This window comes from Myotis daubentonii, chromosome 1 (assembly GCF_963259705.1).
Source record: "Myotis daubentonii chromosome 1, mMyoDau2.1, whole genome shotgun sequence".
Lineage (NCBI taxonomy): Eukaryota > Metazoa > Chordata > Mammalia > Chiroptera > Vespertilionidae > Myotis > Myotis daubentonii.
The window spans coordinates 128,434,259-128,578,437 of NC_081840.1; the positions used below are offsets into that span (position 1 = coordinate 128,434,259).

At 43.2% G+C, this 144,179-nt stretch overlaps 2 protein-coding genes, 1 long non-coding RNA gene and 1 pseudogene across 3 annotated transcripts; all 4 read right to left on the minus strand.

Moving 5' to 3' along the window:
• Window positions 1–9,743: 9,743 nt before the first annotated feature.
• On the minus strand, window positions 9,744–11,319 carry LOC132234549 (UDP-GalNAc:beta-1,3-N-acetylgalactosaminyltransferase 2-like; annotated as a pseudogene).
• An 18,196-nt stretch (window positions 11,320–29,515) lies between these two features.
• LOC132213367 (ankyrin repeat domain-containing protein 26-like) lies at window positions 29,516–99,836 on the minus strand. Its single transcript, XM_059659827.1, has 17 exons — window positions 99,780–99,836; window positions 97,858–97,914; window positions 93,929–93,985; window positions 91,585–91,719; window positions 90,362–90,395; window positions 85,072–85,159; window positions 72,070–72,230; window positions 60,440–60,614; window positions 57,891–58,331; window positions 53,841–53,947; window positions 52,138–52,267; window positions 49,911–50,192; window positions 49,152–49,360; window positions 46,788–46,925; window positions 32,449–32,612; window positions 31,684–31,729; window positions 29,516–30,361 (listed from the first exon to the last, which is right to left on the minus strand). Exons 2-16 carry the CDS (start codon window positions 97,910–97,912, stop codon window positions 31,698–31,700), a joined length of 2,208 nt encoding a protein of 735 aa, XP_059515810.1. The 5' UTR covers window positions 97,913–97,914; window positions 99,780–99,836; the 3' UTR covers window positions 29,516–30,361; window positions 31,684–31,697.
• A 2,283-nt stretch (window positions 99,837–102,119) lies between these two features.
• On the minus strand, window positions 102,120–104,093 carry LOC132226679 (uncharacterized). The gene is made up of 3 exons (XR_009451071.1): window positions 103,904–104,093; window positions 103,568–103,741; window positions 102,120–102,240 (listed from the first exon to the last, which is right to left on the minus strand). It is a non-coding gene; the product is annotated as an uncharacterized LOC132226679 (long non-coding RNA).
• A 23,796-nt stretch (window positions 104,094–127,889) lies between these two features.
• On the minus strand, window positions 127,890–128,261 carry LOC132226688 (enhancer of rudimentary homolog). The gene has a single exon (XM_059681203.1). The coding sequence runs from the start codon at window positions 128,231–128,233 to the stop codon at window positions 127,919–127,921; it is 315 nt and encodes a 104-aa protein (XP_059537186.1). The 5' UTR covers window positions 128,234–128,261; the 3' UTR covers window positions 127,890–127,918.
• Between the last annotated feature and the right edge of the window lie 15,918 nt (window positions 128,262–144,179).

Consider the following 144,179-nt stretch of genomic DNA (forward strand, 5'->3'; position numbering starts at 1 on the left):
TGAACCAAATCAGCATTTTTTTTTCTTTTTAAGTCCTCCTCTAAGAATATGTTTTTTTCATTGATTCTAGAGAGAGAGAGGAAGGGAGAGGGAGAGAGAAAGAGAAACATCGCTCATTGGCCCAAGCAATCCAACAGGGATGGAACTCACAACCTGTGTATGTGCCCTCACCTGGAATCGAACCCATGACCCTTTGGTGCGTGGGAGGACACTCTAACTACTGATCCACACTGACCAGGGCCTGGAGGTACATTAAAAATTTTTTTTTTTTAAATATATTTTATTGATTTTTTACAGAGAGGAAGGGAGAGGGATAGAGAGTTAGAAACATCGATGAGAGAGAAACATCGATCAGTTGCCTCCTGCACACTCCCCACTGGGGATGTGCCACAACCAAGGTACATGCCCTTGACCGGAATTGAACCTGGGACCCCTGAGTCCACAGGCCGATGCTCTATCCACTGAGCCAAACCTGTTAGGGCCATTTAAAAAATTAAAAGATTAAAACAACATTTAATTGATGGAGAAGACTGCAGATTTAGATGGAACTCCTCTCTATTTAAAGCAAAGCCCTCAAGATTCTCCATCTTGAAACAGGAAGTGTGGCTCCAGGGCTTAAGTCTGCAGAGGAGAGCCTGAAGGCGGGAGAGACAAATGCCAGTGGAGATCTGACTGGGCTGGCACTTTTATGTCAGGGTGGTTCCTATTTTTGTTAGTGCTTTGCTCACAAGTCTTGAGTTGAGCGTGGTCTGGCCAGCCCTGTTTTCCCATGAGCCTTTCTATTTTCAGTGCATAGTTTTATAGAACACAAAGTTTCAAACAGGGAAAAGTATTTCACATTCTAAGATATGCCTCTACTAAAAACACTTCAGGCAACTATTGTCTCTAGTGAAAGATGTGAGATGCCATAATGAATGATGATTAAAAAAAAAAAAATAGGTAAGGCCTGCCCGGTGTGGGTCAGTGGTTGAGCATTGACCTATGAACCAGAAGATCATGGTTCGATTTCTCAGTCAGGACACGTGCCTGGGTTGCGGGCTCGATCTCCAGTGGGGGCCATGCAGGTAGCAGCCAATCAATGATTCTCTCTCATCTTTTTTTTTTTTTAATTATATATATATATTTTTTAATCTTTATTGTTCAGATTATTACATTTGTTCCTCTTTCCCCCCCCCCCATAACTCCCCTCCTCTCAGTTCCCGCCCCACACTCCCGCCCTCACTCCCCACCCACTGTCCTCATCCATAGGTGCACGATTTTTGTCCAGTCTCTTCCCGAATCTACCACACCCCTTTCCCCCCCAAGAATAGTCAGTCCATTCCCTTTCTATGTTCCTGATTCTATTATAATCACTAGTTCATTCTGTTCATCAGATTATTTATTCACTTGATTCTTAGATTCACTTGTTGATAGATGCATATTTGTTGTTCATAATTTGTATCTTTACCTTTTTCTTCCTCTTCCTCTTCTTAAAGTGAAAGAATAAAAGAATGTTACAAACTGCTCAGGCCCAGCTGCCAGGCCTAGCTGCCTGTTTTATCTCAACTCCCTAGGCTTCCCCCACTAGAGATAGGAACAGAGGGAATGACGCCCTCCCCAAGGCTATTACAGGAGATAGCCCCAACAAAGGATGGGTTGAGTAAACCCAGCTTCAATCAACCTTGAGAGGAACAGACTGTAAGGAGTGCCTTATCCCTATCAAGACACAAACAATTTCTTTCTCCTCTTACCCTCCTGCATGCAACCCCTCCCTGATGTGTGATTTTAGCATATAATTAGCTGAAAAACTCCTTGCTGGGCGCACAACTCCTCTGCTCTTGTGTGAGTACGGGTTGGGCCCCAGCGCGCTGGAATAAAGAATAAAGCCTCTTGCGTTTTGCATCAAGTGACGTCTCCTGCGGTTGATTGGGGTCGCCGTCGATCTGTGGGACAGAGTGAGGGTCCCTCTTGGGGGGCCTCACAAAAGGATACCTTTCAGCATTTCATATAATACTGGTTTGGTGGTGATGAACTCCTTTAGCTTTTCCTTTTCTGTGAAGCTCTTTATCTGACCTTCAATTCTGAATGATAGCTTTGCTGGATAAAGTAATCTTGGTTGTAGGTTCTTGGTATTCATCACTTTGAATATTTCTTGCCATTCCCTTCTGGCCTGCAAAGTTTCTGTTGAGAAATCAGCTGACAGTCATATGGGTATTCCCTTGTAGGTAACTGGGTTTCTTTCTCTTGCTGCTTTTAAGATTCTCTCTTTGTCTTTTGCTCTTGGCATTTTAATTATGATGTGTCTTGGTGTGGTCCTCTTTGGATTCCTTTTGTTTGGGGTTCTCCGCGCTTCTTGGACCTGTAAGTCCATTTCTTTCACCAGGTGGGGGAAGTTTTCTGTCATTATTTCTTCAAATAGGTTTTCAATATCTTGGTCTCTCTCATCTTCTGGCACCCCTATAATTCTGATGTTGGTACGCTTGAAGCTGTCCCAGAGGCTCCTTACACTATCTTCACATTTTTGGATTCTTTTTTCATTTTGCTTTTCCGGTTGGATGTTTTTTGCTTCCTCGCATTTCAAATCATTGACTTGATTCTTGCGCTCCTCTGGTCTGCTGTCGGGAGTCTGTATAATATTCGTTATTTCAGTCCGTGTATGCTTAATTTCTAGTTGGTTCCCCAATATAACATCGAGGGTCTCATTAGATTTCTTGAGGATCTCACTACATTTATCGGCGGTCTCACCAGTCTTTTCGAGAGCCTTACTAAGTTTATCGGCAGCTTCTAGATAGTTCTTAAGAGACCTTAAAAGTGTGGTTCTGAACTCAATATCCTCCATTGACAGTTTTGTCCTGTTTCTTTGTCTCCGCATTTTTTATGCTTTCTTGGCACACCCCCTAGTGGTCTTTGTGTGCAGTCTTGTTGCCTTTAAGCCTTGATTGATGTCGGCAATACCAGGGGTGATTTGACCTCCAGGCTAACTGGCTATGAGAGTCCGCTGGGTCTGCAGTGGGAGGGCTTCTGTGCTGGATCTCTAGGGCGGTGCTAATCTAGCGTTTGCCTGAGGCTATCCTGCAAATGGTTCTGCGCAGGGCTTGGGCGGGGCGGGTCCCAGGGCATCTACAGGGCAGGCCGGAGCGAGCAGTTATGGCTGCTCTCAGTTCCTTCCCCAGGGGCTCTGCCTCTCAGAGTCCCGGCAATGGCTGCAAACCTCTGAGAGAAAGCTGCCTTTGAGTTCCGACCGAAGCCAGACAGTCCCGCTTCTCCCGTTTGAGTCTTGGTCCCCAGAGACTCGCCCGGATCTGGAGCTCAGAGTCTGAAACTCCCTCCCGATTGAAAACAACAACTGCGCCCTCCGCCACCAGCCCGCTCCGCGTGCGCACTCCGCACCTGAGTATTTCACTTCAGCACTGCGCCTCCTCTGAGTCTGGGTATGATATTCTCTTTCCTCCTAGTTGTAGAATTTCCACTCAGCCAGCCTTCCTGTGGTTTTGGATGATGTCCGTTCTGTCCTTTAGTTATATCTCTGAAGTGGTTGTTCGAGGCAGCGATCTCCGGCGTTAACCTATGCCGCCATCTTCTTCTCTCTCATCTTTGATGTTTCCATCTCTATCTCCCTCTCCCTCCCTCTCTGATATCAATAAAAATATATTTTTTAAAATAGGTAAGTATGTGGGTAATTCTAAACAAACATTGCAGAAAAGAAACAATAATAATGTCTACTTCTAGGCAAAACTAAAATACTGGCGCGTGATTGATTGTCCCAGTATTCTCATGTTCCTGTGAAGAAGGTAAAGATAGTGATTCTCTTTTTAATATTAACTCCTGAGATATTTATGGTAAAATTATAAAGAAAAATAAGAAAATGGCAAAAAAAATTTAAGACAGTAGTTCCTTCTGGCAGTGTGAGAGGAACTGGGGATGGCACTCGGAGGGGGGCACTTAGGTGGATTCAAAGCTGGGGTAACAGTCGGTTTCCTCAGATGCTGGTAATTCCCTGATTGCTCATAGTAATTATGTCCTTAAACTTACACATGGTTAAAAGTACTTGTGTACATATTCAATATTTTTTTTTAATTTAGGTTATATTTAAACCTGCATATAACAACTTATTGATAAAAACTCGTTTTCCTAGTTTATTTCAGTTTCCATGGTGGTTCTCCTGTGGCTGTAGTTTGGTCAATCACTGGCAGAAAATGTCTTCCTGGAGGAAACCTGTTTGGGATGATAATCCTTTTCTACTGTGCCGTCATCTGAGGCAAACTTTTGGGGCTCATCAAGTTACCTACCTTACCTCCACTGTGTCCTCTTCTTAGTAAGTGCTAAACACTTCCTGTCTTCTTCAGTGTAAATCCTGTTTTAAGAGTAGTAGATTGGCAATAAAGGAATAAACTATTTCTGTATTTTGTGTGCTGGAGCTAAACACTGAAAATTAAATTTTGAGGAATTTTGTGAGCCCGTTTTGAAAAATGGTGATTTCAAAAAATTAAATTATAAATACTTAGAGTTAACTAACCTGCATTGTAAACAAGAGCAATAAATACTTAAAACTGACCATAAATCTTACCCTAAGTCTTTTACTACATTTCTCCTTATCACTGCTCTTGAGATTATAGAAATATTATGCAATGGTGTGACACCGCCCATTTCTTTCAACTCCACATTCAGTGACATCATGCTCATAGCTTAACATGGCCCAGGATGGAATTATTTATAAGACAGAAATCAGCATATGCTACAAACCAAGACTTGATGTCTTGTAAGTCACTCACATCTTTGACAAACAAGTGAGATTCCAACACATATTTTGTTCTTACTCATTTATATAAACAAATGAAAATATCAACTGATATTTCTGGTGATGCTAGTACTCACTCATCAGTAGTGTGAGCAACTTCTTTGCTAATTTATTTCAATAAGGATTTGCTTCTAAATAACTTGGGAGTATTTGAAATAAAATTGGCCTCTTGTTGATAATTCTTGTATATTTACAAAACTTTCTATAATACAAATTAAGGGGAAAAAAGAACACACCTTATGAAAGAAGGCATTCTTTCCTCTACAACCAAGGCAGAGTTTCCTGTGTGCTTAGAAGCAAGGGGACACCTGCCATATCACAAGCAGGTGGCCACATCCCCCAGACCTCTGACAAAGAAAATGTGGTCCCAGGGAAATTGTTTTCACACTCATTTGGAGAATAAAAAGTCCTCCTTCCATAAGATATTTTTGAGATTTTATAAGATTACTAGAGGCCCAGTGCATGAAATTCATGCATGGGGGTGGCAGGGTCCCTCAGCTTGACCTGCACCCTCTCCCATCTGGGAGCCCTCAGGAGATATCCAACTGCCAGTTGGATATCCCTCTCACAATCCGGGACCTCTGGCTCCTAACTGCTCACCTGCCTGTCTGCTCTAACCACTCTGCTGCCTGCCTGATCCACCTAACTGCCCTCCTCTGCCAGCCTGGTCATCCCTATTAACTTTTTTTTTTTTTTAAATCTTATCCCCTTCACACACAATTGCATTTGACTTCCTTATTGGCTTCTCCCTCTCACACAATTTTTCTCTCTCCTTTATGTATACTTTTTTCTACTGACTCATCATTTATAAACTTTTCTTTCCTCCTTATTTCCTACTTCTGTTCCATCATCATTCTTCCCATCATTCTCCTACCCATCCTCCCTCCCCACATTCCTTCTTTCCTTTATCTTTACCCGTTTCCTCCCTCCCCTTTTCCTTCCTTCCCACCTTAATTTTTTTCTTCATTTTCTCCCTCGGACCTGCTTTGCTCCCTCCCCCATTTCTTCCCTCTTCCCAGTCTCCTTTTAAGCTCTACAGGCTTCCCTTTAAACTTCTTCTTTCTCTCTTTCTCTCTCATCCTGCCTTTTCCATACATTCTTCTCTACTTACTTCCACTGTTTTAATATCTATCTACCTGCCTAATTATTCACTATCATTTATCTTTTTTATTTTCTGACTCCTACTTTTAAAATCTGTCCCCAGTACAGAACTACACTTGATTTTCATTGTAGCTCCTACAGTTCACTCCCACATCTTCTTTCCTTCTTTAACTCTGCTCTCTACTGACTCCTTTATAAAGTCCTTCCCTCCCTCCTTCCCTTCTTATAGCTCCGTTCAGGAGGGGGCATTAACCCCCAGCCCAGGGCTCAGCCCTGGCCAGGTGTTTGCGGCCTCCCCTTCCCTGGCCTCCTTGCCACTGTCCTGCTCCCATTCCCTGCCTGGGATGCCTGGCTCAGCAAGGGTGGCCGAGGCCCACTGGGCCCAGGCGCTGCTGCCTTGAAGCAGGAGCGCTTCTGCCAAGAAGGCCTCGGACCTTCTACCACTCCGTCCCGGACCTGTGGGCGCCTCCCTGCGAAAAGCTGTTCCCAATTTATGTCTATTCTAGTAGCTTACATACAGAAGGCCTCAACCTTACTAAATTTGTTTAGTCATTTAATGAGTGGTGCTTCTCAGGACGTGGTGGGAAGAGGGTACTGATGGAGAAGGATGAAGGGCAGGAGCCTCACAGTGTCTGACGGAGAAATCTTTCCCGAGGTGTGGACGTGCCGTCAACAACGGCAGCATTCACTCACAATTCAGCTTCCTCAGTCACACTCAACTACTTGGTCTCAGAATGTGTCCCACTTTCTCTTCCTACCTTGGAGGAAACTTCTGTGTCTTCCATAAACGTCTCACTCTCCTAACCCTGCCTTTCTCCCCTTTCCCTTCTTTGGACCTGTGGGACTCACACCTCCTGTCTCAGTTCATACTGATGCTTGCATAACATTGAGACTGTCAGTTCATCTCGCTCCCCAACAGGCTGAAAGCAGTACTGAGTCCTTGTTCATTATCTCAAATACCTACTACAGCAAGCATGTCAAACTCAAAGGTTAACAAAGGCCAAATAAACAAGGTTTAAGTTTATGTGGGCCACAAAAAAACAAAAGCTTTAATTTTCATAGAAACGTAGGTTTATTTTGATAGAGACGTGCTGAATACAAAGGGCTGAAATAAATGAGAAATTGTTAACATAAAATAATAGAACATTTTAATAAAAATTAATATTTTTCTTGAACATTAACTTACCAGACAATAACTGCACAAATTAATAGGCATAATGCAAATAAACTTATTTTTCTTGTTCTCTGAAGTGAAATATTTCCTGTTGTGCACACCAAACAAGTCATTACAAGACTAATGACGTGGCAATCGGCTGCTAAAATATCCGCTGCTGGTATTGGTGGAGAGAAATGGTGTGCCTGCATGTAAGGCGGGTACGGGAAATGAATGCACCACGGTTATAGTAATCAGTCATTAGCAAACATTGTAGTTCGTTATTAATAATTATGTATAAAAGGATATTGTAAAAATTAAGCTACAACATTTTTATTAAAATGTTTCTTACATACCGTTACATTGGCTGGGCCACGAAAATATTCATTGTGGGCTGCATGCAGCCCACGGGCCATGAGTTTGACATGCTTGTACTACAGTGTCTCAGATACTGAAGGCAGTGGTACGTATTTAATGACTGACGAAAAGAGGCACCAGCTGACATGATAGAGCAATATCCAATTCACCATCACTCACAAAGGTTTAAGCCTTTGTAAAGTAGGTTATGTCTTTTTATTAAATCATCTGGTTTGAAGGTAAAATAGAGTCCATATAGGTGTTTATATTTATTTCAGGTAATCTGAGACAACGGAATTTATTTCATGCAAATAATTTCAGGAACTGTTTGCTAGTTGCACATAAAGAGATGACTGAATTAGGCATTTTATTAAAACATTTAATATTTGATCACACTTTCTAATACTGCCTCCTATTTCTCTCTTTCAATTTCATTTATTCCAATAATTTTTCTAATCTGTCCTTTTAATCAGCATACTAAAGCTTTTTCTTTGCTCCTTTATTATATTAATTTTAAAGTAAAGTTTAATGTAATTGTATCTGAGGGCTAAGCATAAAGGAAGTGGTTCCTGAGATTACAGAGTAGTCTCTCTCACATCCACGGTGCCGAAAAGTGTTTTCTGTATTTGAAAACTATCTAAAGGGTTGTTTGACTTCTCCATCCCATGCATGCTGCTTGCTGGGTTTCTCACAAAAATATCCCTGTCATTAGTGATAATGTACAGATCAAGCACAAGTGGTCCTGTGCTTTGAGAAGCATAGCCCTGTCTATCATATTGGTTCATGCTGGCCTTGGGCTTGATTCAAAGGTACTGAAGTTGTAAATGTCTAACTGTTGACTAGGAATTTTACTCTTGCAACGTCTCAAGTATTTAGAATCACTGAAATTTAGGAAATGGATGTGGACACTTTGCATGGCATTCTCAAAAAGACAACACAATTTATTTCATGCAGGACTGTCCCCAGAAGATGTCCTCATACTCTTTCTTGGAGAAGGTGGAGTTACTGCCTGTTTGGGGACAGCACCAAGAATAAAGCCCCTCCCTTTCTCTGACAGAGATATAGGCCATAGTGATAAGTAATGAGCAGGAGAGAAACATCATATTTTTTATGTACAAAACCCTATACAGGTGAGGTGTTCAGGGCTAACTATACTGGCTTAGGAAACTGCCTGGTATATAGAATGAGCCACAAGTATGCTTTTCTAAAATGCTTTTACTCATGTATGTCTTTGAATATAGAATGAATATTCTTAGGGATGAAAGTCTTTAACCTGGGTTCATGCTGGGGCCACAGATTATACATAAAGCCAACACTGAGAAGGTTAAACCGCTGTGGAGATTACTAGTATGAGCTGCCTTCCTGGATTCAAACCTAGATCTACCACTCACCAATTTCATGATCTTGGGCAAATCACTTGAACTTGTGCGTTTTCAGATGAACACATCTAAAAAACGGTGGTAATAATATTACCGATATCATAGGGTTGCTATGAGGACTAATTAAGCTACCTCTAAAACACTGAAATGTTTGTGGAATAAAACGCATCACCTGGAAACTTCATGATGATCCAGACATGGTCTGAATACTGAAGAAAAAGTAATTAATGCCATTTTCTCTGTGTGTCTTTAGCAAATTGTTTTAGAATCTCTGTTTTTATATTGCAGGCCCTGCAGAAGTTGAAGGGTGTTTGTATGTGATTATCTGTCGGTCCTCATCTTGTGAGGCATGCACGTCCGCTCTTCTTGCCCACTTCCTAATGGGGTTACCACGGCAATGGGCATTTATCCTGGGGTAATGATTTTTCCTTGTCGTATGAAAATGTGCATGGGTATTTAGAACTTTCTCTAATTCTATACAAGAGAATGCATAATAGCATTTTCTTAAGGACATCAGAAAATACAAAATGGATATTTTAGCACAATATTATAAGTATTAATTATCCCAACATGTAAATATTATAAAGAGCATACATCTTTGTCGGTGCTAACTTTCACAGTGGTTATAATAATTTATGATTGAGGAATAGACTTTTTACCTACATCTGACTGTGCTGCTGAGAGAGCTGCTGGACCTCACTCCAGAGTCTGCACAAAGAATCACAGATACATCAGCAGTGATCACCTGGTACTGTTTGTCTCTAGACCAGCGGTTCTCAACCTGTGGGTCGCGATCCCTTTGGGGGTCACCTAAGACCATCGGAAAACACATATATAATTACATATTGTTTTTGTGATTAATCACTATGCCTTAATTATGTTCAATTGGTAACAATGAAATTGGGGGTCACCACAACATGAGGAACTGTATTAAAGGGTGGCGGCATTAGGAAGGTTGAGAACCACTGCCTTAGAGTCACCCTAATCTGGCCTCACACTGACAAGGGTCCCTGCAATTCCCTGAGTCCCCACAGGTCCATGAGCTCCTGTGAACATGAAGGGGAGGACAGCATCCCTGTTTCTCATGTCTTCTCTCACAGCCACAGGCTGTCCTAGAACCTTTTAGGTCCGATGGCCACCATCCTTATTCCCAGCTGACTCTTCACCCTGGTGCGTCTTTAGCCCCTGCCCTGCTGGCCAGCCAGTGGATGATGTCCCTGGAGACACCTCCCCCCCCCCCCCCCCCACATGCAGAAGCCGGTGAGCAGGGCTGGAGTCCTCCAGCTCCTGCCACATTCCTGTCCGGTCCACCCCATTCAGCCTGGAGTTTCCCCACCAAACATTCGGGCCTCCAGGGTCCTGTGCGGATTCTCTGACCCACGGCTTCTAGGTCCAGGGAACAGCTGTCCTCTGTCTTCAGCCACAAATCAAAGCTGGTGTCTCCACGCTGTTTACTAGTATAGAGGCTCCACAGCTCTGCAGGGACGTTCCGATGAGTGTGGGCGACACCCGCGGAGACAGTGTCCTGGTGGAGGCGGCTCTCCTCCTCAGGGAGCACCTTCCTGTGGGGGACCCCTGAGGGGATCAGCACGTCTCCCAGGGACAGAGGGCTCTGTGAGACCCCTTCCTGCATACATCTGGACCTGCCTGCCAAGCCCTGCACCTCCCGGGATGTTCTGCGGCCACGCCTCCCCCCCTGGAGGCTCTGAGGACCCGCCCCGGCCCCGCCCTGCGCAGTGGGTCTCTGGCCAGGAGGTCTTGGCTCTCACCCCCGCCCCGCCAGGTGCCTTCGGAGCTCCCTGCTGAGGCGGCCTGTTCACCTGCGCACCCAGCTCAGGACTAAAGCAGCGAGGAAGAGGCCGCCCCCTGCCCTGCCGGGGACAGCGGGGCGGGGATGGTCCTGGGAAGCCCACAGGGCTGGCTCCTTCCACCCCGCCTGGCACTCACGATGGGGTGGGGACCCCACAGCTCCCGCTGAGGACTCGGTCCTCGGAGAAGCCTGCTGGAGGGTCCCAGGAAACGGAAGCCTCACTGTCCTGATTCAAACTGGGTCTGAGATGTGGAGCAGCTGCAGGGTAGGTCCCTGGTCCTCCAAGGGCACCTGGCAGCCAGGAGCTGGCTTTGAACTTCAGGCCCCAGGGCCTTAGTGCGGCCGCAGTACTGAAAGTCTCCCCCAGGCGCTTCCCATCGCATTCCCAAATTCATGGCTATTGCTGGCTGACAGCACTCAAGGACCACATCACAGTGACTAGATTCCCCTGCGGAAATGGGGCCCATGGATCTGCGGGGAGAGGGGCGAAGGGCAGCTGCAGCCAGAGGTGTAGCACCGCCAGGAGCAGCAAGGGCCCAGCAGCACCAGCCCTTGTAGTGTTGGCCACAAAAAACCCACCCAGAACCCCCATCGCGCCCTAGGCCCTCCCTTTTCAGTTCCTGTGGAGGGCAGGGGCCGCTCCAGGGGCGTCCACTGCTGTCCAGGGGCCTCGGGTTCCCGGCCCGCACCTGGGCTCCTCAGAAGCAGGGGCGGCAGCTGCGGAGCCCCCCTCGCTGACCATGTCTAGTGTTATTAAAAAATATAAGACAAAATTAGCCCTGGCTGGTGTGGCTGGGATGGTTGGAGCATTGTCCTATGTACCAAAAGGTATCTGTCAACCTATCTGTCTATCTACCTATCATCGATCTATCATCTATCTCTCTTCCCCCTCTCTAAAATCAATGTGTATCCTGGGACGAGGACTAAAGTGTATCTAAATAAATACAATAAAAAAAATAAGCCGTAGTTGCTTTTGCTCAGTGGATAGAGCATCAGCCTAAGGACTGAAGGGTCCTGGGCTCAAGTCCAGTCAAGGGTACATGCCCAGGGTTGAGGGCTCAATCCCCAGTAGGGGGCGTGCAGGAGGCAGCCCATCAGTGATTCTCTCTCATCATGATGCTTCTAACTCTCCCTCTTCCTTCCTCCCAGAAATCAATAAAAATGTATTAAAAAGAAAAGACAGAATTCAAACATAATGCAATACACATAAGTTTGGAGAAGTATAAATGGAGATAAAGTATTTAAACTTCCTTGTATTATCATTATCCATGAACAAAGAGGAAAAAGTAGCAATGTATAAAACAAACCAACAACAAAAATATCATAACCAAGGTCAGTTTATCTGAGAAACACAAGGTTGGTTTAACAAGAGCAAATAATGTAATTCACATGGACACATTTTTAAAGATTGATTTTAGAGAGAGAATGGGAGAGAGAGAGAAAGCGGGAAAAATAAACCACAACATTGATTAGTTGTTCCACTTATTTATTGGTTGAGTCTTGCATGTGCCCTGACCAAGGATCAAAGGCACAACCTGTGGGAAACTGTTTATTGCCTTCACTATCAGATAAGCATAGACAGAGAACTCCCCGAAAACCCCCAAAGGCTGGGTGCCTTTGAAGCCCTAGCAAAGGTCGGAGCTAGGGGCCACCTCTGTTAGTCCAGACAGTGGTAGCTGAAACTACTCCCCCACTTATTATTATGTAAATCCTTGCTGATGGGCTAGTCTGCCTGTTAATGGGGGGTTGCCTGCCTAAGGGCTACTCCAGATCAATAAAAGATTGGAGCAGCCTGAGCATGGGTGGAAGTCCCTCTCCTTGAGTTGGATTTGCCCGCCTGGTCCTCCAATATTGCAAAATTATCTCGTGTTTTTTTCTCTCATTTGTTGTGTGGCTCCTCTTTCAGGTACCGAACCCTACTCCACGCGGGACGTGGAAGGAAACACTCAACACAGCCTTCTGACCAACTGAGCGATCTGGCCAGGGCCCACATTAACAAACTTAGAAAACAATTAATAGATGCAAAATAAGCATCCAGTAAAATTCACCATTCATTCATGGCAAGACTCAGGGAACTTCACATAATTGTAGCAGACAGACTCAGAAGAGGATGACCTCATCATATCTGCCTTTTGGTGTCTCACCCTTTACAATTCTTTTCCCTTGAGTGTGGGCAGGAACTGCGATTGGCCCCTAGCCATTAGAATGTGCAACTGTAAAGGGATTTTGCAAATGTAATGAATTCGGTTAATTTTGAATTACTCAAAAGGTGGATTATTCTGGTGAGGCTGATTCACTCAGATGAAAACCCTTAAAAGAAGACTGAGGACACCAACCCCAGCCCGGCCAACCGCTCCCCGAGGCCTGAGAGACACAATGGGGCGACCACCCCCAGGCAGCGGGCGGCGTGGGGGCCAGGCGCTGGGGCCCCGCCAGGTGAGTGAGGACATTGCTGGGGAGAAAGCACGGAAGGAAGAAATCAGACCAGGACGCGAGTGGGCGTCGCATGGGGCACCCGCGGGGTGTCACCGCAGAGGTCTCCAGCCCAGGAGGGCCCGCGGAGCCCAGGAAGCCCAACTGGCCTCAGAGGAAAACCTCCTTCCACCCCCTCCCGAGGCCAGGCCCCGCCCCGAGGACCTTGATCCGGATCCCCTCTTTCTCCCGGACACAGGCGCCCACAACCAGGCACCCACCCCCAACACCGCGGCCTTTCCAGAGGTAGGGGCTGGGGAGGGGCGACACCCCGCGGCAGAAGGCCGGTTCTTGGGGCGCGGTGGGCAGACCCCAAGGGGGCGCGTCGGCGGTGACCCCGGGAGAGTGGACCCACAAAGGAAGCGCGGGGGCGACATCGGAGGGTGGACGTGGGGGTCAGGAATGGACCTGGATGGGCCCGTGGTAAACAAGCGGGGTTCGCACCCCACAGACACACAGAGCGGCCCCGCCACGCCCACCACACCCACCGCAAACCACGCAGCGGCCCTGCCAGGCCCAGCAGGACCCTCCCCAACTGGAAGGGGAGGCGCAGGCCCAGGTCCTCAAGACACCACTGCATCTTCGCTGAGCCACTCAGAGCCCAGAGGGGCTCCCCAACGTGCTTCCAGGGGGCGGCGGCTGGGGTCCCGGCACCCCAAGGCACCCTCTGGGATGGGCACCCCAAGACACCCTCTCGGATCGCTGAGAAGCCTTTCATACGGAGGGCGCATCCTCCCCACTCACCAGAACACCCCTCCACTGGCGAAGGCTGGAGAGGTCCGAGGAGCCCGCGGGGCCAGGAAGCTCCATGGGGACCGAGGCAGCAAAGGAACACCCCAGTGCCCCGACATGGCCATCAGGAGGGAGCGCCTGGGCTGCCTGGGCTCGTCCTCTGGCCTCGCTGGGCCTCGTCCACAGTGAACTAAAGAGCCGCCTGCTGCGGGGGCAGCGCCGGGAGGACGCAGGACAGAACCCACCACATCCACGGAGGGCAGAGGAGGAACCCGCAGAACCCAGGGCCGCCGCCAGTGTCGCTGACTGGCCCCATGGGATCACTCACGTCCCGGCCCCCCTCACGTGAGGGGGAGGGCGCGCCTCCCCTGTCTGGCCAGAGCCCCCTAGACGCCTCCAGGGCACCGGGAAGCGGGGACCCCAGAGGCTCATGGGGAACAGGAACCCGCACCACCTGCTAGGCCTGGGCCCTGAGGGACATCCCAGAGTGCTCCAGGGGCACCACCAAGGGCCAAGGCCAAGCAGCACCAGCTCATCCAACAGGGAGGCGCGACCGAGGGACGCCCCCACCCGCTGCGGGGAGGGGCGCTTGGGAGGCACAGCTGGAGGCGGGCGGACAGTGCTGGCTGCCTTAGACCAGGGGCCTGTAACCCAGGTGGGGCGGTTCCGCAGCCCTTCCCCTCCACACACCGCCATCCACGGAGGGGAGAGGGCCTGGGGCAGAGCAAGAAGAGGGGTCCCATTCGCCAGGAATGCCCATCCTGTCTGGCGGGGGCCCAGCCCGGGAGGGAGAGCGCCCTTCACCATTTGATCTGCAAGAAGGCATGGGGGCCACCACTGGCAGCCGCCCAGAAGGGAAGCAAGAGGAGGACAACAGAAGGAGCCTGCGCTTCAGCCTCGCTGGTTCTGCAGGTCCAGTCTCCCCAGAAAGGACCAGGCACCCACACACCAGCACCACCAGCAGGATCCCCACAATAAAAGCAGCCGCCAGGTGGCTCCAGACAACCAGCCAGAACATCAGAGGGACCAATTGGGATCCCAGGCAGCAAGGGCGTCCCATTTGGTCCTGGAGGGCCTGTTGTGTGTGTGTGTGGGGGGGAGGGTATGGGGTGTGTGTGTGTGGGGGGTCTCCCCTCCGGGCCAGCACAGCTCCACTGACCAGGCAGCAGAAGGGGGGCTAGGAAAATCTTTTTCCCTCCTTGGCCGGAACAGGGGGCCAGCTGGGCCACTCACAAGTGAAAATTCCCAGGAGTTGCTGCTGGCAGGTCCAACATGTCCCAGCCTCCTGTCCTCCCAGCCTTCCTTCCTTCCAGGGAGGACATAACAAAAATCTAAATGAGGCGAGTACTCATGGATCATCTCATTCAATATAATAAAAGCCTAATATGCAAATTGACCAAACTGCACAAAGACTGGTCCCTATGACAAACACTGAACACCAGGGGAAAGACACTCAATGCAGAAGCTGCCCCTGGTGGTCACTGCACTCCCACAGGGTGAGCACTGCTCAGCCAGAAGCTGGACTCACACCAGCGCAGCTGTGGTGGAGGGAGCCTCTCTCATCTCCCCTGAAGCAGTAAGGAGCAGCAAGCAGGTGAGTGGTAAGGAGTGAGGAGTCCCACACTGCAAGAGGGAAGCCGAACTTCTGGCTTGGGGAGTGGGCCTAAGCCAGCAGTCGGACATCCCCTGAGAGGTCCCGGACTGCAAGAGAGCACAGGCCAGGCTGAGGGCCCCCCAAGTGCACAAATTTTGTGCACCAGGCCTCTAATCTTTTCATTTCTTTCTTTCTTTTTCAATCTCTCTTTCCCTCTCTCTCTTGTTGAATTTATTGAGGAGACACTGGTTTATAAAACCATATGGGTTTTAAAATAAAAAGTGAATAAGTCAAATATTAAAAAAAAAGAAAGAAAGAAAAAGAAGACTGAGCCCACCCTAAAGTGAGATATTCTCCTTGCTGGCCTCATGAAGTAGGCAGCCATGTGTCTAAGCCAGCCGTGGGCAAACTATGGCCCGCGGGCCGGATCCGGCCCTTTTGAAATGAATAAAACTGAAAGAAAAAAAAGACTGTACCCTTTTATGTAATGATGTTTACTTTGAATTTATATTAGTTCACACAAACACTCCATCCATGCTTTTGTTCCGGCCCTCTGGTCCAGTTTAAGAACCCATTGTGGCCCTCGAGTCAAAAAGTTTGCCCACCCCTGGCTAAGCCCACATGGCCAAGAACTTTGAACAACCTTGATATACACCAAATGCTTGTGTCCTCCCCCTGCCCAAATTCATGTAAATCCTCAGGCCCAATCCTATATAATAAAAGCATAATATGCAAATTGTCCCCTCAAGAGTTCCACCGGGAGTTCCACTACTTGCTATGATGTGCGCTGAACACCAGAGGGCAGCACGGGATTGGCAGCATCTGTGATGTGGTGCTGGCAGTGGACAGCAGTGGAGGTGCTACCAACCCCTTGGGGCCCCCGATGAGAGCAGGACCATGGCAGGATGGTGGAGCAGGTGAGTGGGCAGTGCCAGGCTGAGGCAGGTGCAAGTGGGGGCCCAATTGCCCCACAGACGGTGACCATTCTGAAGCTAAAAGAAAGCGGTGGCGGTGCACAGAAGTAACAATGGTGATTAAATATGATTGTAATAGTGATCCAGGTAGATATAATCATCCCCATGTAACCGACGTAGCTGTCATATTCAAAAAGAAAAATGGAGGACCTCCTTTTGAAAGGGACTTACTTGCTCATTCATTGTAAACGAGATCCCAATACTCCAAATGCCACTAAAATGAAACAAATCAATATCCTGTTTCTTACATTAGATGTAATGATGTATCCTATTCTTTTCCCACATGGTGAAAAAGACTGGGGAGTGGATATTGCATTAAGACTCAGAGATGATAGTGTAACTGACAATAATAGTAGATTCAACAGATGATGCTCAAAAGGAAAATTTTCCCATCAAATCTCTTAAAAGTATTACTCCTTCGGTAGTGCTGTGTCATAAATTAGAATTGAAAGTAGGTGCAATCACCATGATAATGAGAAATCTTAATAGTATATGGGGTCTTGGTAATGGTACTAGATTTATTATCAAAAGATTGTGACCTAACATAATAGAAGCTGAAGTATTAACACAATCTGCAGAAGAGAGGTTGTTCTGATTCCAAGAATTGATTTGTCCCCATCTGACACTGGCCTCTGTGTCAGAATAACTATATCAGTCATTATTTTTATCACTTGTTTTTATATCATGTTTTTGTTTTTTTATGCCATGTGTTGGTTGTTTTTATATCATGTCTTTGTTGTTATATCATTTTGTTATTTATATTTATTAATAAATTTATATATTCTTTTCATATACATTTTACTAATTTTCTTTTGTCTCTGACACTTCTATTATAAAGGGCAAATAGTGCTATTAAAATATTTCTTCTAATTAATTTCCGTTCAATGTACAATGAATCCGTGCACCGGGCCACTAGTGATGTTATAAATATCCAAATGGCCCTTGGCAGAACAGAGGTTCCCCACCCCTGAAACAAAGGTGCTCGCTCGTTTGTGTTCTGGGCTGTCTTGGGACTTGTGCGACTCCTGGCTTGTGGGGCCCTTTTGTTCCATGTGGACCCCCCACACACTGGACCAATGGACTGTGACTAACCTGACACTGAATGGGACCCAGCTCCAACATGGAAAGGAAACTCTGGGCAATGGCTTTGCTTGCCACTCCACTGCAACCTCAGCTGTTCTTCTCCTATGACTGGACTAAGGGAAATGGGACTTTGGAAACCCAGGGGTGTAATTCCACAGAAATAAACCTTTCTACCATATCTCATTCTCCCCTGGGGATCTCGAGAAATGCTTCTTCCAGCAGCACCCCAAGAACTCCACTTTCACTGATAACAGTATGTCATACAGCAAGAGAAACAAACACACTAATAAGGGATGTCTACTTTTAAAACCCTGCTATCTACATAATTACAGAGAGAGATTCTGTTTCTCCTTTGGAATTCCTCAAGACATGATTATCCACTTTTTTGAGACCATTCTTTCAGTGAGAAAGAAAAATAAAATTCTAAGAACAGGAAAAGAAGAACCAAAACTATCATAATTTATAGATTACTGGTACAAGTCTATTCATATAGAAAATCCAAAAGAATCTGCAGATAAAATATTCACCTAAGAAAAAACAAGAGTTTAGCAAGGTACTGAATTCTAGCTCAAAATGCAACATAATTTTATTTCTAAATCTGGCAAGAAAAAGAAAATAGAATTTTAAAATGATATTTATACTAGGATCAAGGGCATTAAATGATTGAGAATAAATCTAAAAAACAAATACAGCATCTCTAAGGGAAATATTTTAAACATTGAGAGTTAACCAAACAGACTATTAAATAGTTTGGAAAACTCAGTTTTATAAATGTCTTTTCTCCACAATTTATTTATAGATACAACTCCAGTCAAAATCTTTGTGGTGTATTTGCAGTGCTTGACAAGGTGTTTATAAAAGATTTTTGGAGCACTTCCTGCTTTCTTCCCTTCCCAAACATTCGGTTCTAAGGCATGGGGACAAAATCAGGGAGGTGTGGTGGCCCAGAGTGAGGTGCTGGAGCCTGGATGGAATGATGGGCTGAGCCAGCACAGCCAAGGATTTGAAAGCCTGAGGGAGGGTGGTAAAGGATGAAGAAATGACAGACACAGAGAATAAGCTGGGTCTAGGTGGATCTTCCTGTGCCTAGCTGAGGTCACAGAGAGAGATCCAAAGGCAAGCTGAGCCTTCATTTTATAGCCAGAGATAAAAAGGTAGTGGTCACCATAGTTACAATGCTCTTGTGAGTTTCACTTGTTTTGGCAGGGTTTGCTGCACTTGCCTCAGCCCATTAGCTACACAGATAAGATCTAGGGATCATCATAAGGTCAAGCCTAATTATGTTAAGAGGACTGTGCCCTCTATGGTGGGACTTGTTTGTGGCTTTGCCAGTAGGCCAGACCGAGGCTTAACCCTATAGCCCCATCCTACATCTCACCCTTTTTCATTTTTAAGCTACTATAATGAAAGTAAAACTTAAGCTTCAAGAACAAAACTCCGTCTATTAAAACAATAATAAAACACTGCCAATGCAAAAGCCAAACTACAGAATTTTAAAACTTAAACATAAAGCTCTGGCTATTAACAAAACAATGCCAATGTGTTCACATTTTTAAAACTAGTAATGCCAATGCAAAACAGAAATAAGTGAGTTTCTACTAAATGGAAGTTTCTTTTGCTGATTTACTTAGAGGCCTCAGACTTGGCTGCGCAAGACTTTGCAGAAGATCGGCAGCTAACCAATGCTAGCATAGCCAGAAACATGATTGAGGGAGTAGCTTCCACATCTTGTTTTTCTACCATCTGCTGGGCCTCCGTTGTTAATTTCTTCAGCTGACCACATGTTGGCACCTCGGACCCTTGTGTAGCCTTCTTTTTCTTCTTCTTTCTGCTTTGCAGTCATCGGGGCAACTCTGTCTTTTGAGTGAAGGGACAAGGAGCGTCTCTGGGTCCACGTAATGCTCTGGCACCCAAATTGGCTGCGCTGCTCCATCTGGAAAGATACAAACACAACCTCTGCCCCACATCATTACTGGATCTGGTCCAAGCCATTGTCTAGTTTGTGCAGCCTTTCACCGGGCTAAGCCTGAGGAAGCTGTTGTACAGGAGGCCCGATGCATTTCAGCTGCTGTAGGACCCTCTGCATCGCAATTCAAAACATTTAAAGTATAAAGAGCATGACTGAATTTGTTTTGAGGTGACACAGAACATCTGTCTCCCCATTCTGTTTTAGTAATTGCATTTTAAGAGTACGATGGGCTCTTTCCACTATTGCTTGACCTTGAGGGTTGTAAGGGATACCAGTTTTATGACAAATTTGATATTGCTGCCAAAAATGCTGAAAAGCAGAACTAGTGTATGTGGGTCCATTGTCTGTTTTCAGCTCTAAGGGAGGACCTAGTACCACAAAGGCAGCTAAGCAATGATTACATGCTTGGCACTTTCCCCTGTTTGGGGAGTCGCAAAGATAAAGCGGGAGCAGGTATCTATATTAACATGTACTCATCTGTGCTTACCAAATTCCGGTATGTGGGTGACATCCATTTGCCCCTAGGACTAACCCCCAGTGATTGTACAGGGCAATGAATTACACACTGAGAGCACTGCTTAACAATTTGACGAGCTTGCTCCTGAGAAATATGGAATTGTTTGCGCAAGGCAGCAGCATTTTGATGATGCAAAGCATGGGAGGACTGAGCAAGAGAAAATGGGGTAACCTCTTGCATTACAGCAAGGAGGCGATCAATAGCATCATTGCCTATAGCTAATGGACCAGGAAGACCTGAATGAGATTGGATATGACCAATAAAGCAGGGAAATTGTCGTTCTCTAATGATTTTTTGAAGGTTGAAAAATAAATGAAAGAGTTCCTCCAAATTAGTGTGCCCTCTAGTAGCCGTTTCAATAATTTTGGCCATACTTACCACATAGGCACTATCACTATATAGGTTAATGGGCTCCGTAGCAAAATCTGTCAAGGCATAGATAAGAGCTTGTATTTCTACCCATTGTGCTGAAATATAAGAGGTTTGAAGGACCTTTGCACCTCTGCTGCAGTAGTATCCAGCCTTTCCAGAACTGGATCCATCTGTAAAAATGCTTAATGCCTGAGGTATAGGTTGTGACTTCACTATCTTTGGGAAGGTAAAGGTAGTAACTGAGAGACATTGTAAAACCTTATTTGCTGGATAATGGTTACAACCTGTCCGGAGAAATTAGCAAGTGCAATTTGCCAATTTGTTGATTGTTGCCAGAGCCAGTCTTGCTGTAAATGGCACTACAATAAGGTTAGGGTCTCGGCCCACTCACTGGCCTTTTCGAAGGCATGCTCGAGCTATTAACTGGGAAACTGAATCATGGACAGGAGTTAATACTTTAGTTGGAGAATGAGCTAAATATAGCCATTCAACAACTCCAGGAGCTTGCCAAATGACCCCAGTGGGTGTATGCGTAGTAGGGAAAATCAAAAACTGTAAAGGAAGGGAGTAATCAGTTCTAGGAAGTTGTGCTGAAGTTTAGGCATCCTCAACTTTATGAGAGGCTGTCTTGGCTTCCTCTGTCAAGCAGCGTGGGGATGACGGGGATGAATCTCCCCTGAGTATATGAAATAAAGGGCTGAAGTCAGCAGTGGTTAATTTTAAAGCAGGTCGAACCCAGTTAATATCTTCTAATAATTTTTGGAAGTCATTTAATGTAAGTAAAGTGTCAGTCTGAATTTGGATTTTCTGAGGTTTTATTGTTTTTCCCTCAATAATGCTGCCAAGATAAGAAAAAGGAAATGTCCTTTGAACTTTTTCAGGTGCTATGCATAATCCAGCACAATGCAGGGAATCCTGTAAATCTGTATAGATATTATTTAGATGCCTTTCATTTTCATGAGCTAAGAGAATGTCATCCATATAGTGAATAATATAAGCCTCAGGATTTTTTTCCTTATAGGAAGTATGGCCGAATCCACAAAATCCTGACATAAGGTAGGACTACTGGCCATGCCCTGAGGCAATACTTTCCATTGGTACCTCTTTATGGGCTCCTTAAAATGTGCTGCAGGGACACTCAATGCGAATCTTTTGCAATCCTCAGGATGGAGAGGAATAGTAAAAAAACAGTCCTTAAAATCTAATACCAATAAACGGTAGTTCAATGGGATACCTGTTGGGGATGGTAACGCTGACTGAAAGGGCCCCATAATCTCCATGGTTTTATTAATTGCCCTTAGGTCATGCAGTAGTCTCCATTTACCAGACTTTTTCTTTATTACAAATATGGGCGTGTTCCATGCACTATGAGTGGGTTAAATATGCCCTACCTCAAGCTGTACTCAAACCAATTCTTGTGCCAGCTGTTAACTTCTCTCCTAATAGGGGCCATTGATCAACCCAGATGGGGGTATCTGCAAGCCAGGTAATTTTAGCTGCTGTACGCTGGGTCAGAGAGACAATCAAGGCCCCTGTTGAAAATTCTGGTAACCTAATCCATGCCTCCCCTTTTGAGTGGACATTGGGATAGATAAATGCCTCCCTTGCTGATTCTTTCCTAGTCCTCTTAGGGGGTGAAATCCTCGAGTAAGCATTTGAGACATCACAAGGGAACTGGGACTTGTTATTAAAACTCCCATGTGCTCTAGCATATCTCGGCCCCATAGGTTAACAGGCAAATGTTGCAATACATAAGGATGAAAATAGCCTGTATTTCCATCTGGATCTTCCCATCGAAGGAGTTGAGCACGCTGCAAGGGTTGAGAACATGCTCTACTCCTTGCAATTCAGAAGCCGTGGGATTTAAAGCCCAGTCCTGTGGCCAATGTCTGAAAGCAATGACTGACACATCAGTTCCAGTATCTATAATCCCTTTAAAAGGTTTCCCATTAATCCTTAGTTCTAACTCAGGCCGGCCCTGCTTACCTAATCTTGCCCAGTATACCGTGTCGCTGGACCCAAAGCCCTCTGTACCACGGGGCTGACCGGTTGAGGGCCGCCCTTCTGGATAGTAGGGCAGAAGGAGAATTTGTACTATTTGTGTTTCTGGTAAGATCTGAATTATAGTATTAATTGTGCCATTACTTTAATTTCTCCAGTATAGTCCTGATCTATCACCCCAGGCAGAACTTGAAACCCTTTCAATGTTAAACTACTCCTCCCTAAAATTAGTCCCATCATGCCTGTGGGAAGGGGACCATACACTCCCGTGGCAATGGCCTGAGGCCCCATCTCTGGGGTTAGTACATATCGGGAGGTGGGACTGAGGTCCAATCCTGTGCTTCCTGGGTGGCACAGTAGAGGTTTCAAACAGTTGGTTTTGGGACCGAGCTGGCTGGAAAGGCTGCAGTGGGGTTAAGGATACGGCCCCTACTGTTTGGCGGGGCCGGCAGGGGCTGGCCTCTGAAGTTTCCCTGCCTAGGGGGTATTAAATTAGCATCAGGATCAGTGTTAGAGTGGCATTCATATACCCAATGCTGTCCTCTCCTGCATCTTGGACATAGTCTGGATGGCTTGATTCCACTCCCTGTAGTCCTTTGACTTCTATTTCTAGTATTATAGTCTTTAGCAAAATGCCCTAGTTTGTAACAGTTAAAGCATCCCCCTCTCCTTTCCTGCTGACCAGTGAACAACATCTCCTTTAATGTGGCAGCTAATACTGCTCCTTGAATGTAGGCTGGTCCAATGTCAGCACAAACACGGATGAAATCATGTACAGCACCATTCTTCCTGTAGGGACGTAAAGCCTCTTGACATACTCTATTTGCATTTTAACAGCTAATTGTTTCACAAGTATCATTCCAGCCTCAGGGTCAGCTACAACCCTGCCTATGACTTGAACAAATGAGCCACAAAATCCTGATATGGCTCCTCAGGGCCTTGCCTAATTTTGCTTATGTCTAAAGCAGCGGTTCTCAACCTGTGGGTTGTGACCCCTTTGGGGGTCGAACGACCCTTTCACAGGGGTCGCCTAAGACCATCGGAAAACACATATATAATTACATATTGTTTTGTGATTAATCACTATGCTTTAATTATGTTCAATTTGTAACAATGAAATTGGGGATCACCACAACATGAGGAACTGTATTAAAGGGTCACGGCATTAGGAAGATTGAGAACCACTGGTCTAAAGACTTTTCCCCTTTTGTTGGTAGTTGCCTCCAGGCTTTGGTGGTACATATATTTATTTGCTGATAAGCTTGCATGAGGTACACTAACTGAGCCTGCAAAGCCCCATGAGGTCCGGTGCCCATGAGCATATTAATTATAATGGGTACCCCATGACCTTGGTTTCTTTTAGCCTGCTCTGCACTAAGCTCTGCCCAATTAGCTTTCCATAATAAGTAATCTCCAGGTGAGAGACAAGCCTTCGGGACAGTACTCTAGTCACTAGGAGCCATAGCTTCCTCAGATACTATATCTAGTAACCCCAGCACAAAGTGGGAGGTTGGTCCATACAGAGAACAAGAAGTCTTCAACTCCTTCAAAGTTTTAATAGCTATAGACTGATGGCCACAAAGCATCTGACCTGGATTCTGAGGATCAGGCTGCTCAAATACACGATATAAACTGAATCCTGAAATATCTTCTCCAGCCTGCCTGGCCTCATACAGAGTCTGCTGGAGTAGAGACAAAGGCACCATTCTTGTTTCTGCTTGTTTAGGGGGTAAAAGGAGAGGTGTATGAGCAACAGTAAGCTCCCCAAATGTTTGCACAAGACCCCCATCATCCCAAACCTGCTGGCGCTGTTCTCTTGCTTCCTCCAATCCTCATTCATATTTGGAGGAAGCGCATTGTCCAGAGGGCTCTCTCCCACAGGAGCTGTAGCCCCAGGGACTGGAGGAGGCAGCAGAGGCACCGATGGTACAGGTGGAATCGGAAGCTTCTGGTAGCCTTGCCCCTTCTGTCTTGATTCCCCTGCCACATTCATCCACTCCCTTTCTGGAGTGGGCTCTAGGCAGTCCCTAATTAGGGAACACAGACTGAAAGCAGAGGCAGGCATTTCCTCCGGACCTTCAGTTATATAATGATCTCTAAGTTGTTTTCCTACCTTCTTCCATGCCTCTATATTTACCTTTCTTTCCTCAGAAAACCATGGGCAGCTTTTACTTACAAAATCCAACAAATCAAAGAGCTGTTGATACCTCACAGAACAGCCCTGTGCTTGGAGCATAGCCTTCAGCATGGATACATATAAATTCTTTTCCTGAGGTCCTGAATTTCCCATGTTTTACCCCTAGTTATATCAATGAACTTCGCTTCTTACTTTCCTTCTTGTTTTCTGCTTCACTGGAGCATCCTTTCACCTGACAACCAAAGTTCCCCCTAACTCAGGCCCCACATTGAGTGCCACATGTGCCCAGCCAGCTCATCCTGAGGGAGCGTGGCAAAGGATGAAGAAATGACAGACAGAGAATAAGCTGGGTCTAGAGGTGGATCTTCCTGTGTCTAGCTGAGGCCACAGGGAGAGATCCAGAGGCAAGCTGAGCCTTTATTTTATAGCCAGAGGTAAAAAGGTAGTGGTCACCATAGGTACAATGTTCTTGTGAGTTTCACATGTTTTGGCAGGGCTTGCTGCACTTCCCTCAGCCCATTAGCGACCCAGATAAGATCTAGGGAGCCTCATAAGGTCAAGCCTAGTTATGCTAAGAGGACTGTGCCCTCTAAGCTGGGACTTGTTTGTGGCTTTGCCAATAGGCCAGTCTGAGGCTTAACCCTACAGCTGTGCCCTACAGAATGAGGAAGGTGGAAGTCTGGGAGGGGCCCCCTGCATAGTGCTGGAGCTCAAGTCAGAGCATCCTTGAAAGGTAAATGATATAGGATGAGAGATCAAAGCCTGAACAAGTTCAGGAGGCATCCATACAGCGGCAAAAGGACAACCCTGCTTGGATTTTCAGAGCCCGATGGGAGAAATCTTCTGCAGAAGAGGTGTCACAGCGGTCTGGAAAAGGATGGGGTGCAGAGGGCATACAATTGGAAGGGACTGCAGTGGAGACAACCCAATGTGAGGTGTTAAAGTCCAAGTGGGGGTAAAGAGGACATGTGCATAGGGGCAGGGACAACAGAGACTGGTTACAAACAAGAAGATTGAACTATTAATCAAAGATACTGATTATGGGAGACAGCTTACTGTCAGAAAGGAAGTTAAAAATTAAAAGGGAACAACTGGAATGAACATTGTTGGATTAGATTGGAAGTATTGGTAAGAAGTCTTGCTTTTCAATATGTTTTGATACAGAATTAGAGATTAATGTATGCATGTATGCATGTGTATATATGTACACACATGATTCCCTGCCGCTCACTGAGGGCTATGAGCAATGACTACCCCAATAGCAATATGCACACCTATCACCATTTGTGCCCAGATATTGGTTTCTAAACATCGCTGGCCCCTGAAAGGAATCAGGGCTTTTATGAAAAATGGCTGATTCTAGGACTGGGGAAGAAAACTACAGGATGAGCTTGGAACATCTTGTTGTCCAGAGAGGAAGGAGGTGCCCAAACAATAATGAGGACAGGTCAAAACACATGTACTCACCTTGAAATGCTACCACTGGCCAAATCAGGGGAAATTAAGCACCAAAATAATAAGCTTTCTCTTTTCCCTCACTTGTTTGTTTGTTTGGTGTTAAGCATTTATCAATGTAGAAGGAATGAAATAATAAGAATATCATTTGGCAAACAACATAATAACAGATTTATGCAAGGATAATCAATGGATGCTAAATCTAGTATGTGAAATTTTGATGAGTAACAAAATATTCACGGACACTCAGAGTACTTCCACACAAGGTATTTGTGACACACAAAGGTAAATAGTACCTTTACTGTGGACTAATGTGGCAGACACTTTGTAACCACATGATGATAGTCAACACTGGGAGCAATGGAGCCGAGCATGTGCCTGCAAATTTGCTGCATGGGAACAAGTTAGCATTCCTGACATTCCTGCCCACATGGCATAACATGAAGCTACATGAAGAAACTTCAGACAGACCTAAGCAGAAAGTCTACAAATAACTGGCCTATACTCTTCAAACTGTAAATGTCATTTATGAAAAGCAAAGGAAGTCTACAGAACTGTCCCAGATTAAAAAAAGACTAAAGAAACAGGACATTGGGCATAACACATTATCCTGAATTTACTTGGACTATAAAGGATATTATTGAGATAATAGAAAATATCTGGGTAAGATCCAAGATTAAATATTAATAGTGACCCAATTTTAATTCATTGATTTTGATCATTATACTACAACTAGAGGCCCAGTGCACAAAAATTTGTGCACTCGGGAGGGTCCCTCAGCCCGGCCGGTGCCCTCTCACAGTCTGGGACCCCTTGGGGGATGACCACCTGCTGGCTTAGGCCTGCTCCCTGGGGGATTGGGCCTAAGATGGCAATCAGACATCCCTGTGGCAGCCCAGGAGTCCTTGGGGGATGTCCCCTTGCCAGCAGGGAGCCTGCTGGTTTGCCCTGAAGGGTGTCCTGGATCAGGGTGGGGGTCCCGCTGGGGTGCCTGGCCAGCCTGGGTGAGGGGCTGATGGCTGTTTTCAGACTGGCCACAACCCCTTCAGGGTGGGGGGTCCTGCTGTGGTGCCTGGCCAGTCTGGGTGAGGGGCTGATGGATGTTTGCAGGCTGGCCACAACCTCTTCAGGGTGGGGGTCCCCACTAGGGTGCCTGGCCAGCCTGGGTAAGTGGTTGAGGGCCATTTTCAGGCTGGTCACAGCTGCTCAGGGTGGGGGGTTCTGCTGGGGTGCCTGGCCAGTCTGGGTGAGGGGCTGATGGCTATTTGCAGGCTGGCCAAGGCCCCTAGTGGGGACCCTCACCCCATGAGGTTGTGGCCATCTTGGGTGAGGGGCTGATGGCTGTTTGCAGGCTGGCCACAGCCCCCAGCCACCCAAACTCCCAGTGGAGGCTGGCTGGAAGCAGGTATCTGGGATTTATTTAACTTCTATAATTGAAACTTTGTTGCCTTTTGCAGAGGCCACAGTCGGCCAGAGCAGGCTTCCTCCATCTCCATCTCCGGGGCAATCAAGCCTCCTGCTTGTTCCAGCTCTGTGGCTGCCAGCCACAATCTTGGTTAGGTTAATCTGCATATAGTCGCTCTGATTGGCTGGAGGGCGTGGCATGGGCGTAGCAGAGGTGAGGTCAATTTGCATGGTTCCCTCTTATTAGATTAGATAAGTATTTATTTTAAACTATAATAGTTTTTAAAATTTTTATACAGCACTACTAATAAGATACCAAATGCACTTTTGGACTTCTGTGGTTCTTTTGCTTTAATTAGCATATTTGTCTTTTATTAGTGTCGATTATGTAAGATATTTCTATTTTCTTAGGAAATGCATACTAAAGTATTTAGAAGTAAAGAGGTATCATGTCTGCAACTTACAAATGGTTCATATATTATATCTAACAGACTTACATTTACATTTATTTAGTTAATAGACAAGAAGGGAGAAAGGATAAAGTAAATGTAGTAAAATGTTAACATTTGGGGAATGGTTTTAGGAATTTTTTTGTGCTATTGTTGTAACTTTGCTTTAAGACTGAAACTTCTAATACAAAATATTTCTAAAATAAAAATTCTAAAAATAATTTTAACAAATTATAACCCATTATATGAAATAAACCACGAATTCATATTGATAAATGAATAAATTAAAAGTTTAATGAAGAAGAGATATTTACACTGACTCTAAAAACTTCCCTACAAAGCAATAATTGTGAAGTGAAAAAAGAAACATTATAGTGGAGAAACCCAGTAGATACTGCCTTCACTGATCAACATTAACATCACAAAGAATGACAAATCAAAACTGTAGGTCACATCACAGGATGCAATGAGAAGAGTATAGGACTACTTCTGTGATGCTCTTGCTAAAAATGTCTGATCTAAATCCTACAGAATAAAAGCCTAAAATGCTAAGTGTCTGGTCATCTGTTCAACCAATCAAAGTGTAATATGCTATGGTAAGGCCAACCACTTGCTATGACATGTACTGACCACCAGGGGGCAGACACTTGACCCAGTAGATTAGCTTGCTGCTTGAGTCTGGCTGATGAAGATGGGCTGGACATGTCCTGGAGCCCTTCTGTGGTCCCTCCCCTGCTGGCCAACCTCCCGCATCCCCTCTCGCAATCCAGGACCACTCAGGGGATGTCAGAGAGCTGGTTTTATTTTATTTATTTTATTTTTTGTTTTGTTTGTTTTTTTTTATTGCTTAAAGTATTACAAAGGGTATTACATATGTATCCATTTTATCCCCCCGCCCTAGACAGTCCCCTAGCCTCCCCTATCACCCAGTGTCTTATGTCCATTGGTTATGCTTATATGCATGCATACAAGTCCTTTAGTTGATCTCTTACCCCCCTACCTCCTGCCCCCCAACCCTCCCCGGCCTTCCCGCTGCAGCTCGACAATCTGTTTGCGGCAGCTCTGCCTCTGTATCTATTATTGTTCAAAAGTTTATAATGGTCTCTATTGTCCACGAATGAGTGAGATCATGTGGTATTTTTCCTTCATTGACTGGCTTATTTCACTTAGCATAATGCTCTCCAGTTCCATCCATGACGTTGCAAATGGTAAGAGTTCCTTCCTTTTTAGAGCAGCATAGTATTCCATCGTGTAGATGTACCACAGTTTTCTAATCCATTCATCTACTGATGGGCACTTAGGCTGTTTCCAGATCTTAGCTATGGTGAATTGTGCTGCTATGAACATAGGGGTGCATATATCCTTTCTGATTGGTGTTTCTGGTTTCTTGGGATATATTCCTAGAAGTGGGATCACAGGGTCACTATGGAAGACAGTATGGAGTTTCCTTAAAAAACTGAAAATGGAACTCCCAGAGAGCTGGTTTTAGCCCAATCCTGCAGGCCAGTCTGAGGGATCCCACTGGTACACAAATTCATGCACCGGGCCTCTAGTATTATCATAAGGAAACATCAGAAAAATCCATGATCTGAAATTGAAGGACGTTCGACATACATTAGTTGAACTTCCTCTTCAAAGGATTCAATGTCATGAAAGTCAAGGAAAGACTAAGGACCTTTTCTAGACTGAAGGAAAAGAATAGACACTACAGCTCAATGGAACCTATGGATCTGAACAGGGTCTTCATGCTATACAGACAAGTGGCAAAATTTGAAAAGGGTGTGAGGATGAAACTATAGAATGTATTAGTGCGAATTTTCTGGTTGTGAAGGTGTTATGGTAGACAGGTGGAATGTACTAAAGCATGGTGGCACAGTGTAACAATTTACTCTCCAATAGTTCAGGGCAACAGAGTTCTTTGAACTAAAACTTGGAACTATCTGTAATTTTAAGACTCTTTCTAAAAATTCATTCAATAAATGGAAAAGTAGAAAAGCCTTAGGCAAACTTTATTTCCCCCACAAGGAAAAATTTTTAAATCTGTGTTTAAAATTGCATAAGTCCAATGCCACTATAACAATTTTAATATAGCTAAATAGGAGCCATAGCAGCAGATACCAAAATTATCTCTGTCTAAATCTTTAGGACCAAATATTGTGATAAAATTGGAATATGTAAAAAAATCTATCAACTAGCATCACTAAAATATGAATGACAAGTTGTTTGCTTTGATGTTGTTTAAACAGTTGGTATTTGGGCAATTTGAATATGTATAATTCAATAGTGCTGGCTTTCACTTACAAAATCTGCTTAAAACTTACTTAGATGCCCCCAAAATACCCCAGTTTAAAATACTATATAAATTTTCATCAAACATATGATCAAAAAATTTTTTCTTTAATAAAAAGTTCATGTCATGTGTCTAATGGAAAACAAAATGTTATGTAAACAGTACACTAAATAATTTTTTACTGTTTATGTTTCAGATCATGTAATGTTTCAGCAAAAATCTCTTTATACTCTTTTTGTGCTTTCAAAAGTAAATCTTGACATGAACTTGACTGACTGATCCTACAGATCCTACAGGACAAACTCTGTAGGATTCAGCTTCAAATTTAGCAGCACCTGGAAAGAAAAAGAATTGTATTCTTTAAACTAAAACTAAGTATAAGTGTTAAAAACAATAAAGACATCTATATCTGGGTATAATACACAACACAAGAATACTATGAAACATAATTATTAATTCAGTTGTTGCACACTGTATTAATTGGTATCATGGCTAAGTATCAGAGCTTCTGGTTTTCCCCATATTCAACACCATGCACTAAGGTAGTGTGACAAGCACTGGAGTTACAAGATGAAGATGACACAGCCCACCCCTGAATAATCACCTATATATATAAATGGCTAATATGCAAAGTGTCCCTTCAGGAGTTTGACCAGGAGACCAGAAGTTCGAACGCTGCTATGACGTGTGTTGACCACCAGGAGGTGGCGCAGAATGAAGCAAGGCCTCGGCCTGGAGCTGGAAGGCCCCAATTGGCCCTGATTGCCAGCCAGGCCTAAGGACCCTACCTTTGCACAAATTCAGGCACCGGGCCTCTAGTTTACTGTAAACTGAAAAAACAACAAATGAGCAGGCAATTTCCACTCAGAGTCACAGAAACCACCAACCAATATAACACAGGGCCCTATTGGAGCACACAGAGGAGACATCCCAGTTTTGTGTCAATATTGTCAGCTTTGTGATGGAGGTGATATGTAAGTTGATACCTGATGGACCAAAAACAAAGTATGCCAGAAAGAGAAATGAAGCAGATGCCAGAACTAGAAATGAGGAAGAACATTTGTGGAACTGAAAATGTCTAGTTTAGCTAGCTGCTAGAGCAAAGGGGCAGAGTAGCAAAGAGAAGGCTGCATTATTTGGCAACAACTAAATGGATTTCAGTGTTTTTACTCCACACAAAGGGATTTGGAGTTTTTCATGAGGGTAAAAGAATGCCAAGTCAATGACTGGAGTTTTGAATATTGCCCCTCAGTTGACAGTTATATGAACTGTAACTGCTTGACAGTATTACTAGATGAGTCTGGTTACTTGGCCTTATATCACTAGTAAAAACACGAGAAGTGATGAAGCCAGTTTTCTGACCATAGTTTCAGTGTGCTGGCCAACAGTCCACGGCAGAGGGAAGGAAGAGAATAGCCAGAAATGAAGAGAGATGCATACGGGTAGACTTTTGAGGTCTTTAAAGAGCTGTAGAACATGGTGATTACATGTGGGATAAGTATATTCTTCCTTATGACTGTTTATATTTCACATTTTTCATTCACATGGAAAAAATATTTAATGCAGTATATGTTATCCAAACATAGAAACAGATGCCATTTCCTATTCTCAGTTTATTTACAAAATCAATGATATCTAATAAATTTTGGCAACATACCTTCTTTTCGTTCTCTAGTTAGGGTTTCTCCATACTCCTGCCATATCTGAAATAGGTCAAATATTATTTTTAGTATTTAAGTTAAATAAGAGACATTATTAGAGGAATGATATATAGCTTATGAAATGTGTCCTTTAAATACTACTTTTAGAGGCTGGAGCATTAGGGATTGCACAAATAGAAAAATAATCACATAAACAAAATTAATTCAGACTCATTTTAATTTTAGATAATAGAGAGCATGCATATATAATGATATTTAGATAAATCTGATAAAAATACAATCACTATTGGTCCACTGAATAACCATAACTTCAGAAAAGTAATATTTGATACCATTGGTTTAAAGAAGTTTAAACAAGTCAAGTCATATTTAACACTGAATGCATTACTTTGCGATTCCAAGAAACACTGCTATTTATAAAAATTTAGGTTTTTGTGAGTTTTTTTATTTTTTTTACTTAAATTGATTTTTCTTTTAAATGATCTTTACAGCCCCCTTTGGGCCAGGTGCTGCTAGCCTACAGGCCCCTGAGTTGCCTTTCCCTGCTGGGGGGCGGACGGAGAGGGCTGCCCATGGGGGCGCTGAGGGGCCACACAGGGTTCTGTGCCTCGCGGCCATGTTGCTGGGTAGGGGTCTGCTCCTGGTGGCGCTTCAGCTTCGCCTGCCCCTCTTGCCACTCCTTCCTGATCCCCAGGCCCCAGCCCAGTGGTTGGTCCTGGCACAGCCCAGGCCAAAGCAATGGGGACCCTTCCGCGGTGTACCTGGAGCAGAGGCCTTTGTTGGGAAGAGGCGGTGTCTGGTGTCTTCCAGGAAACCGGATGGAGCCCGTGGTGACCCCTGGAGACCCTGTTCCCAGCGCTGGGGATCCAGAGGCAGCCTGACTCGGGCTGTCATGGATATGCTGGTGGAAGTCTGTGTCGTCATTCTAAATCATGAAAAAGCCCATAGGAGAGATAAGTGACTTCGGTCTCAATATATTCAGATGAGTCTGTTGCTTCACATTTTGCCCTTGTCACTGTTTTTGGATGAAGACATCAAAAACGCTTTAAGGATTCAGAGAAAAGAAAAACCCTTTCCTAAAGAAAAGAGTAAGATTTTCGGAAGAAAAGCTTACAGGCGCTCTATTAGATCAAAAACATGCTCTGTGGGCCGAGAACAAGTAACTAAGGTTTTATCATGCATGCTGAGAGGTTTGCGTTGATAGAGATAATTTAAAAAGAAAATTGGGTAAAATGAACAAAGACAACCTGAATGTTTAAGAGTATTGAAGGAACAGCAGCAGTCTAAAGAAGCAGAAGTCCTCAGGCTAAGAACAGAGATGGAAACAGTGCAGGTGATAGGGAATTTAAATCCACCTTCATCAAACTGGGAGGTGGAAAAGCTAAGTTGTGACCTGAAGATCCATGGCTTGGAACAAGAACTAGAACCGATGAAAAAAGAATGTAACTCTCTCAGAATAGAGCCTCAACGAGCCAAACAAACACATCCGTCTCAGGAAGACAATCTGCAGAGCAGAGCTCTCCAAAGACTAAGCATTTTAAGTGATGATACCCAAAATGTATACTGGGAGCTGAAGGGACAAATATCTAATTTGCATCTGGTGACTCAAGTACAGATTGAACTGAAAACCCCAACTGCAATCAAGAAAGCCTGTGCCCCGTAGGATTCCCGTAAGACCTTGGCAAAGACAGCACAAAACTGCACTTGACAAATTTCACTGCAACAAACAAAAGACACCCCCCTCTCTCACCAAATGGCAAACTCTTTGTCATACCACAGCTTCCCCTTTACCAGGAGATGGAAAGGTTTTATCAGAGAAAGCAGTTCCCCATCATGCACAGATAATGAGAGACCCATTCCTCATGACTGCACAAACTCTCAGGAGCATTACTCACATGGCAGAAATACCCTGGAAGATAATCCCCAAGCCCTCCTAAATCAAGTGAGACAGCATTTGGGGAGACTAAAAATGAAACGTTGCCTTTACCCACCCTGCCACCACCGCATCACTTGGATCAACATAATCAAAACTGCCTTTATAAGAATGAATTCTGAAGAGATCTGTGACTTGGTCATGAGGTTGCTGCACCTCCCCCAAGGGCACTCTTGGGAAATTCTTTAATAAACTGAAAGCGGGATTTGCTTAAACTTTTGCCAAGTTCCTCAATGTACACTTTGCACATACTGTAACGTATTATGTAGTTGATTTGCCAGTAGGAGAGAGCAAACTTTCATCTTCACATTCTGTCTAACAATCATATATATATATATTACTAACAAATTAATAAACTTGTTTCAAAAAGAAAAAAAATAATAACAAAATGAGCTTTCTATTCTTATACTTTTAGAAAATTAAAAGGTTAAGATATGTTCTATGCTATTAATTTTTCAATCTAAAATTATAAAAGTGGTACTGTCATAAGGTCACATGAAAATTCTACTGGCAAAAAATAACTGAAACTATGCTACTGTATGTATTACGACTGAGACATTTCTTTATTCATATGGACAACAAATGTTTCAGAAAATCTTTGATTTGAGGAATAAAAAAATCAATATATGGCTGGGTCACATACCAAGGTCGCAGGTTTGCTCCCCGCCCCCAGTAGGGTTGCATGAGGGAGGCAACCATAAGATATTTCTATCTCTCATGGATGTTTCTCTTTCTCTCTCCCTCTCCTCCCTCCCTCCCACTCTCTCTGAAAAGCAATGGAAAAAGTATCCTCAGGTGAGGATAAATAACAGTAACAAAAATCAATATATAATCCTATAATTGTAATAACCTTGTTTTCTTTCTAAAAATTAGAGCTAAATTTGGAAACAAACGATTATAATTATAGTCTACTTAATAATGAAATGTGTGGGAATACTTCCAATTATATTAAAAGTGTCCTGATCTAGAGTGTTCTTAATAAACTTTTTCTTAAAAAAGGTATCTTTTCACTCAATGCCTGAAACAGGGTTTAAAATAGTATACTGAGCATTAAACACTGTGGTAATCATTATCATGGGATACCCAATGCCTTTACAAATTTTAGGTGTGAAGACAAATTTGATGACTAACATGTTCCCCAGTATGTTTGGAGGCTGAATCTATTAACACTTATGACAATAGCATGATAGACAGGCCTTATTAAATGGATAATGTGGCAACATTACTAGACAGGCTTTGTAAAATAAATAGGTCGATACTAGATAAAGACCAAGGCCTTTATTGAATCAATTTTATGTCACCATTAATAAAATAGGTATTATGTGAATCACACTTTTACACAACTTGAATTAAGAAACTACCCATGGAACATTATTATCTGTTCCCACAAAAGCTCCTTTCCTAAATATTTACTTCTGTGATGTTTATGCTTATTTCTAGGTGAGGATTGTGTCTAGACGGTGGAAGGAGTTTGAAGTTCCAACATTAATAAGGAGAACACATCTGCCATTTTATTCCTATTGTGTCATTTTCAACAATATAAAAAGGTGGGAAAAGTATACACATTAAAACAATGTATCAGCAACATTCAATTCAAAGGATTTGTCATTAGATGGATTTTTCTCAGAACTGGTAGTTCCCAAACTCCCATAGGAATCTGTTTCCCCTGTGGACACCTGCAGGATTGCAGAGCTTCAGAGTCTCCATCCCCCCTTAGTTAGGCAGCTCGATTTGTCTGTATTATATAAAACATTTCACGCAAATTCTAAAAATAAAAGTTCTAGTCTAAAAAAATATTTAAGGTATGAAAATCACTGATTTGTTTTTTTAATTTTTTATCAAGCATATATATGTCATATTTCATGAAAAGTTCCATAGATTTCTGCTTTCATACAAAAAGCATAGTGAAGGTAAACATGAACAAACTGGAAGAAACCAAGATGGCGGCATAGGTAAACACCAGAAATTGCTGCCTCGCACAACCACTGCAAAATTATTTTGATGATGTCCGACAAAAATGGACATCATCCAGAACCACAGGAAGGCTGGCTGAGTGGAAATTCTACAACTAGAAGGAAAGAGAAAAGCACACTGAGACTCAGAGGAGGTGTGGAAGTAAAGTGCAGAGGTATGGAGGCGCACTCGAAAAGGGCTGGCAACTGAGGACACGGTTGTCTTTTGCAATTGGGAGCGAGTCTCTAGTTCCCGACTGCTCTGAACTCCAGTTCTGGGTGAGTCTCTGGCGACCCGGATTCATACAGGGAGAAACTGGACTGTCTGGCATCGGTCAGAACTCGAGGGCGGCTTTCTCTCAGAGGTGCTTGCAGAGATTACCTCAGGACACTGAGATGCGGGGCCTCTTAGGGTAGGACTGAGGAGCAGCCATAGCTGCTTGCTCTGCCCTGTTGATCCCCTGAGACCCCGCCCCACCCAAGCTGTGCGCAGAGGCTTTAGCATATGAAAGGCCTGGCCCTTTGCAATCTGAAAATTACCTAACAAACTGCAGCTGGGTCAGAGAGACTCAGAACTTCCAAAAGAAGGCCCAAGGCCCCACAGCAGCTTGCATTGCTTCACAGCTGGGCCTCATCTGGGCACCTCCAAACCACAAACAAAGAAGAGGAATCTGCAGATCTCTCCATAGCTCCTGCTGGGTAGCCTCTGGCAGAGGCTAAATTAGCACCTCCTTAGAGATCCAAGAGCCAGTGTACCCATTGGTCAGATTTGGACCATCCAGATTACAACTTCTCAGATTCGTAAGGGACACACTCAGGGTGCAGACTCAGTGAGCACCAAAGCCCCACTGAAGCAAGTTTTGCCCCAGAAGGGTGTCTCCAGCACAGAAATTCTCCCACTGCAGACACTGTTGATTCTCACAGCCAACTGGCCTAGAGGTCAATTCCTCCCAGTGATACCTACAACAATCAAGGCTTAACTACAACAAGACTGTGCACAAAGCCCACAAAGGTGTGCACCAAGAGTGTCCACCTCAGGTAACTGGAGAGGCTGAGCCACTGGGCCCTATAGAACACCTAGCACAGAAAGCCACTCTATCAGCACAGGGAAGCAGCCAAAACACAGAGACAAAGAAACAGGTCACAAATGACAGAAATGTAGGAAAGCAAACTACTGGACATAGAGTTCAAAACCACACTTATTAGGTTTTTCAAGAATTTTCTAGAAACTGCCGATAAATTTAGTGAGACCCTCAAGAAATCTAGTGAGACCCTCGAGGTTATGAAATAGGACCAACTAGAAATTAAGCATGCACTGACTGAAATAAAGAATATTATACAGAGTTCCAACAGCAGACTAGAAGATTGCAAGAATCAAGTCAAAGATCAGAAATACGAAGAAGCAAAAAACACCCAACCGGAAAAACAAAAAGAAAAAAGAATCCAAAAATATCAAGATAGTGTAAGGAGCCTCTGGGACAACTACAAGCGTACCAACATCCGAATTATAGGGGTGACAGAAGAGAGAGAGCAAGATATTGAAAACCTATTTGAAGAAATAATGACAGAAAACTTCCCCTACCTGGTGAAATAAATAGACTTACAAGTCCAGGAAGCACAGAGAACCCCAAACAAAAGGAATCAAAGAGGACCACACCAAGACACATCATAATTAAAATGCCAAGAGCAAAAGACAAAAGAGAGAATCTTAAAAGCAGCAAGAGAAAGACAGACAGTTACCTACAAGGGAGTACCCATATGACTGTCAGCTGATTTCTCAACAGAAACTTTGCAGGCCAGAAGGGAGTGGCAAGAAATATTCAAAGTGATGAAGAGCAAGAACCTACAACCAAGATTACTTTACCCAGCAAAACTATCATTCAGAATTGAAGGTCAGATAAAGAGCTTCACAGATAAGAAAAAGCTAAAGGAGTTCATCACCACTAAACCAGTATTATATGAAATGCTGAAAGGTATCCTTTAAGAAGAGGAAGAAGAAGAAAAAGGTAAAGATACAAATTATGAACAACAAATACACATCTATCAACAAGTGAATCTAAAAAACAAGTGAATAAATAATCTGATGAACAGAATAAACTGGTGAATATAATAGAATCAGGGGCATAGAAAGGGAGTGGACTGACTATTCTGGGGGGGAGGGGGGGTTTGTGGGAAGAGAATGGACAAAAATTGTACACCTATGGATGTGGACAGTGGGGTGGGTAAGGGCTGAGAGTGGGGTGGGAACTGGGTGGAGGAGAGCTAATCGGGGAAAAAGAGGAACTACTGTAATAATCTGAACAATAAAGATTTAATTAAAAATATATTGTAATAATTATGTATGGTGCCAGGGGTGCCGGACTTATGGGGTGATCACTTTGTAAGTTATATAAATGTCTAATCACTATGTTGTACACCTGAAACAAATGTAATATTGAATGTCAACTGTAATTGAAAAAGAAAATTACAAATATATCAAAAATAAGTATGAACAAACTGCTAGGATTTGGAATTGGTATATCTTCCTTCATGCTCTATTTCTTTCTTGTATTCCTTGCTAATGTCAATTTGTCTATCATTAGCAGCCAGTCTTTCCTACCTCCCCTTAACTGTCATTTCTAATATGTTAGTAATTGAGAAACCAGATAAACAAACTTTGAAACTTTTGCTCCAAATACACAATTCTGCTTAAAGGGTTTAATGTCCCCTCAATAAACTGCACAATATTTAATGTTTTTATTTTGTGGCAGCTCTTTTGGTTACTCAGAGTTTCATTTACTTTCTGGGTCCTGTCTCTCTTTTGAATAGTGGAGGACTTGTTGCAGGCGTATAAGCATGACCAATGAAAATCACTGACTTAGTCCAAGTTCCTAATTTGTCCTAAGAGGCAACAAAAGCTCAGAGAGATTACAGGTTGCCTGGGGTCAGAAAACCAATTAGCTGCAGGCCCAAAGTGGGCTCTAAAGCCTAAGTTCTGTGCCAGCTCCTTCCTCATATTCATGGAAAAATAAACAAAACTTTAACTATAACTCAGAGAAAATGAATCTGTAAAACTGTCATGTAGCTCAATAATGTTTTAGCATGAGACACAAAATAATAGCGTTGTAACTCAATTATTGATTTTTAAGCAATGAGTAAAAATATAGGAACAGAAATTAATATCATAAATCCTATACGTAGCAGTCATGACACTCAATTTATAAAGCACAGATTATTTAGCCACAGGACAAGAAACATGAAGGAGACAATCTTTAGTTAAACTAAGAAAATTCTTCCTTAAAGGAACTATCCATTCCCTCCAAATAAAACTTGGTTTACCAAAATTAACCAACAAATGAATTATCTGTGTTGGGGGTTATCTATAGCAAAATTTAAAACACAGAACAGATTTCTCTTTACTGTTTGGCATACTTCTGCCCAAGCTCTTTCATCCTTAGTTGGTCTGTACACAAGACATGAGCTGAATTTCCATTATGACTTAACCCCATCAGAAATCATAGGAACACCTTCACTTCTCTGCCTTTCAGTCTCCACATGAGGCCTTAGGCTCTCTCTACCTTCCTCACGAGGGGACGGAAGAGTTATCTGATGTGTGCACTTGAGAGAAGGAACTGAAGATGCTTGCTTAGCCCCAAACACTTCTTTGAAAAGACATGGCTGCCCACAGTCACATGACCTTGGGTCTGCTCTCATCTCTTCAGGGAGCTGCCTGCCCAGGGACAGGTGTCAGGTATTTCTTCCCTCCACTCACAACTGGGTGTGAAACTGCCTGATTTGGGATGAGTGTTCAGAGGTCCTGTGACCCCACATCTAAACCACATTTTCCAATTCCTTACTATGTGTGAGTAACCAAGCTGGTAAGTCCATTTCCATCTGCCTGACTCTATGATCTAATCTCAAAAGGAAAGCAGGGCTGTCATTTGCCATCTACCCCAGCACAGCTCCAACAAGATGACCACTCTACACTTACAGAAATGTCTTCTCCCTTGACTTTATACTTAATGTACATTGTTCAAACATCCCCCGTTTTAAGGAGGGGGAGTTACATTTTTGAAAGAAAAATGCAGAGAAGCCAACAGCAACAGCAAAACACAAAAAATGCAAATATATGTTCATTCATTTAACACTAATTTATTGATAGGCTACCATTCTATTACATTTGATATTACAGGTTGAAAAATAATGTTGCCTTCTCTTTTTGAGACCAATTGATACACATATACAAACAACAGATACATCTACATTCCCATGTGTGATATATGGTCAGTAACTAATGATATTTATATATATATACTAGAGGCCTGGTGCACAAAAATTTGTGCACTCGGGGGGAAGGGAGGGTCCCTCAGCCCGGCCTGTGCCCTCTCACAGTCTGGGACCCCTTGGGAGATAACGACCTGCTGGCTTAGGCCTGATCCCGGGTGGCAGAGGGCAGACCCAATCCCTAGGTGCAACCCCAGGCCAGGCACAGAGCAGGGCTGATTGGGGAGTTGGGGCGCCGCCCCCTGTCATGCACAGAACAGAGCGGATTGGGAGGTTGTGATGCCACCCTCAGTCACGCTCAGGGTAGGGCTGATTGGGGGTTGGGGCACTGCCCCCTGTCACACTCAAGTCAGGGTCGATGGGGAGGTTGCGGCGCCACCCCGTCACGCACAGAGCAGGGCCCATCAGGGGGGTTGGGGCTCCGTACCCTGTCATGCACAGAGCAGGGTCGATCAGGGGGTTGGGGAGCTCCCCGCTGTCACGCACAGAGCAGGGCCCATCAGGGGGTTGGGGAGCTTCCCGCTATCACCCACAGAGTAGGGCTGATAGGGGAGTTGGGGCACCGCCCCCTGTCACACACAGAGCGGGGCGGATCAGGGGGTTGGGGTGCCACACCCTGTTACACTCAGAGCAGGGCCAATGGGGAGGTTATGCCTCTACCCCGTCACACACAGAGCAGGGCCCATGGGAGGGAGGGAGTGGTTGGGGCGCCCCACCCTGTCACACACAGAGCAGGGCTGATCAGGGGGTTGGGGTGCCACACCCTGTCATACACAGAGCCACAGGGAGATCAGGGGGTTGGGGAGCTCCCCCCCATCAGGCACAGAGCAGGGCTGATCAGGGGGTTGGGGCGTCTTCCCCTGTCATGAACAGAGCAGGGTGGATAAGGAGGTTGTGGCCTCGCCCTCTGTCACACACAGAGCTGCAGGGCGATCAGGGGGTTTGGGCGCTGCCCCCTGTCATGCTGATCCCGGTGCCAGGAGGCCTCGCGGCTCCCCTGATCCTGGTGCTGGGAGGCATATTACCCTTTTACTATATAGGATAGAGGCCTGGTGCATGGGTGGGGGCTGGATGGTTTGCCTTGAAGGGTGTCCTGGATCAGGGTGGGGGTCCCCACTGGGGTGCCTGGCCAGCCTGGATGAGGGGATGATGGCTGTTTGCAGCTGGCCACACACCCTTCAGGTTGGGGGTCCCCACTGGGGTGCCTGGTCAGTCTGGGTGTGGGGCTGAGAACTGTTTTCAGGCTGGTGGGTGACTGAAGCTCCCAACTGCTCCTTTTTTTCTTTTTTATTCTGGGCCAGCTTTAGCTCTGACTCCAGCTCTGAGGCCTCTGCTGCTGAAAGCAGGTATCTGGTTTGTTTGTGTTCTATAATCGAAACAATGTATCAACTCCAGCTCTGAGATCCCAGCTCACTGCAAGCAGGTTTCTGGGGTTTTGTTTAGCTTCTTTATTTGTTACAATGTTTCAAACTGCAGGCTCAGAGGCCGGCAAGGCAGGCGAGGAATGTTGGTTTCCTCCGTCACTGAAGCAAGCAAGCCTCATGTTAGGTTCAAGCTGCCTGGCTGCTGGCCGCCATCTTGGCTGGCAGTTAATTTGCATATCTCGCTGATTAGCCAATAGGAAGGGTAGCGGTTGTACACAAATTACCATGTTTCTCTTTTATTAGATAGGATATTTTATATATATTTTATTGATTTTTTTAACAGAGAGGACGGGAGAGGGATAGAGAGGTAGAAACACCGATGAGAGAGAAACATTGATCAGTTGCCTCCTGCACACCCCACACCAGAGATGTGCCCGCAACCAAAGCACATGCCCTTGACCGGAATCGAACCTGGGACCCCTCAGGCAGACACTCTATCCACTAAGCCAAACTGGTCAGGGCTGATATTTTTAAGTTAAATTTTGAGATCATCCTTATTTTAAATGTTATAAAAATAAGTGTAATTTAAACATAATAAAATTAAGTACATTTGCACATTTAAACTATAGCAATTCATTATCTAATTGTAAACAGGTTAATGTGAGAAGGAAATACATTATCAGTTTGTAAATATCAAAAACATGTTTTTTATTGCAGAAAAAAACTGAGGAAAAATTTGCTGAACAAGGAGCTGAAAAGTTAAGTACAGAGAAAAATGAATGAAAAAAATGCATAGGAAGAAGTTGAGCAATTATCTGTTGCCTTTAAAAGATAAAATGACTACAGGGCAATTGTCTAAGTGGAAAAAATAAAGTGAAGACATGAGGAATCATATAGAGCATATAATTCATGTGATAAACAAGTTTGTTAAGCTCTGTTTCTGCCTTCTGAGAAACCAGCATCACCACTGTGAGAGTTTGAAAAGAGGTAAAATTCAGAGTAGAAAGGCACTGCCTTGTTGATGTAAACACGTGATCTGTGTTTCGTGGGGAAGCACTGAGACTCAACATTTTGTGGAGACACAATGTTCTGTCTGCCATGTGCAAAGCTAAAGTCTTAGGAATAGTAACTGTTTTAGCTTTCATGTATTTGTATAGCAAGAGTTGTTAACTGAATACACATTTGAGAAATAGAAAAAATTATTTACATAAATTATTAGAGTTCTAATGTTTTCTGAAAGTCTTAGAAATGAACCGAAAGCCCAAAATCAATCAATGTAAAATTGAGTCTCCCTATTTAACACAGATTGAAAGGATAATGAGGAACTATGTGACATGCATTGTGTTAGGAACACAAATATTGAAAAACAGTTGAATATAAAAAATTTTGAAATCAGAGAAATTCAATCCATTATAAAATTATCAGGAATAAATTTTTAAGTTTTCAGTTCTAAGAAAATAATTCCAAGTGCAAGAAAATGTAGTAATATGTATGTTCAAGCTAATTTTAACTTTTGTAACTTATCATAATAAACTAAATAACACAGTTATATAAAACTGTGAAATCACTTCTGATGTATTGGACAAACATCCAGAATTAAACTAGAATGTGAAAACTGATGGTAAGAATTAACAAATCAGATATGTAGCAATCTGTACCAGTACAATGGAATGAATTGGGCAAGGCTCACCTCCATGTAATGACGCCAAAGGCAACAAACCTAAATATCATGAACACGAAGAGAACTGAAATCACAAATTGGAGCGGTACTTTGGGTCGGGGGGCAGGGGATGGCAGCCTGGGGGGAACCTCAGCTCAACCTGCACCCTCTCCAATCTGGGATCCCTCAGGGGAGCCCTCTCTAATCCGGGAGTTTCTGTCTGTCTTTGCAATCATATGAGCGAATTGTCTGAGACCCCCAACCCAGTTTGGTTTGTTGCTCACAGATTAATAGAGGCATTTTTTTTTCTTTGCTTCATTGGTGGAGACTTCCAGGAAGTTTTAGGATATCTTCCCTTTAATTTTTCCTAGACACTCTGATTTTACTTATGTCTCTCGCCTTTGCTTTACCTCCATCCCCAGCCTCAACAGTAACTTGGTCCAGGCTCACTTTGCTCTAGTGCAGCAGTTCTCAACCTGTGGGTTGCGACCCCTTTGGTGGTCGAACGACCCTTTCACAGGGGTCGCCTAAGGCCATCCTGCATATCAGATATTTGCATTACAATTCATAACAGTAGCAACATTACAGTTATGAAGTAGCAAAGAAAATAATTTTGTGGTTGAGTCACAACATGAGGAACTGTATTTAAAGGGCCAGAAGGTTGAGAACTACAGCTCTAGTCTCAGGAAGAACTAGGATTCCTAGCATTCATCGTGCTCCCTGCCCTCTGGGCTTCTGCTTCTGGTCCTGAGGCTGCCATCAGAACTACAGTTCCCAGCATTCCTGGTGCTTCCCTTGCTCTGGGCTTCCACTTCAGGTCCTGGGGCTGCCACCAAAACTACTATTCCCAGATATTCCCAGAATTCCTGGTGCTCCCCAGGCTCTTGGTTTTCCCCAACTGAGGGAGCCACGTCCCCCCAAGCTGCCAGCTCTCCCACTCTGTTCTGTGTATGCAAATTACGTGCCATCTTTATCAGGTTAATTTGCATACTAACTCCTCATTGGCTGGTGGGCATGGCTGCTGATTGTGGATTGTGAGCACGGCTTTAGCATAGCAGAGGGATGACTAATTTGCATGTTTCTCTTTTATTAGTGTAGATTGTGCTTAAAGTTAGAAAAACAATGCCGGATAAGACAGAGCACTACAGTAGGAATAGTTCAAAATGTCTAAACTTTGCAAATAAAGGGGATTGATAAACACATTCAATATTGATGTATTTGTAACATTTATTCTTTAGAATCATAGTTCAATAATCTTTATAAGTCTGTTGTTTTGTAATGCTCCATCCCAAAACCCACCCCTTTCTATTATTTTAGACATGTTACCATCTCTCATAGAATTAGTTGTTTTCCTAATGGCAATAATTACCTTCCCAGTGACTCTACAAGGTACCTTATTTCCACAAGTCTAAGAATTTTGTAAACCCCAACTGCTATAGAAATTTGGCAACCTATCTTTATATCTTGATAGATTGGTGCTTCAGACTCTCTCTTCCTGAGTCCAGCATGATTTGGTGAACCAATGCCCCACAAGGAAACTATGTATACCTTGAAAATACAAAGTTAAGTTTAAAATCAACTATTTTTTTCAATTTATATAGAAATACTAAGAGTAAGCACCTCATTCCTCCCAAAATATTAATTAAACAAAAACATTTCCATAAATATCTTCCCTTGCATTGCTTCTGCATTAACATTCTTTTCCCTCTCCATTTTGCAAAATGAGACATTTTCTGATTTTCTGGTGAGGACATTTCAAGTCTGCATCATAGTTTTGCTTAACAATTTACAAAAGCATTTGATTTTTTTTTGTACCAGTAGCCCAGTTTTACAAATTTGTAACAATTGAGACTGTATTTGGCCTAAAGGCTGTCTAGAAATTCTTAGCTTTGCTCTTTTATGTTGTGTTATGATGAAGCAAACTGAGAAAAAGAGGTTGAAGTCTCATTTAGCACAGGCCTGTGCTACCTTTCCCTGCATGAAAAACACCATAAAAACATAATTAAAACCATAAACCATCGTGCATTGATTGAAATGGGTATTTCAGTGTGTGACGTCAGCATCATGACAAAGTGTGTCTCCTCTTAAATCTACAACAAGTGGAACATCTAGAACCCAACAAAGGCACCTCTGCTCACCTCGATAGTGAGCGTCTTGGGATGTGCAGGAGAGGCAGGATGGAGAGAGGAGCAGGGACAGGCCCCTCCTGCAGTTCTCCAAGGACAAGGCTGAACTTACAGCCCTAGCAAACACAGTACTGGTGGGGGAGGCAGGGTGCAGTGCCCACACCACTGCCCAGTAGAAGTCCCTCCTCCACCCCAAATCCAGATCCTTCCCCAGTTGCAGCTGTGCTCACACCACCACAGACCAGTAGCAGCAGCAGAGCCAAGTCTCCAGCCTCCAGGCCACAGAACAATGCTGCCAGTGGCCAAAGGGAAGGAGGCAGCAGCTCAGTGGGCTCACAAACTGGCTCCCCTCAACTGGCCACACCCAAACCTCCCCCCATGGGGTGCCCTGAGGCCCAGGCGACCAGGATACAGCATTGGCACCCACCACCCTAGTTACCCAGGCTGCCACTCCCATGTCCAAGGGTAAGCCTCCCACACCTTGACTCACTGCACACCCTCCCCAAGCTTCAGTAGTACTGGTAAGAGAAAAGAAAAACTGCGCTATACCACCATCCACTGGAAAACAAAAGAACGACCTGAAATTATCAACCTGCTGAACTGTGAAAATCACAAGATTCCTAAGAAAAGTGTTCAGCACTTCAAATGTGCCAGCAGAGGAACAACCCATCAAGCAGCCTGGACCACCATAGTAACACTAACACAGAAAGAAAATGATAATTCTCCAGAAGGGAACTCAGAATACTGGATGATTATGATCTAAATGAACAGAGAAATCAAAATAGCAGTCATGAAGGAACTCAGCGAGATACAAGCAAACTCAAAAGTCAGTTCAACGAGCTCAGGAATGAAATGAATGTACAGAAGGAGTACTTTACCAAAGAGATGAGAAGTATAAAAAAGAACCAAACAGAAATTCTGCTGCTGAAGAAGTCAATAATAAGATGAAGGAGGAATATTTTAATAGCACTGATACACAATGAAAGCTAGTTGCTATTTCAAGACTCCCTATCATTGCCATCTTAGTCATCAATTATTCTAGTGCTGTCCAGATAAACAGACATAAGTACACATCATTTAAAAATTTAAATATTAATACATAAATTTAAAAATAAAAATTCAAATATTTGCTAAATTTAACTATTTTATGAATGTACAGCTGCTCAGCAAGACATTTTATAACAATTGGAATAAAAATGCTGAAGTAAATAGCAATTAACACTGTCCTTTGACCTAAGAAGACGACAAACATTTTCACTTAAAGAGAGAAATTTAATCTTTTAATGCTACAAGTTTATTTAATTCATTAAAATGATTTATCTCCATTTCATTTAAGTAGCAAACATCCATAAATGGTTAAATATTTAGATGTTAATCATTCACTTATGCGTAGGGGTGGAAAAGTTGGGGTTCAGCAAAACTTAAAAATGGTTATGAGCCATCACCAATTTAAAATCGATTAGAAAGTAAGCCAAAGCATCTCCAAGTACACCACTGGTTATTAGACAAGAATATATAATTTCTAAAATCAAACTGACATGCAGCTTTTTAAGAAGTTTAAAATGTGTCACTTTAGGCATATTAATTGAATAAAGTTAATGATAGGTATCTCTTGCAAATTAGAGATCCAGGGACTTAAAAGTGATTGTAAAATTTCTGTCTCCTTTCTACATTAGCACAATAATTAAGACTTTTTATTAGTGTGTACTAGTCAATTAAGCAACTCGGAATTTCACCAAATGAAACACAAGAATCATATCAGAAATCTGAAACCCAAGAGGAAAAAAGATAATATAACTAACCTGTGGTAAGTTGAAGTGCATGGACTTGAGGTAGGAATCCCCAGGCTTTCTCTTGGAATAAAATTTCTCTTGCTGAGCTCTTTCTCCCAGAAAAGTTTGTTGCTAACTTCTGCTAGCTTCTCCTTAGTCCTAGGAAAACTGTAAACAACAAATGCTTAGTATTTTTTTTTCTCTAAGTGACTTGCAATTTTTTTAAGTCGCCAGGATAGTAAATGGAATTGCCCATTAAATAGCATTTTAGCAATGAAAACGTGTCAGAACAGATCTGCTCTATTCAAGTATAGGTTCTTAATTTTTCTAAAAAAGTACTTATGTTTCCAGGCAGTGGGGGGAGGGGGTTCCTAACTAAGTACTTAATCCAAAGTGGGGAGGCTATCAGTGATGCAGATGGCTTATCAGGTAATACTTGCTGCCTCTGGAAGGGCTGTACTTACAAGACCTTTTAAGATGCCCTTGGACATATTTAGTAGCAACTTCAGAGATTTAAAAAAAAATTCCTCAAAGACATTCTCAAACATTTGCCTTTACCACCCTTGTACAATACACTCATTACCTTGGAGATATTAATCATTTAACACCCAGGCATTATTTAGCACAACAACCTGTAAGGGAGAACAGATATCCTGGCTGGTGATCAAATGAATGAAAACAGCTCCAGCGGCCATCTATCTATGTTATAAAAGGCCCGTGGCCATAATGCTGGAACGCCAGAACAACCAAACAACCTGTCACCAGGAGGTGCATGGAGCACCTCTCACTCCCTCTCCCCAGCCTGCCAGTCACTTGGCACAGAGTCTGAGTCTGCGGCCTGCGCGGGGGAGGCAGCGAGCTACTCTCACACAGCGGGCCTGGGGTCTTGCCGGTGTGGCGGGTCTGGGTTTTGTGTGATTTTGCTTGCTGGGCCTCTAGTTATGCAAAGTGTCTCCTTGGGAGTTCAACTGAAGACTGGGCATTTGATCACTTGCTATGATGAGTGCTGACCACCAGGGGGCGGTGAGGAATTAAGGGAGGCCCAGGCTGGAAGCCCAAAAGCCTGATAGGCCCTGATCGCTCTGGCCAGGCCTAGGGACCCGATCTGTGCACCAATTTCATGCACTGGGCCTCTAGTCTATTGATAATAACAAAGTTCACAATCAAGAAAGTAAATATACCAAGTACCAGAATGTGTTGGAGTAACATAACCCTTTGTGTTTTAGTTTTTATCTTAGCTATTTCTATTTAGGGGACTTCTGACAAGCAATCATACTAACAAATAGTAATATGCTAATTAGGCCGGAGACCTTCTGAAGACCTTCTGACAAAGCCAGAGGCTTGGCTAGCCTGCAAACCACCCCCAAACGACCCTCAGCAACTCACCCAGGCTGGTCATGCTCCCCCAGTGGGGACCCTCACCCCAATGAGGGCATGGCCAGCCTGAAAATGGCTTTCAGCCCCTCACCCAGGCTGGCCATACCCTCCAGTGAAGTCCCCCACCCTGATGGGGGCATGGCTGGCCTGCAAACCACCCCAGCCACTCACCCAGGCTGTCCACGCCCCCCAAGGTGACCCACATTGTGGTTTGAGACCCCCTTCAGGGCAGACCAACCAGCCCTCACCCATGCACCAGGCCTCATTCTACATTAATAAGAGGGTAATATGCTAATTAGACCGGGAGACCTTCTGGATGTCTGTCCGGACAGAGTCATAGTGGTGGGGCCAAGACAGAGGTGGTTAGGGGCAATCAGGCCAAAAGGGGAGGGCAGTTGGGGTTATCAGGCTGGTGGGGAGGGGCAGCTGAGGGCGAGCAGGCCAGCAAACAGAGTGGTTAGGGGCTATCAGTCAGGCAGGCACGTGAGCAGTTAGGAGTCAGCGGTTCCAGACTGCGAGAGGGTTATCTGACTGCTGGTTTAGGCCCGATCCCTGTGGGGATTTCCCACAGGGATAGGGCCTAAACTGGCAGTCGGACATCCCCCAAAGGGTTCCCAGATTGGAGAGGGTGCAGGGTGGGCTGAGGGATGACCCCTCCTCCCCTGTGCACCAATTTCGTGCACTTTGCCACTCGTTTTATAATAATATCGCTGTTTAAATTTTAGAGCTTCAAGACACTCAGGTTAAAGACTAGTAGTAGACCCAGATAACTACATGGAAATATTAAGTGGGGAAAATAAAGGCAGGTAAAAGCAAAAAAGGGGGAGAGATGAAACCGTCTTAGAGGGACATTTGAAAGGTAAGTTTATTTACTAACATCACTTTCCAAAGTTAAACGACCTAGTTGGCTTTCACGCCCTACTAATCTATGAACCTGGCCCAACAGTAACTATGTGTAAAGTTTAGAGGCTAATTAATGAATTATATTTATTTTCTCTGATTCTGCATTTGACTTACTCAGTTAGCTGATTTTCCAGTAACTTTCTGCCTTCCAATTCTTCTTGGCAGAGTCGCACATATTTTTCCAATTCTCTTTCGATATCATCTTGAGAAGTTTGCACTTTAGAGATTTCTGATGCCAACTCTTTATTTCTGAGTTCCAAGTGACTTGTTGAAGCCTGATCATTTATCATCTGCTCTGACATTTCTTGAGATGCTCTTTGTCTCTACAGCAAATAAAAAGGATACATTCTTAAAGTAATTATAAGCTGAACACTTATGTTTTCTTTAGTTTTGAGTCATCAACTCAGAGATCAGCTTTAAGTGTGAAAAAAGCTGAAATTTAAAATAGTTATCATCAATGTCCACTGAATTAAATCTGAGTTATAAAGTTAATCATTCTTCTATTAGTACGCATGTAATCTGATAATTCAAATAATAATAGAATCAGTGTAAGATATTAAAAGTTAAAAAATATAACTTAATTCAAGAGTATGGTACAATTTTAAAATCATGTTTTTTACCTTTTCTTCCTAATAGTCTTATTTTACATCAACTGGTTTTAAAACTAAAATGAAGGATCATTTAGAAAGATCAATTTAGTGATAATGTTGGAAACTAAAATAGTGAAAAGGACAAACAAATGCCACCTTCCTTCCAGAAATCTACAAAATAAATTGCTATTAAAGGGAGTAAAGGAAAGGCAAAAATACTGTATTTATCCAAAAGGTAATTTGCAGTGAAATGAATTAAAGCACAAAAAATCAAAAAATTAACCTGTAAAAGTGAATTGACTTTTTCTACTTTGTCTTCTACATCCCGCCTTGCTCTTTCTTCAAGCTTCTTTTTATAGTCTTCTAATTCACAGATTTCTACCATATTCGTTTCTATATTTCTGAGGTTTACTGCTTCTTGTTTCGCCTTCTTTACTCTATCCTTTAGTTCTTCACGTCTCTTTAGAAGTGCTTCCATCAATAACTCCTGTTGAGGTGTCTTTTCCTCATCCAGACGTATGCATTTGGAAGATGATGGTTGCAGTTTTGCTATAAGCTCATTATTCTGCATGAATAAAAGAATATAGTTTGATTATGAAGGTGTGGACACCAGTATGAAATTTTGAAATGAATTCAGTGGCAATAAAATGTTACCTATACTCTGGTAGGGTCTTAGAATGTGAAACCTTCAATTACTCAGAATCAAGACCAAAGTTAAAACAACCAGGAGTCACAAAAATGTATTTACTGTTATCATCTTTGCCACACAACATCGCTTCTGCCCTTGATTTTATACTCTTTTTTTCTATGAGTGTTTCATGTCTTTCCTCCACAAAATGACTATGCATTGCTCCTGAATATAAAGTCTCATCTCTCTTCTCCCATCTTAACACTTCATAATCTTACACAAAAGTTTTAGGGATATGGTATTCAGATATTCAGGACTGAGTCAACAAATGCCTCACAAAATAAGACTTTCGAAATGAGAGCACTGTCCTACAACACCTTCAGGAAGCCCAGGTGAAGAGCTGACCTGAAAACAAGTGGTGAGGTGGCTTTTCTAATGCTGGAGAACATGGACAGAACCTGGCTGGAGAACCTAGCGAGGGAACATAGCTACAGAACCTGGCTGGAGAACCTGGCTGGAGAACCTAGCAAGACAACATGGACACAGAACCTGGCTGGAGATCCTAACCAGAACTTGGCTGGAGATCCAGACCAGAACTTGGCTGGAGATCCTGGCTAGGCTGCTGATCAACTGAACGCTGTCTCCGTGTCATTCCTTCTTCGCCAAGTCCATCCACACCTTTGGGACCTGGACCTGCTGAGGTTGGACCCCAGCAGAATGAAAACAATATGTTCACATAAAAAGTTGGACATGAATGTTCACAGCAGAAGTACTAACACCACCAAAAAGTGGAAGTAACCCAAAGGTTCATCAAATGATGAATAGGTTTTAAGAAATGTGGTCGCTTCATGCAATGAAACGCTATTCAGCAATAAACCAGGATGAAGTACTGGTGATACGTGCGACAAAAGAGATGTACCTTGAAAACATTACGCTACGTAAAAAAGGCAGTCACAAAGGAGCACCTACTGTGTGATTCCACTGATATGTAACATGCAGAACAGACAAATCTAGAGGGACTGAGAGGACAGTAGTGTTCCTGAGGGCCAGGAAGAGGGGGGAAGTGGAAGCTGGCACAGGGTGGTTGGTGAAGGGCACTGGGCTACTTCTTAGGGGGATGAAAATGTCCCCAAACTGACTGTGATGATGACTGTGTAACTCTTTGAATACAGAAAAAGGCACTGAACTGCACACTTTATTTATTTTTTAAATATATTTTATTGATTTTTTGCAGAGAGGAAGGGAGACGGATAGAGAGTTAGAAACATCGATGAGAGAGAAACATCGATCAGCTGCCTCCTGCACACACCCTACAAGGTACATGCCCTTGACCGGAATCGAACCTGGGACTCTTCAGTCCGCAAGCCGACTCTCTATCCACTGAGCCAAACCAGTCAGGGCTGAACTGTACACTTTAAATGAGTGAACTGCATGGTATGTTCATTATGACTCAGTAAAGGTGCCACCAAAAATTTTTTGGACTTGGTGCTGGTGCCAGGGTTCGAGACATAGAGCAGTGGTTCTCAACCTTCTGGCCCTTTAAATACAGTTCCTCATGTTGTGACCCAACCATAAAATTATTTTCATTGCTACTTCATAACTGTAATGTTGCTACTGTTATGAATCGTAATGTAAATATCTGATATGCAGAATGGTCTCAGGCGAACCCTGTGAAAGGGTCGTTCAACTGCCAAAGGGGTTGAGAGCTGCTGACATAGAGAGTTAACAGTAGGCCCTTTTTATAGAAAAGTGATAAAGAAAAAGCTGATACCAAGTCTATAAAATTAACAGAAAAACCTATATTTCACTACTTAAAGCATTGAATGATATCTATTTCCCCAAATTAGGTGAATTTTAGGTCACACAACTGATTTAAAATTACCTTCTGTTTTGGCTTTTCAGACTGAATTTCCATGTCAGCTGGACTTGGTTTTGAATCTCCAGGGAAACTAAGGTCTTCATAATCACATTCATTTAATTTCTTTTTTATAACTTTTAAATGTTCCTTAATTCTGAAGAAATACACAAAATGAGTATGTCAAATTCTTTAAGAATAAATATTTAATTATTATTTAAACAGATATTATGTTTATAAAATCATATAAAATAAGCAAATCTATAAATTATGATGCTCTCATTTGTTCTAATCTAATATTGTCTGAAAGCATACTAGCTAAATTATAATCTTCTGTAAATAAAATGAAAAAAGTCATGACATATGTGATATGGATATATAGTTAATATTGTAACTATATAGAGTCCTTATAAATAAGTTATTAATATTCATTTGACTATGTTAATATAAAACATTAATCTATTATTAAATATCAACTAGAAACCAGAAATCAGTATCCAAGGTGAAAAAGAAAACCATAATTACATGTGAATGTTTTGAAAAGACACAAAAATACCTCTTGGTACCTACTGACAATAGTCTACAAGGAGGAAGAAAATTACCAACATCAAGGAGATCATTCAAAACAGAAGGAGAAGCAGGAAAGAAGAATCTTTGAAGTCTGAGTGGAAGGGGAAATCAGAAAGAGGCAGCGATTTAGAAGAAGGGAAATCAGAGAGATAATGTTTAATAGTCTCTTCAAGGCTGTTTTAAGAAGAGATCTTTGCTAGCACAATGTTAAGAAACTGAAAGGGTTATAATATAGAGAAAGACAGTAAAGTGAGAGGAAACACACTGAGAGAATCAAGGAGCAAACTTAAGAATTCAGCCAATAAGCAGAAAGGAAGCCAGGTGGTGGCTCCCCAGATATGGGAAAGATGCCATTGTGTTTCTATGAGTGATAAACACAGGATTACCCAGCTTCTTCTTTAAATCATAGGAACATTTTGTATATGTGATATCTTTTATAACTAAAAAAAGAGAAAGAAACATAAGCCAAATCAAGTTAATTACTGGCATCGTTAAACAGTGACACAGATAGGTTTAGTTATTAAATTACTAGAGGTATGGTGAACGAATTCGTGCACAGGTGTCATCACTCAGCCTGGCCACTGATTGGGGCTGATTTTGGCCATCTTGCCCAGTCCCAATTGGGGCAGATAGGAGCTGGCCAAGGGGAGGGACTATGGGAGGTAGGCCAGCAGCGGGAGTGCACTGACCACCAGGGGGCAGCTCCTGCATTAAGCATCTGCCCCTTAGTGGTCAGTGGGTATCATAGCAACCAGTGGACCAGTCATTCAGACAACCAGTAGTAACAGTCACTTAGGCTTTTATATATACATAGATTTGAGTGCAGAAGGGACGCATACTATGAGAAGAAGGGAATATCACCAGAGAGAGCAGATATGTTGCAGAATTAAAAATTCCAGGTAGACATGAAAAGAACAGTTTACAGGATATGCAAAGGCATCCTCATTATGGTTTTAGGAATCATAAAAGAGTAAGTACAATATCATGGCCCTCAACGCAGTTTCAGATTGTGCTGTGTGTTTCTCCAGTAAGTTTTTAAATAGGATAATTTAATTATAGAAATTACAGAGGAAATAAATTTGTATTTCAGTTTTAATAATGTAAAATGGCAGTTAAATCTTAATTCATGGCAGAAATGCTCTAAAGTATTAAAATCTTACCCGGTAATCTCTTTTTCTAAATCACCAATTTCATTTTCTTCTTGCTGCAACCTCTGTTGCAGAAATATGTTTGAGTAAATATATTTCTTTAACTCTTCTTTTTTGTGCTGAAACTTTGAAAAATATTTTAAAGAAAATTATTTTTAAAAATCTAGAGACTCATTCTTCTTTTTAAAAAATATGATTTCTTTAAAAAACTGAAAATGGAACTCCCATTTGACCCTGTGATCCCACTTCTAGGAATATATCCCAAGAAACCAGAAACACCAATCAGAAAGGATATACGCACCCCTATGTTCATAACAGCACAATTCACCATAGCTAAGATCTGGAAACAGCCTAAGTGCCCATCAGCAGATAAATGGATTAGAAAACTGTGGTACATCTACATGATGGAATACTATGCTGCTCTAAAAAGGAAGGAACTCTTACCATTTACAACATCATGGATGGAACTGGAGAGCATTATGCTAAGTGAAATAAGCCAGTCAATGAAGGAAAAATACCACATGATCTCACTCATTCATGGATAATAGAGACCATTATAAACTTTTGAACAATAATAGATACAGAGGCAGAGCTGCCTCAAACAGATTGTCAAACTGCAGCGGGAAGGCCGAGGAGGGTTGGGGGGCAGGAGGTAGGGGGGTAAGAGATCAACTAAAGGACTTGTATGCATGCATATAAGCATAACCAATGGACATAAGACACTGGGGGATAGGGGAGGCTAGGGGACTGTCTAGGGCGGGGGGATAAAATGGACACATATGTAATACCCTTTGTAATACTTTAAGCAATAAAAAAAATATGATTTCTAATGAATTCATGAATAACATGCGTAGACAAGTTTATAAAAGGTAGTAGACAGGTTTATAAAATCTAGTTTGTAAACTTGATGCCAATAGGACAGATTTCAAAAATAATGACTTCTTACAGCAGCTTAAATTGATTTTACATTTTCACCACTTTCTTTCTGGAAATTAAATTGCCAAAGTTGGTGAAAACAGAGGTTTTGATATAAAAAATACTAAGGGCTAAAATATATTTTAAGGCTACATTGACCTTTTAGTTTCTAAAAGTGCCCTAGATACATTTTCATCAATAGTTCAAGATATTCCAGGTTCAATCACATCACATCTTACTAAGGTAATCTTTGAAAACTTCCCATGCAGTCCCCATTACCTTATGGTGGTAATCTGACTTTAGGATGAGGTAGAATCTCATTCTCTGTAAGCTTTCTTTCATAGGTTTCATTTTCTACTTTTCTATTAAACACTTTCCTCTTTAAATAAAATGTCTTCTCTATATTACATAAAAACATAACTTTTACTTGATATTTGTAGCTTTTTCTGTCATCCTGTTGTCCCCATCCATTAAAATATAACATTTTTTAATGCAAGGTCTCACCCACATATTCATATTTTCACCATTCAATCTTTTTTATTTTATTTTTTTTACATAAGAAGCTGACTTTCAATCCTATAATTTCACTAAATTTTTTTGAGAGTCATCTTATTTTAGTCCTTTAATGCTTTACTTCTCAGCAGAGACTGATAATAGTGATCACATACCCACTGTCCCTCCAGTCCTTCAACTGCACTTCATTTCTAAACAGTAAACATTATGTACAGTCTTCTACTCTGTTTATTGCTTTTTTATTTATTTATTTTTGTTGGTTTTGGGGGGGAAGGAAGTGGTAGCATGTTTATTTTTCTTCACCCTGCTGAATGCCATAGACTAGAACTACATTGAGGTTGAAGGGAGATGTAACAAGTTTAAGAAACTCAATACCTGGTTTTATAACTTGATGACCTTTGTTTTGAATACTTAAGCTAAAGATAAGGACTAGAGATTATGTACTTAGCATAAGAAAATAAGTATATAATCAATACAACAGAAATTATGAGGAATTTCAAAAGGACAGAAAGATAATAGCATCTAACAAAGAATCCCTAAAAGACCGAAAGCTGATAGGATCAAATCCCAGACATACACAGAAGAGGAATACTCTGAAGGATAAATTAGGGGAGCTCTAGTCCAGCAGTGGATAGAGACAGTGGTCACCAAAGACAATGGGGTGTTTTTTTCACCTTTTAGTATGGAAAATTTCTAACAAACAAAAGAAGATAAAATATTATATTGGCCTCCCATAGGTTCAGCGCCCAGGTTCACAATTTTATTTTTAATTTCTTTTCTACCTTACTTCTTTTTTATTTTCTTTCCATCACGATGTATCCCCACTATGGCCTTTTCCATCTCCACCCAATTCCATCACACACCTGGAAATCACCAGTTGTCCATGTCTATGAGTTCTCTCTAATTATTTCTCTTTTTGCTCCACCCCTACACCATCCCCCAACACCACCACCATGAGCAGCAGACAAGTACCATATGATTTCACTCATACATGGAATTTAATGAACAAAGTGAACTACCAAGCAAAATAGAAACAGACTTCCAGAAAGCAGTCTATTCCCTTCTTAAAATTCTCTCAGAGATCCTTCAATCTCAACACTTTAAACCAGATTCCCTAATCAACATTTCTAGCCTTGACCCCTTTACTGAGGTCATCTGTACTTTTCTTTCTCCCTTCTTGCTCCTCATAAACAATATCCTCAACCACACACTCATAAACCATGAGTGACCTGGATCACCCTTGTAGATTGCTAAGCTTGTACATTTTATGTTGATTCTTATTGGCGTTACTTTGAGTGTACTACTGCTGTGTTCTGAGTTTGGGGGCACCTTCACCCTTAGGATGTTGACCAGTATTTTCTGTCTTGTTTGTCTCTTATAATGCAAATGTTTGTTTGCAAGTGGCAGATGATCAATTATTTGCCTTTAATAATAATAATAAATTCTTATTTCATAAAGACCTGACCAATAAAAGTCTGAAGTTCTTTTCACATGTTATCTCAATTATATTGTTTGAAGGCTTGGGAAAGCTAGAGCTATCTTCTTCTTGCCAATGCAGACTCTTTACCTCAACACTGTGTTTGTTGAACAAATATCTGGGTTTGAATTCCAAGACTGCCAGTGATATAAAGTATTTAGTTGAATCTTAAAAATAGTTAAGCTCAAATGTGTTCAATTTATACAAAGATAGGTACACTTATATCAAATAAAATCCCCCACAGACAAATTAACACATAGAAAGACAAGATTATCTCTTGGGAAGAAAATTAAGACAATGGGAAATTCAGGGCTAAAGCATTCCGCAAAAATGAGATGACAAGTGCAGAAATGAATGAGGTCAGTGAGAGCTAAAACAGAGAATGCTTCATGGAGGGGAGATTGGGAGCCAGGTCCGAATAGTTATAGGATGAGGCAGGAGGGAAAGAAACTGAAAAGACAGAATGGACAGCATGAGTAAAGGCCGAGAGATGCTGAAATCAGCCCAGTTATCTCAGAGGATAAAAATCTGATGAAAAGAAGAGAAAAACCTATTTTCCCACAATGACTTGTACAATAGTGCTCATAGTTGAATTACTAACAGCCCAACAGTGAAAACAATACAAATTTCCATCAATTGATAAATGGGTAAGTGGAAGAGCCACATGATGAAGTATTGTTTGGCAATAAAAAGAAATAAATAAAATAGTGTTATGTGCCATAATATGGACACACTTTTAAAATATGACATTAAGGGAAAGAAGCCAGTCCAAAGGACTATAACTTCTGTGATTGCATATATATGAAATATCCAGAATAAGCTAATCAATAGAGACAGAAATGAGACTGGTTTTTGCGAGGAACTGGTAGTTACTGCTAAGTGGTGTGGAGTTTGTTTCTGGAGTGATAAAAATATTATATAATTGACTGAGGTGATAGATGCACAACTCTCTGAATATGTTTAAAATATTGAGTCATATAATTTAAATAGGCAAATTATACAATGTGTGAATTATATCAATATTTTTAAAATATCCATTAGTGGATCTAGATTTAATTTTTTTAGTTGTCATTTGTGGATGTACATATTACAATGATCTGAACATTTTCATGCTTTCATAATATTTCCAAGTGAGAGAAAATGAAAGATATGCCTACTTCAACTGGTTTGTAGAATGACCTTCCCGTACAAAACCATTCATCTCTTGCTCTCTGGAAAGTAAGTTGTAGGTCTTCTTTTGATGTCTGACAACGCTCATGATCCTGTTCAGTGGTAGCCAGTCCAGACCGGTATGATTCAACTTCTGCTTCCAGTCTTCCTCTCTTTTGTTGTTCATCCTCCAGTTTACTGTTTAGCACAGTATTCTCAGCTCTCAGAACTTCAAGCTGCTTATTGTGTTGAAATACTGTTTTTCTTAATGTCTTTTCAAGACGGTCATTCTTTTCTTTGACAATTGAAATTTCCTCAAAACATTTTTTTCCCATTTCCTGGACCTGATTTTCTGCTGTGTCTATTTCTAGTCTTAGCTTGGCATTTTCATCACGCAACATGCAATTTTCATGCAATAGACTTACTTCTTTGTTAGAACTCTCAGAAACCTAAATAACACAAAGGAGACTCTTAGCTACAACATTGAAAAACATGCCATGGTAGCTTCTGAAATTAAAGAATAACTATGATTATAATTTTAAAAATTGCAATAAGTAGGTATCCCTTGGAAAAAATAGAGTTAGATCCAATTCTCTAACTTTTTCCAAGCACAACATCTCTAAATTTCAAAAATTTAATATACAATTATGAATTTTTAAAATGAAAAATATCACAAGAGAATTATAAGAGTCTCAAATTGGAAAGGGTTTTCCTGAATCACCACAAATCCAGAATCCATTAATTGATTACTAACTCTTTCTACACGTAAAAATTGAAATTACAGTCTGAACACACAGCTGCTCCAAGGTAAGAGTATTAACCCTACATATATTAGGATAAACTAAATTTCCTAAAATTTTTCCCCCAATATTATCCCATAGATATTCTATTTATCTAATACATTCCTAGACAGTTATAAAGACTACCTCCATGAACAACTGATAACCAAGCATTTTCCTAAACACTTCTACATCCACCAATGACCTCATTCAGTTATCACAATCTGGAATGGAGGGGTTAAAAAGATAAACAAGTTCAGGATTTTCCCCAGGTTTTCAGACTCCACAATCCGTGCTCTTGCACCAGTCCATAGTTCCTCTCCAGTGTGGATATAAAAACACAAAAGAAGCCTATGTTTCAAAAAACAAATGATGAATAAGGTAAAATGTACATAGTCTTCTTAGAAAATCATGAGTTTTTTGTTGCTGCAATAACTTTCATTTCTTGTTCATGATGTTTAAAGTAGTATTAAATGTGAAATGTGTGTGGGGGGGGGGGTGGGGGGGAAGGAATACACTGAACTACTTTACTAGGAATAAGATACTTATCAATTAAGTTGTCACTAAGTATATACAGCATGCCATTCTCTTCAGAAGTCCCTTGTATTAAAATGGGATACTACTTAGAACAAATTGTTACTTTTCTCAAAAGTAGAAGAATGACATCTAAAATACCATCTTTGAACTGGTTATACCCTCCTCCATTCCATCAGTGGAAGTGAAAACTAACCTCTCTATTGATATACCAAGGAAATAAAATCACTGCCCAAATTTGGAACATCTGTTGTTAGTAACAATATCTTTGAGATCATGACAACACATTGATTTCTACGGAAAATATTAAAAGCCTCCCCTTAAGATGAGGCCATTGTGAAGTCACTGCTTGACTGTTGGAGACAAATGGATTTGAATTAACAATATCATTTTATCTAATGGACCCAAAATGTCACCCCTGTCTCACACACATACACACACACACACACACACACACACACACACGTGCACGCTTTCTAAATCCTCTTTAGTTTTCATATGTACAGTATTGTTTTTTTTAAATATATACACACCCACGCATACTCACACACATTTGAAAATGACTAAATAAACTATCTCAGAATTCATTTTCTTATAAGCTATTTCTATCTCCTTTGGTTTGCAAAGGTGTTTGGTAAGAATTCCATCTTGTAATATTCTGGCATTCTGTTCTTGAGAAAGTTGGCTCTGAGTGTAATCTCACTCTTCTACGACCCAGGGACACATTTCATTGAGTTTTTGGTCTCATACCATTAAAATATAACCTAAGCTTAAGAGCAGTACCTTAAACAAACTGTGAAAAGGAAGTAGCCTGTTTTAGACAGTGATTTTTCCTCTCCATGAAAAAGTCAAATTTTAAGTGATTGACACATTTGTCATAGAGCAAAAGTACAGTATTCTGAAATAAAATTTCTTTATGAACATTTGAATAGTTCATCACAGTCTCAAGCAATTTAGCCCATATGTTAACATTTTAAAAAGCCAAGGTTAACATTTATGTTAATGAATAAGCTCAATTTATTTTCCATTTCTTCATTCAGAAAACATACACAGAGCATCTGTTACATGCCATGACTAGTAATAAAATAATAATTTTAGTCATAAATGTCAAAGTTCAGATTTTGAATGAGATGACATTTTTTGATTTGCTTTAAACATAATAATATACATGAAAGTTAAAGGGATATAAATATTGATGAAGTACTGTTAGAAATAAGAGATTTTTTTCCCAAAGATAAATTTACCTCATTCTCTGTTATAAAATCCAGTGTGATGTTTTGTGTTCTAATAGTGATTTCAAGTTGTGGGTTCATTTCAACTTCTTTAATAGAGTGCTCTTCCTTTCTTGACTGCACCCTACTTTTTTCACATAACAGATCAGCTTCTCGCCTCCTCCCTTTTTCTTCTCTTATGGTAGATCTGCAGGTAAATATAAGCAAAGCTGTGACCATCATAAGAGAGCCTGTCACATTTACACCAGAGGCAAGAAGCACAAATTCTTGCAAGGGGCTCAGCCCTCGCAGCCCTGGCTTCCTCCGGCAGGTTGTCTGGACGGTCATTCTGCTGTTTGGTCTAATTAGCATGTTAGCTCTTTATTATAGAAGATGATGTCTGTGTAAACCTCATGGTAACCACAGAGCCAAACCTCCAGCAGATTCACAAAAGATAAAGAGCAGAAATCAAACCACACTATGGAAAATCTTCAGTTCACAGAGCAAGGCTTCAAGAGAGGAAGAATGGAACAATGGAACTACAAAACAGCCAGAAAACAACAAGATAGCATTGTAAGTCATTACCTGTCAATAATTACTTTGTAAATGGATTGACTTCTCCAATCAAAAGGCAGAGGATGACTTGGGGTAATGAACACACAATGCAGTGGACAGAGAGTGTGCTATAGAACTGCACAATTGAAACCTGTATAATGTTGTTTACCAAAGGCACCTCAATAAATTCAATAAAGAAAAAAGGCATAAAATGTCTTTATGGATTATAATAAGAACCAACTATATGCTGCCTACAAGAGACTTAATTCATTCATTTTCTTAAAACCTTTTAATCCTCACCCGAGGTTATGCTCATTGGTTTTAGAAAGAGGAGAATGGAAAGAGAGACAGACAGACAGACAGACAGGGAAACATCAATGTGAAGCAGCCAATGTATTCATTGGCTGCCTACCATTCATATCCAGACCAGATATCAAACTTGACTGGAAATCTACCTATAAACTTTTGGTATAATGGATGAACCACCAATCACCCTAGCCACACAGACCAGGGCTCAATTCATTCTTAAAGATACTTAAAGGCTCAACACAAAGAAATGGAAAGGATATTCCTTGCAAATGGGAACAGTTGTAATTATACCGGTATCAGACAAAACAGAATTTAAGCCAAAAACTGGAACAAGAGACAAAGAAGGTCTTTTATAAGGGGGTTACTTCATAAAGAAGACATAACAATTGTAAATATGTATGTACTCAACATTGGTTACCCTAAAATATTAAACAAATACTAACAGAACTAAAGGTAGAAATAAACAACAATACAATAATAGTAGGGGGAATCAATACTCTACTTTCAGCAATGAAAGATCATCTAGACACAAAATCAACAAGGAAATGTTAAACTTGAACAAAACTTTAGACCAAATGGACATAACAAACATTTATAGAACAGTCATACATATTTTATCACTGTCTCAAAGAGATAGCTGCACTCCCATGTTCACTGCAACCTTATTCACAATAGCAAAATTTATAAATTAAGTGTTCACCAATACATGAACAAATAAAGAGGATGTGGTATGTATGTATATATGTTTGTATGTATGTGTGTATTATATCTATGAATATTCATGTATATGCATATATAATATATGTGTGTATACATACACACAAATATATATACACACACACACACACACATATATACAAAGGCATGAGAAAGAAGGAAATCCTACTGGTAAGGGCAGAAATAGAATAGTGGAAAATAATTATAATTATAACAAATATTAATCATGCTCTATTAACCGTGATTGTTTTGTTCTGATTAAAGACAGCATATTATCATCTGTCTGGGAATTCCCCCCAGCTCCCTTAGACTTGAGAGTTAACCTGGAAATGTGGTCCATCTTCCTTAACTGCCTATTATCATGGAAAGATTATTAACCTTGTTGGTGAAACTGGAGTCCCAGCCTGCATTGGTGTAATCTGTAACCATTATATCCAATTTTATTTCTTTCGCCTACTTCCCCAAGCCTGTAATATCCATTTTTATTGTTTTTGAATCATACCCATTCTTATTTTTTTTTTTGCCTCCTTACCCATGTAATCTTTGTCTTACTACCACATATAAGTTGGCTTTTGATGTGGGGGTTGCAAAGCAGATTTTCTTGGATGATCTGCTGCTCTCTCATATTGCCAGCATTATTGGAATAAATGTCATATATCTTCATATATGATTAAACCCTGCCTGATGTAGAGCATAGTGATTATAGTTAACAATACTGTATTATATACTTGAAAGTTGCTAAGGGAGTAGATCTAAAGATTTTGACCACAAATAAAGAATTGGTAACTATGTGATGTAATGGAAATGTGAACAAAGAATCCTGTGGTAATCATCATCTACACTAATAAAAGGAAAAATGGTAATTGGTGTAGGACGCTACCCTTTTCATTGGCTAATCAGGGCTATATGCAAATTAACTGCCAACAAGATGACGGCTAATTTGCATATGTAGGCACAATGCAGGGAGGCGAAAGGGAAAGCAGGAAGAAGCCCCCTGCCACTGACAGTGATCGGAAACCCAGGGGGGAGCTAAGAGCTGGGGGGCAGGGCCAAGGTTGCCCTGTGGCCACCTTGGCCCTGCCCCCCAGCCATGATTGGAGAATCAGGCGCCTTTGCTGCCCTGGCCAGTGATAGCAGGAAGTAGGATGGGAGCTGGGCAGGGTCGAAGCTGGCAGTCCCGGGACCTAGGGGCCCCTTGCCTGGGCCTAAAGCAGAGCCCATGATCGCGGCCCCCCCACTGCCACTGTGGGTCCCCGCTGCCCGGGCCGGATGCCTAGGCCAGAGGCATTAGGCCTGGGCAGGGGCGGAGCCTGCAACCGCAGGGAGCTGGGGGTCCCCTGCCCAGGCCTGACACCTCTGACGGAGGCGACATGCCTGGGCAAGGGGCCAATCAGGCGATCGGAGGGTGATGGGGGTCTACGCCTCTGGCCGAGGCATCAGGCCTGGGCAAGGGGCAGAGCCAGCAATCGGAGGGGTCTGGGGGTCCCCTGCCCAGGCCTGATGCCTGGACCAGAGGCATCAGGCCTGGGCTGGGGGCAGAACCAGTGATGGGGGGAAATGAGGGTCCCCTGCCCAGGCCTGACGCCTCTGTCAGAGGCGTCAGGCCTGGGCAAGGGGCCTATCCTGCGATTGGAGGTTGATGGGGGTCAACGCCTGAGGACTCCCAGTATGTGAGAGGGGGCAGGCTGGGCTGAGGGACACTCCCCTCCTCCCCTCCACACCCAGTGCACAAATTTCGTGCACCGGGCCCCTAGTCCTATCTAATAATAGACAAACATGGTAATTAACCATACCTCTGACACACTGCCCATTGGCTAATCAGGGCGATATGCAAATTAACTGCGAACCAAGATGGCGGATGGCAGCCAGGCAGCTGAAGCGAACAGGAGGCTTGCTTGCTCCAGTGATAGAGGAGCAAGGGGCCTGCCACTGCCGGCCTCTGAGCTGCACTCTAAAAAAACAAGGTTGCTATTATAGAAGCTAAACAAACCCCAGAAACCTGCTTTCAGCCAGCTGGGCCTCAGAGCTAGAGCTGCAACAGTGTTTCAATTATAGAAGCCAAATAAACCCAGATCCCTGCTTTCAGCAGCCGAGGTCTCAGAGCTGGAGCCGAGCCACAGAACTAAATCTGGCTCTCAGTTCCAGTGACAGCCATAGAAGGAAAATAAATCCCAGAATAAAAAAATAAAAATAAAAAAAGGAGAGGTTGGAAGCTTCAGTCCCCTGCCAGCCTGAAAACAGCCCTCAGCCCCTCACCCAGATTGGCCAGGCACCCCAGTGGGGACCCCCACCCTGAAGCGGGTGTGACCAGCTGCAAACAGCCATCATCCCCCTCACCCTGGCTGGCCAGGAACCCAAGCGGGACCCCCACCCTGATCCAGGACACCCTTCAGGGCAAACCAGCCAGCCCCCACCCATGCACAAGGCCTCTATCCTATATAGTAAAAGGGTAATATGCAAACTGACCCTAACAGCAGGACTGGGAATGACTGGTCACTATGACACACACTGACCACCAGGGGGCAGACACTCAATGCAGGAGCTGCTCTCTGATGGTCAGGGTGCTCTCACATGGGAGGAGCTCTGCTCAGCCACAAGCCAGGCTGATGGCTGCCAGTACAGCAGTGGTGGTGGGAGCCTCTCCTGCCTCCTCAGCAGCACTAAGGATGTCCGACTGCAGCTTAGGTCTGCTCCCCGCTGGCATGTGGACATCCCCCGAGGGCTGCCTGGCTGCCAGAGGGATGTCTGATTACCATCTTAAGCCCAATCCCCCAGGGAGCAGGCCTAAGCCATCAGGTGGTCATCCCCTGAGTGGTCCCAGACTGCTAGAGAGCACAGGCCGGGATGAGGGACCCCCCCTCCCCGCCGAGTGCCAAAATTTTTATGCACCGGGCCTCTAGTCCTATCCAATAATAGACAAACATGGTAATTAACCATACCTCCGACACGCTTCCCATTGGCTAATCAGGGTGATATGCAAATTAACTACCAACCAAGATGGTGGCCGGCAGCCAGGCAGCTGAAGCGAACAGGAGGCTTGCTTGCTCCAGTGATGGAGGAAGCCAAGGTTCCCCACCTGCCACTGCCGGCCTCTGAGCTGCACTTTAAGAAGCAATGTTGCAATTATAGAAGCTAAACAAACTCCAGAAACCTGCATTCAGCCAGCCGGGTTTCAGCTGGCAGGACTCCAACAGTGTTTCAATTATAGAAGCCAAACAAACCCAGATCCCTGCTTTCAGCAGCTGAGGTCTCAGAGCTGGAGCTGAGCCTCAGAGTTAAAGCCAGCTATCAGCTCCAGTGACAGCCATAGAAGGTAAATAAATCCCAGAATAAAAAAAAAAGAAGAAAAGGAGAGGTTGGGAGCTTCAGTTGCCCACCAGCCTGAAAAGGGCCCTCAGCCCCTCACCCAAACTGGCCAGGCACCCCAGTGGGGACCCCCACCCTGGTGCAACAAGATGACAACTAATTTGCATACTGAACGCGGGCAGCAGCGGGCAAGGTGCCTGTGAGATGACAGTGAGAGGGCGGAGTGGTGATGCCCTGTTCCCACGGAGGTCAGTGCAGCTATGAGATCACCTCTGGGGGATTAATGCAGGTGCTGAGGCAGGAGCAGGTGCAGACAGACACACCTGGTGGGCACAGGTGGCCCTCTCTGAGATGTCTTCGGTCAGCGTTCAAGATCAAGAACCCAGAGGCGGAGAGGAATTCCATCCTCTCAGTGAAACAGTGGGATAGTCGGGGCGACTGTAGAGGAGGAATGTGCACTTTGGGTTCCAGCACCCATGAGTGAAGGCTGCCCTGACTGAGCCTCAGATGCTTTGGGCCTAGCGCACTCCTACCAGGCAGTGGGTGACAGGACGTGCTTTTCCGAATTAATGAGAGAACACGTTGATTCTCCTGCTGCCCACAAAGGTGGAAAGTGAAGTGGGGAGACGTGGGGAGTGAGCGAGGTTCCCTGTCTGGGGGTTCCAAATCTGCTGTTGGGTTCTTTCACCGCTGACTAGAGATATACAGGGTGTCCCCCCAAAATGTATACACACATTGAATACCTACTAATTCCAATGGTTTTAAGCATAAGAAAGAAACAACAATGGAGCTGTCATCTGCTAAAAGTGTGGGCACAAACAGGTAGTTCGATATTCCCTGAGAGGTCTCAGATTGGAGAGGGCGAAGGCCAGACTGAGGGCTCCCTTCCCCCCTACCCCAGTGGAAAAATTTTGTGCACCAGGCTATTAGTAATATATAAAATGCCAGGGACATCACGACCAAACAACTGGATGGACAACTGAACAGGAGGCTGCATGGGGCGACCAGGCTGGCAGGAGGATTAGTGAGGGATGGCCAAACGTCTGAAGAGCAGGCTGTGGGGGGCAACCAGGTTGGCAGGGGTGTTAGTGAGGGACGACCAAACAACTGAACAGCAGGCTGTGTGGGGCAACCAGGCCCACAGAGGGGGCAGTGAGCAGCAACCAGGCCAGCCAGGGGCCACCAGGTCAGCAAAGGCAGGCACTTAGGGGTGACCAGGCCTGCAGGCAGGGCAGTAAGGGGCGATCAGGCCAGAGGGCAGTCAGTTAGGGGCAACCAAGCCGGCAGGGGAGACAGTAAAGGGCAACCAGGCCTGTGGGAGGGGGAGCTGGGGGTGACCAGGTCGGGAAGGAGGGCAGTTAGTGGCGATCAGGCTGGCAGGCAGAGGCAATTAGGGGTGTTCAGCCTGGCAGGCAGGGCACTTAGGTGTGATCAGGCAGGCAGGCAGGTGAGCGGTTAGGAGCCAGCAGTCCCAGATTGTGAGGGGGATGTCTGACTGCCAGTTTAGGCCTGATCCCAGGGATCCCAGATTGAAGAGGGTGCAGGCTGGGCTGAATGGACCCCCTTCCCATGCATGATTTTCATGCACTGGGCCTCTAGTCCTATTTAATAAAGAGGTAATATGCAAATGGTCATCATGCCCTGATGCCCTCATGCCCTCGTGCCATTGCACCAGAGCTGTTCAGACACTGAACACTCGGGAGAGAGGAATGGGGACTAGCCAGGCACAAATGAGCTCGGGAGAGAGGAATGGGGACCAGCCAGGCACAAATGAGCTCACAAGAGAGAAATGGGGACCAGCCAGGTTGGGGCCTGGGAGAGTGACAAGCTGCCCTCCTCATGGTCTGAGGCGCCCGTGGCTGCCTCCCAGGCAAGGCCACCTGCCCACGGTCCCCTATGGCTGCAGCCAGCCTGGGTGAAACCAGCCCAGTTCCTGGGTGCCTGTGGCCAGTCAGAGGAAGGGAATTCTGGGTCCCAAGTGCCTACAACTGGCCAGATGAGGGAATCCTGGGTCCTGGGTGCGGGGACAAGGCAGAGGTGGTTAGGGGTGAACAGGCCAGCAGGAGAGCAGTTAGGGGCGATTAAGCATGCAGGCAGAGGTGGTTAGGGGTGATCAGGCTGGCAGGCAGAGGGGTTAGGAGTGATCAGGCAGGCAGGCAGGTGAGTGGTTAGGAGCCAGTGGTCCCAGATTGCCAGAGGCAGTTGGACATCTTCCAAGGGGTCCCGGATTGGAGAGAGTGCAGGCTGGGCTGATGGACCCTTCTCCCCTCCCCCGTGTATGAATTTCATGCACTGGGCCTCTAGTCTAACCACCTAAAAGTGTATAAAATGAACAGAATTGTATGCTTTCAACATATACAATGATATCTGTCAATTATATCTCAATAAAACTGGAAAAAATTAGAAATTGGAAAAAATAAAATAATCACATATCATTTGATATATATACTAGAGTCCTAGTACACGAATTCATGCACCAGAGGGGTCCCTCAGCCTGGCTTGCGTGAGCGGGCCAAAAGCGGCTCTCCAACATCCCTTAAGGGGTCCCGGATTGCAAGAGGGCGGAGGCCAGGCCGAGGGACCCCCACCGGTGCACGATTGGCAATGTGAGAGAGACATGGGAGGTTGGCCAGCCAGAGAGGAATTGTGGGAGGGCTCCAGGGCATGTCTGGCCCATGTCGCTCAGTCCCAATTGGCTGGACCCCAACAGCAATCTAACCTATCGGTTGGAGCTTCTGCCCCCCGGTGGTCAGTGCATGTCATAGTGAGCAGTTGAATGGCCTTAGCATGTCATTAGCATAGTATGCTTTGATTGGTTGAACAGACGACCAGATGACCAGACACTTAGCATATTAGTTAGTTAGAAAATGGTGATAATCCAATTAGTTATGATTTTCTTTGAAAATTAAATTATTTGGTAACTTTTGTAGTCTGTTAGGCTAGTATTTAATCCTATATAATAAAAACCTAATATGCTAAGTGTTTGGTCATCCAGAGATCGTCAACTGTCAACTGCTCCAGACACACCCTGGAGCCCTCCCGCGGTCTCTTCTCAGCCAGCTGGCCCTGATGGGACTGGGCCAGACAGGTCCGGACCTGCCCTGGAGCCCTCCTACAGTTCCTCCCCGGCCCCATCATGCACTGGTGGGGTCCCTCAGCCTGGCCATGCCCTCTTGAAATTTGGGAACCCTCAGGGGGTGAAGGGAGACCCAGTTTCAGCTAGATCCCACAGGCCACACCCCTCAGGAGGGTGCCAGATGCAGGACTCGTGGCTGCTAAGTGCTGCTGCAGCAGAGCAAGCCTCTCCCAATTGGGACTGATTGGACGTGAGCCCGCAGCAGGCACAGTGGGGCCGGGATGAGTGGGAGCAGCAGGTAGGAGCTGCAGGCAGCATTAGATTTCGGGTTTTGACTGAATCCTGCAGACCACCCAGAAGGGCCCCACCCATGCACGAAATCGTGCCCTGGGCCTCTAGTTAGTATGTATTAGATAATACAAGTCATGAGAAATAGAAGCATGGACTGAGTGCTGGGACACCTGGATGTGTAAAAGGTGGGAGATGAGGAGAAACCAAACAGACTAAGAAGGACAGACTAGGAAGGGCAAGGGGGAAACTGAGTTAGTCTGTTTGAACCCCCTGAAAACTCAACGTCCTGAAAGCCGAATGAAAAAAGAGTTTTCCTTTGGTTCAAATACTGCTGATAGGTAAGGTAAGGCCAGGTCTAAAACATTATCCCTAGATTTATTAGAGGAAAATAAGTACTAACCTTGAGAAAAACAATTTTTTAGAAGAAGTGGAACTAAAAATTATGAGAGTGGGTTCAAGAGTGTGTGGAAGGGAAATTAGAATCAGTGCGTAGAGACCTTTTCTTTTTTCAGGACTTTGTAGTTAAATGGCACAATCTTGGATGATCTCATCATCTTCATGTTTATCTGTCACTTTCAATCCTTTCATAGTGACTATGAAGCATTTTTGTAATACTTAAAAATTTTTTCATTACATACCTGTGGCACTATCTGGTCTAAAACATGCCAGGCTAAGTATTAAAAAAGAAATTCACAAAATTATACAACTAAAAGATCCCATGAAATGTTGCTAGGTATATAATATTATATAACCTGATTATCCTGTTTCTTGTGTTTACAAAGACGAAAGAAGGATTTCTTGCTAGATGAAAATCATCCTATCCTAGAACATGTTACACTACTCAAATGTACATAGTACACTGTAGTTAGTCATCTTAAAATTGTGTAACAGAAATAAAGGGGGAACATGCAGGTAATATTTTTACTTTACAAACTGAATTTTTGTCAATTGTGTAATATGATGTCTGCCGGGGTCCAACCCCAGCAGGTCCAGGGGTTCCCAAAGGCGTAGACGGAGTCGGCGAAGAAGGAAGGACACGGAGACAGTGTTCAGTTGATCAGCAGCCTAGCCAGGATCTCTAGCCAGGATCTCCAGCCAAGTTCTGGTCTGGATCTCCAGAGAGGTTCTGCCTAGGATCTCCAGCCAGGTTCTGTCCAGGTTCTCCAGGCAGGTCCAGTCACCAGGTTCTAGTCAGGCTCTCCTGCCAATCTCCGCAGTCAGGTTCAGTCCAGGATCCCCTGCCATGCTCTCTTGCCAGGCTCCGCCTCCAGGCTCCGAGGCCAGTCCCTGTCCAGGATCCTCCGGCATGCTCTCGCCAGCGAAGTTCTTCTGTCCCTAGAGAACATTCTGTGTAGGTTCTGTGCCTAGGCTCTGTCTCTCTTGGTCCTGTCTTCCAAGCCCTGTGTCTTGCTGTCTTGTTACATCTGTATTTATACCAGTTCATTTTAATCCTGTCAATCTCTATTACAAAGGTTAGGGCATTTCTTATCTCCATTCCAGGGAGTAAAGATTATGTAGCTTAAGCATGATTGTTCATAGTTAAAGTGATTAATTACCCGCCTGGCACTTAGTTGAGGGGTTTTATTCCCTCCCTAACTTCAGGGGAAAATCCCTACTTGGGGATTCAACCTTTCTTGGAGAGGTGACCTTGGTTAAAACACAGCGCCAAGAAGGTGAGCAAACATATTAAGAACCGTATGCCATATATGCCAGGTCCCTTGAAACAGCAAGGATGGACCGGCTCCTGGCAGATGTCCCTGTTGATAAATTGTGTGTGGTGCATACTGAAATGCATTCTCCTTAAAAAGGAAGGATAAAAGTATGCATGCATACCTTCAAAAAGAATATTCACTACATTAGGAGCACCTTGGTTAATAATGCAAAGGTCAACAAACGAATGCCTGCAGGCCAAATCCAGCCCAGAGCCTGTGCTTGTAAATAAAGTTTTATTGGAACACAGCCAATCCCACTCCTTTACCTAATGTCTATGACAGATTTCAGAGACCAGATGGGTCATAGAGCCTGTATTACAGACTATCTGGCCCTTTACAGAAAAGGTCTGCCAACCCCTTGTCTAGCAGTTTAGCCTCTTGATGTGTTTTAATAGGTTTTACTCAATATACCGAAATCCTATATAATAAAGGCTAATATGCAAATTGACTGAACGGCCAAACGACTAGTCATTATGACATGAACTGACCACCAGGGGGCAGATGCTCAATGCATGAGCCTCCCACTGGTGGTCAGTGCGCTCCCACAGGGGAGTGCCACTCAGCTAGAAGCATGGCACATGCTGGTGAGCACAGCGGTGGTGGCAGGAACCTCTCCCGCCTCCGCTGCCGGGCTAAGGATGTCCAACTGTTGGCTTAGGCCTGCTCCCCGTAGGCACAGGCCAGGCTGAGGGATCCCCCCATCTGAGTGCATGATTTTCATGCACCAGGCCTCTACTTTGTAGATAAGACATGGAACAAACTGCCTTGTGAAATCCCTGGGCTTTCATATTACTTTGAGTGTCCAATATTTGAGTACTCAGGTATTAGGAACAAAACACAAAAAACTAGTCACTAGCAATTTAGATAGAAAAAAAGTAGAGTGACAGTGTTGCATATGACTTCCTTTTATACCTGAGCAGATATTAAAAGTATTCTCACAAAATTTGTTTAAGACATGATATAAACCCAATGCTTTAAATACATTTCAATTGTGAAACCATCATTATACTGTAGACCAGAACTATTTTCATTTTTTCCAATGGCGGCACACTACATTATTTTGTGGGTATAATAATGCATTTCCTTATAGATAGGTATTTACACTATCTGCAACTTTTTGGTATGCAATGTTGTAAGAAATATCCTTAGCATACATACATATATTTGTAGCATTTATATAAATATCCTTAATGCGTGTGTATATTATATATCTTTAACATCTATGTCATATTATATATATATTACAATGTCCTACTGTATGTTTTATATACATAATAATATATAATTAATGTCCTTTGAATGTGTATGTGTGTGTTTATACAAGTCATGTTTTCCTGTAGGATCTAGTTCTGGAAGTGAAGCTATTGGGATAAAGGAATGAAATACTTGAAATTTCAAAACTAGTTCAATTTCCCTTAAAAAAAAAAAGCCAATTCCATCTACCGAGAGTGCATGAGAACGCCTTTTCCTCCCACGTGCCAATTCTGGTGTTTATTTTCTTTAATAAAATAGTTATCATTATTAGTTTAGAAAATGGTATCTCATTGTTCATTGATTTGCATCTTTCTGATTACCAAGCAAGGTTTGTTCTCTCTAGTAAAAATAAAAAAATTGGTAATCAGGAATATTAGCTCAAGTTGGAATTTGTTTATAGGAAAAGAATAATTACCTACTGTTAAGTACTGCTATAGGCTTACCTGTCAGAATCTTCATCCTCCATAATAGAAACCTGCTGCTTATCAGTTTGTTCACTGTTGCTCTGCTGACTCAATCCACCACTGTCACTATCACCAGCACCATCATACATGTTTCTGGATGTTTCTTTTTTACTGCCTTTCTTCTCCTTTTTTTCTTCAACCTTTGATGAAAGTTTGATATTAAGGATATTCTTATTACTTTATTAATGAAAAAGACTTCATTAATTTGATCATTTGAATCTTAGTTTAGTTGCTATGACTTGAATCAATAAAAATATTCTGTATGTTTAATTTTATCATTAAAATTGTTATAAATTCTGCTTCATTTCTTTTTCAATAAAGAAGCAAAATTTTTCAAGTTTTCTCAAAGGGCTTTTTTAATTTTGTGCTACTATTCACATCATATCATTTCAAAACGTACCTCAAAACTCAGTTTTCTCACCCCAAATAGCTGCAGCAAACTTGAGAAAGAAGCACAAAGTTGGAGGGATCACAATGCCAAATATCAAGCTACATTACAAAGCCACTGTTCTCAACACTGCCACGTGCTGGCACAAGACCAAACATATAGACCAGTGGAACGGAACAGAGGATCCATAAATCAACCCAAGCCATTATGCTCGATGAATATTTGACAATGGAGTCAAGGCAGTCTCTTCAATAAATGGTGTTGGGAAAATTGGACAGATACATGCTAGACCTCCACATTATAGCATACACAAAAATAAACTCAAAATGAAAAAAGGAGTTAAACATCCAAATGGGAAACCTTAAAAATAGGAGAGGAACCAACTGGCAGCAAAATATCAGGCATATGTCAGAACAATATCTTTACCGACACAGCTCTTAGAACAATGGAAACTAAGGGGAAAATAAAGAAATGGGACTACATCAAAATAAAAATCTTCTGCACAGCAAAAGAAACCATTAACAAAACAACACGAGAGCCCACTGCATGGGAGAACATACTTGCCAATGTTATATACGATAAGGGATTAAACTCCAAAACTTATAAGGAACTCATACAACTTAACAAAAGGAAAATAAACAATCCAATCAAAAACTGGGCAAAGGACCTAAATAGATACTTTTCGAAAGTGGACATACAGAGGCCAAGAGACATGAAAACATGCTTAAAGTCACTAATTATCTGAGAGATGCAAATCAAAACTACAATGAGGTATCATCTCACAACTGTCAGAATGGCTATCATCAACAAATCAAATGACAATTGCTGGTGAAGATGCGGAGAAAAAGAAATCATCTTGCACTGCTGGTGGGAATGCAGACTGGAGCAGCCACTGTGGAGAACAGTATGGAGTTTCCTCAAAAAGTTAAAAATGGAACTCCCATTTGACTCAGTGATCCCACTTCTAGGAATATATCCCAAGAAATCAGAAACGCCAATCAAAAAGGATATATGGCCCAACCCAGTTTGGCTCAGTGGATAGAGCATCAGCCTTTGGACCAAATGGTCTTGGGTTGAATTCTAATCAAGGGCACGTACCTTAATTGCAGGATCCTCCCTGGCTTCGGCCCTGGTCAGGGTTTGGGCAGGAGGCAACCAATCAATGTGTTTCTCTCACATTGATGTTTTTTTTTTTCTTTCCCTCTCTCTTCCACTCTCCATAAAAATCAATGGAAAAATATCCTCAAGTGAAAAAAAAGAAAGGATATATGCACCCCTATGATCATAACAGCACAATTTACAATAGCTAAGATTGGGAAACAGCCTAAGTGCCCAGCAGCAGATGAGTGGATTAAAAAACTGTGGCATATCTACACAATGGATTCCTATATAATAAAGAGCTAATATGCTAATTAGACCAAACAGCAGAATGACGGTCTGGACAACCTTCCGGAAAAAGGTGGGACTGTGAGGACTGAACCCCTTGCATGAATTCCGTTCATCGGACCTCTAGTTCTATTTATATTTCTATAAAGCCTAAGTGACCAAACCACTAGTTGCTATGATGCGCACTGACCACCAGGGTGCAGACACTCAATGCAGGAGCTGCCCCCTGGTGGTCAGTACACTCCCAGAGCCAACCTCTTGTGGTCCCTCCCTCCCCGCCCCCCCATGGGCCGGCCTCCATTGGGGCTGGCTGGCCAACCTACCGTGTCCCTCTTCTCCACCCCCAGCCAGCCAATCACCTGTGCCCCTACCACACTGCCAGTGGCCACGATCGGCCCCTATCTCTGGCTGACCAACCTCCACAATACCACCCTCCCTCTCCACCCCCCCCACACACACACACACAGATGGCCCCAATTGCCCTGACTGGGACTGGGAAAGACAGCTCCAGTCAGCCGGCCAGGCTGAGGGACCCCATTGTGCATGAATTCATGCACCAGGCCTCTAGTGATGCTATAAAAAAGAAGGAACTTTTGCCATTTGCAACAGCATAGATGGACCTGGAGAGCATTATGCTAAGTGAAATAAGCCAGTCAGAGAAAGATAAATATCACGTGATCTCACTCCTTTGTGGAATATAATGAACAACATAAACTTATGAATAAAAATAGATCCACAGACAGAGAAGCATCAAACAGACAGTATGACCTCAGAGGGAAGGCAGGGGAGGTGTGGGGGGGAAGGTAAGAGAGCAACCAAAGGACTTATATGTATGCATATAAGCATAACCCATGGCTACAGACAGTAGGGGGGTGAGGGTATGTGCTGGGGGGCTTGGGAGCAGCCCAGTAGAAATCAATGGGGGGAAAAGGAGACATTTGTAATACTTAAAACTATTAAGAATTTAAATTAAAAAACCAACTCAGTTTTCTTTTCTCAGTTTTTTTAGAGACAAATATTAAGTTTATTGAAAATAATATATGTGACCTATATGTTTATCTAACAGAGACAAAGAAATAAAAAGACAAAACATGCAAAATTTGCCCCTTTTGTCTTTCTCACTTGGGTCTTACATTACCCACTAGATTTAGAGGATATGACATTGTGCATCAGTAACAAATAGGAAGATATCCTCATTTTGCAGGATGCTATTCCTTCCCCCATTGCCTTTTAAAACTAATTTTTCTAAGATCTTTGAGGGTATCAAAAAGTGGTGGTATTCAAAACATATATGAACCAAAGTTTACCATAACACTGGAGGAGAGTAAAATCAATGAATTGTTAGTTAATGTACAATTCTGTAAAATAAGTAATGCTTTCATAATTTCACATACAATCACTATAAAATCTTATAGCTAGAGGATATACAAGTAGATATCTATTTATGTTAGCCCCATATTTACTGATAACTGAAATGAAACCAAGGTTTAATGATCTGTCCAAAGTTCTTAAAGGTGCATTACCTAGAATTTTATGGCACCAAAATAAAAGATATAATTCTATAATGCTGAATCAGATAAATAAACATAAAATCTCATCAAATTAATCACATAAATTAAGTATAACTTTTGAAAAGTAATTTAATGCCTAGTGTAATGAGAGGTGGCATCCACTTTTCCTTATAAGGAGCATAATATCTCAATCTTTTTCCAACTCAAAACTCAGTTTTTTTCTTTAGAGACAAATATTGAATTTATTAGAGGCCTGGTGCACAAAAATTTGTGCACTGGTTGGGGGGGGGGGTCCCTCAGCCCGGAGTGTGCACTCTCACAGTCTTGGATCCCTTGGGGGATATCCACCTGCTGGCCTAGGCCTGCTCCCTGGGGGATCAGGCCTAAGCTGGCAGTCAGACATCCCTCTGGCAGCCTGGGAGCCCTCGGGGGATGTCCACTTGCCGGGGGGAGCAGGCCTAGCTGCAGTCGGACATCCTTAGTGCTGCTGAGGAGGCGGGATAGGCTCCCACCACCACCGCTGTACTGGCAGCCGTCAGCCTGGCTAGTGGTTGAGCAGAGCTCTCCCTGTGGGAGCACACTGACTACCAGGGGTAGCTCCTGCATTGAGCGTCTTCCCCCTGGTGGTCAGTGTGTATCATATTGACCAGTGATACCCAGTCATTCTGCTGTTAGGGTAAATTTGCATATTACCCTTTTACTATATAGGATAGAGGCCTGGTGCATAGGTGGGGGCCAGCTGGTTTGCCCTGAAGGGTGTCCCAGATCAGGGTGGGGGTCTCGCTGGGGTGCCTAGCCGGCCTGGGTGAGGGGCTGAGGGCTGTTTTAAGGCTGGCCACACCCCTTTCAAGGTCGGGGTCCCCAATGGGGTTCCTGGCCAGCCTGGGTGAGGGGCTGATGGCTGTTTTCAGGCTGGCCATGCCCCCGGCGACCCAAGCTCTCAGCCTCTCCTTTTTTCTTTTTTTTTTTCAGCAGGTATCTGGGGTTTATTTATCTTCTATAATTGAAACTTTGTAGCCTTGCGTGGAGCCCAGGCCTGGCCAGGAAAGGCTGGAAGCTTGGCTTCCTCCATTGCCGGGAGCAACCCAAACCTCCTGCTCACTCCAGCTCCATGGCCACCCGCTGCCATCTTTGTGACGGAGTGACAGAATGATGGTTAATTTGCATACTACTCTTTTATTAGATACTAGAGAACCAGCGCATGTAATTCATGCACAGGTACAGTCCCAAGGCCTGGCCTATGATCAGGGCCATCTTCCCCAGCTGCCTGCAGCCGGCCCCACCCCCCACCGTCACCCACTCCTGGTTCCCCATTCACCATCAGGTGATTAGTGCCTGATGGCTGGGGGAAGGGACTGAGAGGTCGGCTGTTCCCGCCCGCTTGCCAGCCCTGCCCCTGCTGTGGGCGGCCATCAGGCAATTGGAGCCTGCTGGCCAGGGAAAGAGACCAAGAGGTGGTCAGTGTGCCTCGTAGTGACTGGTTCAGTGGTGATTCTGGTTGTTCTGCTGTTAGGGTCAATTTGCATTTTACCCTTTTATTATATAGGAGGATTGCAAATAATTTATGTGACCTATCTATATATACAAAAGCCTAAGTGACCAAATGACTGAATGACCAAACGACCAGTCAACCGGTCACTATGATGTGCACTGACCAACAGGAGGCAGACAACGCAGGAACTTTCCCTTGGTGGTCAGTGTGCTCCCACAGCCAACCTCCCATGGCTGGCCAAACTCCCATGGTCCCTCCCCCTGGATGGCCAACCTCCTGTGGCCCCTCCCATGCCAGCCAACCTCCCACATCCCTCCCCAGCCCTCATCATGCACTGGTGGGGTCCTTCGGCCTGGCCTGTGCCCTCTCAAAATCTGGGACCCCTTAAGAGATCTCGGAGATCTGGCTTCAGCCTGATCCTGCAGGCCAGGCCAAGAGACCCCATTGGTGCACGATTTCATGTACTGGGTTTCTAGTATGACAATAACATACATGTCAAAATGATAACTGCTCAAAGTGGGAATCGAGGGATCATACCACAACATAATAAAAGCCTTATATGACAAACCTACAGCCAACATCATATTCAATGGGCAAAAACTAAATACATTTCCCCTAAGAACAGGAACAAGACAGGGATGCCCGCTTTCACTACTCCTGTTCGACAAAGTATGGAAGTACTCGCCATAGTGATCAGACAAGAAGAAGAAATAAAAGGCACCCAAATTGGAAAAAAAGGAACTAAAATTGTCATTATTTGCAGATTGCACAATATTTTACATAGAAAAAACCCTAAAGACTCCATCAAATAACTATTACACTTAATAAATGATTTCAGCAATGTAGCAAGAAACAAAATTAATGCCAAGAAATCTATGGCATTTTTATACACTAATAGTGAATTTTCAGAAAGAGAGATTAAAAAAAAGAATCTCATTTACCATTGCACCAAAAAAATTAAGATACCTAGGAATAAACTTTACCAAGGAGGTAAAAGACCTGCACTCAGAAAACTACAGGACACTGAAAAAAGTGATAGAGGAAGACATAAACAGATGGAAGAACATATCATGTTCTTGGATTGGTAGAATCAACATTAAAATGTCCATACTACCCAAAGCAATCTATAGATTCAATGCACCCCCCCCTTATAATACCAACAGCATATTTCACAGAACTAGGACAAACTCTCCAAAATTACATCTGGAATAAAAAAAGACTTCAAATAGCTGCAGCAATCCTTAGAAAAAAGAACAAAGTAGGAGGGATCTCAATACCAGATATCAAGCTGTATTACAAATCCATTATTCTCAACACTTCCTGGTACTGGCATAAGAACAGACATATAGACCAATGGAAGAGCATAGAGAACCCAGAAATCGACCCAAACCACTATGCTCAATGAATATTTGACAAAGGAGGCAAGGGCATACAATGGAGTCAAGACAGTCTCTTCAATAAATGGTGTTAGAAAAATTGGAAAGATACATGCAAAAAAATGAAACTAGACTACCAACTACACACAAAAATAACCTCAAACTGGATAAAGGACTTATGTAAACATAAGATAGGAAACCGTAAAAATCTTAAGAGGAATCCACAGGCAGCAAAATATCAGATATATACCGAAGCAATATCTTCACCTATATAGCTCCTACGGCAATGGAAACTAAAGAAAAAATAAAGAAATGGGACTACATCAAAATAAAAAGCTTCTGCACAGCAAAAGAAACCATCAACAAAACAACAGGAAAGCCCACTGCATGGGAGAACATATTTGCCAACATTATGGTTTAATCTCCAACATTTACAGGGAACTCATACAACTTAACAAAAGGAAGATAAACAATCCAATCAAAAAATGGGAAACAGACCTAAATAGATACTTTTCGAAAGAGGACATACAGAAGGCCAAGAGGCATGGAAACATGCTCAAATCATCGGAGAGATGCAAATCAAAATGACCATCTCACACCTGTCAGAATGGCTCTCATCAACAAATCAACAAATGACAAATGCTGGAGAGGATGCGGAGAAAAAGGAACCCTCCTTCATTGCTGGTGGGAATGCAGACTGGTGCAGCCACTGTGGAGAATAGTACGGTGTTTTCTCAACAAACAAAATGGAACTGCCATTTGACCCAGTGACCCCACTTCTAGGAATATATCCCAAGAAACTAGAAACACCACCAGAACCGGTTTGGCTCAGTGGATAGAGCGTCGGCCTGCGGACTCAGGGGTCCCGGTTCGATTCCAGTCAGGGGCATGTACCTTGGTTGCGGGCACATCCCCAGTGGGGGGCGTGCAGGAGGCAGCTGACCAATGTTTTTCTCTCATCGATGTTTCTGGCTCTCTATCCCTCTTCCTTCCTCTCTGTGAAAAATCAATAAAATATATTTTTTAAAAAAGAAAATAGAAACACTAATTAGAAAGGATATATGTACCCCTATGTTCATAGCAGCACAGTTTATAATAGCTAAGATTGGGAAACAGCCTAAGTGCTCATCAGCAGATGAGTGGATTAAAAAACTGGTACATCTACACAATGGAATACTATGCTGCTGTAAAAAGGAAGGAACTCCTACCATTTGTAACCACATGAATGGAGCTGGAGAACATTAGGATAAACCAAATAAGTCAGACAGAGAAAGATAAATATCACATGATCTCACTCATTTGTGGATTATTATGAACAAAATAAACTGATGAAAAAAAACAGATCCAGAGACAGAGAAGCATTGATCAGATGCTCAAACCTCAGGAGGAAGCAATGGGAGGGTGGGGAGAAAGGGGAGAAATCAACCAAAGGACTTGTATGCATGCATATAAGCATAACCAATGGACACAGACACCAGGGGGTGAGGGCAAGAGCATTGTGGGGGGGATGAAGGAATAAGGACATATATGTAATACCTTAATCAATAAAGAAAAACAAATAGTATTTTTTAAAAATAATAATTGCTATGCTTTTATTTTGGAAGGTATTCTATGGTTGATGTTCTATGGTTTTATATATTTTAATCTTTCCATTACAATTGACATTCAACATTATTTGTATTAGTTTTAGTTGTGCAGCATAATAGTTAGACAATCAGATACTTTACAAAGTAATCCTCCTGATATTTCAATACTCATCTGACACCATTCATGCTTATTACAATATGATTGACTATATTCTCTATGCTGTACTTGGCATCCCTGTGACTATTCTTTAACTACCAATTTTTACTTGTTGACCTCTTTACTTTTGACCCAGTCCACTGAGCTCCTTCCCACTGGCATCCATCAGTTAGATCTCTGTTACCCATGAGTCTGTTTTAAGTTTCTTAGATCATCTATTCTACTCTTTACATTCCACATATACTAGTAAGTGAAATCAGATGGAACTTTGCTGGAGACCAAGATCAACAGTAATTGATATAACTGTGAGGAGTCTGGCAGAAGGCTGACCAGGACTCCTTTTGATATTCACGGGATGAATATCTACATTTTGTTACCTGCTGCTGACTCAATGGCCTAAAGCAAAATCCCCCCAAACCTGACAATCTTACTGTTTAATAACCAATTACCATTGATATGTCTGTTTGCATTCCTAAAAGCAATTGTGTATTCTAGCTAATAAAAGCAGCTGGGTAAGGAGCAACAGGGAGAACTTGACTGCTATGGTTAAGTTGTCCTCTGGTTCCCCCGGTATTAAAAATATATTTCATCTTGTGTATCATTTGTGCGTCAGCTCTTCCTCCAAGCCTTTGAACCCGGGAAAGCCACACTGGCCATGGACTCTCGCAGAACTTATCTTTCTCTGTTTGATTTATTTCACTTAGCATAATACCGTCTAGGCCCATCCATGCTGTCACAATGGTAAGGTTTTGTTTTTTTATGGCAGTATGATACTTTATTAAACAACATAAAGGTTTTACTCAACAAACACATCTGAGAGTGGTGATAACAAATATACATGAAAGTATATATGTTTGTTATTAAAATATCTCAATAATAATCCAATGATTAGGTACAGTGCAGGTGGGTACTTCAAATTTGGGGGGATTGTGATGCAAAGTATATGAATAACCACTATGCTGTACATGTGAAACTAATACAAAATAATATTGAACATAAACAATAACTAAAAAAGTAAAATAAAATAAAAATATCTTGATGTGTTCATATTGGAATTCTAAGTTCCAAGGTTTTCAGTAAACCATAGAAGATTGCACACACTATAGCACAAAAATAGGTGAGTTTAGCTGGGGCTATTTGTTTATATCCCCTCTCTCAGTCATAGCTTCCTTCCATTTTATTGTTTCTGGGATGCAATTTATGGGTGTTTTTTAAGTTGATTTTGAAGAGAGCAGAAGGGAGAGGGATAGAAACATCAATGAGAGATAAACATTGATTGGCTGCCTCCTGCACATCCCCTTCTGCAAATCTAGCTATAACACAGGCATGTGTCTTGACCCTGAATCCAGACAGGAACCTCTTGGTTCATGGGTCAATGCTCAACCACTGAGTCACACCAGCCAGGCTATGGGATATAATTTATATTTAAGCCAATGGACTTAAAACAAAACCCTAGTGCTTATTACATTTTTTTCAGCATCTCCTTTATACTTTTGCTGGTTCAGAAGGTCACATGTACATAGCTAACTTAGTTTCCCAATTCATAGGGAAGACTGACAGAGAAACATAATTAAAAAACAAACTTGAGAATGTTTTCCTAAACTATTATTTAGTTGTTTGAATCTACTTAAATATACAATTACATATTTAGACAAACTCATTTTATACACAAACTTTTTTTAGAAGTGGAAAATGAGAATGGATCAGAGAATTGGTAAAGAGAACAAAAGCAAGTGAAATTCTACCTCTTTTTGAAGTTGAACTTTCTCTTTTTTCCAAGCCAGGCTCTCTACTTTTACCATGTCTATGTCATTCTTAAGCCTTTGTATATCTTGTTGTAGTTCTTCATTTACATACTAGAGGCTGGGTGCAAGAAAATCGTGCATGGGGGGTGGGGATCCCTCAGCCTGACCTGCAACCTCTCACAATCCAGGACCCCTCAGGAGATGTCCGACTGCCTCATTGCCCCTAACCATTCTGCCTGCCTGCCTGATTGCCCCTAACCATTTGCCTGCCTGCCTGACCACCCCTAACCCCTCTGCCTGCCTGCCTGCCTGATTGCCATGAACCACTTGCCTGCCTGTCTCATTGCCCCTAACCACTCTACCTGCCTGCCTGCCTGATCACCCTGAACTGCTCATATGCCTGCCTGTTCACCCCTAATCGCTAGCCTGCCTGCCTCATCGCCCCTAACCACTCTGCATGCCTGCCTCATCGTCCCTAACTGCTCACCTGCCTGCCTCATTGCCCCTAACCACCTCTTCCTTGGCCCCCGCTGCTGCAGGTTCATCTGGAAGGACGTCCAGAATGACATTCAGAAGGTTGTTTGGCTGTCCAGTGTAATTAGCATATTACACTTTTATTATTATAGGTACTCCAGGTGTTCTGTCATTGTGCAGTGCAGAGGAACTATCATCTTTTAATTTAGAGTCCATGCTTTTACAATAATTAGCACTGCAATTATCTGCACATAATGGCTTGTGGAACAAGTGATTTGGCTTTCTTTCCTTGTAAGTATTTGTAACAGCAGACATATCATGGCTTTTTAATTGAATCATTGCCACAGACAATCCACAAATGAAGACTGCTTTTCAGATCACTAGACTGAGGTGTAGGTACAATGCCCAATTTCTATGAACAGGCCAACAGCAATGAAAACTCTACCAAGGCAGGCTCACCTAACACAATAACACACACAAGTGACATTCCAGGAGCACCTAGCTCAGGTGATCAGAAAGAATATGCCAATGAGCCTCACAAGACACCTAATACATAAGGCCATTATTCCAAGAATGAGAGGCAAAGCAGATCTACCCAATAAACAGAAACAAGTACAGTGAGTCAGCTAAAATGGGGATAAAAAGAAACATAACCCAAATGAAAACAAAACAAAACAAACAAAAAACAAACAGAGAAATCCTCAGAAAAAAAACACAAACTAAATAAAAGGAGGAAAGATGTGCACCAGATACAGAGTTCAAGAACATGGTTACAACGATGATCAAGGAATGTAGTGAGAACTTCAACAAAGAGATAGCAAGTATATAAAAGGACAAAGAAACCATATAAAATAACCACTCAGAAATAAAGTATATAATATCTGAAATGAAAAATACACTAGAAGGAATCAGTAGCAGATTAGATGAAGCAGAGGAGAGAATCTTTTTAAAAAATACATTGGATTGATTTCAGAGAGAAAGGGATAGGAAGAAAGAGATAAAAACATCAATGATGAGCCCTAGCCTGTTTGGCTCAGTGGATAGAGCATTGACTGAGGGTCCTGGGTTTGATTCCAGTCCATCCTCAGTAGGGGATGTGCAGGAGGCATCCAACCAATGATTTTCTCTCATCATTGATGTTTCTGTCTCTCACTCCCTCTCCCTTCCTCTCTAAAATCAATAAAAATATTAAAAAAACAACCATCAATGATGAGAGAGAATCATTGATCATCTGCCTCCTGCATGCCCCACATGCCTAATTTCCAATCCATGGTATTTGGGGTCATATTTTTTGTCATCTGCATAGCAAAGTCTTGGTCTCCTTTCACTTCAGACATAACTACTGGGGTCCTTACTTTTTTATTTTCTGTATCATTATAAAAACTCTCCTCATTTTTGTTTAAAACATGTTCAGAGCCTGCAAAGCTGGCATAGATCCTGACTTGGATTGAACCATGACCTCCTGGTTCAAAGTTTGACACTCAACCACTGAGCCATGCCAGCTGGGTGAAAATAGAATCTTTGATTTAGAAGACAAGGTAATATCCCATTAGTGCAGGAAAATAATATTTTAAAATGAGGCTAGTTTCAAAGACTTCTGTGACAACACAAAGTATAGCAACATCCACATTATAGGAGTACCAGAAGGAGGATATAGGGAGGAGATAGGAGATAGTGTTGACCCAGGAAACAAGAGGTCGCTGGTTTGATTCCTTTTCAGGGCACATGCCCATGTTGTGGGCCCAATCCCCTGAAGGGAACATAAAAGAGTCAGAGGATTGATGTTTCTCTCTCATCAATGTTTATATCTCTCTGTCCCTCTCTCTTCCTCTCTCTCTAAAATCATTTTCTCCAACCACAATGGTACCAAACTAGAAATCAATTACCAAATTTACGCTGAAAACACACAAACACATGGAGGGTAAATAACCTGTTACTAAAAAGTGAATGGGTTAACTATGAGATCAAGGAGGAAAGCAAAAGCTACCTAGAGACAAATGAAATGAGAATATGACAACCCAAAATCTATGGGACATATGAAAGCAACCTTAAGAGGGAAATTCACAACAGTATAGGCCTACCTCAAGAAACAGGAAAAATCTCAAATTAACAATGTAACCTTTCACCAGGAAACATGTTTTAAATGAGTCTATTGGATTGTTTTAAAAGGGGTAACATGATCTTCATTTGACTGATTGATTGATTATGACAGTATTCTTTTTTAGTGATTAAAGTTCACCAAACATGAAGTAAACCAGTAAAAATTTCAGTAGCATTTGTCACATGTATCATGCTATGCAATGATCACTTCTATTTAGTTCCAAAACCTTTCAATCTCTCCAGAAGGGAACCTCACTCCCATGAAATAGAGACTCCCCATTCCCCCTACCCAAGTCTCTGACAACCACCTGTTTGATTGATTTGTGTCTCTATGGACCCACCCTTTTGTGGACATTGTATATAAAAAGAACCACGCAATAAAATAAATATATTTTCCACTCTGGCCTGTGGGGCTTGGTGGTTGGAGTGTTGTCCCATGCTTGGAAGGGTCACGGGTTCAACTCCCAGTCAAGGCATATACACAGATTGTCAGTTCATTCCCATGATTGGCCATGCAGGAGAAAGCCAGTCAATGTTTATCTCTCACATCAATGTTTCTCTTTCTCTCTCTCTCCCAGTCCATTCCTCTCTCTCTATAATCAATTCAAAACATATTTCCTCACTGAAGTATTTAACAATAATATGACTAATTTTGCCTTACAAACATAAAACAGTGATAGGGAAGCCACTAGGAAACTTTAAGAGTAAATGATACACATAATTCAATTCAGAACAGGAAAATTAATTTCACAAGAGATCACTTTACCTTCAAGTCTTTATGGTCTGATGTAGGGCATGAATCAATAATGCGAGATTTGTAGTAAAATATACAACACAAATGAGTGAATCCATTTCTTTGAAAAAGCAACAAAACAATTTAAGTGAAAAATCAGCTATCTATATATCAAATAAAGATTCTTAATATAATTAACACTGGGCCTTAGTGTTGTTTTTTTTTTTTTAAAAAAAACACTTTCCATTATCTATTTCTGCTGCTACCGCTCCCAACCTGTGAGCTATTTAATGAAGACACACTCTGCCTGAGACTAATTTGTTTTCACCAATTAATGGCGGACATAACTTTTATTTCCTAAACTGGAACACATCTGATGGCCTAAGTCAAGGTAGGAAGATACACTGTCCCTTCCTCATCATCTGTCTCTGGTTCAAAGACTATACGATGTCAGTCAAAAATGGCAGTCTTGCTTCTTTAGCATGGAAACCACCTATTAAGGAGAACTCATTCCTTCCTTTTACCTGAAAACTATATAGGAAGTTCCTGAAATGGTTAAATGTTATATGTCCAAATGTCAAAAAACAAATGCTTATGTTGCTACCTTCCCACTCCCAGATCACCCTTCTGCAGGCTCCAGAACATTTACATCTTCAGCTTATGAGGGCACAGACTCCTGAAACAAGGGTGGGAGCCCAGCGTGGGGTTGAGGCCACATGCTCCTCAGGGGGACCATTGCCCTGAGACTTGCCTCTCAGCCACCACACGTGGATGTGAGGCCAGCCCTTTTGGAATCTCTGTCCTTCCTGCCAGTGTAGCTGAGGCATCTTCTGCAGATCCTTGGCTATAAGACTAATGTTCAGCTAGTCTTCATGTTGGTAGTTATATGATTTAGTTGTCATTCAAATTTGGCTCAGGGAGGAGGTGAGTGTAACTTTCACCTCTTTTGCCTCCATCTTGGAGCACCCCTAACAAATTCTGCACTTTAGGGGCTCACTGCTAGGATATGGTGAGGTGAAATATTTTAAGTGAGGAAGGAAGCATCTGTAATGTTAAAATTCAGCTAGTAATTTAATTTTGATAGATTTAACACCTAATAAATTGTATAATTCCAATAGTGCCAAAATTAGGTGTGAGGGTTCATATTTTCATTTTTATTTAGACCAAGGCAAGTTATTATTATTCTTGACTTCTTAGTTTCAATCCTGTGATTGGAAGTAACTAATCATAGATTAAGAATCCTAACAGTTAAATTTTAATTATATTCTAACTTATCTTTGTCCATACTTGATTACTCATGGATAAATTATTTCAAAAACACATACCCCAACAGCAAAGACATCTGAAAATCAAAGCAAGCAGATTCATCTTCCACCTTTGCATTTAGAAAAAATGTCTCAAGAATCACAAATAAATAGGGCATGTGACAAAGAGGATACATCTGCATATTCAGGACACCCTTCTGTGCAAAAGGATGAGGAAATGTGCATCAAACAAGGCACATTAGATCAGAGGAAGAACTTATAACTTTCCAAAGATGAGTCACAGCAGAGGTCACATGAATTTTCTGTAAAATTCAAAATGGTTGAGTGCCCTGAGGAAGAGCCACTACGTGGTAACTCTAAAGAAGGAGCAAGCTTAAGACAAATGCCTTCTAATTTGACAGGTAAAATGCTTGATTGTGAGGGGAAAGATGCATTTGGAAAGTCTGTCTCTGCAGCATTACAAACATTTCCTGAAGGAGAAGAAACCTCTCTCAAAATTGTTCCTCCATCTCAAGCAGACGCTGGGTCCCTGGTAGACGCTCCCTGGTCATCTTCTGAAAACGATCACAATGCCCTGGAACCAGAGCCTGGAAGAGGAGCTCACAGGGCATCTGGCTGTGAAAATCAGCGGGGCTTCTGCCCTCCCGGATGAGGTGGGAGTCTGCTAGGAACCCAGGAGCCCTCTGAAAGGTCCGGTACACAAGGTCCCACCATTCACCCTGGGCCTATGAAGAAAGGGTGGCTCAGAGGGCACTGGGAGTCATGTGAGGAGAGACTGCTTGGTGTGGCTCTGGGAGAGAGCTGAGGGGATGGCTTCTGGGTGCCCTCCCTGTGCTGGGTCCCTCTCCCAGATGCCATCACCCCTGTGTCAAGCCCTCCCTTCCTTATCGCCTCAGCCCGGGGAACGTACATCCGGAATCCTTGTCCCCGACCCTGTAAGCTATACAGGGCACAGGAGCCAGCTGCCAGGGCCCACGGTGTAGCCAGAGGTCCTCAAACTTTTTAAACAGGGACCAGTTCACTGTCCCTCAGACATTCCACACATGCGCACTGCAGGCCCGGGGCGAGTCGGCTGCTAAGCAGGACAGGCAGTGGCGGCAAAAACACCCGGCCCGGCCAGATAAATGTTTTCAGCGGCCGCATGTGGCCCGCGGGCCGTAGTTTGAGGATGCCTGTTGTAGACTTTCATGGAGGTCTCTTAAGGAGGTCGGGATGGACTCAGGGGGTGTCAGAGACTGAGTTGTGTGACTTTGGTTTGGGGTTTTCATTCCCTTGCTGGTCTAACTGAGGCCACCATTCCAGTGCTGAGCCCTCTCTTCACACAGCCAAATCTTGATACCTGGGGCCTGATGAATTCTGCTGGCCCACCCTAATGACTCCCTGAGGCCCATCAAACACAAAGGTCCACAGGTACCTGGTGGGTGATGACTGGCATTTGTGTACCCTGGGACTTTTGCTGACTGGCCTCACACTGAAAAATGAAGCCAAGTTTGAATCTGAAACAACATGGTAAACACCACTGGCACCTACCTGATGACTCACTTACCTCATGCAACTCACATACCAACAGGAGCTCTTTCAGTGACTGACCCCAACAGAAAGCTGGTAGGTGGAGGTGGATCTCGGAGTGACTTGGGCTTTTTGCTCAGCTGCCCCATGGGCTTGGTGCTGGTAGAAGGAGGCATTGCTCTGCAGCTTGGCCCCTCCCAGGCGCACCCAGGCCCAGCAGAGGCAGTCACAAGCTGGATCGCTTTGTTGTTCCACACAGGTAGTCCAGGGGAAATCACAGGCAGAGACTGACATTGACTTGCAACAGAGTCCCGCCGAAGAGGCCCCAGAACCAACACACTCAGTGGGGCGCTTCAGAGCATGACCCAATTAGAACAAGCAGAACACCCAAACAGAAATCTGGGCAGGCACCCCACCCAGCTGGAATGAATTACTTGACATGGGGTCAGCCTTTGAACAGCAGCTTGTATACTGTGTGTAGCAGCATGAGGATCAACCCCAATTAGCTGATGTGCTTCCCATGTACACAGAGTGTTGGGCAGGGGAAGGACTAGATGATGTCACATCAGTAATGGAGTTGGGTAACACGCCTATGTAGTGAGTGGATCACTCAGACTCCATTTAGTTTGTTTGCCAGGGAAATAGAGAGCTCCTTTTTTTTTTTTTTTTTTTTTTTCCATTTGAGCCCACCCTAGGACTCAAGGGTACCTAAGTCCCACTCTGTGAGTCAGAGTTCAGGTTGATGAGACCACAGTCCTATTTGTGATCAAAAGAATCTTTCCAGTGGCTCCAATGTTTTAAATATCTTTGTAAAGAAACCTTGAATGTTGCTCTTTCCTTCTATTAAACAAACAAATAGAAGAGTAACAATCTCTTCAGGACTTCCTTGAGCCTCATGTTTTAGTCTGTCTTTCTAGAGAACTCCCAACATCCTATGGCCTTCCTTATTAAAACTTACCTTTAACTTGTCACAAACCCCAATATTCTCATCTTCAATCCCAACCTAGTGCTGTTCCTCTTGAAACTTGGGATTCTCCTGCTAATTCCATTTTTACCCTCTATTGACTGTGTTCACTACCACTCCCCATATTTCTATTATGAAACTCTCCTACAGATTGACAAAGAAGGTAGCGTATTACACTTAGCAACCTGAGTTTATAAGTCAGTTTCACCACCTTATATATCCCAATGAGTCACTTTAATCTCTTTTCATTTCCAGTATTCTATGCCAACAATCAGTTAGCCATGACATTAAACACAGCTTGAATAGCTACAGGCAGTTTTGTTTAATTAATTACTAGGCTTCCTTAAACTACTGAAATTCTATGTGCCTTTGATCCTGTCTATAGAAAAATGGAGAACACCATAGCTGGCAGCATTGGAAAAGAAAAAAACACAATGAAAGAAACACTAAAAAAAGCAGAGAATAAAATAAAATAAATCAAGAACTCATGGAAGAGGGAAAAAGACTATAGGATCAAGGAAAATACTTCATACAACTAGGCAAAGGTCGTAGCCTAAAGAGAAAGACAGACTGGGAAGTCAGTAAATAGAGGAATCAATTAGAAATATCCTCTAAATACACGCTGAATTTAATTTATATAACATGAACTATACATAGATATTCTTTACTACTTACAGATAAGTACAGTGGGGCCTTGACTTATGGGTGTCCCGACTAATGAGTTTTTCGAGATACGAGCTGTCTCTTGGCCGATTTTTTGCTTTGAGTTGCGAGCTAAAATTCGGGATACGAGCCAGCTTCAGATACCCCACTGCTAGTTGGCGCAGCGAATGTCAGAGTGAACACCACAGTGAACACCACAACATCAGCCCAGCATCACGTGTCTCACTCGTTCACAATTGATTTGACATACGAGTAATTTGAGTTACGAGCTCCGTCATGGAACGAATTAAACTCGTAAGTCAAGGCCCCACTGTAATTCATTCCAAGAAGAATAGATATCATTTTACCTAACAACGCTTGACTGATGAGGCCTTGCTTAGGTACAACCTTTGGTTCTGTGGCCATAGCTAACTGAGAAGGGCCCTAAAAGCTTTGGTAGGAAGAGCAAGGTCCTATTTACCACTACAATTGTCAAGGAGAGTAAGATAAATGCTCAGATTAATTAAGCCTCTTAGAAAATCTCTAAATCAGAGTTAACACACAATCAGACTTCACTTTCTGAGTTGGTCTGATTCACATTTATATCTCAATGCCAGCGCTACATAGGAACTTATCAGTGTATGTTGAGGGACAACAGAATAGATTGGGGAGTCCAACAAGTTGACAGTCAAATCATGGGTTGGCCACTTGCTAACTATAGAATCATGGGTCAATTCATCCACCTCCCTGAATTATAGTTGCCTCATTAATAAAAAGTAGGCTACAATACACAGCTACATTGACAGCTATTGTGATGATTATATAACACAGGTTATATATAATATAGGGTCTAGCACACAGTAGAACACTCTAGAACTTTTAGTTTCTTTTCTCTGCTTTCCCTTAGGTAATGTATAATTTTTAAAATCCCATAAAATCCTACCTGCATAAAGAGTCTTCTTCAGAGAGCTCATGCACTATTAAGGAAAAAAGTAAAATACATTTTAAAACAATAGAAAAATACAAGACACTAAAAGTATCAGAGTAATGCTTTGTTATAAAGTATTCCTTTAGGACCACACACAAAGACTATACCAGAGGGACTATTAATCATACTATTGGTAGGCCATTAACAACACTTACTTTCTCCTTTTAAATATATCAAATCCAAGAATAAAAGAGAATGGGCTCTTTCAACATTTGATACCTACCTATCAACTGCTATTTAAATGAACATAATCCCAATAAAATCCCATAAGGCTGACAGAAAATGGCAACATTAGTAGAAGCAGAATCCTATATAATAAAACCTAACATGCTAAGTGTCTGGTAGTTCGGTCAACTGTTCAACCAATCAAAGCATAATATGCCAATGATATGCTAATGCAGCTCAACTGCTTGCTATGACATGCACTGACCACCAGGGGGCAGACACTCTGACCAATAGGTAGCTTGCTTCAGGGGTCTGGCCTATTAGGAATGAGTGAGATGGGCCAGACACACCCTGGAGCCCTCCCGAGGTCCCTCCCAGCCCTGATTATGTACCGGTGGGGTCTCTTGGCCTGGCCTGCGCCCTCTCATAATCAGGGACCTCTTGGGGGATGTTAGAGAGGCAGTTTCGACCCAATCCTGCAGGCCACTCCACTCAGGAGGGCACCAGATGCAGGGCTCAGGGGTGGCAAGCACTGTTGTTGGAGTACGAGCCTCTCTGGATAGGGAATAACAGGGCGCAAGCCCACGGCCGGCACAGTGGGCCAGTATGAGCGGGAGTGGCAGGTAGGAGCTACAGGCAGAGTAGGACTGCGGGTTTCAGCCTGATCCCCGCAGGACACCCAAAGGGACTCCTCCTGTGCATGAATATGTGCACGGGGCCTCTAGTCATAGAATAACAATGTCAAACTTAAATAACATTAGTTTTCAGGACTCATTCCCTTAGGAGCAGTTACATGAGAGTATATTTATTTTGTGTAAGACAGTATGACTTATCCAGCTCTTCAGTGAATACAGCCAGTTTAGGATGGAACACTCCATCAAAAGGAAGCTTGGTCACTAGACACTACACTTTCCAGCACAGCAAAACATAGGAAGCAGACTCTTTCTGGCTCCATTTCCAATCTATAATAATAAAAGTGTATTATGCTAATTAGACTGGACATCCAGACGTACTTCCAGATGACCTTCCGGATGAAGCCGTGGGGGCTGTGGCCGAGGCAGAGGCTGCTGTTGTGGCGGGCGGAGGCCGAGGCAGCCTCCACAGCGGCGGGAGCCGGACCCATTGCACCAATTTCATGCATCGAGACTCTAGTTGCAAGATAAGTAAGAGAGACTTTGTGAGTCCAATTTGATAAAGTAGAACCCATGAGACTATTTCCTTCCATTGCTACAGTGTATCTGTCCCCAGCTCATAGAGCAGGGTGGTCCAGACAGTCAGTGCTCTGCAGTAGAGCGTGAGGTCATTTTTCTCAACCTTCAACATTAGGTGGCAAATGCCTACAGAAATCATTCTCTTTCAGCTTGTACCGCAGATGTCATCATAGCCTATGCTGATGAACAACAACAACAAACCACAAAGTTCAAAGAACATCTTGGATCACTACATCCAGTTACATTAGCATTTTACTTTTTTAATCAAAAAGATACCCACTGCATAATTCCTGCTATACAACACTCAGGAAAATACAAAACTATGGAGACAGTAAAAAAAAAAAAAAAAAAGAAAAAGTTCAGTGGTTTCCAAGGGTTAGGGAGAAGGTAGGAATGAATAAGCAGAGCAGGGAGAATTTTTAGGACAATGAAACAATTCTATACGATACTCTTGACTGTGGATATGTGTCATCATACATTTGTCAAAGCCCATAGAATGTACAACAGCAAGTGTGAATCTTCAGGTAAACTATGGGCTTTCGTTGATAATGATGTGTCAATGCATGTCCATCCGTTGTAATAAATGTTCCTCTCTGGTGCAGGATGTCAAAAGTGAGCAAGGCTGTGTGTGTAGGGGCTGAGGGGTTGATGGGAACTCTGTACATTCAGCTCAATGTTGCTGTGCATCTAAAACAGCTCAAAAAATAAGGCTTATTAATTTTTCTTTAAAAAATGTATCCGCTGAATCTGCTATTAATATATATCAACATATTAATGCTATTGTCAAGACACAGTCACCTTAGAAATTAACATAAAGATCAGAATATGGGTATTATCCCAAATTGAGTGAAGCATATGGAAAGACATAAATAAAGCCAGTAATCTTAATTGTAAACTAGGACAAGAAAATAATTGGTAAGTATACCAATCTTACTTGATAATTATAAATGGGGATTTAGTGCAACACAAATAAAAAGTGATTTTTTATTTGTAATTAAAAGGCACTTTTTATTTGAATTTTAAATCAGAAATTATTGCCGAAACCGGTTTGGCTCAGTGGATAGAGCGTCGGCCTGCAGACTGAGAGGTCCCAGGTTCGATTCCCGTCAAGGGCATGTACCTGCGTTGCGGGCACATCCCCAGTAGGAGATGAGCAGGAGGCAGCTGATCGATGTTTCTCTCTCATCGATGTTTCTAACTCTCTATCTCTCTCCCTTTCTCTCTGTAAAAAATCAATAAAATATATTTTTTAAAAAATCAGAAATTATTATGCTGATTTTATCTAAAAATTATCTTGAAACGGTAACTGGATAAAAAGAAAAGTTTATCATTCCCTAATATTGCAATAGTAATTTATGTACAAATACCTGTTAAATACTCACCAAGAGTCACAAATGTAATCAGCATTGCAGGCAATTATGGATGATGCGACTGAAACTAGTGCCATGTTATATTACTTGCTTTTAAAATAAAATTGTAGGTGAGAGCCAAAGATTCAGTCAGGGCTACACCTGCTGTGCAGAAACATTTCATGCAGCAGGCTCAAGTCTGCTATCCTTAGAAAGTCCTGCTTACACGCATCGCCTTCAGTTGGTGTCTGAAAACCTGAATCTGAGCAGGGTTTTCACATTTTCCAAACTTATAATAGAGGCCCCTGTGCCTAAACACTTTGTACAACCAACGGTGTTCATGCTGAACACTGGCTTTCCTTTTGGAAATCTGGAATTTTGGTACATGCTGTGGGGAAGATGCCTATGTGGTTAGCATGACATAAAAACCTTGGCACTGAGTCTAACCAGACTGGTAGATGGCACAGTTCACGTGTGTTGTCAGAATTTGACCCTGGAGTAATGAAGACCTCCTGGTAACTCCACAGGGAGAGGACTCTTGGAAGCTTGTGCCTGGTGTCCTCTACCCTTTGTCACACACACACCAATTCTCTTTGCTGATTTTACTTTGGACTTTCACTGTAATAAATCTCAGGTATGAGCACCACTATATGCTGAGTCCTATAAATCTCTCTAGTGAATAAGCAAACTTAGGTGTGGGTTTAGGATCTTTAACAAAATTGCATTATGTGAAATTGTTATTATTTGATTTGAGGTATTATACATAATTACAGTCAGAAGCTGGTTGCACAGAATACCTGTCTTTGATTTTGTTTTGCTCAGTGCTTTTTTTGGAGATTCCTGTAGATCTGTAACTATTGGAAAAGAGGTATAGAAAGGGATAAATAAAACAATGATGTAAGAAAACAATGTGAAACAAGCAACAACCCTATTTACTCAGAATAGAAAATACAGAGCCCTAATGATTGGCAACATGTTCTATAACATGGAAGTTCCGCTCAAGAAAAGGAAAACATCACACTGACAATTTTCTTCAACTAAGCAGGGCTTAATTTCTTTTTAGAATAGTTATGAATCAATCAAGTAACTGTGATAACTACAGAAAAACAATAATTACCATATTAGTATAATAGCATCCTTGTGCTTACAGAATTCTTTCCTAATTTGTTCCTAATTTATTATAAAACTTAAATCATGGTTCACCTATTTAAGTCAGTTGTTGGCAGGCCAAGTCAAAGTCAAAGAAATTGTATCCAAAATGTAGGGATATCCATGGATATTCCACCAAACTCAGCATGTATGGAAACTTACTGCTCTTTCCAGTTGAACTGTTGCTCTTTCCTGATCATAGGGAAAGTCCTAGTCTTCATGTCCGACCTAAATGCCAGTGCACTGCCTGGAAACCTGTCAGTCACCTTAGATTTCTTTCTCCTCATCACTTTTTACATGCAATCACCAGGAAATCGTATGAACTTAGCCTCCTACTGTCTCCACTTACTTTGCTACTGTCAACTGCCCTAGTCAAGCATGGGCTCTTAAGAAATGGCTTTCATCGGGAGGGAAATACCACCAACTATTATTTTTCCATCTTAAATTAATAAGATTTTTTAAGCAGAAAAAGAAAGACATAGACCTAGAAAAAAAACCAACATTTCAAATGGAGTAAATATAGCTTCCTGACTCATTTCTGCATGGATGGGTGAAAACTTCATAATGGACTGATGCTAGTCCAAGGAGGCAAAATCTTCCCTTGTCTCCATGTTTCTTTATGTGGTTTCCTTCTATGAACCCACTCACAGGCCAAATACAAGCTGCCGTCTGTTTTTACAAATAAAGTCTCACTGGAACACAGCCATGCCTGTTCACTTACAGGTTCTCTAGGACTGTCCTCACACCACAATGGCAGACTTGAGTAGATATGGCAGAACACATGGCCTAAAATCAGGCCCTTTACAGAAAAAGCCTGCTGATCCCTCCGTCCTATCACAACCAGAGGGCCATAATCAAATCTAATCTTGTTCCTCTTCTGTTCAAAACTCCCATGAATCCCTGCAGTAAGCAGTGCTGGTTCCCCACCTCAGTCTTCATTCTTGCTGGACAACTACAACTGTATTTGGTTGGACATTTACTGTCCTGATACACAAAGAAGGTGGTGTCTCCCCAGCTCCAAAAAGGGAAATGATTATACTAAGCGCATCACAGTACCTAGTTTACCAATAACTGGTTTAGGAATGAGCACGTGATGTAACTCAGGCCTATAAAACTTTACTCTAAAGTGGTTCTCAACTTGTGGGTCACGACCCCTTTGGGGTCAAATGACCCTTTCACAGGGGTCGCCTAAGACCATCAGAAAACACATATATAATTACATATTGTTTTTGTGATTAATCACTATGCTTTAATTATGTTCAATTTATAACAATGAAAATACATCCTGCATATCAGATATTTACATTATGATTCATAACAGTAGAGAAATTACAGTTATGAAGTAGCAACGAAAATAATTTTATGGTTGGAGGTCACCACAACATGAGGAACTGTATTAAAGGGTCGCGGCATCAGGAAGGTTGAGAACCACTGCTGGAGGAAGTCAACTGAAAGTCTGTCCATTTTCTCCCTATTTACAAGAAACACATAGTCCAGGCCAGTGAGGTTCAGAGGCTTGAGCATTGTCCCATGCACCAAGAGGTCGCTGGTTCTATTCCCACTCAGGCCACATGGGTTGCAGGCCTGATACCCAGAAGGGGTGGGCAGATTGCTATTTCCATCTCTCTCTCCCTTTCCTATCCTCTCTCACTAAATATCAATAACACCATACTGTTTTTGATGTGTAAACTAATTTCTCAAAACATTTTTAATCACATAAAGAGTTCAATTACATTTCAATCTTGGTTATTATTCTTTTTTAAAAATTTGTTTTATTGCTTAAAGTATTACAAAGACTATTACATATGTCTCCCCCCGCCCCCTTGACTTTCCCCCAGCCTCCCCTACCCCCCAGTGTCTTGTGTCCATTGGTTATGCTTATATGCATGCATACAAGTCCTTCGGTTGATCTCTTACCCCCTCCCTCTCCAAACCTCCCCGCCTTCCTGCTGTAGTTTGACAGTCTGTTCGTACTTTTTTTTTAAGTTAAAGAAAGCACATATCTCAACATCACTAACCAGGGATATGCAGATGAAAGCCTTAATGAAGTACCAGCTCACTCCTCTCAAAATGGCTGTCATCAAACATAAATAACTAACAAGTTTTGGCGAGAATATGGAGAAAAGAGAAAGCCTCGTGCACTGTTCAAGTGATTGTAAATTGGCACAGTCACTGTGGAAAGCAGCGTGGACACTCCTCAAAAAACTGGAAATAGAACTGCCATTCCACTTCGGGGTATGTATCCAACAGAAACGTGAGCACGAATTTGAAAAGATATTCACACCCTTATTCACTGCAGCAAGATTTACAATAGCCAGGATATGGAATAGCCAGCATAGATGTTCTTCCATAGATAAATGAATAAAGAAGAATGATTATATATGTGTGTATATACATGTATACTATTACTCAGACATAAAAAAGAATGAAATCTTGCCTTTTAGGACAACATGCATGGACCAAAAGGGTGTTATGCTAAGTGAAATAAGATAAAGAAAGACAAATACTGTTTGATCTCACTTACCTGTGCAATCTAAAATAACAAAACAAACAAAACAGAAACACACCCTGTAGCTACAGAGAACAAACGGATGGTTGCCAGAGGATAGTTGAGGAGAGGGATGAAATAAAGAATATGAATAAGAAGTGCAAACTTCCAGTTATAAAATATGTAAGCCACTGGGATCTAGTGCACAATACAGAGAATGTGTTAATTATTGTAATAACTTTGTTCGGTGACAGATGGTTACTAGACTTTTCATTGTGAACCCATCATAAGATATGTAAACGTCAAACCACTATGTCATACACCTGAAAGTAATATATTGTGTGCCAAGTAGACTTTAAAAAATTTAAAAATGAACAAAGCAGTGCTTTGGCCTTCACATATTGCCATGTGAGAATAGGATGCTTTGGAGCCATAGACAATTACTGACCAGGAAAGCAGGCATAAACACTGACAACCTCACAGCTGCATAAGGGACAACACCTGGGGTCCTTATGTCATCACTGAGCCACCCAAACAATCCTGGTTCCTATTGTTTCAGCCTCTTAATTAGGCCACCTATTATTATCTGAAGCTAACAGCATTCTACCTGATAAGTTCCCAAGATCTACAAGATAAGATCTAGTCCTTTCTGTAGAAAGGGTTTCATAAGCCTGCCTTAGCTAAGCACTCACCTCATTCCCAACCATTCCCGTAGCGCACATTTTCACATTGAAACGGCACTGCTCGTGAACCCCATAAACTTCACGTGTACATCTTAGTTCTTGCCCTGCTGTTCCTGCTGCCTAACGTGTAATCGCAATACCTGTTTCCCCCGCCAAACATAACCCCTCTGCCCCTTTACCTGGCAAACTTCTCCTCCATCTGCATGCTTACTTTAAATCCCACCCACATTTTTATTTGTTTTAATTTTTGTAGTGTGTGTGTGAACTTTAGAGGACATTTATTAAAGTTGGGGATAGTGAAACAAGAAAGGGATGGGGAAATGAGCCTAGGCTCACTAAGTGGTCAGACAAAAGAGGGTCTCAGGGACAGGTTTAGAGGGTTTGCCCGGGATAAATTGCCACTGACCATTGTTGCTCTGGCTGTAAGCCTCCTGGGGTCCCTCAGAGTTTAGGAGATGCATCCCTGTGGGAAAAGAAAGGGAGGAAGGCTTGGGCGTCCAAGCACGCCTTTATTTTTCTTTGATTTTTAACTACTTACAAAAAATTGATTAGAGAGAGAAAAGGAGAGAACTTTGATTTGTTGTTCCACTTATTTATGCATTCATTGGTTGGTTCTGGTGCGTACCATGACCAGGGATGAAACCCACAACTTTGGCATATTGGTAACAAAGCTTTAAGAACTGATGTACAGGGCCAAGGCCTCACCCACGTTTTTAAAACTAATTATCATCATGGACTTAAAGAGGCTAGCACATACTACACATCAATAAAAAAAAATAATGATAATTATAAAGTCCTAGTGCATTCTACCACCTGGTAAGCACTGAATAAAGTATAGTAAGTAATAGGAATGATAATGACAATAACAAATTCTTAGAGGGCAGGGACTGTGTTTTTAAAATATTTCAATTCTGCAATATAAGAATAGCATTCAGTACCTAAAAGGAAGCTGAGAGTTAAATAGTAGACCAGTAAGCAAACAAATTAATAATTAAATTTTGGGGGAAAAAATTGAAAATTCTGATGGAAAAACACACGCACAAAAAAACAGAAATAAACCAGGGACAGCACTCTCATATTATGAGAAACTTCAAGGTCAAAACATCATTTCATCCTTGTATTTCCTAAAAATTGCAAAACCTGCCTACACAAGTCCTCTGATGAAGGTCTACCAAGTCCAAGGTGTCCTCATACATTTCTGATTGCACAATGAACTAGGTGCCACATCTGGGTAGCACTATGGCATTTTTGTCATTGTGAAACACTTTTGTATTTTAATGTAATTTGTAGAGTTCTGAATTGGGTTATTTGAATACTTATTATGATTACCTTCTGACCAATGGTAACAGAGCATCTTGTTCTAAAGAAATTACAGTGTCCTGACAATTACCCAACAAACAGAAGGAAACATCTTGTTCTAATGAGTCATCATATCTCATTCTGTTTTGACCTCTGAGGAATGAAGGTGATAATAGTGAGATCTTGTTGTCATTATATATAAAATACTCCATGATTCTCAACAGGTTTGGCCTTTCTGACTTCTGTGCTATTGGTAGGTATCTTTGAAAAATAACCTCATTGGGCCCTGCCAGCACAGCTCAGTGGTTGATCACTGACCTATGAAACTGGAGATCAAAGTTCGGGTCATGGTCAGGGCACAGGCCGCTTTTGCAGGCTCAATCCCCAGTGCGGGGTGTGCAGGAGGCAGCCAATCAATGAATCTCTCTCATCATTGATGTTCCTATGCCTCTCCCTTGCCCTTCCTCTCTGAAATCAAGAAAAGCATTCTCATCGAGATTGTCGCACACTAACTAAGGGCTGCAGTTCTTATTGTTTGCCATTTGTTTGTGGTACCAGGAAAGTATTGTTGAGTTCCCAGTTTTAGTGACTTTTTTAGTGAGACAAATCACTATGTAAAAACAGATTTTCACTTACTAAATGTAATCCACTGGCTGTAAAAACTAAACAAAAGATTCATTTTTAAAACAAGTCCAATTAGTTACAATGTGAATACAGAGGAAACATACAACAACGTAATTTAAAGTCATTTTTCTTTTTTACATAAAGATATCATATATGATTTTAGGGTTCGGGACTAAATAAATGAACCTCTTTTCAAACACTATTGCCCCAGGTTTTAGAATTACCTATAATTAACTGTTTTAATAATACTGAATACTATTCTATTAAGGAAGAGATTAAGAAAAACTATACATGCAACTTACACATTGTTTGGTGGGTTTTTTTATTGCTCTTTCATTAGCAAAACTTACTCTTAATTCATCCATGGTAGGACCACCAAGAGGAATTCAATATCAGAAGTCTTACCAAGATTGCTACCGTCAGAAGATCTTATAGGTCTATCTTCTTTATATTTAGAAGTTAGTTGTTTGCTATCAATAAAAAAAATGGTGATAAATAATATTACTATGTTAATACAAACAGAAAAATATTTCCCTAATATTGTAAATTCTTAGTTTTTCAGTTAACATCAGAGTCAATATTAAAACTTTAAATCTACTATACACTTCAAACTTGTAAGTTCTACAAACTTCTTATGAAGCATGTAATTTTTTTTTTTAAAAAAAAGCACGAAACAGTCATGATTTGAGGGTAATATAGTTTGGTGAATTAATTAGGGTTAGCTTGACATAATGGCAAGTCTCTTGAACTCAGACATCCCTGTTCTATAACCAACAGCTATTTGTTCTCAAACAAGTCACTTTTCTGTGGCTCAAGGTCCTCCTCTACAAAATAACAGTTTTACTGCCTTACTTTCGAAGCTTGTTTGGAGAATTAAATTAAATACTGCAGCAAAAAGAGATGCTTGGAGAAACAGCAAGGCAAAGGAAAAATCTCTTCATGAGCTTTATTTTTTTATATATATATTTTATTGATTTTTTACAGAGAGGAGGGGAGAGGGATAGAGAGTCAGAAACATCGATGAGAGAGAAACATCGATCAGCTGCCTCCCGCACGCCCCCCACTGGGGATGTGCTCACAACCAAGGTACATGCCTTCGACCAGAATCGAACCTGGGACCCCAGAGTCCGCAGGCCAACGCTCTATCCACTGAGCCAAACCGGTCAGGGCATGAGCTTTATTTTTTGAAACTATTTTAGAATCCCAATGAAATCTCAATGTGGGTTTTTCATAGTTTCTAACATTCAAATGTTGCAGTTCTCAGAAAATATTAACTAGAGGCCCGGTGCACGAAATTCATGCACTCGGGGCAGGGGGTCCCTCAGCCTGGCCTGTGCCCTCTCACAGTCCAGGAGCCCTCGGGGGATGTCCGACTGCCAGCTTAGGCCCACTCCCAAGCCGGCAGTCGGACATCCTTAGTGCGGAGGTGGGAGAGGCTCCCGCCACTGCCACTGTGCTTGCTAGTCATGAGCCCATCTCAGGGCTTCTGGCTGAGTGGAACTCTCCCTGTGAGAGTGCACTGACTACCAGGGGGAAGCTCCTGTGTTAAGCTTCTGCCCTCTGATGGTCAGTGTGCATCATAGCAATCGGTCATTCCACCATTCAGTTGATTTGCCTTTTAGCCTTTTATTATATAGGATGGAACTACTTGACAGTCAATGTGCCCCACTGAGGGGTTCTGGATGAGGGAGGGTGCAGGCCAGGCAGAGGGACCCCACTGGTGCACAATCGGAGCCGGGGAGGGAAGCAGGAGTTTGGCCAGCCAGGGAAGAACCACAGGAGAGCTCCAGGGCATGTCCTGCCCATCTCTCTCAGTCCCAATTGGCTGGACCCCAGCAGCAAGCTAACCTACCAGTTGGAGCATCTGCCCCCTGGTGGTCAGTGCACATCATAGTGAGTGGTTGAGCGGCCTTAGTGTATCATTAGCATATTATGCTTTGATTGGTTGAATGGATGACCAGACAACCAGACATTTAGCATATTAGGCTTTTATTAGATAGGATTTTGGTTATTATTCTTTCTTTGTGGTTTGTAATTCAGGGTGTTTTAACTACTATATAACTTGCAACTAAATGTATGTACAAATACATTACCTCATGAAGTCAGATAACACAATGCTCCCTTATTTTTGTTGTGAATCATGCCAACCGCAGAAAACTAATAGAAGTCAGGACGTGGCCTGAACCACTACTATCTTTTCCCTATCTACTCACACTGTGAGCCAGCAGATCTTTATGAGAATGATGCTTAATATCCCTGTCCACACCCAATTGGCTTGGATGACAGAATCCTACTTGTCACTAATGGGTACTGATGAGTCATGATGGGGTCTTAGCAATTGTAAGGACCCTTAACCTACTCTTGAGTCAGAGCTTTCTAACTGGCTTCCATGTGAGGCATAATTCAAAATATTTTGAAACCTGAGGTAAATTCAACTCACTTGGGAATGTTTCATTCTTATGGCAAAGAGGTCCTTTGAGGGGCCAACCTCAATTATGGAGTCTCAGGCAAGCTGCTGCCTACTTCTCTGGGAAAGGTGACATGGGACCTTCCACTGCCTAAACAAAGATGTTCTAGTGTCCTTGGGGGGGGGGGGGGGGAGAGGGACAGATCTGGTAACAAAGGAGAAAATCTGGTCTTCTCCTGCAGCTTTATTTCAATCTCTCTGGCAGCTTAGAATAGTTCCAACTAAGCCCTTCATTATTTCACTGGCCCTAGCTTTAATAAATGTACCCTCCAAATATAAAACAAGGAATGAGCAATTGTACCTTTCCATGTGATTGATTTTTGAAGCTCTAGTTACTAAAAATTCCACCATTTTCTCTTTGTTTTCATATTTAGCAAGTGAAAATGGTGTGAAGTCATCCTGTATAAACAGAAAAACAGTTTATAATTTATTAAATTATATATATATATATATACAAACTGAACATTAAAACTTATGAACTTACACATATGATATAGAAAGTAAATAAAAAGTAGCCCCTTTTGCCCTGCCTGGTGTTCTCACTGGTTAGAGCATTGGCCTGCTCATGGAAGGATCCAGGTTTGATTCCCATTCCAGAGATTGCACCTGAGTTGCAGATTTGGTCCCCAGCCCTGGTCTGGGCCTATGCAGGAGGCACCCACACATTAATGTTTCTCTCTTTCACCCCTCATCCTTCTCTCCCTTCTACTTTCTCTAAAATCAATGGGGGGGAAATCCTCTGGTGAGGAGGAAAAATAAATAAAAGGATCCCCTATCTTCTCACCCCTGTGCAGTCACTGACTGTTCTTCCCTTTAAAATGCCCTGCACTGCCTCTTCAACAGATTAACTGCAGCATCCTTCTCCAAATCTCACTTCCAACATTTACAGTACGGGTTCCCAGAATCTGTTTTCCTATCATGGTATCCTGTTGTTATTTTGTTGCCTGTGGACTGGGGCTTCCTCTTCCCTCTGGCACTCACCCAGCTCCCCTTGCTGGGTACTAGGCCTCCTCCTCCCACCCATTCCCAGCAGCACCATTTCCTAAGCCCCTGGCAGCACAGCAGCCAGTCCCCAGCATCACTTCACTCCCCCAGGCCTTCAGCCTTAGTGGGCTCTGAGCCTATCGCCCACTCCCAGGCACTAACAGGAAGTTCTTCCTTCTGGGATGGAAGGGTAGCTGGAGACAGAGCTTTGCCCCCTACCATGGACCCTACATTTCTCCAGCCCCCTGACTGGGCTTTGGAGTGTTTCCATGGTGATAGGGCCTGATCTATTTTATTCAGTGTATGCATTTGAGAAAGAAAATCTTTGAAGGAAGGAAGGAAGGAAGGAAGGAAGGAAGGAAGGAAGGAAGGAAGGAAGGAAGGAAGGAAGGAAGGAAGGAAGGAAGAGAGGGGAGGGAGGGAGGGAGGGAGGGAGGGAGGGAGGGAGGAAGAAGAAAGAAAGAAAGTTCTTGTGCCCAGCTGGTGTTGCTCAGTGGTTGAGTGCTGACCCTTGAACCAGGAGGTCAGGGCACATGTCCAGTTTGTGGGGTGAATCCCCAGACGGGATGGGCAGGAGGCTGCCAATGGATAATTCTTTCTCATCACTGATGTTTCTATCTCTCTCTCCCTCTCCTTTCCTTTCTCTTTAAAATTAATAGAACATACAATTTTTAAAAGGCTTGAAACTAAAGTAAAAACATGTATTTCAAATATTTTGTAAATAGAGTTACTTGATCTATACCTTATTTCTTGCTTCCATATTTGCCATACAGGAAAGTAGCTTTTCCACTATTGCTGTATTGTGGCCAAGGACAGCATAGTGAAGAGGAGTGTTGCCGTGGATGTCCATTACATTTGGATCGGCACCATGGTCTAGAAGAATGGTTGCACATTCCTCTTGGTCATATTGTATGGCCTGTCAGTATTATGCCAAGAAATAGATTATAAGTTCTAGGAATTCAAAGTAAACATTCCACAAGTTTCACCAATGGCTTCTCGTTAAATGAGATAAACTCATTTTTATTCTAAGTAATTCAATTAAACCCCTCTCATGTTGACATAGTTGGCTAATACATACGTGAATGAGAGCCGTTTTGTTGTCAATGTCACAGAGGTTCAATAGGCAATGTCTACGTGTTAGCAGTCTCACCACTCTCGGATGGCCCTTGCCACAGGCCACATGCAGAGCAGTCCTATGAAAGTGAGAGGACTGCTTAGAGAATTAGAGGGCACCAGATGAAAGCCTACAATATCCACGTAATTGTAAACATTTCTCTCTATGCCTTCAAAGCAAATATTTAATTTTCTTCTGGAGACAGTACAATATTTATTAGTTTTTGTTACTCACCACATTAGTGAAGGAAAAGCCTGTTTGAATACAGAGAGGATGACCTGGGAATTCAGCTTAACTTGGTTCTGATCCTATTTTAATTGTCACTTATTAGCTGTCACTTGGCCTTTCTGGGCTTCCATTTCCTCATCAACAAAATGGGGATAAAAATAATAGGCATCTCACAGGGCACCACTGTTTGTTTTAATGAGAATCTATGCAAAGTGTTTACTGCAGTAACTTGCACATAAAAACAGCTTAATAATTATGATATTAGTATCATTATTACTATTACCACCACTTTACAAAGACAACATATCAATTAGCAAACTGATATCATTATACCTGCTTTGCACATGTGTTTTAAGGATTAGGAAGAACACAGTATTTCAATTATTCTAAAATGCTTATATTCTCTCACTTTAACATCTCTGACATTGGAATCCAATTTTTAATTCAGAATGTCTTACAGAAGGCCAAGAGACATATGTAAAGATGCTCTAAGTCACTGATCACCCAAGAGATGCAAATTAAAATGAAAACCAGGTACCATCTCACACCTGTCAGAATGGCTATCATCAACAAATCAATAAACAAGTGCTGGCGAGGATGTGGAGAACTAGGAATACTTGTGCACTGCTGGTGGGAGTGCAGACTGCTGCCGCCACTGTGGAAAACAGTATCGAGTTTTCTGAAAAAATTAAAAATGGATCTTCCATTTGACCCAGCAATCCCACTTCTAGGAATGTATCCCAAGAAATAAGAAACACCAATCAGAAAGAATATACGCACCCCTATGTTCATAGCAGCACAATTTACAATAGCTAAAATTTGGAAACAGCCTAAGTGCCCAGCAGCAGATGAGTGGATTAAAAACCAGTGGTATACCTACACAATGGAATACTATCTATCTATACTAATAAAAGGGTAATATGTTAACTAGACCAGATAGACCAGACATCTTCCAATGTCCTTCCAGATGTCCTTCTAGACAAATCCATGGTGGCAGAGGCAGAGGTGGTTAGGGATGATCAGGCTGTCAGGGGAGAGCAATAAGGGGTGATCAGGCCAGCAGGGGAGAGCACTTAGGGGCCATCAGGCAGACAGGCAGAGCTGGTTAGGGGCAATCAGGCAGGCAGGCAGGTGAGCGGTTAGTTGCCAGTGGTCCCAGATTGTGAGAAGGATATCCAACTACCGGTTTAGGCCCGATCCCACAGAGCCTAAACCAGCAGTCGGACATCCCCTGAGGGATCCCAGATTGGAGAGGGTGCAGGCTGGGCTGAGGGACCACCCCCCACGCACGAATTTCAAGCACTAGTCCTCTAGTCCTATATAATAAAGAGATAATATGCAAATTGACCCTCACTCCATCAGGCCACCACAAGATGGCTGTGCCCCTAGCAGAGGCAGGGTTCCCGTAACAAGCGGTAATGAGCGACCGTCAGGGACCTGTGGCTGCGTGGTGCTGGGTCTGGGTGGGGGACCTGAGGCTGTGCCACCCGCCCGGTGGGGCTTGACAGGGGACCTTAGTCTGCACCCACCGCCCGACAGGGGTATATGGGGAACCTCAGGCCATGCCCCTGCCCTGGTGCCAGGCCTGGCGGGGCTTGATGGTGGTGGGGCTGGCTGGGTCTGGATCTTGCCCAGTGGGGGTGGGGCTAGCCGGGTCTGGGTCTCGTGCAATTTCGAGGTGCAGTGGGTGGCTGGGAACTTGACTCTGGGTCGCAAGGTGTGCTCCAGACTCTGACAGGAGGAAGATTTTCATATACATTTTACTAATTTTCTTTCAGCTCTGACACTTCTATTACAGAGAAAGGGCAAATAGCAACATTAAAATATTTCCTCTAATTAATTCCCTTTTAATGTGTACAAATTTTGTGCCCTGGGCCACTAGTCTATATTATAAAAAAGCCAGTGGACGTAATGCCTTCACACCGTAATGACCAAATGACCAGTCACCAGGAGGTGCATGGAGCACCTCTCAGTCCCTCCCCTGCAGCCCACAAGCTTCGATTGGACCAAGGCTGATGGCCAGAGGGTGGCTGGGCGGTGGGCGGGTGGTTGTGGAAAGGTGGGCTCGGTGAGGCGGGCACAGTGAGGTTCACGCGGGTGGGTGGGGCATGTGCCGATTAGCGGAGTGCACGTGAGTGGGCAGGGCCATGCAATTTTGTGCACTGGCCTCTAGTATAAACATAAAAGCCTATGCGACTGCTCGACCAGTAACTATGATGTGAACTGACCACCAGGGGCAGACGCTCATCACAAGAGCTGCCCCTAGTTGTCAGTGTGCTCCCACAGCGGGAGCGTGGCTCAGCTGATGGACAGGCGCCAGATACAGGGCTTACGGCTGGCCACCACAGCCCCGAGACTGCAGCAGAGCAGCAGGAACACTGGTGGGGGCAAGTGCAGCAGGGCCGGGATGAGCAAAAGTGGCAGGCAGGAGCGGCAGGTGGTGTTGGACTGCCTGTTTCGGCCGATCCCCACAGGCCATGGTTCTCCTATATTTTCTATTTTATTACTTTTTTAAAGAAAAAAACCCAGTTAGAGAAAGAAAAACATCACATGATCTCACTTATATGTGTAATCTAATGAAGAAAACATACTGATGAACAAAATATGTCCAGAGGTTTGGATGCATGGAATAGATCAACAGATACCAGGGTGGTAGTGGAAGGACAGGAAGAGATCAACCAAAGAACAGATATGCATAACCCATGGACGCAGACAATAATATGGGAAAGTCACCTGGTGGGGTGGGGTTTGGGTGGAGGGAGGACAAAAAAGGAAAAAATGGGAGACATCTGTAATGCTGTCAACAATAAAACAAAAAGAACATTTTTAAATGTTTTTTAAAAATTATTTTTAATTGATTTGAGAGAGGGAAGGAGAGGGAGAGAGTGAGAGAAACACCGAGGTGAAGGAGAAGCATCAATTGGTTGCCTCCTGTAGGCACCCCACCCAAGCAGTGATCAAACCAGAAACCTGGATAGGAGCCCTGACTTGAAAAGAACCTGAGACCTTTCAGTGTACAGGAGGGATACCAGCCGATGCTCCCACCAACTGAGCCATACTAGTCAGGGCACTATTTTGAATTTTTCATTTTTATAACCACACAACGAAAAAGATTAAGCTATAATCATTTACATATTATATGTAATAAAGCTATATGAAGTAAAACACATATGGTGTGCTTACAGGCATAGGTGACAAACAACTCAAGTGCCCGTCAGTAGATAAGTAGATGAAAAAGATGTCGTACATTTACACCATGGAATACTCGCTGCTGTAAAAAGAAGGCGCTCTTATACCCTTTGCATGGATGGATCTGGAGGTTATTACAGTAAATGAAATAAGCCAGTCAGAGACAGACAAATACCATATGATCTCACTTACATGTGGAATCTAACAAACAAAATAAACTGACAAACAAAATAAGAGCAGAGGCATGGATACATGGGCCAGACTGACAGATCTCAGAGGGAGGGGGCGGGGGAACTGGAAGAGATTCGCCGGAGAACATATGTGCATATGTGCACAGCCCATGGACACAGACAGCAATGCGTGAAGGCTGAAGGGCGCTGGGTGGAAGGGCACTGAGGAGGTGAAATGGGGGACATCTGTAACAGTGTCAACAGTAAAAATAAACATAAAAATACAAATATTCTCTTTACTTCTGAAGAGGCCAATAGTTGTCAGAAGATACCAAGCCTCAAAACATTTTCCAAAAAATTCCCAAAAACAGAAAGTGAGAAATCAATTCATATTTACTAGAATGTCTGTATATGTTCATTAAAGAAATTATATTTTTTACAAAGGAAATGTTCATTTATAATACAAATGCCCAGAAATAAATTTTATCACATTTTGCACATATTTTTTCCATAACAAACGATCATAGTCTTCTTATATGTATAACCAAACTGAGTCTTTCTTATTAATACACTGCTATTTTAAGAAGTGCTGAGTAAAACAAATTGTGTAATTTATCTAATTATTTCATAATGATATTTTAGTATAAATAGAATTGATGGGTAGAGGGAATACATATGCTAAGTGTGGTGCTCAGCATCAAATTTCCTATTTCAAAATCAAAAGCAACTTAAACTTGAAGTAGGAATATAAAGACAATCACTGGTCAACTTCACAAATTTTTTGGATGGAAAATACTATTTAACTCCTCTTTTAACTTATTCCTTTCTTACCAGGACACTAAATATTTTTCCCTTTGTATGCTGGTCACTTATACTTATGCAAAAAGCACTTTGTCCACTTTCAAATTAGAGTTTTTTCTTGATGATTTTATTTATTTTTATTTTTATTTTTTTAATATATTTTATTGATTTTTTTACAGAGAAGAAGGGAGAGGGATAGAGAGTTAGAAACAGCGATGAGAGAGATCGATCAGCTGCCTCCTGCACGCCCCCCACTGGGGATGTGCCCGCAACCAGGGTACATGCCCTTGACCAGAATCGAACCTGGGACCCTTGAGTCCGCAGGCCGACGCTCTATCCACTGAGCCAAACCGGTTCAGCTCTTGTTGATTTTAAAGACTTCTCTGTAAAAGGAAGACATACTTTTCCCTCTGATACACATACATTGCAAATATTTTGCAAGCACATTTTCTTTGATTTTGATAATATTATTTTCTGATACACAGTGGGTTTGAATTTTTTATATTGCTCAGTCAATCTCCTGAAATCTTGCTCTTGAAGTCTTGGTCAACATTTTTTTAAAAAATGTATAAATAATCCTTTGTGCTTTCTTCTGGTACTGTTCTCATTTTCTATATTTAAAATTTTTAATCGGGAATTTATTTTAATTTAGTTATTTTTCTCCAAATACTTAACAGAAAATTTCCACCATTTTTAACTGACCCTTTTCTACACATATGAAATGTCATCAGTATCAATTTCTAAAGTCTTACATATATTTGGGGTGTTCGGAATTTCCCATTTTGTTCCAATCATTTATCTGTAAATAAATACTTTCTGAAAGTTTATAGCACCTGATGATAGCTAGAAGGGTAAACCTGTGTCTACTATACAAAATTTTCTTAATTTCATCACAACAATGAAAGATAGCATGTAACTGAAACAATTTTAAAACATAATTACTTGGTTGTAAAATTGATAAACATAGGAAGGCACACATTTTGAGAAAGTGAGTCTTCCTAATCAGGACCACAGCCATCTTCCCACTCAAAGTTCCTTCTGAGGTCCCGCCATTAGGAACATAGGTGCACACGGATATAAAGCGGTTATTGGATTTTATCCAAAGAACTTTTAGCTCAGAGGGTGATCGATTATGGGAATTATTTCTCTCATTATTCATTTTTCTATAGCATGTGACATTATAGTGTAAAAATGTGTACATCCTATGTAATAGAAACCTTATATGCAAATCGACCGAACAGCAGAATGCCCAGTCGCTATGATATCACTGACCACCAGGGGGAAGACGCTCAATGCAGGAGCTACCCCCTGGTGGTGAGTGTGCCCCCACAGGGGGAGCTCAACTCAGCCGGAAGCTGGGTTCAAAGTTGGTGAGGGCAGCGGCGGTGGCAGCAGCCTCTCCTGCCTCTGCAGCAGCACTAAGGAGCAGTGAGCAGGCTGGAGGTAAGGAGCGAGGGGTCCTGGACTGTGAGAGGGTGCAGGCCTGGCTGAGGGACTCCCCCCATTCCCTCAGCGCTCGAATTCTGTGCACCAGGTCTCTAATCTAGTACAAAATGCTGTATATACTTAATTTTGTTTCCATTATTGATATGCAGTTACATCACTCAAAAGTTGTCAGTAAAGTGTTCTGTAAGAGGCACTGTGAGCGGGTCCTTATGGTGTTGTCTTTGCTCATGAAGTTGGTCTGAGGGCTAGACCCCAGGTCAGGTGTCCACCAGGGAGGAGCTGCAGCGCCCTGGCTGACAGGAGGCTGCTCCCACCTGCTGAGACCCGCAAGGGGCGTCTCTCCCAAGTCCACCCGCCTCCTCCCAGTAGACCCCGGGCCCCCAGCCGCCCAGTCCCCATCACCTGCTCATCCTGTCCCTATCGTTCAGGCCACTTTTCCTGAACAATAGGATTTTTTTCACTTTCCGCACGTTGCCCACGCTGGCAGCTTTGTGGATCGCTCCCATATCTGTGTCTCGAAAGAGAGGCCTTCGGGCTCCCACGCCACTGCTCTCAGGATTGGTGGGGGAGTCCATGGCCGCCACCCTGGGACTTTTCAGAAAAGAAAACACCTTCTTCATGGCGGAGAGTCAGGGCTTCAGAGAAGCCGCACCTTCCCTCCGCTTTTCGCGCCTCCTGAGCTCACTACTAGCTCTCTAGCCAACCACCTCACGCCACAGCATTCAAGCAGGGCAGTTTGGCAGTTTAGCATCTCTCCCCTCGGAATCACAGTAACCAGGCAACGGCCTCTGACATCACGAGGCATGTGCAGAGGGCCTTGTGGTCAAGGGCAGCCAGAGCCCATGTGCAAAGCCCAAGTAACTCAAATCGCGGAGACTGCCTGGTGGATGTGTCTCCCTGGTTAGAGCTTCTGCCTGAGCACCAGAGGGTGGCGGGTTCCATAACTGGTCACGGGCATGAACCTAGGTTGCAGATTAGATCCCTGGTTCCATCAGGTGCGTTCGGGAGGAAGTCAACCAAAGTCTCCTTCACATCGGTGTTTCTCTCTCTGCCACCCCCACCCCTCCTCCTTCCCTTCCTTCCACAAAGAAACAATTAATGGAATAATATACTCTGCGAGGATTAACAAAAATTAAAATTAAAAAAAATCTCAGTGATTGCCTTTGGGCAGGTCTGGGTTCAGTTCAAACATCCCTGGCAGTTGGCCAGGTGTGTCCAGAGGCTTGCAATAGTTACCCCGTGAACAAGCAGTCTTTGCTTACGACCAGGGCTAGGGTGGTGTGGAACTTCAGGATGCTCAAGGTCTGGTCCCTGTGAAAACTCACATTAAAAACACCTCTATATCTCCCAGTGCCCCAGTTTATATCTGCTGCCACTGCGGGTCCCCACTGCCCGGGCCGGATGCAACCACGGGGAGCTGGGGGTCCCCTGCCCAGGCCTGACACCTCTGCCGGAGGCCTCAGGCCTGGTCAAGGGGCCGATCCGGTGATTGGTGATCGGAGGGTGATGAGGGTCAACTCCTCTGGTCGAGGCATCAGGCCTGGGCGGGGGGCGGAGCCGGGGATTGGGGGGATATGATGGTCCCCTTGCCCAGGCCTGAAGCCCGGGTCAGAGGCGTCAGCCTTGGGCGGGGGGTGGAGCAAGCGATCAAAGGGAGATGGGGGTCCCCTGCCCAGGCATGATTCCTGGGCCAGAGGCCTCAGGCCTGGGCGGGGGCCAGAGCCAGTGATCGGGGGGAAATGGGGGTCCCCTGTCCAAGCCTGACACCTCTGGCGGAGGCGTCAGGCCTGGGCAAGGGGCGGATCAGGTGATCAGAGGGTGATGGGGGTCTACGCCTCTGGCTGAGGCATCAGGCCTGGGCAAGGGGCAGAGCCAGCAATCGGAGGGGTCTGGGGGTCCCCTGCCCAGGTCTGATGCCTGGGCCAGAGGCATCAGGCCTGGGCTGGGGGCAGAACCAGTGATGGGGGGAAATGAGAGTCCCCTACCCAGGCCTGACACCTCTGGAGGGTGATGGGGGTCAACGCCTGAGGGCTCCCAGTATGTGAGAGGGGGCAGGCTGGACTGAGGGACACTCCCCCCCACACCCAGTGAACGAATTTCGTGCACCGGGCCCCTAGTCTATTTATATGAAATAGAGGAATATGCAAATTATCCGGGATGCATCACATCACAACTATTCACAGGGTGGGCGGGCTGCGGGGCCATGGGGTGGGCCTCCAGGTCTAGCACGATTTCCTCCTGCCCAGGCAGACTCCCCCATGGCCCTGCAGCTGAATCTCGACACCAACCTGGGGTTTACTAAACTTCACTGGAACTGCTCCCCATACCCCCACCCCTTGCCCCAGGACAACGCTGCCTGCAGCAGGGCACCCCAGCAGCCTCTTGACAGGCAGGCGGCCAGGGAGAGCTGAGTGGGGTGGGGGTTTCAGGGAGCCATGGAGGGGCAGGGCAGCCGGAGCCAAGTTCCCAGGGGTCTCAGGATAGTGCCTGACAGGAGCCTGACTGCAAAGAAGGAAGAGGAAGAGGCCTTGGGGAGCTCTTCCAATCCCTCTGCATGGACACCCTACCCCAGCACCCACATCCCAGGGGGGACGGGGAGGCTGACTGGACAGGGAGAAGACCCAGCCTCAGGAGTAGCCGCAGCCTGCACCTTCGACTCCCAATCTCTTCCACCGCCACCCCCGCCAGGGGCGACCACAGCAATAGCATGCCTCATGCCAAGGAGGACCCATCAGTGCCCCCGAGGTACCCAGGGCCTGTGGCCCACCGCTGCTGGGCCCCCTCCACTGGGGCCGGGCACACCTCTCCTCCTTACAAGACCAGACTCAGGTGGAGGCAGGCCTGAGCAAGCCCTCTCCAGGGTCAGACCCATCCCCCACCCCCAGCAGCAGCACCTTCTCCACAGCAAAAGCGCACTGACCCTCGCCCTCCTAGCCCGCCTGGCCCTACCCTGGCCCGTCCCAGCCCCGCACCAGGAGATTGGAGCCCCGCCCTGAGCACAGACAGCTGGGAAATGGCCACATACAATTTAAAGAATGGCACCAAGCAGGGAAGTTTCACAGTTACTCCCCCTTTGGCCTCGTCACCCCCTAGTATCCCCCTACTTTCCCCTCCCTAGCACCTCCAGGGACAACCACCGCTACAGGGCTGCTGGCCAGAGCCTGCCCTTCTGAGGCCTGCAGAACCCTCTGCAAAGTTTGATAGCTACAGTCCCAGGAAACAATCATGCCTCCTCCCCTAATCAGCACCTGCTACCTGCGAAGGTACCCGTGGGCTTAAAAATAACAATCCCTTCCCATTTAGACATCACTTACTTGATTAAACATTTCTAGGTTTATTAGCTCAAAACCTCCTCATGACAACCCAGTGAGGTAGACAGAGAAGAGATTACAATTTCCATGGTATATGTGTATGTATGTATTCAGAAATGAAGCTCAGAGAGGAAAAGTGTCAAGCCCAGTGGTTCCCAAGGTGCAGCACAGGCCCCACAAGGGGGCAATTTTATTTTCAATAGGGGCATTTCGAGAAAGAGTTAACAGTGGATTTTTTGCATTTCTTATGATTCTAGGGGGCCTTATCTATAGTGTATCCTATATAATGAAAGGCTAATATGCAAATGACCAAATGGTGGAATGAGTGGTCATTATGATGCAGACTGACCACCAGGGGGCAGACACTCAACACAGGAGCTGCCCCCAGGTGGTCAGTGTACTCCCACAGGGGGAGCATCAGTCAGCCAGAAGCTGAGCTCACAGCTGGCAAGAACAGCGGCAGTGGTGGGAGCCTCTCCTGCCTCCGTGGCAATGCTAAGGATGTCCAACTGATGGCATAGGCCCACTAAGCCATCAATTGGACAACCTCCCAGGGCTCCCGGGCTGTGAGAGGGCTCAGGCCAGGCTGAGGGATGCCTCCCCCCAAAGTGCACAAATTTCATGCACCGGGCCTCTAGTAGAATTTATAGAGATCATGGCACATGAAGTCCATTCTGCTGCAACAACAACAAAAATAGTCCTTCATTGCCAATTTTTTTTTTTTTAATCCTGATATCCCTCTAACATGGCAACAGTTTTCTGAATTTGATAAACTTAGATGGGTAAACAATGCCTATACATTAAATGAACATTCAGGGCTATGGGAAACTCAGGAAAACAACTTGTTTTTTTCAGGCTTCCTCGCAAATCCTATTTTTCGTTTTTGCCTTTCTTTACCCACCATAGTGCACTGAAGATAAACTATTTTGTTCTCAGACTTCCTCCCTCTGAACCCTTTTAGCTCCTCCAACTTGACTTCACTCAACTGTCACTTAGTATGAGTTATCAATACCTTCTTATTGTTGGGTATGTTTTCCAAATAGGTTAAAGCCTTCCCTTGCCTCAAGGCTGATGCCCTCCCAGTTAGAAAATGTGCTTTGACTTCACATGAGGCACTGTACCAGTAGACCAGTGTTTATTGGAATAAAACCATCTGCTAATCCCTCATCATCATGTGCTAGTATGACCAGCTACTGTATGTCTTTAATGTCTTATGCTCAAGCCCATCATTAACAAGTCAAAGAAGATTTTCCAGACTTCAATTCAAATGATCCTTTAGATCAGAGCCCAGAGCAGGGATGGGCAAACTTTTTGATTCGAGGGCCACAATGTGTTCTTAAACTGGACCGGAGGGCCGGAACAAAAGCATGGATGGAGTGTTTGTGTGAACTAATATAAATTCAAAGTAAACATCATTACATAAAAGGGTACGGTCTTTTTTTTTTAGTTTTGTTCATTTCAAATGGGCCGGATCTGGCCCGCGGGCCATAGTTTGCCCACGGCTGGCCCAGAGCCTAGTAACTGCGTGTTCTGGAAGCATCATTGGAAGAGGACAGCCCTTGAGTCCTGTTGAAAGGGACCTTATCAACTGCTCCTGATCATTGACACTGCTGCAAATCTAGAAGACACTGAGCGTTAGGTACACATCTCACAGCTAAGGAAGGTTTCACTTGATACCCGATTCTGTACAAGCAATGAAGACCTTCAAAACAAACTGACTAGGAAAAGAAGTAACTGATGTGCATGACTAGATCTAGACTTCTGCCCAAGACACTGGATCAAGACTTCCTACTTTAGCCAAACATGAAACCCTTGCTTATCTTATTTCTTCCCTTACTCTAGCATTAGCCTAGAAAATAATGCCATTATTCATATCATCTAGGCCATTGCTCAAAGGGTAACCTTTGGAATTTTTATTTCAAACTAAGAGAAAACCTAACTGACCCATTGTTTGAGTGGGCAATTGTGCCCTAACAGAATTTCTTTGTCTGTGGTTGTTTTTATTCTTCTTTAACCTATGACTGTCTAGATTTCTGGCACAGAGCTAGGCAATGTCTCTTAAATTATCTAGCTGAAACCTCACAATGTTCTTAAAATCTGTGCTCCAATGTGGCAGACATTATTTCCCTCACACTTCTTGGAAGTAAGCAAGTCACATAGCTAAACCCATGTCAGTGGGAGACTGAAAAACTATCCTCCTCTCACAGGGAAGGAACAGCAGATATTTTTAACATAAAGTCCATCCATTACACAGTGTTTCTTTTTTAAAAAAATACCCAGCCAAGATCTTATATGCAGGTAGCAATTTAATTTACCAAATCACCCTGTCTTAGACATTTAACAAGTACATAACTAATGCAATTATTACAGTTTTCTTATTATATTCCATGTTGTAGTAGACACACTCAATCTTGAGATTCACCCCCCTATACATTTTCTATTAAACAAAATTCTGGACAACTTGTTCCTGCTTCTGGAACATGGAAAGCCTATTGCTTCTTCCACTAGTTAAGATATAGCAAGTTCAGAGACGCATGCATTTTCCTTTTTTAAAAAATATATTTTTATTTATTTCAGAGAGGAAGAAAGAAATAGAAACATCAATGATGAGAGAGAATCATTGATCGGCTGCCTCCTGCATGCCCTCTACTGGGGATCAAGCCCGCAACCTGAGCATGTGCCATTGACCCGAATGGAACCTGGGACCCTTCAGTCTGCAGGCCAAGGCTCTGTCCTCTAAGCCAAAGCAGCTAGAGCTGCAATTTGCTTTGAAGTAGTGGTAAATACCCCATTCTGAATCATTTCTCTGCTGAACTCCATTGATGTTGATTCAGGATACAAGGAATCCAAATAAAGTAAGAAAACTAAAAGCATTTTTGTCTTTGTAAAAGTAATTTTAATTATGAGTCTTAAAGTGAACAGTTTACAACTTATGCCTGTTTACTGTGCAACACAATAAGGATTATGTGTTGCTTAAAAAGTCAGATAAACCATGTCAGATAAATGCATTTAAGTTTTATTTTATCACAACAGTAAACTCTGTTCATGTATTTACTTACTGATCATGAATAATGAATCACCTCACAGCCTAGAATAATAACAATGATGATGATACATTGCACATGGTTAATAGTTATTCATCTTACTTTGAACACACCACAAAACCACTGACGATCATAAACCTGCACCACTTTTGCTCCACTGCATAGAAGTTACAATATTTTTCCTGTAAACACAGACCATATCTTGCATAGTCAATTGTTTAATTTGTTTTTTTAATCCCTACATTTTTAAATATATTTTTATTGATTTCAGAGAGGAAGGAAGGGGAGAGATAGACAGAAACATCAATGGTGAGAGAGAATTGTTGATTGGCTGCCTCCTGCATGCCCCGCACCGGGAATCGAGCCCACAACCCAGGCATATGCCCTTGACCAGAATGGAACCCAGGGCCCTTCAGTCCACAGGCTGACACTCTATCACTAAGCCAAACTGCCTAGGGCAGTGATGGCGAACCTTTTGAGCTTGGAGTGTCAGCATTTGGAAAAACCCTAACTTAACTCTGGTGCCGTGTCACATATAGAAATTTTTTGATATTTGCAACCATAGTAAAACACTTATATTTTTGATATTTATTTTATATATTTAAATGCCACTTAACGAAGAAAAATCAACCAAAAAAATGAGTTCACGTGTCACCTCTGACACATGTGTCATAGGTTTGCCATCACTGGCCTAGGGCCAATTAATAAATTTATAAAGTCAATAGAAAACACATAGAAGCAAAATAAATACATTCAAAACTCAAGCTGGTGATCTTTATACAGAACCTTATGTGGTCTGATCAAAAGGACATCTGCCTGTTACAAATTAGATATTATCTAGGACCACTGTGCTGCTAAGGTCCAGAAATGGCACTCACCTTTCACTTTTTATGAAAATCAGGATGATACATACAATACAATGCAAATGGTGTCCCCTATAGTACGATGTTGGTAGTATAGAGACCAACCCTCTCATCTAATAGATGTGGAACTTAGATCCATGCAAAGTCCTCTGACAGATTCTTAAGCCTGGATTTCATTACACATTACCCAAGCCTATAGACTGTATAACACCCCGAATGAACCCTAATGTAAACTATCGCTCTTAGGTGATAATAATGTGTCCATGTAGGTGCATCCATTGAGACAAATGTACCCTCCGGTGGTGATGTTGATAATGGGGAGACTAAGCATGTGTGGAGGCAGAGAGTATATTAGAAATCTCGAAATGTTGCTGTGACCCTAAAACTGCTCTAAATAAAATAGTCTTTTAAAAAGATAAAGTAATGGATTAGCTGTGATGTGTGGGGAATAACGAAGTTTCAAAAACCGTCTCTCACTTTCCAGTTTGTTCCTCGACAGATGATGGTACCGGTTGCTGAAAGAGAGGACACCAAAAGGCCAGTTTTAGGCAGAAGATTATCAGGTTTGAACATCTTGACCTGGATGCGCTTTTGAGACATGTATGTAGAAATATAAAATGGATAAATGGATGTATTGATCTAGAATCCAGAGAGAAAAAAAATTGGACTAGAGGTAGAAATATAGGAGTCCCTAGTTAGCTCACCATCAGGAAGTAAAGACATGAGCCGAAAAAAAGCTTGCACCTGTCCCCACAGTGTTTCCTTGTGACTCTCCAGCTATTTCACCTGCAAGTCTTCCTTAAGCATTGCCGTCTGAATGACTTCTATTTCCCAGCAGTATCCTGTACCACACATTGCCTCCTGCTCCGTCGATTTCAAGAACATCTTGCCAGGTGGGTATCCTCGAAAGAATGCTTTTTTACATCGCTTTGCTCACGCACCCTCACCACTAGAAAAACAGGCCTTCTTTCCCCCTTATCACTTGGTGATTTTATTTTCCTTATCTCACTGTTACTTACTCAGGATGAGTTAGAAGCCATAATAGAAGGCCTTTCATTGATTTAACAGAAAAAGAAATATTTCTTCTTTCTTTAATGGCTCAATACAGTCCTCTTTGGCGATCTTGTATTTAAAAATCAGCGAGTCTTTTGGCCCTTTGAGGCACCAATCCTCCCAGAGCAAGAGAGGGTCCATACAGAAAGGACGGGCCTGATAAACTCGGGTCACTGTGCACACCCTGTATGACAACTTTTCTAATTATTTTTTTGTTTTGTTTTGTTTTGAACTATGTTGCCTGTGGCTTTGGGTCAAGCAAGCAATATGAGATCATCCCGCTGGATTCAAACACCTAGTCAATTCAGCCAGAGAAAGTCTTTGGAGGGAAGCAATTAGTTCAACTAACTGCTTGGCTGCTCTGGTAAAACTGGCCAGTTGCCTGACCTTCTTCAGAAGCTGGGAAGACATTTCCTTCCCCCCATGACCCTGGCACAGCCTGCTTCTCCTTCTCCAGATCAAAGGGGAGCAGCAGACTCCCGGTGTTCCAGGAACCACATTTTGCTGCAAAAACAGATACAAGGAAAACTATATGTAATACACTAGAGGCCCAGTGCACGAAATTCATGCATGGGTAAGGCTGGCAATAAGGGCCCATCTGTGGGGCAACTGGTGGGTGATCTGGGAGTCCCCGTGGGGCAACTGGTGGGCGATCTGGAAGTCCCCGCTGGCACTTGCCTTGGCCGGCCTGGGGCGGGGCAGCTCCTGTGTTTAGCATCTGCCCCCTGGTGGTCAGTGCGCATCATAGTGACCTGTCATTCCACCAGTCATTCTGCCATTTGATCGATTTGCATATTAGACTTTTATTATATAGGATATATATGTGGACTTTGTTGAAATCATCTTTTGTGCCAAGGTTTAGGGAAAATCCATTTGTTGAAAAAATTTTTTTAAATATATTTTTGTATTGATTTTTTACAGAGAGAAAGGGAGAGGGACAGAGAGGTAGAAATATTTTTTTTTATTTTTTTTTATTGCTTAAAGTATTACAAAGGGTATTACATATGTATCCATTTTATCCCCCCGCCCTAGACAGTCCCCTAGCCTCCCCTATCCCCCAGTGTCTTATGTCCATTGGTTATGCTTATATGCATGCATACAAGTCCTTTAGTTGATCTCTTACCCCTCTACCTCCTGCCCCCCAACCCTCCCCGGCCTTCCCGCTGCAGTTTGACAATCTGTTTGAGGCAGCTCTGCCTCTGTATCTATTATTGTTCAAAAGTTTATAATGGTCTCTATTGTCCATGAATGAGTGAGATCATGTGGTATTTTTCCTTTATTGACTGGCTTATTTCACTTAGCATAATGCTCTCCAGTTCCATCCATGACGTTGCAAATGGTAAGAGTTCCTTCCTTTTTACAGCAGCATAGTATTCCATCGTGTAGATGTACCACAGTTTTCTAATCCATTCATCTACTGATGGGCACTTAGGCTGTTTCCAGATCTTAGCTATGGTGAATTGTGCTGCTATGAACATAGGGGTGCGTATATCCTTTCTGATTGGTGTTTCTGGTTTCTTGGGATATATTCCTAGAAGTGGGATCACAGGGTCAAATGGGAGTCCATTTTCAGTTTTTTAAGGAAACTCCATACTGTCTTCCATAGTGGCTGCACCAGTCTGCATTCCCACCAGCAGTGCACAAGTGTTCCTTTTTCTCCACATCCTCTCCAGCACTTGTCGTTTGTTGATTTGTTGATGATAGCCAGTCTGACAGGTGTGAGATGGTACCTCATTGCTGTTTTGATTTGCATCTCTCGGATGATTAGTGACTTTGAGCATGTTTTCATATGTCTCTTGGCTTTCTGGATGTCCTCTTTTGAAAGATGTCTATTTAGGTCCTTTGCCCATTTTTTGATTGGATTGTTTATCTTTCTTTTGTTAAGTTGTATGAGTTCCCTATAAATTTTGGAGATTAGGCCCTTATCAGATATGTCATTGGCAAATATGTTTTCCCACACAGTGGGTTTTCTCATTGTTTTGTTGATGGTTTCTTTTGCTGTGCAGAAGCTTTTTATTTTGATGTAGTCCCATTTGTTCATTTTTTCTTTAGTTTCAAGTGCCCTAGGAGCTGTATCAGTGAAGAAATTGCTTCGGCATATGTCTGAGATTTTGTTGCCTTTGGATTCTTCTAGAATTTTTATGGTTTCCCGTCGTACATTTAAGTCCTTTATCCATTTTGAGTTTATTTTTGTGTATGGTGTAAGTTGGTGGTCTAGTTTCATTTTCTTGCATATATCTGTCCAATTTTCCCAGCACCATTTATTGAAGAGACTATCTTGGCTCCATTGTATGTTCTTGCCTCCTTTGTCAAATATTAATTGAGCATATTGGTTCGGGCCGATTTCTGGGGTCTCTATTCTATTCCATTGATCTATATGCCTATTCTTGTGCCAGTACCAGGCAGTTTTGAGAACAGTGGCTTTGTAATACAACTTGATATCTGGTATTGAGATCCCACCTACTTTGTTCTTTTTCAGGATTGCTGCAGCTATTCGGGGTCTTTTTTTTATTCCAGATGAATTTTTGGAGAGTTAGTTCTAGATCTCTGAAGTATGCCGTTGGTATTTTAATGGGAAGTGCGTTGAATTTATAGATTGCTTTGGGTAGAAATGGGTTTTTTTTTAGTCTCTCTTTCTATATGTTCACTATTGGTACATAGAAATGCCGTAGATTTTTTGGCATTAATTTTATATCCTGCTACATTTACAAATTCATTTATTTAGTCCTCTCATTTTTGATGGAGTCTTTAGGGTTTTCTATGTACAGTATCATGTCATCTGAAAATAAAGACAGTTCTACTTCTTTTCCAATTTGGATGCTTTTTATTTTTTCTTCTGGTATGATCACTATGGCTAGCATTTTCAGTATTATGTCAAACAGGAGTGGTGAAAGTGGGCATTGTTGTCTTAGGGGAAATGGTTTTAGTTTTTGCCCATTGAGTATGATGTTGGCTATAGGTTTGTCATATATGGATTTTATTATTTTGAGGTATGATCTTTCTATTCCTACCTTGTTGAGAGTTTTTATCAAGAAAGGATGTTGTATCAAATTCTTTTTCTGCATCAATTGACATGACTATGTGATTTTTATCTCTCAGTTTGTTTATGTGATGTATCACGCTTATTGATTTGTGGATATTGTACCATCCTTTCATCCCTGGGAGAAATCTTACTTGGTCATAGTGTATGATCTTTCTGATGTAATGCTGGATCCGATTTGCTAGGATTTTGTTGAGGATTTTGGCATCTATGATCATGAGGGATATTGGCCTGTAATTCTCTTTCATTGTGTTGTCTTTACCTGGTTTTAGTATTAGGGTGATGCTGGCTTCATAGAATGAGCTTGGAAGTGATCCTTCCTCTTGAATTTTTTTGTAGTACTCTGAGGAGGATAGATTTTAGTTCTTCCTTGTATGTTTGGTAAAACTCCCCTGTGAAGCCATCTGGCCTTGGGCTTTTGTTTGCTGGAAGCTTTTTGATGACTACTTCAATTTCTTCCATAATTATTTTCCTATTGAGATTTTTAGATTCTTCATGATTGAGTTTTGGAAGGTTTTATTTTTCTAGGAAATATCCATTTCCTCCAGGTTGTCTAGTTTATTGGAGTAGAGCTGTCCATAGTATTTTTTAACATTCCTTTGTATTTCTGTGGGGTGTGTCATTATTTTGCCTCTTTCATTTCTGATTTTGTTTATTTGGGTCCTCTCTCTCTGCTTCTTGGTGAGTCTGGCTAGAGGTTCATCAATCTTGTTTATGCTTTCAAAGAACCAGCTCTTGGTTTCATTAATCTTTTGTATTATCTTTTTGATCTCTGTCATTTATTTCTGATCTGATCTATATTATCTCCTTCCTTCTGCTCTCTGGGCTTTCCTTGTTGTTCTATTTCTAATTCTTTAAGTTGTAGAGTTAGATGATTTACTACCATTTTTTCTTGTTTTTTGGGGGTAGGCCTGTATATCTATAAACTTACCTTTCAGGACTCCTTATGCTGTGTCCTGTAGATTTTGGATTGTTGTGTTTTCATTGTCATTCATTTCAAGGATGTTTTTAATGTCTTCTTTGATCTTTTCGGTAACCTAATCATTGTTTAATAGTATGATATTCAACTTCCAAGTGTTTGCCTTTTTGGGATTGTTTTTATTGTAGTTTATTTCTAATAATATGCCATTGTGGTTTGAGAAGATGCTTGATATGATTTAAATCATCTTGAATTTGGAGAAACTTTGCTTGTGACCTAATATGTGGTCTATCTTTGAAAATGTCCCATGTGCACTTTAGGAGAACGTATATTCCATGGCTTTGGGGTGAAATGTTTTAAAGATGCCAATTAAGTCTATCTGATCTAGTGAATCATTTAGGATTTCTATTTCTTTGCTGATTTTTTATCTAGAGAATTTATCCAGTGACATCAGTTGTGTATTGAAGTCCCCTACTATCATTGTATTATTGTTGATCTCTCCCATGATATCTTCCAGGATTTTTTAAAATATATTTGGGTCTTCCTGCATTGGGTGCATATATGTTTATCAGGATTATATCCTCTTGTTGTATCGATCCCTTTAGCATTATGAAGTGGCCTTCCTTATCTCGTGTTATGGCCTTCAATTTGAGGTCTATTTTGTCAGATATAATAAGTATTGCTACCCCAGCTATTTTTTTTTCCATTTTGATTTACCAGAAAAATATTTTTCCATCCCTTCACTTTCAGTCTATGTGAGTCCCTTATTCTGAGGTGGGTCTCTTGTAGACAGCAAATATATGGGCCATATTTTTTTTTTTATCCATTTAGCCACTCAGTGTCTTTTGATTGGAGCATTTAGTCAGTTTACTTTTAAAGGTTTATTGATAGGTACTTGTTTGTAGCCAATTTTATTTTTGTGCCTATGTTCCTTCTTTCCTTTTTATTTCTTCTTTTTACACCAGTCCCTTTAGCATTTCTTGCATTGCTGGCTTGGTAGTGATAAACTCCCTTAGCCTTTTTTTGTCTGTGAAACTCCTTATTTCCCCTTCAATTTTGAATGATAGCCTTGCAGGTTAGAGTATTCTTGGATTCATTCCCTTGCTTTGCATCACTTTGTAAATTTCCTTCCATTCTTTGCTGGCCTTATGTATTTCTGTTGAGAAATCATTTAATAATCTAATAGGAGATCCCTTGTACATAACTTTCTCTCTCTCTCTTGCAGTCTTTAAGATTCTCTCTTTGTCCCAAATATTTGCTATCATAATTCTGATGTGTCTTGGTGTGGGCCTTTTTGGGTTCATCTTGTTTGGGACACTCTGTGCTTGTGTGACTTTTTTTCTTCCCCATATCAGGGAAGTTTTCTGATATTATTTCTTCAATTTGGTTTTCTAACCCATGTCCCTCTTCCTGTCGTTCTGGCATGCTTGTTATTTGTATGTTGCTTAGTTTCATGTTGCCCCAAAGCTCCCTTAGGCTCTCCTCATGTCTTTTAATTTTTTTCTCCAATTGTAGTTCAGTTTGTGTGTGTTTTGCTTCCTTGTCTTCTAATTTGCTAATTCGGACCTCCGCTTCTCCTAGTCTATTGTTGAAACTTTCCATGGTGTTTTTTGTTGCAGGTATATCATTCTTTATTTCTTCTTGATTCTTTTTTTTTTATATATTTATATTTATTTATTTATTTATTTATTATTTTTTTTTATTGCTTAAAGTATTACAAAGGGTATTACATATGTATCCATTTTATCCCCCCACCCTAGACAGTCCCCTAGCCTCCCCTATCCCCCAGTGTCTTATGTCCATTGGTTATGCTAGTATGCATGCATACAAGTCCTTTAGTTGATCTCTTACCCCTCTACCTCCTGCCCCCCAACCCTCCCCGGCCTTCCCGCTGCAGTTTGACAATCTGTTTGAGGCAGCTCTGCCTCTGTATCTATTATTGTTCAAAAGTTTATAATGGTCTCTATTGTCCATGAATGAGTGAGATCATGTGGTATTTTTCCTTTATTGACTGGCTTATTTCACTTAGCATAATGCTCTCCAGTTCCATCCATGACGTTGCAAATGGTAAGAGTTCCTTCCTTTTTACAGCAGCATAGTATTCCATCGTGTAGATGTACCACAGTTTTCTAATCCATTCATCTACTGATGGGCACTTAGGCTGTTTCCAGATCTTAGCTATGGTGAATTGTGCTGCTATGAACATAGGGGTGCGTATATCCTTTCTGAATGGTGTTTCTGGTTTCTTGGGATATATTCCTAGAAGTGGGATCACAGGGTCAAATGGGAGTTCCATTTTCAGTTTTTTAAGGAAACTCCATACTGTCTTCCATAGTGGCTGCACCAGTCTGTATTCCCACCAGCAGTGCACAAGTGTTCCTTTTTCTCCACATCCTCTCCAGCACTTGTCGTTTGTTGATTTGTTGATGATAGCCAGTCTGACAGGTGTGAGATGGTACCTCATTGCTGTTTTGATTTGCATCTCTCGGATGATTAGTGACTTTGAGCATGTTTTCATATGTCTCTTGGCTTTCTGAATGTCCTCTTTTGAAAGGTGTCTATTTAGGTCCTTTGCCCATTTTTTGATTGGATTGTTTATCTTTCTTTTGTTAAGTTGTATGAGTTCCCTATAAATTTTGGAGATTAGGCCCTTATCAGATATGTCACTGGCAAATATGTTTTCCCACACAGTGGGTTTTCTCATTGTTTTGTTGATGGTTTCTTTTGCTGTGCAGAAGCTTTTTATTTTGATGTAGTCCCATTTGTTCATTTTTTCTTTAGTTTCAAGTGCCCTAGGAGCTGTATCAGTGAAGAAATTGCTTCGGCATATGTCTGAGATTTTGTTGCCTTTGGATTCTTCTAGAATTTTTATGGTTTCCCGTCGTACATTTAAGTCCTTTATCCATTTTGAGTTTATTTTTCTGTATGGTGTAAGTTGGTGGTCTAGTTTCATTTTCTTGCATATATCTGTCCAATTTTCCCAGCACCATTTATTGAAGAGACTATCTTGGCTCCATTGTATGTTCTTGCCTCCTTTGTCAAATATTAATTGAGCATATTGGTTCGGGCCGATTTCTGGGGTCTCTATTCTATTCCATTGATCTATATGCCTATTCTTGTGCCAGTACCAGGCAGTTTTGAGAACAGTGGCTTTGTAATACAACTTGATATCTGGTATTGAGATCCCACCTACTTTGTTCTTTTTCAGGATTGCTGCAGCTATTCGGGGTCTTTTTTTATTCCAGATGAATTTTTGGAGAGTTCGTTCTAGATCTCTGAAGTTTGCCGTTGGTATTTTAATGGGAAGTGCGTTGAATTTATAGATTGCTTTGGGTAGTATGGACATTTTAATGATGTTGATTCTACCAATCCATGAACACGGTATGTTCTTCCATCTGTTTATGTCTTCCTCTATATCTTTTTTCAACGTCCTGTAGTTTTCTGAGTAGAGGTCTTTTACCTCTTTAGTTAAGTTTATTCCTAGGTAGCTTAATTTTTTTGGTGCAATGGTAAGCGGGATTGTTTTTATAATCTCTCTTTCTGAAAGTTCACTATTGGTGTATAGAAATGCCTCAGATTTCTTGGGGTTAATTTTGTATCCTGCTACATTGCCAAATTCATGTATTAAGTCTAGTAGCTTTTTGATGGAATCTCTAGGGTTTTGTATGTATAATATCATGTCGTCTGCAAATAAGGACAGTTTTACTTCCTCTTTTCCAATTTGGATGCCTTTTATTTCTTCTTCTTGCCGAATTGCAATGGCTAACACTTCCAGTACTATGTTGAACAGGAGTGGTGAGAGGGGGCATCCCTGTCTTGTTCCTGTTCTTAGGGGAAATGGTGTTAGTTTTTGTCCATTGAGTATGATGTTGGCTGTGGGCCTGTCATATATGGCTTTTATTATGTTGAGGTATGATCCTTCTACTCCCACCTTGCTGAGAGTTTTTATCAAAAATGGGTGTTGAATTTTGTCAAATGCTTTTTCTGCATCAATTGATATGACCATGAGGTTTTTTTCTTTCAATTTGTTTATGTGATGTATCACGTTTATTGATTTGCGGATATTGTACCATCCTTGCATCCCTGGGATAAATCCTACTTGGTCATGGTGTATGATCTTTCTGATGTACTGCTGGATCCGATTTGCTAAGATTTTTTTGAGGATTTTGGCATCTATGTTCATGAGGGATATTGGCCTGTAATTCTCTTTCATTGTGTTGTCTTTACCTGGTTTTGGTATTAGGGTGATGCTGGCTTCATAGAATGAGCTTGGAAGTGTTCCTTCCTCTTGAATTTTTTGTAGTAGTCTGAGGAGGATGGGTTTTAGTTCTTCCTTGAATGTTTGGTAAAACTCCCCTGTGAAGCCGTCTGGTCCTGGGCTTTTGTTTGATGGAAGCTTTTTGATGACTGCTTCAATTTCTTCCATAGTTATTGGCCTGTTGAGATTTTTAGATTCTTCCTGATTGAGTTTTGGAATGTTGTATTTTTCTAGGAATTTGTCCATTTCCTCCAGGTTGTCTAGTTTGTTGGAGTAGAGCTGTCCATAGTATTTTTTAACAATCATTTGTATTTCTGTGGGGTCTGTTGTTATTTCGCCTCTATCGTTTCTGATTTTATTTATTTGGGTCCTCTCTCTCTGCTTCTTGGTGAGTCTGGCTAGAGGTTTATCAATCTTGTTTATCCTTTCAAAGAACCAGCTCTTGGTTTCATTGATTTTCTGTATTGTTTTTTTGGTCTCTATGTCATTTATTTCTGCTCTAATCTTTATTATCTCCTTCCTTCTGCTCACTCTGGGGTTTTCTTGTTGCTCTCTTTCTAATTCTTTGAGTTGTAGAGTTAGATGATTTACTACCATTTTTTCTTGTTTTTTTGAGATAGGCCTGTAGAGCTATAAACTTCCCTCTCAGGACTGCTTTCATTATGTCCCATAGGTTTTGGATTGTTGTGTTTTCATTGTCATTAGTTTCCATGATGTTTTTAATTTCTTCTTTGATCTCATTGGTAACCCAATCAATATTTAATAACATGCTATTCAGCTTCCAGGTGTTTGAGTATTTTGGGTTGTTTTTATTGTAGTTTATTTCTAGTATTATGCCATCGTGATCTGCGAAGATGCTTTTCATGATTTCAATCTTCTTGAATTTGGGGATACTTTGCTTGTGACCCAATATGTGGTCTATTTTTGAAGATGTACCATGAGCACCTGAGAAGAACGTATATTCCCTGGCTTTGGGGTGAAGTGTTCTGAAGATGTCTATTAAGTCCATCTGATCTAGTGAGTCATTTAGGATTGCTGTATCTTTGCTGTTTGTTTGTCTATAGGACTTATCCAGTGCTGTCAATGGTGTATTAAAGTCCCCTACTATGATTGTATTGTTGTCGATCTCTCCTTTGATATCTTCCAGGAGTTTTTTTATGAATTTGGGTGCTCCTACATTGGGTGCATATATGTTTACCAGGGTTATATCTTCTTGTTGTATTGATCCCTTTAGTATTATGAAGTGGCCTTCCTTATCTCTCTTTTTTTGTTGTTGTTTTTTGTTTGTTTGTTTGTTTTTCACTAAGACTTTATCTTAGCACATAATTAAACTGTCACTACCCCCCACCCCAACTTGAAGAAGGGTTAGTACAGTGAATGTTATAAAGCAGATATGAAGGATTGGAATCAACATTAACTGACAAAGAAAAACTCCTTAGTTAAGTCATCGTAACAATGTTTAAGTAAAAAAAGAGAAAAACGGGGGGTGATGGGAGTTCAGATTGAACAAGATCCTCACATATCATCTAACACATTCAATCCTGGCTAGAGTGTAACAAAATGGAAACAGGATTACTATAATACAAAACTTCACTACAGACAGCTGTGACACCTGTGTTCCAAGCCCACCCCCAACCCCCAAATGCTTCCAGCACACCTATTTCCTGGCCTGTTGGGCTTGTCGACGAAGGAGCACGTAGATCTTCTCTTTAATCCAATCTTTGTTATAAGGCTGGTATGTCTGGGTATCAGCTCGGTAAACAAGACAGCTGAGGTCCGCCAGATCATGAATAAAATCAAACAACTGGCTGATATCATATGTGATAGAGGGGCTGTTGGGATTCATTCTCTTCAGATGTTCTTCATACATTTTACAAACGCCTTCCATGCACTCATTCACTGATTCATAATCAGCATAAGTTCTTCCTTCTGGTCTCTTGGTAGGCTGTACCAGCAAAATGGTGTGAGACATCGCGCCAAACTCTTTAGCTGCAGCTGCCCCTTCCTTATCTCTTGTTATGGCCTTCACTTTGAGGTCTATTTTGTCCGATATAAGTATTGCTACCGCAGCTTTCTTTTCCTTTCCATTTGCCTGAAAGATATTTTTCCATCCTTTCACTTTCAGTCTGTGTGAGTCCCTTCTAATGAGGTGGGTTTCTTGTAGACAGCAGATGTATGGGTCATGTTTTTTTATCCATTCAGCCACTCGATGTCTTTTGGTTGGAGCATTTAGTCTGTTTACGTTTAAAGTTATTATTGAAAGGTACTTGTTTGTAGCCATTTCTTTTTGTGTGTGTGTGTGGCTGTTTTCTTTCTGAGCTTTTTATTTCTTCTTTTTATACCAGTCCCTTTAGCATTCCTTGCATTGCTGGCTTGGTGGTGACAAACTCCCTTAGCCTTTTTTTGTCTGTGAAGCTTCTTATTTCCCCTTCAAGTTTGAATGATAGCCTTGCTGGATAGAGTATTCTTGGATTCAGTTCTTTGCTTTGCATCACTTTGTAAATTTCAGTCCATTCTTTTCTGGCCTGATGTGTTTCTGTTGAGAAATCATTTGACAGTCTAATGGGAGATCCCTTGTATGTAACTTTCCGTCTCTCTCTTGCAGCCTGTAAGATTCTCTCTTTGTCCTGAACATTTGCCATGGTGATTATGATGTGTCTTGGTGTGCGTCTTTTCGGGTTCACCTTGTTTGGGACTCTCTGGGCTTGTGTGACTTTTTTCTTCCCCACCTCAGGAAAGTTTTCTGATATTATTTCTTCAAGTAGGTTTTCTAATCCTTGTTCATCCTTCTGTTGTTCTGGTACTCCTATTATTCGTATGTTGTTTCATTTCATGTTGTCCCAAAGCTCCCTTAGGCTCTCCTCCTGTCTTTTAATTTTTTTCTCCAATTGCAGTACATTTTGGGTGTGTTTTGCTTCCTTGTCTTCTAATTCACTAATTCGGCCCTCCGCTTCTCCTAATCTACTGTTGATACTTTCAATGGAGTTTTTCATTGCAGCTATATCACTCTTCATTTCTTCTTGGGTCTTACTTAAGTTGTTGATTTTTTCATCTGTTTCTTCTAGCTTCTTCCATATGTTATCGATTTTTTTCATCTGTTTCTTCTAGCTTCTTCCATATGTTATCGATTTTTTCATCTGTTTCTTCTTGCTTCTTGAAGAGGTTGTCGATTTTTTCCTCCATCCGGTTTATGCACTCTAGGACCCTTATTCTGAATTCTTTATCTGTCATGTTGCATGCCTCTGTATTACTTAGCTGCTTTTCTGGAGAGTCCTCCTTCTCTTTCCTTTGGGGGTTTCTTTGTCTACCCATGTTTGATCTCACTGACATATCTAGATGTTGAGTCGTTCAGTGGTTGCTCCCTGGGTGGCAGTGACTCCTTGGTCTGTGGTTGCTCTTCGGGCGGTTGCGGTAGCTGCTGCTCTTCAGTTGGCAGCAGCTCCTCTGGTGGGTGCTGTTCACAGCTGTGGTGGCTCTTCTGGCTGGTGGGGCGAGGTTTCACGTACAGCTGCTGTTCCTCAGCAGAGGATGTGGTGCTCAGGAGGTTGCTGTTGCTTGGATCTGCTGCATTGATTTAAAGGCACAAAATACAACACAACAAGGCACCACGTACCAGGCACTATACACAAATATATTCACGATATTAATAACTCCAAATAAAGGTGACCACCTGAATTAAGAGAATTAGGGGATAAAGAAGAAGGAAGAGAAAAAGATAAAAGAAAAAAAAGAAAAGAAAAGTAGGGACCAAAAAAAGGAGTGCAAAAATGAAATCGGGAAAAAGGAGGGGGGAAAATAAAAGCGAGAAAAGAAAAGAAAAAAAAAAAAGAGCGAAAAGAGAGAATGAAGTGGAAGAGGGGAAGAGACTTTTTATCTGAGGAGAATACTCCTATAGAACAGCCATTAATCCCAACAAATTCCAGCAACAGCTCCCTGGATATGAATGCAAACTAGAAACAACCAATAATATAACAATGAAAATAGAATGGAGAACACTAATCCCAAAATAAAATAAAGAGAAAATAAAATGGCACTTTAAAAAATGGTAAAATGGTAGCAGTAATAATACTGGTTAAAAAATAAGAAGGTAGTAATTAAAAGGGTAAAATCAGGTGATGGAAAAAGAAAAAAAAAAAAGAACAGAAAAAAAAATGATTTCTTAGTTAAAAAGTGAAAAAAGAAAAAAAAATGCAGTAGTGAAGGTCCTTCGGTTCTATTCTTCAGTGTGGCTCGCCTTAGACCTTCCAGGTATTCAGGAGAGTGTTGAGTTTCCCTGCGATATACTGTTCCTCTGTGTTGTGAACCACAGTCCTTATTTTAAAGCAGGTCACATTTATTTCCCAGACTGCCTTATTTTGTGTTTAGCAAAGAGTCAGTTTGTGGGTCAGCCTCTGGGTGGCAGTGTTCTGGGGTTGGCCTCTGGGGCTATAGGGCCTCTCTTTCCAGTGGAAGTTCACTGCCCAGAGCTGACTGCATAATAGTTAGTTACCGGCGCTATGTTGTTGCTGGGATTGAAAATCCCTCTATAGGCCAGACCCTGTTAACTCCCAGGGACTGATCAGGTTATCTTAATCCTTGATCTCCTACAGGGTGGAATCTGGGTGTGGCTGTGCTCCTTGCCTGGGGGCCGGGGGGAGGAGCCTCACTCTCTGGAGAGAATGGCTGCCCCAGTCTTGGGCTCAGGGGTGTCTCAGCACTCAATTCGCTGCCACCTCTCCCGGCTCCCCCTCTCTCCCCAGTCTCTCCCCAGATTCCACTCCTCCGCACACTCTCCCTCTCTTCAGCACAGGTGAGTGTTTGTATCCGAAATGTCCCATGAACAGGATTCAGTGAAAACAGACAAACAAACGCCGGCCGCGGAAATGGGGAAGGCTTGGTTTCTGTTAGCTTTTTCTCTTACCGGGACTGTATGGTCAGGTCAGCTCTTCAGGCTGCCCCCTTTAGGCTCAGTCCTCCGTGGTCACAGAACCCAGCTCTCAATTTCCCTGGCGGCGCCAGGAATCCCGCGGTTCTCCTTTCCCCGTCAGGGGCTGTGCCTGTCCCAGGGGACGCGGCTGTCTGCCACGCGGTCTCCCTCCGACTCTCTGGGCTCAGAGGTCTGGCAAACTTTCCTGCCCAAATCCCTGGTTTTTTTTTACCTTTCCAGGGGAGTTCTGCTCTTCCCGGCTGCAAACCCTCTCACCAGCTGAGCAATTTCGCCAATTCGGTGTGGGTGTTACTAGTTTCAGCTGATCATTCCATTTGCTCCCGGACAGGACCTGGGACGCGTCTGCCTATATCGCCGCCATCTTGGTTCTCCCAGAGAGGTAGAAATATTGATGAGAGAGAAACATCGATCAGCCACCACCTGCACACCTCCTACTGGGGATGTGCCTGCAACCAAGGTACATGCCCTTGACCGGAATCAAACCTGGAACCTTTCAGTCCGCAGGCCGACACTCTATCCACTGAGCCAAACCAGTTAGGGCCACTTGTTGAAATTTGAGGGTAACTTTTGCATTTTAATAAAGCACATATTGAAGTTGGTCTCCTAACTGTATATAGAAAATTTTAGGAAGTACATTTCAGCTGTCAGTGAGCCATTACCTTGTTCTGTAAGTTTGCTGTCTTATTGTTAGTGGTTTCCAAACTGCAGATTCCTCGAGTTCTGAGCAGACTTTCAGGTCGTCAGAGGAGAGAAAATGATGCAACTGAGGCTACATTTAGATTTGCATACCTCTTTACTTTTTATAAAACACTTTCATCACCTCAGTTGATTATTAAAATAATCTTGTGCTGAAGGCAAGTGTTACTAGTGTTACTATCCCATTTTTTTTAAGTGAAGAAATACAGATTCAGAGATGTTAAGCATTCCCGCCCTTAAAGCTACGGTAATCCGGGATGGATCCAGGCCTGTCGTGCAAGTCCTGTTTCCTTGTCTCTAAAAACAACACTCCTTTCGCTATGGTACACTGTTCCCATGCAAAGGCAACGTCGTGAAATCAGAAGTCACATAAAAACACTTTCTATTGCCCTGACTGGTTTGGCGCAGTGGATAGAGTGCCGGCCTGCGGACTGAAGGGTTCCAGGTTCGATTCCAGTCAAGGGCATGTACCTTGGTTGCAGGCACATCCCCAGTAGGGGACATGCAGGAGGCAGCTGATTGATGTTTCTCTCTCATCAATGTTTCTGACTCTCTATCCCTTTCCTTTCCTCTCTGTAAAAAATCAATAAAATATTTAAAAAAAAAACACTTTCTATTTCTGAGCCACTTACTGCAGTGTATGTGTGTGCCTGTGTGAATGTATTCAAAGACTCTGTGAAACATTTAAAATAATATATTCAAAATAATTTAAAGCATATACATATTGAAATATAGAAATTATTTAAATCTACCTAATATATTTTTTTCAGACATCCTAAAAACTGGTAAATGCTTACATGATTAGATTAGCAGATATCAGATGCATTTTAAAAATGCAGATTAAACAAAATTCAAATAAAGTGTCCAAGGTCATGGAGCTGGCATGTGGTGGAGCTTGAATTCATCCAGGCTTGACATTGCCTTCAGTGATGCACATCTTCAGGAGTTCTGTGCAAGTACGGGAGAGCAGCACAGATTTTCAGAGTAGGATTGAGGCTATCTAAAAACAGGGTGAATATGAGTGTGTGTGTGCGCGCACGCGCGCGCTCTCTCTCGCCAGAGAGTCTGTTCTGTGACAGTCCCTTCGGGTGAGACTCTCTTATCAGGAACTCCTTCTGGCTCTTTGGTAAGTAAACTCCTGTATGAGATCCAAGGCTGCACCTGCCTTACACTAACCCCCCAGTAGAGCAAACTGGGCTTTAGCAAAGCCTCAGGGCCTGTGTTCAGAAGGACAGCAGGGAGAGAGAAGGTTTCTGAAAGGAGATGGTCAACCAGTGGAAGAGGGAGAGGTGGTAGCTTAGAAGGAAAACATTTGAAAAATAATAGGAAAAAGTAGGTCAGGACCTGACAGAGTCAGAACCTGTCAGTAGTCCTTCTTTTCTTTTGTGTCCCTCTACAAAGCCTGATGGCCTCAGGCCGCACTTCCCGGTCAGCCAGCCCCCTCCAGCAAAGGGCAGCCCCGTTTCTCACTGAGGTAAGAGCATACCATGTTCATACCCATGGAGCCCGAGCGTGTCCAACAGCTGCATTTTTAGACTTTAATGCCCTAGCTTGCTTAGTTCTCTGTAATTTGCAATTCCATGAATGTAATTCTAGCCTAAAGGCCAGCAAACTGCCACCAGCACCTGCTTTTGTACTGCAACCAAGAGAAGAATGACTTACATTTTTAAATATAATAAACAAAACAAGGATTCCTGAAATTCAAATTTCAATGTCCATAGTTGGCATGTTATTGGAACACAACTGAGCCCGTTCATTTATAATTTTCTACTCCTGCTTTTTTGCCATAATGGCAGAGTCAAGTAGGTGAGACAGAGACACGTAAGACAGAACAACCTAAAATATTTACCGTTTGGCTCATTACAAAGTGTTCTGGCTTCTGCTCTAGATTTACTGTTTTCTATGAATCTTTCACTTTGTAAGTCTCCTATCTGGCTGACCTTTTGGGACCTCTAATTGCTGCCTCCTCTCTCAGACTTCTTTGAGATCCCTCTGTCTTGGCACCTCATCTTGTATCCACTACCACTGATAACCCAACCTGCACCACAGCACAATACTATTAAAAATAGATCAGTAAGTCTTATTCAAGTAGCATTTGATTTGATGAGTGGGGGGAAATTATTTGCTGCATCCTGGCTCCTCTTGGCTTAATTAACACATTAGCTGTTAATGGAGACACGCAAGGTACCATTACATGATATGGAGCTTATATGCACGGTTGTTACAATTGAAACGGAATTTTTGGACTGGAACACGGGGTGTTTCTCTGGACTGAAACCCAGATTCTTTGTCCACTGGAGTCGAAGAATGAATCCATGGACAGAAGATGGTGTAACTAAGGTAGAAATTTATTAAAGAACAAGTACAGACTCCCATATGGGGAGGGGAAAAGTGTCCCATAGAATGGACTCCCATGTAGGGTGGGGGAAAGGACCCCACTGAGTTCCTTTTCTCTATGGATTATAAAGCCTGCCAATCCTGGTGCCTTGATATCCCCTCTGATTGGTCACCATGCCCTTAGAATGGTTACCATAGTAACTCCTGGGCTCAAAGGTGCAACAGCACATGGGACCTGTGAAGTTCTCCCCCACCTCCTTCCTTATTGTTTTCCTAATCCCTTTGGGCTTTCTTCTTCTCCTTCTGGATGAAGGGCTTCCTTCTCTTTATTTGGTAAATATAGACCTTTTGCTGCTCCCAGCTCCCTTATTCTATGGAAATGTACCTGTTGCAGCTCTTCAGCTTCCCTATTCTATGGAAATATACCTTCTGCTGCTCTGCAGCCCTGTGTTTCTTCCATGGACCCTTATTTTCTAAAATTTCCTAAAACCTGTCTTTTTCACCCCTCAAAATTCTTGTTTCACAATTGTCTCCACAACCCTCAGGGAGATGGAGCATTCCTTCCAAGCGTAGTCCAGCAGCAAAGCAGCCAGTTGTGAGAGCTGAAATAGAAGGAAAAGAGAAAACCTTCCCAATCTGTATTCTTGATGCTAAGAAAAGATTGATTTTTTTTATGGAGAACTGTTAGGTCGGAGAGAGCCCAGGATCAGATACATGTGATGAGACAATGGACTTCCCCTGGGATTTCTCACAGATCAACGTGCCAGACACAGATACCAGCTTCTTCTCCCTGAATCCACATACCCCCACACAGATAGGGACTTCTTCTGAATACCCCCGCCCATCCCCTGAGGCAGAGAATTCCTCAGCTCATGTCCCCACCCCTCACCCAACTGCAGTATAAAAAAAGTGCCCCCCTCCCTGTTGGTGTGAATCCACGTGCCCTGTCCTGGGGGTACGTGGGTCTCCCGGGGACGCAGAATAAACCTTTTCCTTTCCTTTCTTTTCTGATTCACTGGAGTCTATTTCTTGCGCCGCCTCCTGAGCCACCTAACCTAACATTTGGTGCCCTGAAACCCGGGTGGCACGAGCACTCCCTTTGGCCGTCCCTCCACGGCTCAGGGTGCCCGCCTCTCCTTCCTCGTGGCTCTGGATCCACCAGGACCTCATTTCTTCAGCTCAGCAACTTTTCCCAGTTTGGCAGCATCAGCGGTGAGTCCCGCCCTGCCCCGCCCCGTGCCGGTCCCATGTGGCCACCCTCCCGTTGGCATCTCTGTCCGTAAACCGTGGCCACATCAGAGATTGCCTCTCTGGACCCTTCCAGGAAGGCTCCTCCGGACCTGGGGGGTAGCAGGTGTGCTAGGGTGAGGGACTGCGGCATGGAAGGGTTACAGAATGTTACAGAATGTGCTGGGAGGAGGGACTGACATATGGAGGATTGTGTCAGGCTTAGGAACCATAGAAGAAAAATTGCTAGATTGTCTTAGAAAAACAATGTGTTATGATACGCTCCAGCCAGGTGTGACTCTGTTTACCCCCCCCCCTTTGTTCTTATGAACTTTCCATGAACTTCTAAGGTAACACTGTTGTGCTATAAAGGATCATACTGCACCCTTGATCTCTGCCACATGCTCTGAATCTCCCAGAGGGGGAGATAGGCGCTGTGGTCAGCTGGCCAGCTTAATAAAAGGCTCTTAAATTTAAATTCTGAGTCAGTGGTCTATCTCGTTGAGCCAACCCATAACATTTGGAGGCCCCAGCGAGATACCCGGCAGGGAGGAGAGGGACCCCTTGTTTAGGGCAGGAGGCTCTCCCCCGGCAGCGGTGAGAGGGACCCCCTATTCAAGGCAGGAGGCTCTCCCCCGGCAGGGGTGAGAGGGACCCCTTGTTTAGGGCAGGAGGCTCTCCCCTGGCAGGGGTGAGAGGGACCCCCTATTCAAGGCAGGAGGCTCTCCCCCACTTGTCGCCGGGCACTCAGCGAGATACCCCACACCTGTGGAGAATGATTACCAAGGAGGCCTCCAGTCCACCCAAAACTTTCAATTCGGAAACCGAGCCACCTGGACTCTCGAGAGAGGTAAGGACCGGTCATTAAACAGGAATTGGGACGTCCCACGGAAGGACCTATACGGAGGGCTGGACGCAGCGGTACTCCTGGTCCTGACCCGCGGCCACGACGGTGGCCGGGGTCCCTGGTTTGTGCGGCTGTAGGCTGCACTGGGTTTGTCTGTCTGGTATTTGTTTGTCTTGGTGTTTATTGTCAAAAAGTTGTCTGCTTCTGTGTACACCCTGCTGCAATGTTTTTTGAAAATTTTCAGGACTTCAAGGAGCGAGCTGCAGGTTCTGGGCAACCTTGGGTTGCATTTGGCTGATTTATTTTGTCTTTGTTCTTTGCTGTCTTTGTCTTTATCAAAATGGGTCAGGGTCAGTCATCTTCGTCGACCCCCTATCAGTCAGGCCCACTCCAGGTGAGTGGAAGGGGAGCTTGATCACCTCCCGGGAAGCTATAGAGCTCCCTCAGGAATTGGGAAATTGTTAAAAATTGGGTGGATTGTTTAAACTCTGAGTGAATATCTGGTGAAAGTGTATGAGTGTGGAGGGAGGGGACCTGCCCTCTCCTCTCCTTTGTGTGGCTCCACGACTTCGGTTACGGAGTCCGAGTGGGCCCCAACCTGCGGTTCCGCGATTCATCATATGGCATAACGGTGACCCACCCCCATGTGGAGGTGACCAGGCCCGGGGTTTATACGGGTGCACCTTAGCTACGACGAATCTAAGCTCCCAAGGGACGCGGCCAGGCGGGCATCTGCGTGAGGATCTGTGAAAACAGGTCACCCCCTCCCTTGTCTGTCTCTCACCACCGATCATCATGGGGTCGGGAAAAAGTTTGTTTGTTTGGGACTAGCCAAATTACTACAGAGAAGGAGGACTAGATACAGCTCCAGCCTGGGCTAATCTATTAAGAAAGTGTAAATCATTACTGGTCTGTGTAAAGTAAAAGCTACTTTGATTTATTCTGCATTCTGTTGATACGCTTGGCTGAACATTTGGGCTGGCCCCTTAACAGTCTGCAAATAGTCTCTTGGCAGCTGCGAGAATTATTTTTCTCAGAGTCTTTTGCTCACTGTTAAAGGGAATCAGCCTACTTAATTAATAAAGATTTCTGTCTATCAGTTGCTCTTACCTGGGTTGTAATTTACTGTATTAAACTGAAGTTCTGGGGTAGATTTAAAAGTTATAATGTTAATGCTTTTGATTTACAGCGATTCTGTGAACAGGAGTGGCCCACTTTCCAGGAGGGGTGGCCGGATGCAGGGTCTTTTGATCTGACCACTGCCTACCGGGTCCATTATGTCATATACGGCTGCCCAGGGCACCCTAATCAAATTCCTTATCTTCAGGTTTGGGTTGACATATTGTCCAAGAAACCCCGGTGGATGAGGGCTTGCCTCCCGAGGAGAAAATTGGGACAGAGACAGACAATTCTTTTGGCCGGGCCCCAGAAGGGAAAGGCTCCCCGGTCCTTCAGGGAGAGCAGGAAGAACCCATTAGCCAGCTGCCCTCTATGGTCCCCAGGCGCCGGATCTGGGTGAGCCCTGGCCTCAGGCCCAGGCCACGCCACCAGCTCTTGACAGAGAGAGAGGGGAGAACCTGCAGGACCTTGCGACATCCACCAGTCCTGCAGTTCCTATGTTGCCACTACTGCAGGCCGGCCCTCTAGATCTGGGGCCAGACAAGCAGCCCTCTGGGGATGCAAGGTGGATGGAGGTACTATTCCCCAGCTCCAGACCAGATTGGGGAATGAATGATCAAAGAAGGGGGGCTGGATGCCTGAGCTGCCTGCAGTGGCCCTAAAAAAAGAGAAGCAGCAGCAGCAGCAGCAGCGAAAAAGTACTTGGGCCTTTGGCTTGCAGGCTACAGCAGTTAAGCCAGAAGCCAGTGATTGGTACTAGCCTTCCTACAGCCCCAGAAATAGAGTAGCAAGCCTGAGATCTATGAAAACTGCAGATAGAGCTAGCAAAAGCTCCCTGCTTGCAAATGTACTGAAAGGGTTTAGTACCTGTTGCTGCTGGAAGAGGAGGGGCTGATACCCCTTCCAGTGCACTCCCTTCAAAGAGGCCTGGTCGCTGCTCTGCCATAAAGGGGACTGGTGGGAAGACAAGGAAAGCAGGGCCCTGTAACTAATACACAGAGTTAAAAAAAGGGCACTCTCTCTGGACCTGGGAGCCATCAGGACTTTGAAATTCTCCAAGAGAGGAGAAGTCTGATTCAGAGACTGGCCGAAACCTCGTTGGGTTAGGAGGACCGGAGGCTGCATATTGAACTTATAGACTGCAATTTGCTAGGCAGAGGTCCGAGCCCAGTTATATAGCTGTTAAGCTACCTATGTACAGCAAAACAACTTTCTCCTGTGCCAGAATACATTTTAAGAAAATTGGACAAACTGTATTTGTGGCTAGAAAGAAGAACTGGCCTATGGGTAAACTATCCTGAAAGAAGACTATGTAGGATGAACCCAAAAGGTAAAAGGTGTCTAGCTGCCGAAAGGGCAGTTGCCCAGGTGGACAAAGAAGAATACCCATTAAATTTTGGTCTCTATTGAGAGACAGTTGACAGCAACCTGTATACTGTCTTACAGGCCTGTGCGACCATGCCCATGTCAGGGGTGGCACAAAACCTCAACTGTAGGAAACTGGGAAAGGCCTGTCTAAAACAGAGGGGATTAATAAAGTGGTGAATACTAGCCCTCTGTTACAGGAATTACAGACCCTGTGAGGTCCTGTGACATGTAAGACCCTGTAAGGAAATAAAGCTCCTTTAGTACAGATTAAGGGCTGTGTTTCCCTCCAGGCAACCCAACTGGAACCCCAATAGTGACAGGGGAAAGGAGGCTCTCGATTGGTATCGCCAGACTCTATTAGGGGGCATCCGAGCTGCTGCTTGGAGACCCACAAACCTCTGTAAGGTGACAGAGACAGTCCAGGGGCCTAACCCTGATGCCCCGGAAAGTCGGAGGGCTGTCAATGTTGCATTTGTTTCCCAGTCGACCCCAAATATTAGGAAAAAATGACAGAAGTTAGAAGGCTTTGAGGGGAAATCAATCTCTAAGTTGGTTGAGGTGGCCCAGAAGGTTTTTGACAATCGGGAGGACCCGATGGCAGATTTAAACACCCAGATGGCCAAGGTCCTCCTGGCCCTGAGCGAGGAAGGAGGCCCAAGGGGCCGGAGAGACAACAAGGGCAAAGAAAAGCCTCGCGGAAGAAAAGGAGTCCAACCCAGGCTTGGAAAAAATCAATGTGCATTTTGCAAAAAGGAAGGACATTGGAAAAGGGAGTGCCCTGAACATGCGGGGGAACCGACTCCCTCCCATGCTGATGGAGGAGGTGGATTGGGGTTGTCGGGGCTCAGCTAGCCCCCAGGAGCCCAGAATGACCCTGACAATGGGGGGTCAAAAGGTGGACTTCCTTGTGGAACTCATAGCACTCACTCAGGCCCTCTGATGGGGAAAGGGAAAAAAGGTAAACAATTTAGGTTCCTGAAAACAGCTGCCTTGAACCCGGCCACACTCCTCCCTGATGAGAAGGCAGAGGCCCCTTTGCATGACTGCGAGAAGACACTGACTACCCTCACTTCCCTCCGTGAGGACCTTGTGGACCAGCCCCTGCAGAATCCGGATGAGACCCTCTACACGGACGGGAGCAGCTTCGTAGAGGAAGGTACCCGGTATGCGGTATGCAGGGGCGGCAGTAGTGACATGAGGAGGAGCCAGGGGAGACCTAAGAAGCCCTGGTGAGCGCCCCGGCACTCGTCTTGCCAGACCTACGCAGGGACTGCAAGGATATATCTCCTCACACTGCCCTTACAGGAGGCCAAGGAAGTGGCTAAAAGACCAGTAGGGCCCCTAGAAGTTCTCGTAGCCCTGCCAGCAGGAAGGCTCCCAGAGAAGCCTACTCATCTGCTGGAGGAGCAGAGGCTAGCTGAGAAACTAAGGGCCCGGGAAGGAGAGGCTGGATGGCTAATTCTGCCAGACGGGAGGCCTATAGTGACAGAAGCCCTGGGGTGGACCATCGTTTCCCAGACCCACCAAAGCACCCACCTAGGGGGAACGAAGCTATCGGAACTACTAGGAAGAGAATTTTACATCCCAGAACTCCAGAAAATATCCCAAGACTTGGCTAGAAGGTGTCAAGTGTGTGCCCGGGTGAATCAAGGGGCCCCTGTTGTGGCTGCACTGGGACAGCAATTCCGAGGTCAGAACCCCGGAGAACACTGGGAAGTGGACTTCACTGAGATACCAGGAGGACGAGGAGGATATAAGTACCTGCTGGTTTTCATTGATACCTTCTCTGGCTGGCCTGAGGCATACCCAACCAAGGCAGAGATAGCACAGGTAGTAGTTAGAAAACTCCTCACTAAAATTGTCCCCCGGTTTAGCCTACCACTATATATGGGGTCCGACGATGGCCAGGCGTTTATCGCCAAAGTTACACAATCCATAGTTAAGGCCCCGAGAGTTACTTGGAAATTGCATTATGTTTATAGACCACAGAGTTCTGGACAGGTAGAGAGGATGAATCGAATCTTAAAAAAAAACATTAACTAAGTTAAAATTAAAGACTGGCGAAAACTGGGTAAGTCTCCTTCCTTTTGCCCTCCTCAGAGCTAGGTGTATTCCATATATAAAAAAACTCACCCCTTTTGAAATTATGTTTGGCAGACCGCCACCTCTTCTTCCTCGCCTAAGGGAGGAAAAAATTGCCCGGCTGTCTACCCAAAATTTGCTTAAGTCCTTACAGGCTTTGCAGAGCAGCGCCACGTCAGCACAACGGGTGGTGAGAGCCGTATGGGAGGAGGACGTGCTGAGATCCAGTCCAACACAGCCTGCCTTCTCTCTGGGTGATCTCGTCGTGAAGTGCCAGGACCCTAGCAATCTGGAACCTAGATGGGATGGACCCTACCAGATGGTGGTGCTGAGCACTCCAACCGCCATCAAAGTCGCAGGAAAGAGGCACTGTAACTCCATCCTCCTCATGCCTCTCGCCTGGTGAACTGACCAATGGGAAGGAGAAAGACATGGGAACTAAGACTCTATGGAGGATGGCCGAGCCAATTCTTCACCATCAAATGCCGAACTCTTCCCCGGTGGCTCGACCCCTACATTGCCAAATGCCTCCTCAATTTCATATTGTAGAGGAGGGCACTGAATCAAAGATTTGATTCGGGCATAAGACCAGTAGGGAATGTGCTAGGGTGAGGGACTGCGGCATGGAAGGGTTACAGAATGTTACAGAATGTGCTGGGAGGAGGGACTGACATATGGAGGATTGTGTCAGGCTTAGGAACCATAGAAGAAAAATTGCTAGATTGTCTTAGAAAAACAATGTGTTATGATACGCTCCAGCCAGGTGTGACTCTGTTTACCCCCCCCCCTTTGTTCTTATGAACTTTCCATGAACTTCTAAGGTAACACTGTTGTGCTATAAAGGATCATACTGCACCCTTGATCTCTGCCACATGCTCTGAATCTCCCAGAGGGGGAGATAGGCGCTGTGGTCAGCTGGCCAGCTTAATAAAAGGCTCTTAAATTTAAATTCTGAGTCAGTGGTCTATCTCGTTGAGCCAACCCATAACATTTGGAGGCCCCAGCGAGATACCCGGCAGGGAGGAGAGGGACCCCTTGTTTAGGGCAGGAGGCTCTCCCCCGGCAGCGGTGAGAGGGACCCCCTATTCAAGGCAGGAGGCTCTCCCCCGGCAGGGGTGAGAGGGACCCCTTGTTTAGGGCAGGAGGCTCTCCCCTGGCAGGGGTGAGAGGGACCCCCTATTCAAGGCAGGAGGCTCTCCCCCACTTGTCGCCGGGCACTCAGCGAGATACCCCACACCTGTGGAGAATGATTACCAAGGAGGCCTCCAGTCCACCCAAAACTTTCAATTCGGAAACCGAGCCACCTGGACTCTCGAGAGAGGTAAGGACCGGTCATTAAACAGGAATTGGGACGTCCCACGGAAGGACCTATACGGAGGGCTGGACGCAGCGGTACTCCTGGTCCTGACCCGCGGCCACGACGGTGGCCGGGGTCCCTGGTTTGTGCGGCTGTAGGCTGCACTGGGTTTGTCTGTCTGGTATTTGTTTGTCTTGGTGTTTATTGTCAAAAAGTTGTCTGCTTCTGTGTACACCCTGCTGCAATGTTTTTTGAAAATTTTCAGGACTTCAAGGAGCGAGCTGCAGGTTCTGGGCAACCTTGGGTTGCATTTGGCTGATTTATTTTGTCTTTGTTCTTTGCTGTCTTTGTCTTTATCAAAATGGGTCAGGGTCAGTCATCTTCGTCGACCCCCTATCAGTCAGGCCCACTCCAGGTGAGTGGAAGGGGAGCTTGATCACCTCCCGGGAAGCTATAGAGCTCCCTCAGGAATTGGGAAATTGTTAAAAATTGGGTGGATTGTTTAAACTCTGAGTGAATATCTGGTGAAAGTGTATGAGTGTGGAGGGAGGGGACCTGCCCTCTCCTCTCCTTTGTGTGGCTCCACGACTTCGGTTACGGAGTCCGAGTGGGCCCCAACCTGCGGTTCCGCGATTCGTCATATGGCATAACGGTGACCCACCCCCATGTGGAGGTGACCAGGCCTGGGGTTTATACGGGTGCACCTTAGCTACGACGAATCTAAGCTCCCAAGGGACGCGGCCAGGCGGGCATCTGCGTGAGGATCTGTGAAAACAGGTCACCCCCTCCCTTGTCTGTCTCTCACCACCGATCATCATGGGAAAAGTTTGTTTGTTTGGGACTAGCCAAATTACTACAGAGAAGGAGGACTAGATACAGCTCCAGCCTGGGCTAATCTATTAAGAAAGTGTAAATCATTACTGGTCTGTGTAAAGTAAAAGCTACTTTGATTTATTCTGCATTCTGTTGATACGCTTGGCTGAACATTTGGGCTGGCCCCTTAACAGTCTGCAAATAGTCTCTTGGCAGCTGCGAGAATTATTTTTCTCAGAGTCTTTTGCTCACTGTTAAAGGGAATCAGCCTACTTAATTAATAAAGATTTCTGTCTATCAGTTGCTCTTACCTGGGTTGTAATTTACTGTATTAAACTGAAGTTCTGGGGTAGATTTAAAAGTTATAATGTTAATGCTTTTGATTTACAGCGATTCTGTGAACAGGAGTGGCCCACTTTCCAGGAGGGGTGGCCGGATGCAGGGTCTTTTGATCTGACCACTGCCTACCGGGTCCATTATGTCATATACGGCCGCCCAGGGCACCCTAATCAAATTCCTTATCTTCAGGTTTGGGTTGACATATTGTCCAAGAAACCCCGGTGGATGAGGGCTTGCCTCCCGAGGGGAAAATTGGGACAGAGACAGACAATTTTTTGGCCGGGCCCCAGAAGGGAAAGGCTCCCCCGGTCCTTCGGGGAGAGCAGGAAGAACCCATTAGCCGGCTGCCCTCTATGGTCCCCAGGCATCGGATCTGGTTGAACACGGCCTCAGGCCCAGGCCATGCCACCAGATCTTGACAGAGAGAGAGGGGAGAACCTGCAGGACCTTGCGACATCCACCAGTCCTGCAGTTCCTATGTTGCCACTACTGCAGGCCGGCCCTCTAGATCTGGGGCCAGACAAGCAGCCCTCTGGGGATGCAAGGTGGATGGAGGTACTATTCCCCAGCTCCAGACCAGATTGGGGAATGAATGATCAAAGAAGGGGGGCTGGATGCCTGAGCTGCCTGCAGTGGCCCTAAAAAAAGAGAAGCAGCAGCAGCAGCAGCAGCGAAAAAGTACTTGGGCCTTTGGCTTGCAGTCTACAGCAGTTAAGCCAGAAGCCAGTGATTGGTACTAGCCTTCCTACAGCCCCAGAAATAGAGTAGCAAGCCTGAGATCTATGAAAACTGCAGATAGAGCTAGCAAAAGCTCCCTGCTTGCAAATGTACTGAAAGGGTTTAGTACCTGTTGCTGCTGGAAGAGG

Coding starts and splice junctions, on each gene's coding strand:
- LOC132226688 (XM_059681203.1), bottom strand. CDS start 128,233: ATGTCTCACACCATTTTGCTGGTACAGCCTACCAAGAGACCAGAAGGA.
- LOC132213367 (XM_059659827.1), bottom strand. CDS start 97,912: ATGCATCTCCTAAACTCTGAGGGACCCCAGGAGGCTTACAGCCAGAGC. Junction 50,193..52,137: donor CTGAAAAGCCAAAACAGAAG/GTAATTTTAAAT, acceptor TTATTCATGCAG/AATAATGAGCTTATAGCAAA. Junction 31,730..32,448: donor AACAAAGGCCTCTGCTCCAG/GTACACCGCGGA, acceptor GACCTATTTCAG/ATATGGCAGGAGTATGGAGA.